General features: G+C 45.2%; 2 protein-coding genes across 14 annotated transcripts; one reads left to right on the top strand and one right to left on the bottom strand.

The window, feature by feature from the left end:
• The first annotated feature begins 525 nt into the window (after positions 1-525).
• On the top strand, positions 526-56,523 carry MTMR10 (myotubularin related protein 10). Of its 2 annotated transcripts, none has more exons than XM_058294830.2 (16): positions 526-677; positions 1,606-1,666; positions 22,514-22,650; positions 24,624-24,696; positions 25,179-25,321; positions 29,167-29,257; positions 39,133-39,310; positions 40,906-40,993; positions 41,074-41,162; positions 43,620-43,750; positions 44,864-44,933; positions 45,555-45,625; positions 48,019-48,188; positions 49,313-49,483; positions 52,531-52,713; positions 53,277-56,523. In XM_058294830.2, exons 3-16 carry the CDS (start codon positions 22,639-22,641, stop codon positions 53,871-53,873), a joined length of 2,067 nt encoding a protein of 688 aa, XP_058150813.1. In that variant the 5' UTR covers positions 526-677; positions 1,606-1,666; positions 22,514-22,638; the 3' UTR covers positions 53,874-56,523. The 2 variants fall into 2 exon arrangements, with proteins under 2 accessions (XP_058150813.1, XP_058150812.1); XM_058294829.2 differs by having other exon boundaries at positions 563-1,020.
• A 41-nt stretch (positions 56,524-56,564) lies between these two features.
• Positions 56,565-94,881, bottom strand: FAN1 (FANCD2 and FANCI associated nuclease 1). Of its 12 annotated transcripts, XM_071214400.1 has the most exons (15): positions 94,260-94,309; positions 93,540-93,823; positions 92,062-93,402; positions 88,645-88,785; positions 85,074-85,275; positions 82,278-82,511; positions 72,822-72,953; positions 71,571-71,679; positions 70,398-70,517; positions 67,800-67,964; positions 66,800-66,950; positions 62,190-62,293; positions 61,516-61,710; positions 60,846-60,974; positions 56,565-57,277 (listed from the first exon to the last, which is right to left on the bottom strand). In XM_071214400.1, exons 3-15 carry the CDS (start codon positions 93,314-93,316, stop codon positions 57,140-57,142), a joined length of 3,075 nt encoding a protein of 1,024 aa, XP_071070501.1. In that variant the 5' UTR covers positions 93,317-93,402; positions 93,540-93,823; positions 94,260-94,309; the 3' UTR covers positions 56,565-57,139. The 12 variants fall into 12 exon arrangements, 7 of the variants coding, with proteins under 7 accessions (XP_071070501.1, XP_058150810.1, XP_071070503.1 ...); XR_011648512.1 differs by lacking the exon at positions 93,540-93,823 and having other exon boundaries at positions 61,516-61,666; positions 94,308-94,778; XR_011648511.1 differs by lacking the exon at positions 94,260-94,309 and having other exon boundaries at positions 61,516-61,666; positions 93,540-93,826.
• Between the last annotated feature and the right edge of the window lie 8,794 nt (positions 94,882-103,675).

Raw genomic sequence — 103,675 nt, forward strand, 5'->3', positions numbered from 1 at the left:
CATTTCCTGCCAGTGTCGCCTGTCCAGAGCCCCTACAACGTCAGCGGAGGCAAGTCCCAGCATCCCGAGGCGCCCAGCAGCCGGCCCAGCCGGTGGGAGGGCACCCCCGTGGACAGTTTTGCGAAGACAAGAGACCAGGCGATGGAAGAAAATCTTCCCCAAGGGTGGGAGCTTTGGAGGGGGTTTTTATCACCTGCGCTACAATCCGCGCTGGACGTTCGGTCCTGGTCACTGTTGGCAGCACTGGACCACGTTCGCGGTGCCGGTCCCTCACACGTCGGGCGACTGCCTGAGAAAGGAACTCCAGCGCCCCTTCTCCCCAACCACGGCTCCAGCGACTAGCCAGCCTCGACCGAGCCCTGGGTCCCCACGGGCCGCCATAGGTCCCCGAAAGCCGCCCTGACCCCCGCGAGCCGCCGTAGGTCCCCGAGGGCCGTCCTGGTCCACGAGGGCCATCCTGACCCCCATGAGCCGCCGTAGATCCCCGAGGGCCGCCCTGACCCCCGCGGGCCGCCGTAGGTCCCCACGGGCCGCCGTAGGTCACGCGAGCCACCGAAGGAGCGTTCTCCTTAGGCGGCCTCCCAAGATGGCCCCTGGGTCCCGAACCCCGCGGCGCCCTCGCTGAGGTCACAGCGGCGGGCGCACGCGCCGCGTTCCGTCGCCGGCGCGGCCTAAAGGTCGGGAGCTGCCGGCCGCCGGCCCTGCGCGCGCCGTCTCTCGGGGCGGGCGGCGGGCCCCTTCCGGGGATGGGCCCCGGCGCTCGCGTCGGCCCGACCCTCCCCGGCTCCTCCCCGCTGGGGCGGGCGCTCCGCCGAGTCCCCGCCTGTCAGTCCGCCCGGCCGGGCCGGCCGCAGACTGGGCCTGGGCGGCCGCACGGGGAGCTCCGAGCCCCGAGGTGTCAGGAGGCGTCTGCGCTGCCGCTGATTAGCGGCGGGTCCCGGGCGAAGAGGCGGCGGCACCATGTTCTCCCTCAAGCCGCCCAGACCCACGTTCAGATCCTACCTCCTCCCGCCTCCCCAGGTAAACAGCCCCGGACCCGCGGGCACCTCTCTCCTCGGCGCTTCCGGAGAGTCTCCGGGCCGACCCCGCCGTCCGCGCCCCAGGAGCGGGGAGACCCCAGAGGTTGGCAGGTCTCCCTCCCCAGGTGTTCGGCCGCCCTCAGCTGGCTCGGTGGAAACTTGTAAAACTCCGCCGCAGCCGTGCTCTGCTCTAAGTCCTATTCGAGACGAGACCCGGGAGAGTGTTAGGAGCTGAGGTTAGCTCCTGCCTGGTGACGTCCCCGCTGTGAGCGCCGCCCTGATTGCAGCCCGTTTACGTCGCCTTCTGGACACCTGGTGGAGGAGGGCACCTGGTCTGTTATAAATGAGAACACTTGCAGCAACACAGGCAGTTTTAATATTATGAGGTGCCCAAGTCGGTAATGAACAAGACTTAAGAACTCGGTTTTTTAAAAAAAGAAAGAACAAAATGAAAGAATTTAAGGGAGAGGAAGGGAGCAAGCATATGTTCCTGTCACATGTCATTACTTAGAAAACAGAAAATGTGCCTTTGTATCCCACGGTGGAAAAAGTTTTGATTTTGGTTTATTTTGCTACTGTGTTTCAGACTGATGATAAGTTTAATTCGGAACCGAAGATTAAAAAACTGGAGCCAGTCCTTTTGCCAGGTAAACTTACACAGTTTCACCTGATATAGTAATGTATTTTGGTCTGAGATTTATTCTACCGACTAGTGCCATGTGGTTAACTTTCCTTTTCTATTTTAAATTTTCTCCACTTAAAATCTAATGGGGAGGGTGGTTAGAATGAAACAGCAGCACAAAATAAAGATTAACTTATCTTTATCCTTGGAAGCTTAAATTATTGTAAAAACTGTCAAGAATAACACTGCTTTTTGAAGACTCATTTTCTTTTTTCTCTTGCAATGTACCTTTTGAGAAATATATCTTCAATTGCCTAGAGAACGTTCTCTCTGCCCTTCATATCTGCAACTTCTTGCATTAATAGTTAATAGTCAAATCATTTTTAATAATTTTAATAGTATGAAAAGCAACTTTGTCATGGCTCTGTCTCTATACCAATTACAAGGCTTAGTGGACTTTGCATCACTTATTTGGCAGTTGTTTTTGAATTTGTCAGCTCTGTTTGCAAATCTGCTTGTTTCAGTTTCTAACAGGATTTCCCAACAGTGGCACCACTAACATTTGGGCCTGATAATTCTATATATGAGGGGCTGTCCTCTGCGTTGTAGAATGTTTAGCAGCATCCCTGCTCTCTGCCCATAGATACCAGGACTCCCACTCGGTTGTGACAACCAAAAATGTCTCCATACATGGCTGAATCTCCTCTGGGGCAAAATCTCCTTTCAGTTGAGTGTCACTGGTTTAGAACAAAATTTACCTTAGAGGACCTTGGAGTCAGTGATAGGGATTGTGGTAGACAAGAGTTTAGTTTTAGAATGTACAAAATATTTGTTTGGTATTTAGAACTCCCTGTATAATTAAGGAAAGTCAATTGTTTAATGAGATTTAGGAGGGAATTAGCCAGATGCTTAGGAAATCCTGTTTTAAACCTGAAATGTAATCAAATACCAGTTTTGTGTGGCCACTAATAACATTTAATTTCTCAGAGTTATTACTTAATGCTAAATCTAGTAAAATAATTAGAGCCTAAGGTGATAATGGAACAAATCTGGAAACTCCAAATATTAAATACCGAGTAGGGACAGACATTCAAAACATCAGCCTTTGGTTAGCAAGAGTAGATGTTAACTCTTAAAAAATTTTTTTTGGCTTTATGAAAGTTAGTTATAAATATTTTCCCTTGATTTTGTTCATGCTTTTCACCCAAACTGTGTAGCAATCCTTTGTACTTTTCCTCAGAGTGAACAAGTAACCCTCACTCCCTGTGTGTGCTGCTTTTCAGTCTTAGTCTCTCCAGGCATTTAAAGGCAGCTGTGGGAAACAGTGCTCTTCTTGAATGAATGCCTGTGAGCTGTTGAACTTTGGCTTCCCTTACTTCATCTGAGCAGGCTGGGTTCTTAGTTTTGATTTTCCCCTTCCAGTATTAAGACTAGACACTAATAAACAACATGGTCTTGATTACAAATGATAGTGCTCAAGTTTTTTAAATTAACTTTATATTGCACTTATGAAAAGTGTTTCCCTATATAGATCACCTTGAAGAACTTTTTCATCAAAGGGTTACCCATTCTGTAGAATCACTAAAAACTTCCCTATCTCCAAAAAAGTCAAGAGTTTTCTGGGGAAGATTTAAACAACTGTAAGTTGTTTACTTTTCCTAAAATTAGCAGCTAAATCCAGATCTTGGATATGTTTTTAGTTGCCTCTTAAGGAATTCTCTAACCTGTGTTAGTTTTTCTTGCGTTAATTTCCACATCACAGGTAAAATTCGTGAATGCATACATGATGCGTCCGTTCCCCAGTTTTCTATTTTCATCTCACTCACTCCTTACAGAACATGTAGCCAATCTGAAACCATCATGTCTTTTGCCCTCCTTCCAGACCCCTTCTGTTCTTACCTTCTCCTTCTTGCCCCTCCCACGTGCATCCTCGTTGCATTCCATCTGGCTGCCCCCTTGTGGTGTCTGTTTCCTCCTTTACCTCTCATGTCACTTCTCTGGCCACCCCTAGAACCTCTGTTGTGCCTTCTTTGGGCATCCAGCCTATACCTGTACCCATGAAATCTGGAAGGCATGTGGGGAGTAACTGGAACATTGGTGATCTGAAGACCTAGGCCAAATCAGGACTTTTACTAAAAGGACTTGAATAATGTAGTTCTGGCCAGTCGCGAACCGAAAGGAAACTTGGCCAAGTCAACAGAGGCTTTACACTGGCACACAGGACAAGAAGTAATTGTTCAGAAGTGTAGTATTGCATGTTATATTTTGGCATAATGCCTTCAGTTCAAGGATATCCTACTTCACTTGCCCAGACTTTGTACTTTTAATTCAGTAAGCAGATGAAAATATTTGTGTCCAGTTACTGTGTGCTTAGTTGAAACTTAAGACTAAATTAAAAATGATCCTCATCTTTTATTATGTGAAGAAAATGACTGGTAATTTAGATTTTGGTTTATGTTAGTAATTTGCGATTTTCCTGGTTCACAAAACTCTTTGAGATAGAAATGGTACCTAATCCAACTTTGCGGCCCCAATGTTTAGCATAATGCCGGGAGCATGACATTGAGATGAAAGGACCCCTCAAACCACCTGCTTAAATGGTAATTATCATAGCCATGCCCCGCCCACACTGACAAACCCAGCTGTCAGATATACTAGTAAGAGGAAAACTATTGTTTTATGCCCTGCATCTCTGCTCTCTCAAAGCTACACTTCCCAAGACAATTGTATCCAAATGTGGAGTTGAAATACAATGCCCTATCAAAGCGGCTGGCTTTCACTTGGATTTTCTCTTCATCTTTCCATCATCACATAAATCTCATTCTTTAGTAGTTGTATATGTGTAAGTGCACCCCAATCCTATTTTAAAATAGGGGAAGTATGAATTTAAAAATTGGGCGTGTATGTGTGTATTAATATGTGTTCCAGCATATCTCATTAAGAGCAAGTGATGCTGGGTATTCGTTAAGACTGTGCTCAGGTCTTCTTTGGTAGCTCCTGGATGGAAGATGAGTGCAGGAGCATGTGAGTGCCTGCTGGTGCCAGGCTTTGTGGCAGACAGGCAAGTGCTGGGCCACAGAATGCCCAGGGCACTCTGAGGCCTAGTGCAGACTCTCAGCTGCCTGGGGGCCACGTTGAAGGACTGTCACAGCCCAAGCTGGTGGCTCTCAGGTTCTAGCCAGGGACCTGGCATCAGAACCAGATGCAGCTTTTACCAACCATCAGCGTGAATGACCAAATTAAGACTGCAGCTTAGTTTGATTGAAAGGGTTATCCTTTATTCTGAATTATGTCCTTCCTACTGGATTGGTGTCAATATGTTTTTTTGTTAAATGATGTGATGATATATGTAGCTTTAAAAATTTTGAAGTTAGCAAAATAAAAGAACTCTGTATTGATCTACTTATTTATTTTGTAATTTGTGGACTCTAAACTGGAAACAAACAGGTGAGATTGTTATGTCATAGGTGTATATATATGTATATGTATTTTTAAGATTTTTCATTTATTTCTCTCGCCTTCCCCCTCCCGCCCCCAGTTGTCTGCTGTCTATATCCATTCACTGTGTGTTCTTCTGTGTCTGCTTATATTCTCCTCAGCAGCACCCAGAATCTGTGTCTCTTTCTGTTGCGTCATCTTGCTGCATTGGCTCTCTGTGTGTGCAGTACCACTCCTGGGCAGGCTGCACTTTTTTTCTCACTGGGCGGCTCTCCTTACGGGGTGTACTCCTTGCACGTGGGGCTCCCCTATGCGGGGGACACCCCTGCGTGGCATGGCACTCCTTGTGTGCATCAGCACTGCAGCTCATCGCACGAGTCAGGAGGCCCTGGGTTTGAACCGTGGACCTCCCATGTGGTAGGCGGATGCTCTGTTGAGCCAAATCCTCTTCCCACATAGGTATATTTTAATAAGCACTCTTACAGAATGTCAGCTGTTTTGTCTGTCCAGGACTCCTTCCACTGTCTTCTGAGAAGCCCACCCTCCTGCCCTTGCGCCTGAGCCTTGGGGCTTAGGTGGCCAGCATGCACAGTAACCCACTCCAAGCTGTATGAGCACAGGTCTCCTCTGGGCGTTCCTAGACTTTAAGTAAATGAAGAGAGCCATTTGGGCAAATGCTGCCAAGTGGCTGTAGTTCCAGAAAACCTGTCCCAACGAGCGAAGTCACGAGTTGAGAGAAGCAGAGGCAAAATTCCGAGGGGGTGTTCTGAAGCGGTTCAGGTTCCTGGTTTGATTTTCCTTTGACGTCCAGCTCACAGAAGCCACAGGCTGCTCATTTTGCCTAAGCTAGTTCCAGGTGTGTTTCTCACATTTTCAGTTACGCTCCTTAACTAATACAGTTTACATATTCATCCTCATAAAACTCTATTTGGTAGGGTGCTGATTTACTCTATTTTGACAAATGAGGAAGCATTGGCTTACAGAGGTGCTGGACAAGGCCAGACCAAAGGTCAGAGCCCTTTCCACTGAGCAGCACAGCCCACCAGCTGCCCTGATGACAATGGAATGAGCGTGGGCTTATGGAGCTGATAGAGAGCAGATTGGCTCTCAGCCCAGAGGGGGTTCTTTGGTGAGGTAAAGGGCTCTGTCCTTTTCTCAGCAGTGACAGATTTTGACCCAGCTTGAGGAGGAACTTTCAGACAAGTTGAGCTGCCAGAAAACGGAGTGTCTTGGGAAGCAGTGCACTTCTCTTGCTGGCTGTGTGGAAGCAAAGGCAGGTTGGATATGGGATTTGCCTTGGGCTGGTCTGGATGGCCGTGTCCTTCTCTATGAAGGGTGAAGATCTGAGATGCCCCGGCTAGCAGTACAGGTGTACTTACTCAGCAGGTGTTCACAGCGTACTCAGTGCTGCTTGGCAGAGGGGGGAAGCTGGAAAAGATGAGGGTCCTGCCATTGGTGAGTTCTCGTTCAGTGGGAGAGGAGCGCTCAGAGGAAGGTCACCCTGATCTGGCAGGGTGGGAGAGGGCAATAGGGGAGAGGCAGGCTAAGGCATCTCAGGAAGGACCTGGTGCTGAGCCGCGGCCAGCGTGTTGGGCCCAGCTCCTCTCTGCCGTCTGCAATGCCCAGCACTTGATTGCTGAGATTGACTCCCCAATGACTAAATGCACTGATTGTCAGTCTTTTGTAATCATTTCAGAGAAGCATGCCACCAGGGGCCATCTGGAAAATGAAGGTAGCCATTGTTGTAGATGGGGCTGCTTTCTGTTTTTGTTTTTATTTTTTCACTTGTTCACATAAGTCTTGTTTCCTCAGTTGGGTGTGAATCCCTTCAAGGCAAAGACCTTGTCTTTTGGGTATTTTATGTGGGCTTTTTAAATCCCTTTTTTGTGGCCAGGCTTTATAAAAGATTGCAGGCTGGTTTTTGTAGTGCTTTATTTGATGGATACATTGCTTTTGACAGACCAGAGGGCTCCTGACCCGCCTTTGGGACACTGAACATTGTAGCCAACTGGAGTCCCTCAGCCTCGCTTTCTTCCTTACGTGAAGAACCTTAGGATTGTTCCACGCTGTCCAATCCTTAGGCCACCACTGCAGTGGAAAGCCTGCCAGCACCTTAGGCCGGCATTTTGTCACTTAGCTCCTGGCTGGCCTGCCTGCCTCTCATCTCCTCATCATACTGGCCAGTCCTGCTCAGAAACTCTTCATGAGTAAAATCCCGTTTGAACAGGGCACAATCCAAATTCTTTAACCCCTGGTATTTGCTAGCACTTCATTTTGCTGACCTCATTTTTCACTGTTTCCTGATATTGATGTTTGCTTCAATCACTGCCTCCTTGCTCTCTCCCAGATACCTTAGGCATTGTTTAGGCCTTAGCGACCATTGCTGTCACGCAGTCTCTCTCCCATCTCAAGATTTCATTCTAGTTTCATCTACGCAGATAACCTTCTCACCCACCACCACCCCCGTCTTTGTTGGTAGCACTTACTGGATACGGTACTTGACTAGGTTTTTTTTGTATTGTGTGTGGCTTACAGAGTCAGACCTTGTCTTAGTTTACTGGGGCACACACTGGTTGGCTTAAGCAACAGGAATTTGCCTCACATGTGGGAAGCTGGAAGTCTAAAGTCAAGGTCTCGACAGGGCATGCTTTCCCCCAAGGTCTGTAACTGTGATGCTGGCTTGCCTCCTTGGCCTGCGATTCGACCTGCTGCCTCTCCTTGTGCTGCTCCACGTGTTCCGCTGGCATCTGACTCCCCGCCCTGCGTCCAGGCTTCCTCTTTACAAGGCCTCCAGTCACGCAGATGAAGACCTGCCCTGACTCAGCTCAGCCACACCCTAGCCAATAAGTCCTCAGGAGAGCCCTTTCCCAGTGGGTTCACACCCACAGGCATGTGGATTGAGGCTGAGCAGGTCTTTGGTGGGGGGTCCTGTTAGTACCCGGATGACCTCAGACACTGCGTTTCTCTTCTACATAGTTTCAACTTCGGTAATAATTTTTCATTCCTGAATTGAAAGCTAGGGTGACTAGTTTGTCCTGGTTTGCTGGAGTCTAACCTGGTTTTAGCACTGAAAAGTCCCACACCTCTGTAAACTTCTCAGTCTAGGACAGTCATTGGCTATTTAAAGCCACAAATTATCATGCTTTTGACCTAGACACATTCCATAGGGTAATTAGTCACTGTGTACATGAGATTTTGTCTTAAAACTGTTTTCCAAGCTTGAATTTATGGGAGAAAAGTACTTCTATTCATCAAATTTAATACTGACTTTTTAAATGTGTAAGACATTAGGAAAGGTGCTGTGGGCACACAAGATTATAGTATGACACAATGTTTTGGTCCTCAGAATTAAATCTTTCCTAGCTATACCATTTGGAGGTTTATTAATTTTAATTGTATTTCCTTCCTTATCTTTACAGATCGAAGGGTCTTGAAAAAACAAACAATGATTTCTTGATTTCTCACCCAGGTTGTAGTAGAAACTCTTGGTGCCCATCATCTTATTATAATTTAGGCTTTTTTTTCCTTGATACTTTTTGCTTCCCCCACATTTGAAGCTATTTCCCTACTTTTGTTATCTTCCATGAGACTTCCCTGTGGCTTACCACCAGTGGTATGCTGGTAAATGTGTCCTGGGGTAAATAACTGCTCACAGCTAATATCAGACTACCAACTTGATGTCACTGGACACAGAGGCCCAGTTGGCACTGGCGAGGCAGAGCTAGCACTGATTTGCTGCAAAGATCAGGAGAGCCATCTCACTGAAAATTTCATATCTTATAGAGTTTTGAACCTTTTATTATGTTTCCATTTTGAGATCAGTAATTTAAATTTTAAAAAAAAGTCTTATTACTCTTTTAATTATAAGTCCTTTGTGTCTTCATTTTGTATCTTCTCTTTGCCTGTGCATAATCTAGTTTTCTGGCCCACGGTAGTACAATACTTGGCAGTAGCTTACAGCTCCTGCCCAGCGTTCCTTCTTTTATAAACTTACGGGCAGGTAACCTGTGTATGCAGACAGCCATACTTCATGACCAGTTTTTTTGTTTTTGTTTTTACCAATACTATTCATTTTTACTTTAAGTTCTAGGCAGAGTAATTATGCAAGAAAAATAAATAAAAGGCACCCAAATTGGAAAGGAAGCAAACCATCTCCATTAATGTGTTATTTCCTATTTAGACAAAATCCCGAAGAATCCATAAAAAAGATACAAAAGCTAATAATGAATTCAGCGATGTTGTAGGGTACAAGATTAACATGCAGAAATCATTTGTATTTCTACATACCAGCAATGGACAATCTAAAAAGGAAAACAAGCATACTAGTCCATGTACAGTAGGATATAAAATAATACAGTGTATAAGAATAAGTTTATCCAAGCAGAGGAAGGTCTTACACACTGATAACTACAAAACGTTTCTGAAAAAAATTCAAGGTCTAAATTAATGGAAAGATACTCTGAGCTCATGGACTGCAAGACAACATTGTTAAGATGTCGTTCCACCAATCAGAGCAATCCACTAGTCCAAGAGAACCCTGATCAAAATTCCAGCAGCCTTCCCTAAAGAACTGGAAAGCCAATCCTCAAATTCACATGAATGACAAGAGGCCCCAAAAGGCAAAATGCTGTTGAAAAAGAAATACAGAAGTTGAAGGACTCACACGTCCTGATTTCAAAACTTCGGACAAAGCTGCAGTAATGAAAGCAGTGTAGTGTTCTCATAAGGATTCATATAATATAGACCAGTGGGATCCAATTCACAGTCCAGATACAAACCCTGATGTCTATGACCAACTCATTTTCAACAAGGGTCGCTATTCTGCTCGATATGGAAAGAATAGTTTTTCTAACCAATGGTGCTGGGAAAACTATATCTACATGCAAAAGAACGAAATGGACCTCTCCACTCACGAATTCCAAAAATTACCATGAATTGTATTAATTACATAAATACAAGAGCTAAAAGACTAAAGATCCTAGAAGAAAATATAGGGGGAAAATGTCTTAATATTACGTCTGGCAGTGCAATCTTATACATGATACCAAAAGCATAAGCAACAAAAGAAAAATATAGGTAAATTGTATTGCATTAAAATTAACTTTTTTGTTTCAGAATACAGAGAAAGTGAAAATGAGACCTCTAGAGTGGGAGAGAATTTTTGCAAATCCTGGACCCTATAAGGGTCTAGTATCCGGAATATATTAGGAATAAACATATGAAAAGATGTTCTGTCTTAACCTTAATCCATTCCGGTGGTGGTGAACCCATTGTAAATAGGACAGGTTCCTTCAGTTAAGGTGTGAGCCAGCAAAATCAGGGTGGGTCTTAATCTTAATACTGGAGTCCTTTTTAAGCAGAATGAAATTCAGAGAAAGCCAGAGGGAGCAGCCAGAAGCTGGAAGTCAGCAGGATCTGAACATCGTCTTAATATTTCTTCTTCAACAACGCATGGCTGTTCTTCCTGCTCCAACTTGGAAATGAAATCTGGCTTGGTAAGCTGAGAGCCCACTGTTAATAGGTTGTTATAGTTCTCCAGCATCACGTGCCTGTTCAGATTCCTCAGAGCAGTTTTGATTGTTGCCATTTCTCCTCTGTAAAGTCAGTAGCCACACCCTTAAATGTTGTTTTGTAAGACTTGATCTTTTCTCCTTCTTGGGTGAGTAGAGTCCTGAGATGGCCAGCCGCAGGCTCTTTCCTCCTCCTCCAGGTCGCAGTGAGAACCTGGAGTCAAGTCACTGCTCGCCCTCTCAAGGGCCAACCATGTGAACCATGATCAGCTTTTTTAAAGACTACTATGTGCACAGAATTTAGCATCATCAAATAGAGCTCAGGCTATGTTAACTTGACCTTATTTAGGTATAGGCCTATAATTAAAAAAAACCAATATAGCAGAAGTGTTCTCTTTTTGTTTTTCTCCCCTTCCTTTTCTTCTCTCCCTCCCTACTAATGTACTTTCTCTTCCTGGGGCTCAGTTTCACTCGCCACTCTAAGAGAAAGCTGTGTGACCCTTAATTTTTTCCTTATAAGATTCTTCCCTAGAGAGTTCCTGGGTAGTTTTGTATTTTTTGATAGTTATGTATTTCTTGCCTACTTTTTCTTCAGTAGTTTTATTTTTAAGTAAAACAAAATGAATCTTGGTAAATTTATCTAAACTAAGAAGTTAACATTGACACACTACTATTAACTAAACCAAAGGCTTTGCTTAGAGTCCCTGGTTTTTCCACTAATGTCTTTTTTCTGTCCTGGAACTTGATCCAGGATGGTGTGTTGCATTTAGTCACATCTCAGGCTCAGTCAGTCTGTGACCGTTTTTCAGTCTTGTCTGTCAAGACCTTGACACTTTTTTCCCTTATTGAATCAGATTTGTATTTCTCCAAAGTAAAACATGTAAAAGCCCTGTAGGCCAAAAAAAAAATCTAACACAAAAAGTACTTTAATAATTTTCAGATTTTCTCTTCTGTTGAAGCGCTCCCTAGAAACATCAAATTGACTTTAAAATAGGCATAATTTTAGGCTTAAAGAAAAGCTGCAAGAATAGTATGAGGAATCCATGTATTACCTTGGCTCTAATTCCCTAACAAGACCTTGACACTTCGAAAAGTGGTCAGGAATTTTGTAACATGTACCTCAGTTTGGGTTTGTTTGCTGCTTTCTCTTGATTAGATGAAGGGTATGGGTCTTGGGGGAAGAATACCACAAAGGTGTTGTGTCCTTCCTGCATCACACCAGAAAGTCCAGGACACCAGCATAACTTCACACTGGTGCTGTTCATCTTTTTTTTTTTTTTTTTTAAGATTTATTTATTTATTTATTTCTCTCCCCTCCTCCCCACCCCGGTTGTCTGTTCTCTGTGTCTATTTGCTGCATCTTGTTTTCTTTGTCCGCTTTTGTTGTCAGCGGCATGGGAATCTGTGTTTCTTTTGATTGCGTCATCTTGCTATGTCAGCTCTCCATGTGTGCGGCGCCATTCCTGGGCAGGCTGCACTTTCTTTCGCCCTGGGCGGCTCTCCTTACGGGGCACACTCCTTGCGCGTGGGGCTCCCCTACGCAGGGGACACCCCTGCATGGGGGGGCACTCCTTGCATGCATAAGCACTGCGCATGGGCCAGCTCCACACGGGTCAAGGAGGCCCAAGGTTTGAACCTTGGGCCTCCCATGTGGTAGACCGACGCCCTAACCACTGGGCCAAGTCCACCGCCCATGGTGCTGTTAATCTTGATCCTTTGGTTAAAGTGGTGTCTGCCAGGTTTTGCCCTGTAAAGTTACTCTTTTTCCTTTTCTATACTCTATTTGTGGAGGCAACTCACTAAGTTGAGCTCACGCACAGGAGAAGGAGACTTAATCTCCATCTCCTAGAGGAAGGAATATCAAGAATTTGTGGATATGTTAAAATCACTACAGTTAGGAATAGACACTTAGGGGAGGTAACTTGGTGGCTATGCAAATACACTTTCTCACAGTTTTGCTCGTGCATATTAGCTTTCATGGATGCTTGTGGCACACAATTACTGCTGTGGTGTTCTGATGGTGGTTTCCATTTCCCTTTTTCCGTCTGCATTTTTTAGTTAGAATTCTTCTGTAGGAAAGATGTGCCTCTTGTCATCTATTCACTCATTTGGTTACACCAGTGCATTAGTCAGGCTTCTCTAGGGAAACAGAATCAATAGGAGATATCTCTAAATAGTATGAGATTTTTTAAGAGTCTCTCACTTGACATGGGGATGCACAGGTCCAGGTTCTGCACGCAGGCTGCAAACCAGGGCTCTGATAAAAGTCCAGTGAAGGTCCTTGATTATTTTCTGGGAAATGTTGGCTGTTTGAAGACGAGCTGGGAAATTCTGAATGCTGAAATCACTTCCCCTTTTAAGGTATTCAACTGATTGGATAAAGTGTCACTCATTGCTGACAGCAGTTTCCCTGATTGATATAATCACCTATCTGTTCAGTAAAGTCACTGATACTAAAGCCCATAAATGTCTTTGTATTACAGTTAACCTAGTGCTTGCTTGACCAGACAACTAGGCACAGTTACCTGGCCGAGTTGACACATTAGCCTGACCATCACAACCAGTACGGACTCGTGGATATTCATATTATGCGATAGGTTGTATGGAGTTCTTCTATAGGAAAGCTATGCCTCTTCCCTTGTCATCTCTTCAGTCCTTTGCTTACACCGGTGTGGTGTCACTGATGTGAATATCCACAATAGGTCATAGTGCAGCACTGTTGTCAGTTGCGCTGCTTGGGTTGTCCCAGGCCTGGTCACTGGCAGTCCTTTCACGTTGGCTCCTGGATCCTTTGCACATGCCCCCCACCTTTTTTTTATTGCCCTCCTTTGTGTTTTCCTTTCCCTGGTCCTGGGATCAGCCGTTTCTCCAAAGAGCACCAGCTCCTTTCACTGGAGAATGGTATTTTAAAAATCAAGATCTGGGTGCTTACTGCTGCTGGAGCTTTGCTGCTTTTAGGCCCTATTGGGCCAGAGCTAGAAAGCATGCATGTAGATATTGGCCCAAGGAAATGCTCACCCGTGTTTTTATTTCTGTATCTTCTTCTGTGTATATATTAACATAAACATGAGTTCATGTTGATATCTCAGACTAATCTAGCACCACAGGGTTCATTCTAGCATTCTTTTTTTTTTTTTTTTTGGTACCAATAAATATTTAGTCATTGTATTATCCCAGGGAATAGTGGGGAAGGGAGTAGGGTCAGCTTGTGTTACAGAATGATAGCAGAAGGAAAAGGAAGTACCCAATACAGAATCAGCCATCAAATAAACTTCCCCCATTGATGGTGTCACCACAGCCCCAGGGCTCAGTGTCCTGCAGTTCAGGAATGAGGGGAAGGGATGAGGGAAAGAACAGACAGGTACACACTTTCCTACCTCCTGTCCTTCCCTTCAAAGATCTGAGTTTGTTTATTCTAATCATTTCAAATCAGTGAAGTCATTCAGAATTTGTCCTTTTGTGTCTGGCTTATTTCACTCAACATGATGTCTTCAAGGTTCATCCCTGTTGTCACATATATCAGGACTTCATTCCTTTTTCTTTTTTTAACACTTTTTTTTTTTAAGATTTCTTTTTATTTCTCCCCCCTCTCCCCTCCCCACCCCAGCTGTCTGTTCTCTGTGTCCATTTGCTGTGTGTTCTTCTGTGTCCACTTCTATTCTTGTCAGTGGCACTGGGAATCTGTGTCTCTTTTTGTTGCGTCATCTTGCTGCATCAGCTCTCCATGTGTGTGGCATCACTCCTGGGCAGGCTGCGCTTTTTTCACGTGGGGCGGCTCTCCTTATGGGGCACCCTCCTTGCACATGGGGCTCCCCTATGCGGGGACACCCCTGCGTGGCAGGGCACTCCTTGCGCGCATCAGCACTGCGCGTGGGCCAGCTCCACACGGGTCAGGAGGCCCGGGATTTGAACCGCGGACCTCCCATGTGGTAATCCGTTCAGCCAAGTCCGCTTCCCTAGGACATCATTCCTTTCTACACCTGAATAATATTCTGTCGTATGTGTGTACCACATTTTGTTTATCCATTCATCAGTTTGTGGACACTTGGGTTGCTTCCATTTTTTGGCAGTTGTGAGTAATGCTGCTATGAACATTGGTGTGCAAATATATGTTCAAGTCCCTACTTTCAATTCTTTTGGGTATATAACAAGTAGTTGGATTGCTGGGTCATATGGTAGTCTATATTTAGCTTTCTGAGGAACCACTAAATTGTCTTCCACAGGGTCTGCACCATTTTACCTTGCCACTGGCAGTGAGTGAGTGTTCCTGTTTCTCTGCATCCTCTTCAACACTTGTTATTTTCTGTTGTTTTGTTTTGTTTTGTTTTAATAGCCATTTGCATAGGTGTGAAATGGTATCTCATTGTGGTTTTGATTTGTATTTTTCTGATAGCTAATGATGTTGAACATCTATTTAGGTACTTTCTGCCATTTGTATATCCTCTTTGGGGAGATGTCTTTTCAAGTCTTTTGCTCATTTTTAAAATTGGGTAGTCTTTCTGTTAAGTTGAAGGATTTCTTTTTATATTCTGGATAGTAAACCTTTATCAGATACATGGTTTCTAAATATTTTCTCCCATTGTGTAAGTTGTTGTTTTATTCTAGAAGTTTTAGTTCTCGCTCTTTTATTTAGGTCTTTGATCCATTATGAATTGATTTTTGTATATGGTATGACATAGGGGGTCCTCCTCCTTTTTCTTTTGCAGATGGAGATCTAGTTTTTCCAGCGTAATTTGTTGAAGACACTTTTCTTTGCCAGCTAAGTGGTCTTTGCCCCCTATTCAGAAATCAGTTGGCCGTAAATGGGAGGGTTGATTTCTGAGCTCTCGGTTCAATTCCATTGGTATATATGTTTGTCCTTGTCTCAGTATCATGCTATTTTGATTACTGTGGCTTTGTAATAATTTTTAAGATCAGGAAGTGTGAGGCCCCCAATTTCATTCTTCTTTTACAGTTAATTCTTTTATATTAATGTATCTTTTAAACTTGCTAAACTCAATAGTTCTCATGGCTCTTTTGTATAGTCCATTGAGTGTTCTACATAATGAAGAATAAAGAGAGGGATGCCCTATTTCTTTTTTCTTGTCTTATTGCAATGGCTAGAACCTCCAGTACAACATTGTGTAGAAGTGGTGAGACTGAACATCCTTGCCTTGTACCTGATCTTAGGGAAGAACATTTAGTCACTCTCAATAAGAATGATGTTAGCTATAGGTTTTTCAGATGCCCTTTGTCAATTTGAAGAAGTTCCTCTTTATTCTTAGGTTCTGAATGGATATTGTGTTTTGTCAAATCCTTTTTTTTGGTATCTATTGAGATGATTACACAGTTTTTCTTTTTTAGTTTTTAATATGAAATTTGTTGATTTTTACATGTTAAAGCAACTTTGCATTCCTGGGATGAACTTACTTGGTGATGAGATATTTGCATTTTTATATATTGTTAGATTCAATTTATTAAACTTTCATGTAGAATTTTTGCTTTTTTTTTTTTTTTAAGGGATATTGGTCTTTTGTTTTCTTTCCTTAAAATTTCTTTGGTTTTCAGTGGTCTTCATTCTTTCCTTAAGATCTGAGTTTCTATGGCTTAATTTGCCTTTAGCCTGAAGACTTTCTTAAGATTATCATGAATTCTTTATATATTTGCTTATCTGAAAATGTCTATGTTTTACTTTCCTTTTTTGAAAGATATTTTTGCTGGACCCAGATTTCTGGTTAAATGGTGTTTTTTTTCTAGCATATAACAATACTGTTCCACTGTCTTCTGGCCTCTGGATTCTGATGAGAGATCAGAAGTAATTCAAATTATTGTTTCCTTATGTCTAATGTTATTTTTTTCTGACTTCTTTCAAGATTTTATCTTTCCTTTTCAGTAATTTGAGTATGATATGTTAAGAATGACTTTCTTCATATTTATCCTACATTGGGTTTGCTTAGATTTTGGAGTCTGAAAATTTGTCTTTCAACAAATTTGGGGAAGTTTCAGACCTCATTTCTTGAAATGTTTTTTATAACCCATTTTTCTTTCCCCTCTCCTCTGGAAAACTAATTGCATATATGCTAGACCTTTTTGGTATTGGCCTACACATCTCTGAAGTTCTCATTTTTCTCAGATTGTTTTTACTCTGTTCTTCAGGTTATAGAAATTGTATTGATTTCTCAAGTTCATTCATTCTTCTGTCATTTCTTCCTTTTAAATGCATCCAGTACATTTTTTTTTTCGAATCTTGTATTTCTCAGTTCTGGGTTTTTTAAACATTTTTTGTCTGCTAAAGTTTGTTCTTTATTCATTGCAAGCTTATCTTCCTTTCTGTCATAAAGTGTAGTTAAATAGTGGCTTTAAGATCCCTCTCCACTGATGCCAGCAGCTGCGTTGGGCTCTGTTAAGTATCTTTTCTCTTGAAAATGGATCACATTTACTTATTTCTTCACATTTTCAGTAATTTTATATTGTACCGGGGCATTATCAATGTTATGTTTTTGAGACTTATATTCTTTCAGAGCTTCCCTTTTTTTAAGCAGTCACTTACCTTTGTTGGGCTCAGACTTGAGTTCTCTTTTTGCTTATCTCTAATTTCATTGTCTTCCTAATGAGGCTGTGGGGAGTCTGCCTCAGCTAGAATTTCAGATAGCTTACTGTATGGGAATTAGGGATGCTTCTTCTGTGACTTCTTCCTCCCCATGACTCCCGTCTCCCGTCAGCAGCCATACCGTGGTGGCCCAGAACTCTGTCCTCTGGTTAGAGACTGCTGATATTTTATCAGAGTTGTAGCCATTTTGTGTGGCACCGACTGCAGCCTTCCCTTGGTCTAGAAGTTGTAAAAATAGAAAACTCAGTGCGGTTTCCACCTTGCAAGTGTCACCTCTCCCCCACGGTCTCTGTCTGCTTTTGGACTCTCTCCAGTGCTTCCAGGAAGCTGCTGCTAGTATTTTGCCCCAAGTGTATAGTTCCTGTCTGCGGGGATGCACTGTGGGAGGAGCTTACCAGCTTAGCAGAAGCAGAGCTGCAGAAGTTCTTTACGATTTTTATTGTTTTTGATTCTGCGTCAGTGAAGTCTTTCACTCACCCTTGTTTTTCTTCTCAAAAGATATTTTGAATACTCTTACTGTGAGCTTTGTGAATTAAGTTGCATTTGAAAAAAATTAAGGCCTTCATCTAAATAGTAAGTGCAAGAGAGTTTAAGAACATTACTGTAGGGAAACGGACGTGGCCCAGTGGTTAGGGCGTCCGTCTACCACATGGGAGGTCTGTGGTTCACACCCCGGGCCTCCTTGACCCGTGTGGAGCTGGCCATGCGCAGTGCTGATGCGCGCAAGGAGTGCCACGCCACGCAGGGGTGTCCCCCGCGTAGGGGAGCCCCACGCGCAAGGAGTGCACCCGAAAGGAGAGCCGCCCAGCGCGAAAGAAAGTGCAGCCTGCCGAGGAATGGCACCGCCCACACTTCCTATGGCCCTGAGGACAACAGAAGCGGACAAAGAAACAAGACGCAGCAAATAGACACAGAGAACAGACAACCAGGGGAGGGGGGGAAATTAAATAAATAAATAAATCTTTAAAAAAAAAAAAAAAAGAACATTACTGTAACAAAGTTTTGTACTATTGGCTAGAATAAGTTGCTTTAAATGGAAATTGTTGTTCCACATTGTTAAATTTGGAAGTTGGATAGACATATTTTATTAGTATTTTTATTTTATTTATTTATTATTTCTCTCACCTTCCCCCTCCACCCCCAGTTGTCTGCTCTCTGTGTCCATTCACTGTGTGTTCTTCTTTGACTGCTTCTAGCCTTATCAGCAGCATCAGGAATCTGTTTCTTTTTTTTTTTTTTTTTTAAGATTTATTTTTTATTTTTTTCTCTCCCTCCCCCCCCCCCCAGGTTGAGGTTGTCTGCTCTGTTTCCATTCGTTTTCTGTGGCAGCACTGGGAAACTATGTTTCTTTTTGTTGCATCCTCTTGTTGTGTCAGCTCTCCGTGTGTGTGGCACCATTCCTGGGCAGGCTGCACTTTCTTTCGCGCTGGGCGGCTCTCCTTACGGGTGCACTCCTTGCGCGTGGGGCTCCCCTACGTGGGGGACACCCCTGCGTGGCACGGCACTCCTTGTGGGCATCAGCAATGCACATGGGCCAGCTCCACACGGGTCAAGGAGGCCCGGGGTTTGAACCGCGGACCTCCTGACGCCCTATCCACTGGGCCAGGTCTGCTTCCCTTATTAGTATTTTTAAATGTTTGATAATATTTGGAGAGGTAATATTATTTAGACTATGAGTTTGCTCCTGTTTCCTAAGTTTTTCCTTTTGTTCACAGTTCTTCCAATCACAGAAACAAAGGCTCCCGTGTAGTTGCTAGTGCAGGGCAAGCACGCCTCCCATGTAAAGGCCAGACAGCGAATGTTCCAGGCTTGTGGGTCACAAATTTGGTTCTGCTGTTTCAGCGTGAAACAAATGGGTGTGGCTGTATCCAGCAAAGCTTTATTTTCAAAGACAGGCAGCCAGGATCATAGCCTGCCGTTCTCTGGAATAGGAGAGGAGTGTTCGGCCCATGTTTTTGGGTAGGTTTGCATAGTATGTCTGCCTTTTGGTGTAAACAGAACCATTAGAGCATCTCTGGAAGGCTCAGGGTTGGGGAAGGAAGGTGGGGGTTTCCCTCTGGAATATTTGGGGCCTCTAGTGGTCAAGGGTCTTCTGTTATCTTTTGTTGAGGAGTAGAAGGATGGGATAAAGTTGGGAAATACCAGTTCCCATCAGATTCACTGGAATTGGAAGTCTAGATTAAAGATTAGTTCTCAAATTGAATGTAATTTTATGTAATTCTCAATGTAAATAATAGATAATGGTCTGGGTTTTTACTCATATCCTGAAGTGCACTCTTTTTCAGGGTACCCCAGATATATTCATTTTACAAAATAAAGTGATCATATTTTCATTATCTGTGAAAGAGATTTGGTTTAAAGTTATCTTTTAGCATTTGTACTCTAAGAGTAAATTCTGTCATCAGTATTTTTTTAAAGAGCTTTGTTAAAAACACACACACAGCAGTTAAATGAATTCAACTGACAGTCGTGATGCCTAGAATGCGGGTATGTTTTGTTTGTGAGGTGCCATAGATCTTCCTGATACCTGGGTAGAGCCACAGCTAAGAGCTGTTCAGGGCAAAGGAAAATTATTTCATGTCATGGAAAATATAACTGCCACTTCATCCTCTTCAAGGCCTCTCCCTCAGTTAATCTCCGACTGACTGCACCTCGGGGAGGTCGTACCCTCCCCTTACCTGCTCAAGGCTCTGTCACCTCCCAGACCTCTTGGCCTCCTTCAGCGGTCTCCTCTTAAATGTCTCCCAGGCCTCTTGGGTTCACCATTTGAGAACTGAACTTGTGGCTTCGGGACTGTTCCTGTGTGCCTGTGTTGCCCTTGTCAGCTTCTCCAAAGGCAGGGCGAGCAGTAGCCTGTGGGAGACATTGAGGGTCAGCAGATGTAGGGAGGAGAGTAGCTTGGGAGCCCGTGTGGGGCTGCACGTGCTGAGGTGTCGGAGCCCCGGCCCAGGGCTGGTAGAGATGCCTCCGAAGTGCCAGCTGCCTCCAGACTGAGGGCCTGGGTACCGGGCCCAGCCCTGGCATCTTTTTAAGACCCCAGGAGGTGGGAGAGTGCAGCTGGGGTTGAGAACCACTGGTGTTCTCCCTGCAGACAGCTCCCCAGTGCTTGCTTTGTTCTTCTGTCACTCTTCCTATCCTCTTAGGAAAACTGTCCCTACCTTCAGGGAGATGCCAACCTCTTCCGTAAAGTACATTTAATGTTACATACATGGAGAGGAACATGTGTAAGACTTGAAGTTAGAACACCTGGTTGTAAGTTCCAACTTTACTTCTTACGAGGTTTAAGATTTTTAAAAAGTGATTTAACCTCTTTGGGTCAGAGTACCTTATCTGTGTATTGAAGAAATCATCTGCCTTTCTTACCTTACAGGTTGCTGAAAGATGCAGGACAAATATTAAGAAGCTATCATTAGTAGGTTTTTACAGCTCTCTGCATGTAGTAAGCAACCGCTGGCGGTTCTGTGACTTTTTTTGCTAACGTGATGTAAATTTACCCCAGCAGTCCTTACCTTCTGGCACTCCTTGCTGCTTGGCTGTATTGAATTGCTGGCTTTTGTTCTGTCTGGAACCACTTCTGACAGCCAGGGGTGGAATCAGTTTAGTGAAGTGATTTCATTCATTCATTTAAGGCGCTCATACCTTACTGGTCTAGGCACTAAAATTCAGCATTCACCAAAAATCAGTGTCTTCCACCTTCTGACTCTCGGTGGCATATAGAGTTGTAGCTGTGTTATGTCCTATGAATTACAAGTATATGATGGGGGTATCCAAAAAAGGCCCTCCTGAGAACTTGGTTGGGCTAAGGGAGGAGGAAAGACGGTTCCAGGAAATGGCACGAGCCTGGGCGGAAACCCCTGGCTGGGGGAGGGGGCGGAGACCCCTGGCTGGGGAGCCGGAGGGCGCAGAGGCTGTGGCCTGGAGCGAGGCATGCAGCCTCTGCCTGGAGCAGGCTTGTCTTCAGGATGGAAAATCTCTCAGGTGGTTTGAGTCAAGAATTTGACCTGAGCAGATTTGAAGGAAATCATCAAGTAAATGTTAGCTGCTGTTCTTAACACTAGCCTTCTGTATTTTTTTTTTCACGAATTGGTACATGTTGGGGTTTGTCGGTAAACGGACTCCTATCCATCACAGGTGAAGGTTCTTACATGATAGGACTAGGGAAGTACATCAGTTGCCTAACTTTTCTACTGTTGACCCTGAAGCCTAATTGTGTGAAAATATCCCTGGTTCTAGTTTGGATTTTAGATACTGAAAAGGTTTAACGATAACTAAACCTTAAATAAATTTATAGAAAAATATTCTTTTCAAAGCACATTAACGCTTTTGTTTTGGTTTCTCACATTTATGTCTTTCATCTCACCCTTTAACCCTAAGACTTTATTTTAAAATTTTATTGCCAACTAACTTATACTTTAATTGCTGAGGAAAGCTTGATTTAACTTTTCAATTTTTTTAAAAATTTCACCTTTAACCTGAAAATAAATAATGCAGTATTTCTCATCCCTTATGTAAAAGAAGTCAAGGACGTAGCTTTAGGAAATCATCACATGTTAATCAAACTCATTTTAAATTTCCCACCAAGGAATACTTTGAAGAAAAGAATATAGTTTGTTTCCTCTCCAGGATGCCTTTTAATACCGTAAACTGTGTTTGGTAAATATCCGACTCTGATAAATAGCTGATAGCACATTTCCAGAAAGAAGCAGAAAAGTAGACCTCTAAAATGTCTTTAACACTTCCCGTGCCGCTGACAACAACAGAAGCGGACAAAGAAACAAGACGCAGCAAATAGACACAAAACAGACAGCCGGGGGAGGGGGGAAGTAAATAAATAAATAAATAAATCTTAAAAATAAATAAAATAAAATGTCTTTAAAAGGTGGTTTTTATCAGTTTCGGTGTTTAAGAGGGGAGGTGTACCCGCTTTCTGCACACGCACTCCTGAGGTGGCTCTCTCAGCCCAGGGAGGGGCTGGACACAAGCCCAGAGGTGCTGTGATGAGCCCCTTGTTTGGGGGGGGTGCGCGGGGGTAGTCTAATAGGGTGTCCTGCGCATGCCTCATTTCCACCTCCAGGGTGGTGGCTGCAGAAACAAGGCCGTGGCCTGTAAATACTAATCTAGAATGGTGAGCTGCTGTGGGGTGCAGTGGTGCAGCCCTTCTGGTGCAGCCAGCCTGGACCCCTGGCCTCTTTGTGCCTCCATTTCTGTCTTAAAAAGGAAGAGCACTGCCTCGCGCCGCTGCTGTGGGGACGTGACGTGCTAACAGTGCCTGGCACCTGGTCGGCACCCTAGTCACTCAGTGACTGCTCATGCAAGGGTTTTCTCTTTTTTAAAGGAGAAATTGTCGTAAATGAAGTCAATTTTGTACGAAAATGTATTGCAACGCACACAAGTCAGTATGATTTGTGGGGGAAGCTGATATGCAGTAACTTCAAAATTTCCTTTATTACGGATGATCCAATGCCATTACAGGTATGTTTTATTTGTACACTGTTTAATTGTATCAAGGCTTTTGACTCTAAGTACATAGTTATATAACTCACAGGTGTGGAAAAATTATGATACAGTAGGATAACTGATTAATATAATGTTGGGGATGTATTCTATTAAAATTCAAAATAAGTTTTAAAGAATATGTTGGGATTTAAGGAGTAAAATGAGTGGGATGGTTTTAAGTTACTCTGATTTTCTTAATCTGCTTATAAAAATAAAATCCTTAATTACAAGGCAAATTATTGTCTAAATAAGAAATTTATTTAGCCAGTCATTTTATAAATATTGCACATTTTACTGATTTCATGGTATTTTATTGAATTGGCTCTTTTTCAAAAAAGGCAAATTCTAATTTCTAGTGTATAGTTGAACTAGAGGAGAATATTGATAGAGTTATTTTTAATAACCCTTGCTATTTTATGTTCTTACTAGGAAACAATTTCATATAATTCTGGTTTTTAAAAATTTAGATGTTCATTGGATTAATTTAAAAATCTTGGACTTATCTCCCAGCTCTTATTTTCTGTTTTGATTTCTAAAGTGTTGTACACAACCTCCCTAGCTCTTTCATTTATAATAGTAATTGCTCTTTAACTATTTGGTTATCAATTGTAAACTTTGAATTGCAGAATCTGTGCATTTCATATGGTCATTCATTAACTTAGCATAATATTTACTTACAGAAGGTGCTTATTCTCTCTCCTGTAAGTATTTTACAGAAACCAAGTACACACAGACACTAGCTTATTTAAATGTAGTCTAGGGTTTTTCTTTTTTACCTTCACTGTGTTCCCTGACCCCAAGCTTCACAATAAATGAGGAGAATATACCTGGTGTAGTTTAAATCCAGTTCCACTACTGGGAACAACCACTTGGATCCGTGCCATACTGGCAGCAAGGTAATGGTGTCGACTATGTCCTTATTTTGTAAATGAGCATAACATGTTAGTTAAAAGGTGAAAAAATGAGCTAGAATTTGCAAGAGCTTTTTCTAAAGAATTTTATTTCTAGTAGATATTCTGCGTTCAAAAGATTTGTTATTTTCTGCTATAAAAGCTCCACAAGTGAAAAACAAGGCATGATTTTACCCATTAAAGTCACATGACCTTAGGAAGCACTTTTTATTTATTTTGATAACAGTTTAACCAGAACTAGACAAGCAGATGTTTTGCCTGCTAAATGATTATCTTGCACATGATAGCAGTATTGTGTATGGTTTATTTTTTTATTTTACATTTTTGTGTGTGGTATACATTTTAACCTAATTTCATCTGTTGAAAAGGGTGGGGAGAGAGGTGGGAAGAACACGAACACAATGTGGGCTTCTTGTACTCATCCTGTTCTACTCTTTTTTTTATAATATATTTTTAATTTATTTTTAAAAGATACATAGATCACACAGAATGTTACATTAAAAAATATAGGAGATTCCCGTATGTCCCACTCCTCACACCCCCTACTTTTCGCACATCAGCAACCTCTTTCATCACTGTGGCACATTCATTACATTTAATGAATACATCTTGGAGCACTGCTACACCGCACGGATTATAGTTTACATTGTAGTTTACACTCTCCCCCAGTCCATTCAGTGGATTATGGCAGGATACATAATGTCCAGCATCTGCCCCTGCAATATCATTCAGGACAACTCCAGGCCTGAAAATACCCCCATATTATACTTCTTGTTCCCTCTCCCTGCTTTTAGCAATTCCTGTGGCTGTTGTCTTCACATCAATGATATTTTTTCCATTGCTAGAGTCACAGTAATTCTATAGTAGAATACCAGTAAGTCCTGTTCTGCTCTTAGGGACTACAGCTGCACAGGGAAAGGTTTTTTGCCCTTTCAGAGATAGTCTTCTGAATTTCTCATCACGTTTAAAAGTAAGGCTTTTATTACCATGGTGAGGTTATTGGGAAAAGAATTCACATGAATATAACTTTATTTTCAGAAATTCCATTATAGAAACCTTCTTCTTGGTGAACACGATGTCCCTTTAACATGTATCGAGCAAATTGTCACAGGTATGTTGTCTTCTTTACTCAATCTATAAGTTGATTCCACTCTGGAAATATTGCTTGAAGAGTCATATCTTTCGAATATTTGGGTTAGAACTTTATTTCTGTAGGTTTAGTTTTTCTGTTTTTTTTTTTTTTTCTTTCTTGAGTCCTAGGAACACTGTGAAAGTAACAGGAGTTATTTTTAAATGGAGATATAGAATGTGTATTTTTAAAAATATTTTCTGAATTTTTACACTGTTTTTAATTAAAATTTTAATGATTAAATTAAATGGTTTTGTGGAAAGAATCTTCTAAAATATCTTCAAAAACAAAGTAAAACAGACCACCCAAAGTGCTAAGAACTATAGACAAATATAAGAGCTTCCTGAGAAATGGTGCTTAAGTGATGGAGGACCTTCTAATAAGATTTACTGTTGAACTATACAGAATGAGTAACAAGAAGTTTTACACGTTTTCTTTTTTTTTCTTTTTTTTTTTTCCTTCAGTAAATGACCACAAAAGGAAGCAGAAAATCCTGGGCCCCAACCAGAAACTGAAATTTAATCCAACAGAGTTGATTATTTATTGTAAAGATTTCAGAATTGTCAGATTTCGCTTTGATGAATCAGGTCCCGAAAGTGCCAAAAAGGTAATACTGTTAAGTTTTATCAAGTTCTAGACTTCGCACTGTATTTACCAATTTCACTTCTATATAGAAATTGTCATTTCTAAATTGCTTAGATATTTTTAGGAGACCTTGTCATCAGATATCTTTTAAAGTAAAGTCGAAGCCAGGAATGTTAATAGAAATATTTGCTTGGACTGGTTTATGGCTGCTCTGAGGTATTCTATATAAGTTTTATCAGCTCCTAAAATATTAAAGAATATCATGTGGAAGTTAACATAACTTTTAAATTAAAACCATTTCCAGCTAGTTCCTTTCTTTGTTAAAAAGATTGAGAAGTCAGAGATGTATTGCAATTGAGGTTTGGTAAAATTTTTCATTCAGTATCTTAGAACTGAAAACTGTTACTTGGGTGACACTAGGGTTAGGTAAATAAATAGTTATGGAGGGCCCTAATATTAGTTCAACGAAATCTTAATGAGTTGACTTGAATGATAGTTGACAGGGGCAGTCAGAAGCCGGAGACTTTTTATTTTTTCCCTGCCTTTTGGGGAATATTTATTGCTTACTTGCGGAGTAAAATTCCAGGGTAAAAGTCCTTTGATTCCACGTGTTGTCTTTGGCCGAGGAGTGAAGCTGGTGGACCCGGTGCCTTTCTTTTTCAAGCTGGAGCGCAGCAAATGCAGAGGATAATACACTTTTCGGGAGAAAGCCTGCTCTGATATATTGGGCATAGAGGAGTAGTGTCTTTGTGGAATAGAAAGTTCCTTTCTCTCAAAAATAAGGGAGCTTTTGCACCAGCAAAGAGATGGATGCATTTGTTTTCCATGGTGAGCAGACTTACTGCAGTAAATTTTCTGTTGCTGTCAAAAAGATCTCAACACAGCTGTCTTCGTATACTTTGGTGAGGAGGTGGTAGATGTGTTTTTAGGACTAGAACCAACAGCTTTTTCACAGGATGGTAAACATGAGATGACTGTCTTAAAAGTATAACCACCAGGCTAGTGTGGTGGGCACTCTCTGGTTAACATTTTTCAAATAGGGTCTGCATAACCAAGCCAGCGTGCTGCACTAGGAAAAATCCTACTAGGTGACTTTAAGGCCTTTTCAGCTGTTAGGTTTTGTAGCTTGTGGTTGTTGGCATTTTGCCAATTTGACATACCTATTATATAGAAAGACTTTAGAATTAATTTAGGTGGTAGACTGTATATTAAATACTTTAGCTAAGAATCACTGGCTTGAATTTAAATATGTGTATAATTTAGCCAATCGAAGCATCAAGAACCTGCTTAAAAAAAGTTTAACTTCAATATATATTGCATCTCAGTAGGGACATCATGGAACTTGTGAGATGAGTTAGGTCACGATATTTTTAAAGTAAGAAATTGATACAGTGGGCCCAGTAGTCTTTCAGAAAGCTTACATCTCCCTTACTCTCTACTGTATTTCCCAGATCACATTTCAACAGGTCGTCTTAAGTGGAAATCATATTTTTGATTTCCATATTTGGCTTCCGAATTATTCTTGAGCTATCAGAGTATTTGTTGGTCATAAACGTGTGTGGCATTGTGCTAAGTTTTGCAAGATGGGAAGGAGGATAAGATGCTGTGTCTTGCCCTATCTAGTAGAGAGGATGAACAAATGAAAGTTGAGAACAGTGAAAGTAGCAACATAAAAGATGGCTCCCCACTAACGATTGGTTGCCAGAGGAAGGAAACAAGTGACAAGCACTCGGGCGCTCTGGACAGCTCTTGTGTGGTGGGCTGCGTGCACGGGCTCTCTCCCTGCTCGAGTAAGCGTGCTGCGGACAGGGCTTTGTTCTGTTCACTGCTGCAGCCCCAGGCTTAGAACACAGGAGATGCTGCGCAGATACGTGCTGAGTGAATGAGGAATCGAACTTAGTGGTAGAAGTAAAACAGAGATCCACCTGTGGCCTCGTTTTTATCTGTCCTCCTAGCTGTTTTGGGATACCTTGCAAGTACATCCTGTGGGCACAGCTAACTAAAGAGACCCTTTGTAGCAGCAGCACTGTTCAGAGGTAACAGGAGGCTCCTGAGGGTGCAGTTGGGGTCCAGGAAGCCTGTGGAGAGAGAGTTGTAAGTTACCAAGAAAGCACGCTTGGCTGAGAGGAGTGGGTGCGTGCGCGGGGCTGTGCTGAGGAGATTCCAAGGCTAAATCGGACAGAGCTTGTGCAGCCATGTTCTTCTCAGACCAGAGGCACTGGGTGGGGAGAAGGCAGGTCAGGTATTGGGAAGGTAAAGGATATCTGGTAGAAGAGAACTGGTTTTGTGGACAATCAGAAAAAAGGAGATTTAATTTGTGATGCCAGTATCTGGGAATCACAGCAGAGTATCAAGAGAGCAAACTTACTCACTTACTCAAAGTTTACTCTTTCAGAAGAGAGTTCTTTAGTGGTGTGGATTTTTAGAATGTGGGAAAGCCCACAAAGGTGCCATAAGGCTAGTGTAGCTTAAGGATGTGGCTATGTAGTGCAGAGTATTGGGGCAAATATGAAAATATTTCAGAGGAAAGTGCAACAAAACTTATAGACTAAATATGGTGCCCAGAGGCATAGGAAGTGATAAGGACTTTTTCAAGATACCAGGGTAAGTGGTTTTGCTGCTGGACGTGCTGTGTGGAAGACCTTGAACAGGCTAGGAATGGGATTATAGATCAACCATCTCCTCATTTTTGGAAGCAGAGTCCTCGTAGAATGCCCTCCTATAAGTGTTAAGAAATTTAGATGTTGTTAGTTTCAGTAAGCATTATTTCTGGTTAAAACTAATGATAAACTTTAATACCCATCCCCTTAGTTGTATATTTTTACTTAGTAAGAAGGGAAACATTTATTCTGTAAAACACTTTTAAAATATTTTTTAAACTGAGTTGACACATGCATATTGACTAATGGAGTTTGCATCAACCCTTCCCAGATACACTAATTGGACATAAACTAACTTTCCTTGCTTGCTCACTGTTTAATCTTTTTAAGTAAGGTCTTCTCTTCTCTACCTACATGTCTTAAATGTCTTCTTTCTTCTCGGCTCATTTAAGAGTGTTTTCTCCGCGGTCTAGCCCAGGGCTCTGTCAGTTCAAGCTCCGCCCTTCCTTCCAGCAGTAGCAGTTGAGAATAGCAGCACCCACATTTCCCCCGAGGCTCTCTTCCACCAGCAGGCGTGCCCTGCAACCAGGGGTCCTTCCCTGGGCCGGGCCATGGCTTCAGTTACTCAGGAGCAGGTGGAGGCCCTGAGGAGCTGGCTCCTTGGACCCCATGCAAGCCGGAGTTCCTGCCACAGGGCGAGTCGGGAACCAGCCTACGGAACCACAGTTTTTAATTGTACCTCCAAGCCATCAAGTGTTTTTTTAGTTTCTTGCTAATTGTTTTTTGTGATTTTGTCTTCTCTATTAAGGTCAGATTTTTTAATCCATAGCTTTGATCCTTAAAGTTTCATGCCTTATATTAGTCCTTCCATATTGCCGGTATTTAATTATCATAATCCACCAAAAGGAACTTTTTGCTTGTTTTTTAAGGAATGAGTGTGTCACTTTCTCTTTGGAGAATGTATCTTTAGCTTAAAGTTTTATTTATTTGAATAAAATGACTTTCCTGTTAAAAATTCATCTCATCAACACTTGTTGGCTACTTACCGTGTACTGAGTGAAGATTAAACAGTGCTTTGGGGACACCACAGTGAACAAGGAACCCAGCCTCAAGGAGCTCTTTCACATTCTAGGGCAACAGAAAGACATATAAAATAGTAACTATCATCACTGCCCCAAGATGAAGCGTCCAGTAGTCAAGGCCTTACTGTACATTTCATTTAACTAAGTGTGTTAAAATCAAATTCTAAATGTAGAATTTTTCCTAGGTATGCCTTGCAATAGCTCATTATTCCCAGCCAACAGACCTCCAGCTACTCTTTGCATTTGAATATGTTGGGAAAAAATACCACAATTCAGGTAAATATGAAAATATTAAATATTGTGAGTAACTTTACGTTGTGTAAATTTTATTCTTATGCTTACCAGAAGCCTCAGAGAACATAAACTTTAATGACTGTAGCTTCATAACTGTTAGAGAAGTATTATATACTAAAAGAACCAAATATTGATTAAATTATTTCTTGAAAAGTGACCGGGAAGAACCGATGAGCAGCTGTAAACATGGGCTTTTAAGTGTCATGTTAAATATTTTGCCTAGAATCACTTGGCTTGTATTTTATAGTGAAGGAAGATAGAGTCCCCTCCTCTAAATCAGCATCTTGAGTTAAAGTAATTTTATCTTTTAAGAAAACTGGGAGAAAACTAAAGGACATTTGAAAAGCATAGCCTTTTTCCATCATGATGTCATTTCATGCAAAAGCTGAAGTGTTTAAAAACTTTCAGTGAGCTTCATTAAATTGTCAAAATACTTGGCTTTCTATTTCTGGATAAGTTTGCTAAAAGAAAGATAAGCATCTGTACCAAGGACAGTGGTATTCTGAGCACTTTGTTTTAAAAATAGTTCTTTCTGTTCGCATATCTGTCAGCCATGACATCGCAAAGGAAAATTCCAGATAATTGTGTAGTTTTGTATACTGTTTATATGCAAATGTAACTTTAATAAACCATTTTTTTAAGTCTTTTAACAAGATGGAGACATGTCTCATTTTAGGCCCCATGTGGATGAGGGCTTGCCTACTGAGGCTTGTGCTCTCGCATTCAGTAAGGAAGAAAATAAATCCATTGAGGATTTATAATGAAAGATCCATTTGCCCCAGCCTGATCTGGATGGGCTCTTACGAATTAGTCATCCTCAGGACATATGACAGTAGAGAGCAGATGTAACTCAAGCTGTTGAGCTCCTGCTTCCCAGAGGTCCCAGGTTTGGTCCCTCGTGCCTCCTAAAACAAACAACAAGCAAACAAAAAGACCAACCCAGGGAACTGATGTGGCTCAGTGGTTGACTGAGCTGGCTTCCCACTTATGAGGTACTGGATGCATTCCCCACCCCCGATACCATTAAAAAAAAAAAGACATAGTAATTTAGTAATTTAAATAGTGTGTATAATAAAAGCATATTTCAGGGAAGCAGGTATGGCTCAAGCAATCAGGCTTCCATCTACCAAATGGGAGGTCCTGGATTTAGTTCCCGGTGCCTTCTGGAGAAGGCAAGCTGGCACAGCAGACAGGTGCAGTGAGCTGACTCAACAAGGTGATGCAATGAAAGAGACACAAAGAGGAGAGACAGTGAGAGACAAAACAAACCAGGGATCTGAGGTGGCTCAGGTGATCGAGTGCCTCACTTCTACATGGGAGGTCCCGGGTTCAGTTCCTAGTACCTCCTGAAGAGAAGACGAGCAGACACAGAAAGCACACAGCAAATGGACAGAGAGCAGACAACAACCACAAACAACGGGGCAGGAATGGGGCGGATAAATAAATTTTTTTTAAAAAAAAGCATATTTCTGTATCACTGTGTTGTAAATACATTAAATTGGTGTAAGTACTTTTTCAAATTTTAAAAGAAACACTGTAGACATGATTTATGAAAATAATGCTTTGCACAACAGCTTTTATCTTAAGTATTGTATTTCTAGAAATTGGAAAACACATTTGTATCTTAATTTATCTCATCAAAATGTGCACGAATTGCAATTCAGACTTCAGCAATATAGTTATTCAAAGTTTATAGAAAAAAATCTCACTTATTGTCTAAAAATAAAGTTTTATAGATACTTAGTCAGCTGAATATTCTTTTGGGTCATCATCAAGTTAGGGAACTGTGATCCCCAAGGCTATCGTCACCGTACCCTCCTCCAGAGCTGCAGGAGAGGAGGAGGCGGAAGTTAAAAGTCAGGAGCTGTAGGAGGGAGTCCTTGGTCCCCACTTTACTTTATTTATTAAGCAGACCAGTCCTTGATGCTCCTTTTTTTTTCTTATAGAAATTATTCAGTCCATTGTACTGGTCCATGATTTCTGCAGTGATGTAATGACTTGGGCTCAGCAAATACAGTAAACTTGTTATATAGTGGTAACCTGAGGCCTGATTGAGTTACTTTTCACATTTTTCTTCACTCGTGGTGTCATCTCTGGGTTAATAGTACTCTTTAAACTGTTGATTCAACTTGTAGCTCTTCTACCAGATTTTCCTATTTTCATCACTTCCTCTCCTTCTCTTATATAGATTGTTGACATAATGTGATGAGTAATACTTACAATATTCAGGAACACTTTTTTCTTTTATATCCTTCAGACTCCTCCTCCCTTGCCAGATACTTCATAAACATAACCCTCGACCACAGTTTTGTTAGGGTTCCTTCTAGTGTTAAGGACATCCTTTAATATCTTTCCCTGCTGTTGCAGATGCATAAACTGCATCTTTAATATCAAAAGAAGCCTGTACTTTCCACACACTGCAGTCAGAATTCAATAATGTGTGGGTGAAAGAAGCCTGATAATCCTCCTTGACCTGAATGACACCGTGATTCATTGGCAGGATTTAAAAAGTCCTTTTTGCAGGCAGGTAGGTGACAGAGCTGTTTCCACAGATGAGATCTGAAGCTGGAGGCTGTCCTCTGCAGTAGGCTAAGGAAAGGCCCTTCAGGTGGCCTTAGCAGCTCTGCTGTCCTCTTTCACGTCTGGCATCATGTGACAAAAAAACATTCCAGGTGCTTCCAAAGTCCAGGCGGACGTGCAGCACTGACGGGCTGTGGCGTATCTCACACGACTGCAGGCGGCTCTAGCACAGACAACGGTGATCATCTCGTTTCCTCCCCGCTTGAAAGAATCTGGGAAGACACTTTTTCATCAGATTGTTGTTGAGCAAATAGTGTCTGAAAAGTACAGTTCCACTTTGTTGTACAGTTGAGAAGATGTCAGATTATGCTTCTGGACTAAAGAATTGACAACTTCATGGAGTCATCTGCAGCTGTGGTGCTAGAACTCTGCTCTGTGACAGACGTGCTGACAAATGCTTGGCAGAACCGCAGATTGTCATACAGCCTCATGTCAGGAAATGTGCATTATCAGAAATGTGTTTTGTAGAAGAAATGGTATCCTTTTAATTAACATAGGCTCTGGTATTGGGTTTTCCATTAAATGCTTATCTGAAGCCACTTACAGAGTACACAATCCATTTGAAACCATTCAGGAATTTTTAAAGTTTACTTGTCAGTTCTCTTAAGAGTCTCAGTGTAGCCAGAAGTGATTGCAGTTCATCCTTTTGTTTCTTGAATATTCGTGGTTCTTAATCAGCCACATGCCTCAGGATCACCTGAACCGCCTTAGAAATACAACCATCCTGACTCCTCCCCAGACCCAAAAACTGGAATCTCCCAGAGGGATTCTTTTCTACACCCCAGTTAAGAACTGCTCTGTTGTCTAGCCTCTCATGAGCTGCTTCATGATCATAGTTCTCCTTTTACCTTCTTCACCCTTCTGTAATTTCTGCGTTATCTTCAGAGTGCTAAAGGTCTTTTTTTCATACGTTGACCACTGTCGTGTTTTTGCTGTTTCTTGACACCGTTTTGGAAATGGATGGGCCCAAGTAAATAGAAACCGCCTGCAGTCGTCTCTACACAGTCCAGGATGCGCTTCTGACCTGCCACGGAAGGTGACCGTGGGACAGGAGCGTTCCGCACTTGGGTGCTGTCAGTCGGCTGAGCGGCTGCGTCCTAAAGCCCCAGGCAGGCGGCTGTCCAGAGAGCCAGGTCTCCTAAAATAAGCCGCTTCGCCCCTCTGTGCCTGCAAGCCCTCCTGGTGATCTGCTTGTAGAGTAAGCTGCTGCTCTCCTGCCTCGGGGACTTCCTGGAAAGCGTTGGAATTTCCAGACTTGGAGTGCCAGCTGGAGCGCCTGCCGCACCTTCCACAACCAGCTCTCGCTGCGGAAGGGGCAGAGCACACAGAAGGCCTTGTCCTGGGTGCTGGAGTCTCACGTACACGTTTGAACAATAGAAACCTGTAAAACAGTACAAGATCCTGTAGACATTCTCACTTTATGTTCAGAAAAACTGATCTGTTCTTAGTTCCTCTTGACTCTAAATTTTGTCAGAAGAACAATCTCAAATGGTACTATGTTCTCATCCTAGCTTTTTCAAGTCTGTAATTCAAAACTAAAAAAATATTCAGTTCCAAGCTCTCAGCTGGGACCTTTCCTCCCGGTGGTGGTCGTCTGCTTGCACCAGTGTTGTCGGCTGGTGATAATAGCCGGCATCGTTTCCGTTCCTGATTTTAACGAGGATGCTGTTGGCTGTGTGTTTTTGATAGAATTTGTCAAGCTAAAGGAAATTCCCTTTTTCTCCTAGTTTGCTGAAGGTGTTGGGTTTTTTTAGTCGTGAACAGATGTTGAGCTCTATCACATGCTTTCTGCGCCTGCTGAGCTGATGGCATGGCTGTTTTCCCCCTGAATTTGGTCATTTGGGTTTTCTGGTATTGAGCAGCATTCCGAGGTGTTGGTGGCCTGGCACACTGTGTTTAAAGGGGGGAGTTGCCTGGAGATTCCAGGAAGGCTTTGCATTCTGGAGGTAACACAACGTTCAGGCCCTCCCAGTACACCTTCCAGTTGTTGTTTTACCCCAGAGACAGAGCCAAGGTGGACTGGAGCTCTGGGATATGTGCTGGCACTTGGCATTTTAACTTCTACCAGGCCATGTTCAAATCAGAACTGCTGGGTCATCCTGATGCCACTTAAAGGACAAAATTAATTCCTAGCATGGCACATAGCCCCTTCATAGTCTAGAGTAGTGCTGCCCAGTAGAACTTTCTGGGGTGATGGAAATCTTTAATTTGCATTATTGAGCATTTAGAATGTCGCCAGCGTAGCCTGGAACTGAGTTTTTTATTGTATTTCATTTTAATTTGTTTCATTTCCATTTAAATAGGCACATGGGGCCAACGGCTCCTCTGTTGGGCAGCACAGCCAAGGCCCCATGTGACTGTCCAGCCTCTGCCCCTACCCCTTATACCCGTAGTGCTCTAGCCGCGTCTCATTCCTGGGTGTCAGACAGTTGAACCATGGTTTTTTGTTTTTTATTGTCTTTTTTTTTTTAAAAGATACCTAGATTACACAAAATGTTATATTAAAAAATATAAGAGGTTCCCATATACCCCACTCACCACACCCCCCACTCCTCCCACATCAACAACCTCTTTCATCAGTGTGGCGTATTCATTGCATTTGGTGAATACGTTTTGGAGCACTGCCCCAAAGTAACATGGATTGTAGTTTACACTCTCCCCCAGTCCATTCAGTGGGTTATGGTAGGATATATAATGTCCTGCATCTGTCCCTGCAGTATCATTCAGGACAACTTTAAGTCCTGAAGTTGCCCAAATATTACACCTCTTTTTCCTTCCCTACCCCCAGCAACTCCTGTGGCCATTGTCTCCACATCAGTGATATAATTCTTCCATTGCTAGAATCACAATAATTCCACAGTAGAATACCAGTAAGTCCACTCTAATCCATATTTTATTCCTCCATCCTGAGGACCCTGGGATGGTGATGCCCACTCCACCTCTAAATCAAGAGGGGGCTTAGGTCCTGCATGGCTGATGGGTGGGATTGTCCTGCTTGCAGCTGTAGTCTCTCTTGGTTCCCTGGTGTGGTCAGGTGCTCCTGAGGGCTACAGGACACCCTGGTCCTACAGTCATGGCAGATGGCTCTGGAGTTCAGTGCCTCATTAGTGGGCCCTACTTTGGAATTTCTGCTCCCGGGTATGATAGATTTGGACTGAGATGTGACCTTTCCACACATGCCTCTGTCACTTGTACTGAAACTCTGGTTGGTGCTGGGGTTGGTGTATGCCCAGGAACTCGAATCTCTGCGCTGGCCATGTGCCAGCTGGGCCCTGAGCCTCAGCAGAGCTGCAGCTCCTCCTCTCTGGTTGGACTTACCCAGGCCAGCTAGCAGAGGTGAAGGTGGTCAGCCACCACTCCAGGGAGCCATGATTTTTCCTGCTGGTCTCCACCTGGCATGTTCACCTTCCCACAGCCAGCTCCTCCCTTAGAGCTCTGTTCAAGTGTGGTTGAGTTGTTACGCCTTCGATGCCCGACCTTCCTCTCCAGCGAGAGGCAGGAGCTCAGCCCTCCCCGTGCGCTCACTGCACCCAAACATCCCGTCTTGTCTCATTGCTTGCACACTTTGATTATTACAGAACTTATTCCGTAAAAATATTTACTAAAAACTCAAGTCTTATTCCTCCTTTTTTTAAATTCTCAGTGAGCACATGGTAGGGTCTTGGAAAATACTGTCTTGAACTAGGATTTGATAAATAAATGTTCCAGAGTCACTGCCCACTTAGAACCACCCACCATTCATCGGTTTCTGTCCCTGAAGGAATTAGAGTACCCAAGACAGTGCTTGGATGGCATAATTATTTGGATATGCTGAAAGATTATTTTGATAAAAGGCAGAGACTAGCTCAAACTTTCAGTGCTCTGGGTACGGCTTTTGCAAAACTAGATGACAAAGAATGGATAAAATTTGGGGGGAAAATAAGAACATGAAAGTAAAGCAAGATGAGCAATAGCTGTTAACTAAACGGTGTGATGAATCTTGAAAAGGCCTTTGTTCATCTCCCTTCTTCCCATGTTTCTTTGTGTGTGAAATGATCTCTGCAGGATTCAGAGGGCCGACTGGTGTGGGTTTGGACTGGACGACAGTAGGTGGGTAGTTAGTAAACTCGTTTCTAACCATGGGTGGAGAAAAACCATCTCAAAGGACAGACGTAGTAGGAACGAGTTTTGCTTTGTTTTGTTTCTTTTCAAGTTAGAAAATCTATAAAACAACCACGGTTTAGCAGGCAGCCTTAAAACATGGCTCATACAACTTATTTTGTAGCGTTGGTGAAGTAAGTGCCAGCTCTGTCCTTTTAAGTGCTGCTTCCATCAGCTTGCACGAAAGGTTCACAGGAGGCAGATCTGAGATTATTCTTGAGCTATGTCATCCTGTGCCACAGCCTCTAGCAACATGTGGCTATTTAGGTTTAAACTGAAATTAATTAAAATTATAATTGAAATTCACTTTTTCCATCACATTAGCCACACTTTTGAGTGTCAGTAAGGCACATGTGACTGGTGGCAGTATTGCACAGTGCAGCAATTCATTTCCATCATCATAGAAAGTTCTATTGGACGGCCCTTCTCTAGGGCGTTTTGCTCACTGGTGGAGGGGGAGCAGCACTTGGCAATGTCTGGCGATTTTTTTGGTTGCCAAACTCGGGGAAGGGAGTGCTGCGGCATCTAGTGGGTAGAGGCCCCTGATGCTGCTAAACATCCTGCAGTGCCCAGGACAGCCCCCCCCCCCCCAGCAAAGTATTATCTGGCCCAAAACATCCGTAGTGCTGAGGCTGAGAAACCACATTCTTTTTTTCTTTAGGAGGTACTGGGGAATGAACCCAGGACCTCATACGTGGGAAGCAGGTGTTCAACCACTGAGCTACAGCGATTCCCCTGAAACTTTATTCTGGAGGTGGGATTCTGTGAGACTGATGGCTGGCTCCTAGCAGCCAGAGCACTGAGGTCATGGCACACCCAGCACCCTTAGGATTTCACCCAGGCCGTCATCCCCAAGGCCCTAAGGTTGCGGGCGCCAGGTCTCAACTGCTTGTGCAAGGGTTGGGTAGCGTCTCAGTTATTGGAACCAATCCACATATCTTGAATACTCTTAATTTTTCCAAATCAGCGCTCATTTCTAACATTTCTTGTGCTGATTAATAAGCCTACTAATTTCACGAATGAAAACCCATTCGCTTCATTCATTATGTAAGTCAGCCACACCTCCGTGTTGAGGGAGATCTGCGTAGTGGAGATCTTTTCTCATAAAAGGCCAGCTGCCCCAATCACTGTCCTCCACCAGTGGTTCTTAGCTCTGACTGCCCAACTTCTTAAATGACTTCACTTTGATCTGCTGTTAACCTTGGGAAAAAACAAGCCATAACGTAGCCTTTGCAAAACCTCCTACCTTAAATTATGATTATTTTGCAGTAGATTGAAATCCATGCACATTATACACATACGCACAAAACAAAATTCAGGGATATATTAGGCCATGCCACTTTCTGTGCTGCTTTTTCTTCGTGACCCCAACACCAGTGTCCCGGATCTGGAAGCACACAGAGCCACCAGGCAGCATGTCAGCCACGCTGGGCAGTGCTTTCTGCAGTGAGCACTGGACCTTCTCGAACCTGCTCAAAGGCAGGAACATGAGCTGCGTCCCCTCTGGCTGTACACTGCCCAGCGTATGTCCTTCTGACCCTCACAAATGAGAGCTGGGGTCCCCTTGACTTTGGGGCCTTGCGCCCCTTATCTTAAAGTGGTCTCCTTGAGAGTCCCATAGTTCCCCTGCAGCCCCAGCTTTCTACCCTTCACTTCTTACCAGCAGGTTTCCATTTACACTAAGCACAGAAGGTGAAGTGGCTGTGCTGTCTCAGATTCGGTGTAATGGGTTTCAATGCATTGATGTATTTCAGGGTGGATCTTGATTTCCACAACTAGTTTTCAATTGGAGGATTAGAGAACCAAAACAGAAAGAAGCAAATGTGGCAAAATGTTAATGACTGGTGAATTAGGTGAAAGTATTAATTATACCTTTCTTGTGTCTTTTCTGAAGGGTGACTTTTCTTTAAAAAACAATAAAATAAAATTGATTCTAATTATCAGTGTGAAAAAAAAGGTCTCTAGGATGGACATGGTATATTCATGGGAAAATGAAGGGTTTTGAGGCTACCGGGCAGAATGGGAAACAAAGGGCAGGTTATTTAGGTGAGGGAGCTTAAAGGCAAAGAAGCCACAGAGGCTTGCTTGTTCCATTGGGAAATGAGGACGATGGAAGGTTCAGGCAAGGGCTTAGCGTCAGGCAAGCGTCTCTTTAGGGAAGGGTGCCTTCTGGCAAGATGCAGGTTGGCCCCAGGGCGGTGGAGCGCTGTGCCGGCCGTCAGCTGCCCGCCGCAGGAGGGCAGTGGCCCCAGTGCCTGCTGAGAATGCCTTCCCGGGCTGCTGGCGGGTCACAGGCGGTAGCACCCCCCTCCCCCCCCCCCCCCCCCCCCCCAGCCACAGAGAAGGCTCTGAGCTGTCAAGGGACGGCAAGTCTAGGCCCGGATGGGCGGACATCTCTGTGTGGGACCAGCACTGCAGCAGGGTGCATGGAACCTTCGTGGACTTTTCCAAGAAAAATTGAGCAGGTTCAGGAAATGGATCTTGTAGTGAGCACATAAAAGAGGGTTGAGAAGGCGGTATTAGAAAGATGAAACATTTAGAGGACTTGAGGACAGAGATGATTGTGGGGTGCACTCCTTTGTCCAGGAAGTGTGGAGAAGGCTAGCAGATGACCAGGCTTACCCCACGATTTGAGGCGGGAGGAGGAGGGAGGGTCAGGAATGGTTTCCTAGCACAGTAGGGAAGACTGTTGAGAGTTAAGAGGGAAATTAGTGGAGAGGAAAGGTTGGCAGCAGGTACTGCTCGTCATTTAGGAAGTCGGTCTGTAAGAGGAAGGCTGGAAGTTGTGTAGTGTAGTAGTGACCATGGAGCAGCATGATCCAGTGAAAGTGTTTTCAAATTCAAGTTCACCTGTCGATGCTCTAGGGCAGAGGGGGTAGTGGCCAGAGCAGGACAGGACAATCAGGGAGCTTAGGGAGCTAGAAGGGAGCCGGGCAAAGAGAAGACGAACTGAGTTCTTTTTAGAGAGGAAGGACTGCCGGAAGGGGTGAGAAGCTTCCTGGAGAGCCTGGAAAGAAGAAGTCGAGAAGAGATGCTAGAGCTTTCAGGATACATCTGATCAAGGGCAAGAAAAGGGGAAAGGGCTTGTGGCATGCACATGTGACTGTTAAAATTAACAGCAGTGCTTTTTCCTGTAGCCAACAAAGTAAACGGACTCCCCTCAGGAGGTGGAGGAGGTGGTGGAGCTGGTGGTGGCAACAGCCAGAAAACTCCTCTGTTTGAAACTTACTCAGATTGGGACAGAGAAATGAAGAGGACGGGAGCTTCCGGGTGGAGAGTTTGCTCCATTAATGAGGGTTACATGGTGTCCACGTGGTAAGTCCAGCTGACAGCGGGGTCACGGCTGGGAGGTCCTTCTCCACAAGTAACACATTGCTGCCTTGATAACTGACATGGCTAGGAACGTGCTAATGAGTGTTTTCTTTTAAAACATAATCACAATATCAGTATGTGTTGAAATACACCAAATGTGAGGTACTGGCTATAGTTAGTAGTGATGTTTTGCGATGCTCTTTCATAGTTTGTAATAAATGTTTCACAGCAGTACACGGTGGTGGGTCATGTGTGGGAGCCCTGTGTGATGAAATGCATGTTTGTAAGTTCATAGCTTTTATTATATACTTAGTGTTTATGTATGTTCATGAATGAATGATATACTTCAGTAAATTGTTTTTAAAATGAAAAAAAAAATCTGAAAGACATTGACACCGATTCCTTTGTTAGTTTAACCCAGTCATTGTTCCTTTGCATTTCTCTCTCAAGAATGTCTTCTATAGTTGGTTTGTCCAGGTCAGTAGCCAGCAAGGCCCTCGCGTTGATCTTGGGGCAGCTCTTACACCTTTTCATTGTCTCCTTCCACCTCTGCTCACCCTCCCGGTGATGTGTTCACAGATGGGGTCCCCTGCTCCGCAGAACTGTCTGCGTGCTGGAGAGCACCCGTTCTGGCCCCTGGGGGTGCTTCCTGCAGAGTGCTGGTGGCTCTGGTGGCCCTGTTAGGCTGAGCCGCTGTGCCCCGGGCACGGGTGTGTTCCCTGCGGGGTCCCACTGCGTCTCCTCAGCTCCTCGCTGCTTGACGCTGACGGGCTGGCGGGTCCGAGGGCTTCGGCCTGACCCAGCAGCACAAGCGCGCCTTTCATGTCGGGTTTAGCTGCCAAGAGTGGCTTTCTTTTGTCGTTGGTTGGTTGGTTTTTGGAAGGTTCCAGGGACTAAACCCAGGACCCCTGTCCGTGTGCGCCGGCGCTCTGCCGCGGAGCTCCACCCGCTCGTTCTTGAGGAGGAAACACCTGCCCGCGCCTGCCTCCCCGAGGCGGCTGCTGTGCTCACCCTGCTCTTCTCCTGCTGGGTCAGACTTCTCTCTCACGGGTTCTTCGGTGCCAAGAAGAAAGGCAGCATAAAATGCCCACTTTTCCTTTACTTAGGTTTTCAGAACAGTGAGCTCTGGTTCCCTGGAATCCTCCAAAAGTGACCTAGAAATTGTTTTTTTAATTTATTTTTTGAGTGTCATTGTAGCTGGGATTTTTAGGAGTGCTTTATTTTAAGATTGTGGAAATCCCTTTTTCTTGAAGAGAAGCAGCTTTTTTAGGAAAAAACACTACCCTGTTATGACTGGTCTGACCCAGTACTAGAAGCCTCTGGGAGTAGAGAGCTAGGGAATGGGCTTTGGAGCATATGGCGTGGGTCTCCTGCCACCCGTGGAATTTAAATGCCATGACCACCGAGCACCAGCATATGCCAAAAAGCCTCTGCAGGGCCTGGCACGCCCGCCTCGTGGACCTAAGTGGCGTGCACATCAAGTGGAGATAAACCTGTTACCTTTAAGTGGGGTGCATGTCACGTGGGGATAAATGTGTTACATTTCTTGCCTAAAGCACAGGACTCTTCTAAAATGTCTTGGCTTTTTTCTCCTCCAGCCTTCCAGAATACTTTGTAGTGCCAAGTCCTTTAGCAGACCAAGACCTAAAGATCTTTTCACATTCTTTTGTTGGAAGAAGGGTGCCAGTAAGTGATTTCTGTTGAATTTAGTTAATGCTGATACATATTTTTTTCTAACCGGTTAAGTGAGAATTCTTCTCTTCCAGCTCTGGTGCTGGAGCCACCCTAACGGCAGTGCCCTGGTGAGAATGGCTCTCATAAAAGATGTGTTGCAGCAGAGAAAAATCGATCAAAGGTAATCGGGAAATGGTATCGTTAACTTAGAAACTTGTATTTGTGATAAGTTAAGTACAGTAAACTACTAATTGAAAACAGTTGGTAAATATCTTGTTAGCATCATAATTCTATACCAGAATTGTTGTTTTGAAAAGAATTGAATATGTTAAAATTGTCCAGTGTTGAAGTTATACTAAATGTAATTTAAATCTTTGGTTTACAAGACCCTTCAGGGTGTCACAGTGCTGACGTCTTGCCGTATCTTACAAGTAAGAAGTCACAGTGGCCGCAGCGTGATTTTCGTTGGCCACCATTAGCAGCCTGTTGTCCTCTGCCAGGGTCGGCCTCGTGCCCTGCAGGTGGCGGGCTTCCTCCGCCGTCCTCCCGGCAGGGGCCCTGCTCCCCACCCTCGCCCCGAAGCCTGGGCCCTCGGCTCCTCCCCGCGCCCGCGCCGCCCTCCAGGCTCCCAGCCCCTGCAGGCCCGCTGTCCCTGGCCGCTTCCTCCTCTCGTCCCCAGGGCCACTGGCCCTCAGAGTCATGTCTCCAGCCTTTTATTTTTTTATTTTTTAAAGATAAGTAAGTCACACGAAATATTACATTAAAAAATATAAGAGGTTCCCACATACCCCACTCCACACCCCCCACTCCTCCCACACCAACAACCTCTTTTCTCATTGTGGCACATTCATAGCTTTTGGTGAATACATTTTGGAGCACTGCTGCACTGCATGGATTATAGTTTACGTTGTAGTTTACACTCTCCCCCGGTCCCTTCAGTGAGTTATGGCAGGATATACAATGTCCTGCATCTGTCCCTGCGATATCATTGAGGACAATTCCAAGTCCTGAAAATGCCCCCATGTCACATCTTCTTCCCTCTCCCTGCCCTCGGCAACTCCTGTGGCCACTGTCTCCACATGAATGATATAATTTCTTCCATTACTCCAGCCTACCTTGACATCCTTCCTGCAGAGGTCTCAAAGGCCCTTTAAACTCATTCTATCCAAAACTAAACCTGAGGATGTAGCCTCCAGGCCCCTCCCAGTCTGCTCTCCCTTACCTGCTCTTGCTTTGCTGTTCCCGAAGACCCAGGCGTTGTCCTTGAGATACCTGCCTTTTTACTTCCCCTCTGCGTATCCAATCCTTCTTCAGTTGTCATCACCTTGCTTTTCAAAAACCTTACAAGCCCATGTGCTCCCCCACACACACCCACCGCCCTCCCGCCTGGTGCCGTGCCCTGCCCCGCCCCACCTGCAGGCTCCGCCCCCCCCGGGCTTCCCACCTGCCCGTGGCCTGGGCCGCCCATGGCTGCCTCGCTCATGCTCATCCAAAGCCCCTCCACCCCCACCTGCTCAGCACGCGCTCGCTCCTTATGTCTCATTTCAAACATCACTTCCCTAAGATGAGCTTTGCCTCCCCTCCCAAATCAGATTAGGCCTCGCAGGTACACACTCTATAGCAGGTTAGAATTTCTTCATAGCGTGTATTTCTGGTTTAGCTGTATGTAGTGTTAGTCTGATGACTGCGCTGCCTAGTGAGCTTAGTGTGCTCCGTTAGGCGAGGGACATGTCTGTTTTCACACCATTGTAACTCAGCACCCAGGAAGTGCCTGTGAGACAGAGTATCTGTTCAGCATTTGTCGAATATGAAGGAACAAGTGACCAGATCTTGGAAGCAGGCTCAGAGAACCTCAGAGATTTTGGGATTTGGTTCAGCCTGATCTTGGGTTTTCTCCACAGTGCCATAAATAAGGAACCCACTTTGCCAATGCCAGTAGCACTCAAGTGACCCTCAAGTGACCTGTGTGCATTCTGGAAAGGAGGGTGACTCCAGTTGGTGCTAGTCCATATTCCCTGGACTATTTAATTTTAATTAATCATGTTAGAAATGAAGTCTGTGCTGTCATGTTCCAAGCCTTGTTTTCACTGTCGTGGAGGCAGAGTGCTCGGTTAGGAAGCGTGCTGTCAAAGGGGAGATTGTGACGCTGTTGGGTGAGATTTAGTTATGACACTTTATAACCAATCGTGGTTTTAATTGTTAATTTACTAAGAATCTCATATTTTATCTATCCTATCCCTCACAGTTAGGACAGACTCTCTTCTGTCCAGCCTCATCTCCAGCCCTCTTCCCACGTGTACACAATGTAGCTGTGCTGGCCTTCTGCTTGGTCTCTGCCACAGGGCCTTTGCACCAGCTCTGCCTCTGCCTAGAGCCCTTTCCCCAGGTCTCTGCATGGCTCCTGGTTGTTGCCGCTTCGGCTCCTGCAGCCCCATCTCAGAGGCGCCCTCTCTGACCACCTGCCTTAAAGATTACATCTCATTAGTTCCCCCCACCCAGGTGAGCTCTTGTGGGCAGGACCTGGCTGACTGGTTCCTCTCCCCACAGCTCTTCGAGTGGTGCCTGTCTCTTAGCAGGTGCTCAGTAGGTGTGTAGTAAAAGAGGAATGAAAATGACGGAAGGATTTTGTCTTTACTAGGATCTGTAACGCAATAACGAAAAGTCATCCACAGAGAAGTGACGTTTACAAATCGGATTTGGATAAGACCTTGCCTAGTATCCAAGAAATACAGGCCGCGTTTGTAAAACTTAAGGAACTATGTGTTAATGGTAATTATCTATACACATATATATATAATAAATTGGAGATACAGAATTGTATGAGACAGGTAGAAAAGTACTGTTCCTTAAAAATAATGGAAATACATTTAGTGAGAGTCTTATTGAAATACTTGTACAAAGTGTATTTTATGAGGATGTCAAAACCTCTTACAAGATAAAGAATAAACTGCAGGGGAAAAGGGAGCCCATTAAACCACCCTCAAATCACGAAAGGTACCAAATACTTCTCTACAACTGTTTGCTAAGTATTCCCACACGTTACCTTATGGACAGCTGCTAAGAATGCAGTGCCTGTTATGTTCTGTGCGTCGTGAGTGGAGCTGGTCTAGCTAGAGCCCTGCCGGCACGGGACGGCCCGAGAGCTCGCCTGTGTCTTTCGCGCAGCCTCGCCAGCTGCCGTGGGTGTGTGCTGGAGGGAGAGGGACACACAAGCAGGTGTAGAGTCATGTGTGTTCTTAAAACCAGGAGCTGCAAATACTGCATCAGGTCTCGAATGAGGGCAGCTTGCCTGGGGAAGGGGGGAGGTTGAGAAATGCAGCGACATGAATGATGTCAGAATTTCAGAAAGTCAAGTGTGACTGAAGCATGGAGTTTTGAGGTGGGAGGCCACGCAGATGGACAGGCACGGCTGTGCTGGGCAGGTGGTCCCAGCCGTTCTGTAGTGGTCGGCCACCAGGGCGCTGGACCTTGTGGGGAAGGCCGCCCCAGAGAGAAGCGGGAAGGGACCCTTTTGCAGGAAGGTCTGCAGCAGCTCTTCCCACTCAGGGAGGGCCAGAATCCCGAGGGGCTGGCGGGTGACCAGGAAGGCCTGGCTCCCTCCATGAGGGCTGGAGCCGGAAGCACCCTCCATTGGGGTGGAGCTGGGAGGAACTTTGGAGATTACCGTGAGAGAGCCAGAAGAGAAGCAGATGGGAGTCTAGGAGATCATCTCAGAATTGTCGTGTGCTCTGTTGGCTAGTGTGAAAGTGCACGACTTTCTGTAAAGCTACCTTTAAATACTAAGATCTGAGATGTGTCATCGCTTAGTTCTGATATTAATCATATAAAATTAAGCTGAGAAAACCTAAAACTGTGTGTGTGTAATTACCATGCTTATTACAGAGCCTTTTGAAGAAACTGAAGAGAAATGGTTATCTTCACTGGAAAGTACTCGGTGGTTAGAATACATAAGGTTCGTACAACATCTTTCCTTTTATTCCTTTAGCTTCTTTATTTGAAATAATCATACACACACAAGAAGTTGCAAACATAGTTTGGAGAGGTCTCCTACACTCTTCACCTCACTTCTCCCCTGGTACCATTTCGTGTAATTATATGCAAGAGTATGATATCGAAACCAGGACATGGGCTTTGGTAAATCTACAGACTTGTACAGTTTGTACATGCTCTCTTGTGTGTGTGGTGTATGCTGTTTTATCACGGGCAGGTTTGTGTAACCACCACAGTCAAGGCAGGAAACTGCCCAAGCTCCCAGGGTCTCTTCCTGCGCCTTCGAGCTGCGCCTTCACCCCACCCTGACCCTGGCAGCCCCCGTGTGTTCTCCGTCCCTCTAATTCTGTCATTTCAAGGGTGTGATACAACCAACGCTGCCCTTGTTGTAAAGGGTTAATGATAGAAAAATCAAAAAATGTCCTCCGTTGAAGAATGGTGTAAATACTGAAGGAATATTTAAGGATTATTGAATATACAAGTAGTATAGTGAAAGATTTTATTTGCTTGATTTCAAGTGCTTTTAAGAATACTTGCCGTGGAAATTGGAATTTTTACAGTAATTTCCCCGTTCTCTTTTCAGGGCATTCCTTAAACATTCAGTAGAACTTGTATACATGCTGGAGAGCAAACATCTCTCTGTAATCCTGCAAGGTAATTAAAGTAATTACTGAAAACAATAATTACTGTCAGTTCAGCCAGCTGAGTGTCCATGTTCAAGCTAATTACATTAATCTTACCTTTGTCTTTTGACAACACCATCAAATAACACTATACATTTTTCACATCATTAGAGAGAAATGGTGCAAAGATTGCAAATAGAAAAACAGAAAGGAATCCCTTTTTCTGTTCTCTTAGAGCGCTCTTCCTGTTTACAGGAAGAATGGACCACATCCCTAACTAGCTTTGTTCTAGGCTCTGATTTGGGCAGAGCACCCTTTCTCTCTAAACTGGCTCTTTTGCTGTCTTCTGGCTCCTGCTAGATTGTGACTCTCAGGAAACAGTTTGAGATCAAGAAATTAATCGAACCAAATAGCCAATAATGTGAATTTTATCATATATTTGGTAGGCAAATATCTTCACCTTGTCAGTTAGCCTGACAAGTTTTATTAACATAGTGTATTCATGTACTTTGCAATGTGAATACATTATAAAACCAGACAGTTCATAGTCTATTCAACTTTATTTGTAAGCTTAGAAATATTAGCTATAAAGTTATGTAATATACAGTTATCTTTTGATTGCTGGAAAATGTTTAAATTATAGTTGCCTTTTCATTTTCTTAATGTCTTTTGAATTTCAAATTCTTTAATTTTGTTGAAGCCCAATTCATCCATTTTTCTTTTATGGATCATGCTATAGTATCGTATCTAAAAATCTTCTGCCTCATTCAAGGTCAGAAAGACTTTCTCCTAAAGTTTTATAGTTTTGCTCTTACAGAAGTCTGTGGTCTGTTTAGAATGAATTTTTTTGTTATGTTTTGAGGTAAAACTCTATGTTTGTGTTGTTTTGTTTTGTTTGCATATGGATATTGAATTTTCCCAACACCATTTGTTGAGAACACTATCCCTCCTTTATTGAATGCCTTGGCAGGCATGCTTCGTCAGAAGCCAGATGATCATAAATGTAAGGACTTGTTTTTGGGCTTCTGGTTTTATTTCAGTCATCTTCATGCCCAGTCTTCTGCCAGTACCACACTATTTTGGTGGTTACTCACAGTATATTTTGAAATTGAGTCATGTAAGTGTTCCAACTTTGTTCATTTGCAAAATAGTCTCGGCTATTCTGGTTCCTTTGGAGTGTTTCTGTATAACTTTTAGGATCTGCAGAAAAGCTTGCTGGGGTTTTGATATGGATGTGTTGAACCAACAGCTGAACCGGGGGAGAATGCCATCTTGACGTTGGATTTGCTAGTCCATAAACATGAATCTCTTATTTATTTAGAACTTTAATTTTACGTACAGTGCTTTATAGTTTTTAGTGCACCAGTCTTACCTTTATTTTGGTAAGTCCATTCTAAATAAGTATTTTAGTTTTTGATACTATTGAGAATGCAATTCTGTTCTTCATTTCAATTTCAGATTGTTTTGCATTCAAGTTGTTTGACTTTTGTACATTGATCTTGTATTCCTGCGACCTTGCTGAACTGATTAGTTCTAGTAATTATTTTGTGGATTTCTTAAATTTTTTACATGCAGGATCATGTTGTCTGCAAATAGTTTCATTTCTTCCTTTCCAATCTGATACCTTTTACTTCCTTTTTCACCTAATTGCTCTGTCTAGAACCTCCAGGACAAAGTGGATTACAGATGTCAAGAGTGGACAGCCTTGTTCTGACTTTGAGGGACAGCATTTAGTCTTTCTGTAATAATATTAGCTGTTCCTTTCTACTCCCAGTTAACTAAGAGTTTTTTTAAAATCATGAATGAATGTTGAATTTTTATCAGATGCTCGCTCTGCATGTAATGAGATGTCTTTTATTTATATGGTATTATTACCTTGTTCAGTGTTAAAGTTGCATCCCTGGAATAATTTGGTTTGCTAACAGCTTTGTTGATTTTTGTATCTATAATCGTAACAGATACGGGTCAGTAATTTTCTTCTCATATCCTCTGGCTTTGCTGTCAGGGTAATCCTGGCCTCGTTAACAAGGAAGGTAGCTATGGAAGATGGCAGGGCAGCGCTCGCCTTTAGGGCAGCAGTGGGCAGTTCTGTATTGTCACGACCTCTGGGGCAGCACTGCGCGGCGTCACGGGAAGGGTGCACCATGGGCAGTGTCCCGGTAAGCACAGGGGGAAAGTGCGAAATACAAGCTCCTGTTATCCGCAGAATATTCATTTACAAATGGCGACCTCCCATTTGATCTGAAACAGGTATTTATGCTATTTTAGAGTTGCTGGAATACAGTGAAGTTTCCTTACAAAGATTATTTTAAAGGTAGCCTAAGCACAGAATAATGAATTACCTCCTTTACCTTTGCTTTCTTTTCCTTTCCTATCTCAGCATTTTTCTATGTAGTAATCATTTTCTTTCTATTTTATTGACAGAGGAAGAGGGAAGAGATTTGAGTTGTTTCATCGCTTCTCTTATTCAAGTGATGCTGGATCCCTATTTTAGGACGATTACTGGATTTCAGAGTCTGGTACAGAAGGAGTGGGTCATGGCTGGCTATCAGTTCCTGGACAGATGCAACCATTTAAAGAGATCAGAAAAGGAGGTACAACGAAATCTTAGTGTCTTGTTACCAGGCTTTCAGTGTGCACAAGGTACACCGTGTGTCATGAGATTGGCCCTCTATCAAGAGGTGAGGCGGCTCCGCATACTCCCTTTAATACAGCAGTGTCGAAGGACGTCAGTGTGACTCTGATCCGTTAGCCAGTCTCCAAATCGATGTGCTTATGAAGAATATCATAGCTATGTAGGTGAAATCCAAAAAAGGTGTCTAATACACTTCACTGGGTTCAGAAAAATAGCTGAATAATTATGTTAGCTCCTTGACAAAGGAAAAAACGAGCACATTGATATTTGAAAAATCAGTTTTGGAACACCGCGTTTTCTTTTTTTCTGAACTGGTTCAGAAGGAGAAGTTTGAGGGAGACGGCTGTGGAACGCTGCGGGGTCGGGGCTGCCTTCAAGTCGTAAGCTGTGAAGGGCCCCAGCCACTCTCGTGGGCCTGGCCGGTTTTGACAGTTGTTTCATGCAGCACAGCGGGACTTGCAGTATTTCCTATTGAATAACAAGCTGTATTACCTGAGACGCTCCCAACAGAGAGCACATCACTGTTAGAATGGTAGGACTTCCCAGTACATGATGGGGAGCTCCTGGGGACAGAACGTCCACTGCCAGCTGCTGGACTTGATAAGGCATGTGACCTAGCGGCTGAGGCCAAACTGTTTTCTGATGCTCAGAAGTTTTCTGGATGCTGAGCCCACAGGGTTGTCCAAAGCTAATTACAGAAGTTGAATTTTTTTTTTAACGTTTTACACAGTTGTTTCCAGGATAGGCCTTAAACCCACGTTTTACCCTTCCCCGTTCATATAATGGCAACCTGCTCATCTGTTTCCCTGGCCATTTCAACTTTGTATACTTTGAACTTTTGTGTCCTTCAGCTTTATCTACTTTGGCAAGTCAGGGCTGTGATGTCTGCTGTGGTTGAACACACTTCTTAGGTTTGGCATAAGAACGTCTGGTCTATTACATATCATTACTCTAATTTAAGAGTCAAGGTTTTTAGGCTTAGATGTTTTCTTTTCTCTTCATCTCTTCCTAGCGATGAATTTGGAAATAAGTGTGAACAGTTTAGGGACATAAAATATTCACGTTTTTTGTTCTTACTTACAGTCTCCCTTATTTTTGCTATTCTTGGATGCCACGTGGCAACTGTTAGAACAGTACCCAGCGGCGTTTGAGTTCTCTGAGACGTACTTAGCAGTCCTGTACGACAGTACCCACATCTCCCTGTTCGGCACCTTCCTGTTCAACTGTCCTCACCAGCGGGTGAAGCAAAGCACAGTAAGCAATTTTGTGGCTAGTGTGACTTCTTTTCTTTTTTTAGCAACTTGATTGATACATAAGAAGTAGAACAAATTGCATATTTAAAATATACAGTTTTAAACTATCGTAGCTGTAATACCATTTTAAGCAAAAATCGAGACCTTGTTTTATTTTTATGAATGAGCATTTTATGTGTTCTCTTGTGTTAATCATTCATAATAAACCAATTTAAAGATATAAGTTATTTTAACCACCTTAAATGCTGTGCTCGTTTTTATATTGTCACATTTGGACTATAAGGATGGGTATTGAAAAAGACCTATTTTGAAGACATTGATCACCTAGGTAAATAAAAGTTGTACAAAGCAAGATAATTTTCCCTGAAGAGTCCTATAGAGAAGGCAGTTTAGAGACTGCACAGCTTCCACAGGCCCTGTGTGATCTATGGCAAGCACTTTTGGGTAGGTTTAAAAGCTTTTAGACACAATTCATTGCCCTAGAGGAAGAGTCATTTAGGGCTAAGGAGGGTTGCAGAAAAGCTGAAAGCAGCTCTGGCCATGGCATGCCTGCACCCCAAATTTTGTCTTGCCCACGTCTGAGCCAGCAAAGGCCAAAACTGGTAAAACCTGCAGTGAACGGCGAGAGCAGTGGAAAGGGCAGCTGTGTGCCTTGAGGGACTTCCTCGGGAGAGCACGCACGGGGGCTCTGGCTCCTCGGCCTAAGGCCGCGCGCAGGCCCCTCCAGCCTTCTCAGGGCTGCCTGGGCGAGCCCTGGGCCTCTGGCCCCCTGCGGCTTCACCCGTCATCTGTAAAATGGACCCATCAGTTAATAGGAGTGCCTTGGGCCTCACGGTGGTAAAAATGTCTTATAAACTGTGACGCCAAGGAAACTAGTCGTCCTGGGTTGTGGCATCAAAGACAAAACCGTCCTGGGCAGTTGGGAATGGCTTTATTCAGGCAACGGATTGAATGAGGAACGGCCCACAGAAAAGGGCCTGGGCGGCGGGGTGAAGGAAAGGCGTTCACGGCGCTGCTCCTCCGGGAACGCCAGGCCAGACGAATTCAACATCCTCATGAGGTTTTTTGGAATTAGCCGTTTGGGAAGGAAATGTTTGTAAAGTGCATTCTATGCTCCCCTAAAAAAATTTAACCTTCCAAATACTGTGCTTAGTAGCCAGGACAGGCCCAGAGGCTGCTGGCGGTTCTGAAATCAGCGGTCTCTGATACTCGTTTCTGTGCCCCGCAAGTCAGTCCTCCCCTTGCTTGTGCGCCTCGTGCGCGCCTCCGCTTGCTTGCTTTTTCCCTGTGCACGCACATATGCTCACACGGCCATACGGTGTGGCCCTCAGTTCACATCAGGCTAGGAGTAAAAGTCCGTTAGACTTGGTGGAAGCTGTGACGCCAGTGCCCTAGGTGGCTTCCTGAGTGTAGGGTTTTCTGGATACCAGGCCGGCCTCCCCCGGTGCTCACTGCTCGCTTCTGCCTCTCGGCTGGATTCTGGATGTGCCGCGATGTGTTTACAAGCAGATTGATACATGGGAATAAAAGTGACTGAGTGTTTTTAAATAGTACCATTTCACCTGCTCTTGTTTCAAGTTCTAGTGCTCGTTTGTTTTCATTTGACTTTTTTCCAAAGCTTTTTCTGGCAAATACCAGCAAGGATACCCCCCTTTCTTCCTCCCCCTCTCGCTTTGACATTCTGTATTCAGGATCTGCTCTGTCGGCAGGACTGCAGTCCGCTGAGTGCCCCGGCTACCCGAGGGGCGCCGGCCGTCGAGCTGGGAGTCGTCGTCTTTGACACCACAGCTCTTTTCAGTCCCCTCCCCAGAGCGACCGCCAGCGTGGAGTGGTGTTTCTGTCTTTGCTTCATTCTTAGATGCTGGTGGTCAGGTATTTGGAAAATCTGATCTTCTTTGGAGATAAATATTTTTAGGCTTCACATTTAAAATAATAGTGACTTTTCTATAATCTTTATAAGGGCCGTTAAAATAAGTTGGGGGCTATGTTTTTAGCCTGGAATTTAGCTCTTAACAAGATTGTTTTCTAAAGCAGTGGCTTTTTATTTATGCATATATATGCTGAAATTTCAAATAAAAATGTAAAGAACATTTTAGTGACTTCTAAGTTTTACTTATTTAAAATAGCCCTGTGATTGAGCTTAGCCACTTGTCACTTCAGGTGTCACTTCAGGCCTCACTGAGGGCTTGTGACCTGGCTGTGATCCGGCGATGGGCTTCTTGATGCAGTACTTCGTTTCCTTAACATTCTTTGCCTGTTTTTCTAATTTCCAAAGAAATTCATATTCTTTTTAGAAAATTTAGAAAATACAGAAAAGTATAGGCAGAAAATAAAAATCATTTCCCACCATCCAGAGACTCAGAATCGTGGGGGCTCTCCTGCAGGGAGCTATGCTGGCTCCACAGTTTTGATGGCCTGCTCGTGACACTCCACCAGGACGACGCTCCTTTCTCCGGGTCACTGGCCTGAGCTGGTCTCGACTCCTTTCCTGATTCATAGGAAGTGGCTACTGGCTCGCCGCAGGGCGCGCCCTCCTCCCGCCAGTGGCTGCCCGGGTTTGCGGTCGCAGGAGCCCGGGATGGTCTCCGTGAAGCCCTGGCCCAACGCTGGACCCGGGAGGGTTGCTTCCTTGCTTCCTGCGCCTTGGTGGTGGTCCAGACACGATGGCCTGGACGCCCGAGGCGGACGCCATCGGCTGTTCCTTTAGAAAGTGGACCATTTGTGGTGGCCGTGATTCCCACCCAGAATTTGTTAATCCACTTAAAAATTTCATGTCCAAAAGGTAACATCACGTACGCGGTCCTGAGGACGAGAGAAGAGAGTGCACTGGTCAGCAAGCTCCCGTTCACGCGGGGCCTGGGTGTGCCTGACCCGACCTGCCGCCATTATCTCCTCTCGAAGGAAAACATGATGCTCTGCTGAGTTTTGAGAGCTCTGGTTCAGAAAACTTAACTTTGAATAATGTCGAAAGGCTCATGAGAAAAGTAAATTTTTAAGAGAAAATCTTCCGTTTTGCATCTTTTCACAAATGTTTATTTTATTTTGCAGGAATTTGCTATAAGCAAAAATATCCAATTGGGTGATGAAAAGGGCTTAAAATTCCCCTCTGTTTGGGACTGGTCTCTTCAGTTTACAGCAAAGGATCGCACCCTTTTCCATAACCCCTTCTACGTGGGGAAGAGCATGCCTTTGATACAGAACGGCTCTGTGAAATCTTTTAAGCGGACAAAGGTAAACTAAAAAAATGCACTAACACTTAAAATGTGACGCTTGCTCCAAAGCACGTAACCAAAAGCACTGTTCTCAGAACACAGCGAATTAAAAGCAGTCATTTCCCGTGACACCACCACCAGCACAAGTTTTTAAAGGATCTTTGACTTTTTTAACTGAACCGATTTTATGCTGATTTCTCCTCTTTTCTCCAACCGGGCTTGGCCTCTGAGAGTGAGCAGGCTGCAGCCCTGAGCCTGGAGGCCCAGCCCCTCAGACCCACCTGCACCTCCCCTGCCCCCTGTCCAGAAGAGCCAGGTCTAGGTGTTTTAGAACCCGGTAGTCTTAGAGGTATACACCCCAGCAGACCAGTGGCTAGGACGTGCTCACCTCCCCACCCCCCGTAGCGCTAGTGCTGGGAAAATGTTCAGTCCAGTGGAGGGGATTAGAGTAAGTGTCCGACGGGAAAGAATGGAAGTGTTCTTTGGGGCTGAGATAGTATTTGCCGCTGGACCTTTCCCATCCTTCACTGTCCTTCTGAAAGGGAAAGCTCCAGGGGCTAATGGACTCTCTCTCCTCTGCAGAAAAGCTACAGCTCCTCCACGCTGAGAGGACTGCCGTCCTCCTTCAGGGACGGGCTTGGCAGTGGCCAGGAACTGCCTCCAAGAAGGAACTCCTTAGTAGCGAAGCTGCAGCCAGACCCGCTCTGGCGCACGGGCAGCCGGGACGGCAGCGTGGAGCAGTACTTGCAGGAGCGGCTTTCCAAGCCGGTCGACCCGCACGGTGTCCTCCTGCCGCGCTTCTCTGGAGCGCACGTGAAACTGTGGAAACTCTGCTACATCCGCTGGGTGCCCGAGGCGCAGATCCACGGCGGCGGCTTCATCACTGCCTTCCACAGGCTCTCCCTCCTGGTGGACGAGGTCGACCTGCTGGGCAGGATGCTGCAGCAGCACAGGAGCGGCCCCGTGCAAGCCTGCGCGGAGCGGGAGCAGAGCAGGATGTACTTCCGAGCCAGCAGCCCGCGGGAGGCCTCGGGGACGCCCGAGTACCTCTCGTCTTCGTTTCCCTTTTCTCCTGCAGGGAATCTGTGCAGGCGAAGCATTCTAGGAACGCCAGTAAGCAAATTTTTAAGTGGGGCCAAAATATGGTTATCTACTGAGACACTAGCAAATGAGGACTAACTGTAGTATTTTCCAGGCATTTTGAGGGAAGTTGTATTTTTTCCCCTCAGAATTGCAATTGCTAACCTAGGCATTTTAAACTCTAACAATTTTATATGTAAGAATAACAGCTGAAATTTGCACTATTTAAAAACCTGTTGAATCATACTTCCTTCAGTTTTTTAGGAGGTCCCAGGGATTGAACCCAGGACCTTGTACATGGTAAGCAGGTGCTCAGCACCGAGCCACACCCGCTCCACAGATTTCTTTGCTTTTTTTTAATACACATAAATTTTGGTATTTATGTCTCTGTCCTTATAGGTCTCGTTGGTTTTTAGGGGATTTGCAGGCAGACATCCTCCTGTTATAACTCTAGTGGAGCTAACCAGGTTTTGTGGCTGCATTTATTTCCTCTTCACCATTTTTCCTACTACCACCTAACAGTTACGTGATCCTTGGTCAGATGAGCAACCCAGAGGGGAAGACAGCAGGAAGACGAACAAGTTAGTGTTCAGTATTTTTCCAGAAACAACTGCTAACCCCACCCCCAACCCCAAAAAAGGCTAGTAGGTTTTCTTGTTTTTGTGGTTAATTTCTGTTCTCTCTAATGGGACTCAGCTGATGCAGGTTCAGGGTTCCAAGGCCATACTTTATTATTTTAGATCACTTTGTTTGGGACTTTAGATCACCATTTAAAATCATGAATTTGCTTTTCCCTTGTCGGATTAACTTTAAAATGATATGGACTGTTAACTTTAAAGCATTTGCTGTAGCTAATATAATTAAACTCAGAAGTGCCTTTGATATTGATACTAAGGTAAGAGTAAGAGTGACATTGTAGTTTCAAAAATAGGGTTTTTTTAAAACCCCACGGCATATTGGAAACTGGCTGTGCACAGGAGGCTTCCTCTGGGGATGCCAAGGACCACATTTCTCCCCTTCTTAAGTGATAAGACACCGAGGGCCCTCGGTGTGATTCCTGGAAACTCCTGGGGGCTGCCCCTCGGCCGAGCGTGCTGGCTGCTCTGGGAACCCTCCCTGCACACGTGACCTGCCGGGAGGCACTTGGGCCAACTGAGGTTATGTCACTATTGATACTCTGGTAAACGGCCCCTGGCACTTTGCCTTGGAAATAACGGAGGCCCCAAGGCAGGTCACCTGCATGGAATTCCCTCTCCTCTCAGAAAAGATCATTACCACTAGCAGTCAGAGCAGAGCACGGGAGAAGTAAAAACGCACTTCCCAGAACACTGCCGTGTTTTCATGACGCACGAGAGAAGCCTCCCACCCCGCCCCCTCCTGACTTGGCAGCAGTGTTGCGGCGCCTGAGCAGCAGGGTGCCCCCTCAGCCTGATGCACCCTTGTTCTCAGGTGGGAGCCTGGCCAGGGCTGGGAGGGCGGAGCCTAAGTTACCACAGCAGTGACCTTTAGCTCCCTCTCCCCACCCACTCCGTTTCAAAGATTGATGTTTTCAAATTTGGCTTTATTAGTGTTTCTGAAATTGCCATCTTAAGATTTTACACGTTTTTATAATGTGCCCAGTTTGCTTATTTCTTTTTCTAAAACAACTTTTTCTTTCAAAATACTGTTTTACCTTTACGGGTAAAGAATAGCTGTTTGTTTTAATTATTTGCTTCTTAAAAACCAATAATGTCTCCAGATTTAAAGAGACAGGAGTTTTTATGAAAATGTCTTAGGAAATTCATCTTCTTGATAAACTCAGTGTTTCTGCCAACTTGTTGCTTAGAAAGTAAGGACCATTTTCAATTAATACTAAGAGCAATATTGTGATTAAGCATTTTATAGTTCTTGATTAGAAACGAGCCCTAGTCCCTTAGAGTAATAACAGCCTATCCTGCCATTCAAAGTATAATATTTCTCCCTTTTTCATGAAGCTGCTTTTTTATTACAGATTTGTAATTTTCTTCCCTTATTTTCAACTCCATAATTTCCATTACTAATGGAAATTAATAAAATAATTTACAAATTTTTAAAAACTTAAGTACTATTAATACTGTGTTAAAAAGAGATGTGCCTATTTTTGTATGATAATCAAATGTTGTAAAATACACTTGTTTGTTTTACTTTTGCTGGTCAGTTGTTATATCATGATTATTATGCTACAATTCATTGTGTGTAATATGAAAAACAACTCAAGCAGCCTTAAGTCTTGCCCGTTGTAAAGTTGCTTGGCAGCTCAGCTAGCAGAAAGGACACTGTGGTGGTGAAGCTGTGAGTGGCTGTGTACACTGCCAGAGAGCCCAGCACTCCCCGGCCTGTGAGTGACACCAGGGACGGTGGAATGCCTCCAGGTGTCTGACAGCTTTGGACTTTGCAGTTTGAACTTAATTATGTATAATGTCTTACTGTTATTCTTTGATGAAAATCAATTTTAAAACCAAAAATGTCTAATTTTATTTAAGGAAAGGATATTAACTTGTACTGAAAGAGGGTGAAAACTGTTCAACACATCCTTCAACGAAATATGCTTGCTGTGGCAATAACATCAAGTAGTAAAAATTTGATTTTGAGAGAAAACTAAAACCTTTGTGCCTAAGATGGGTTATGCCTTGAGTTAAAGTAGGTGAGCAGGAAGGTGAGCAGCCTCCTGTTCAACAGTGATGAATGTGAAGGAGAGTCTCAGTGCTAAATAAAACGTCCTTAGAACCTGTCTGTTGCAGTTATCAATATGAAATCACCTACAAGAACAGAGTGATTCAAAGGCATTTTATTCCACTCAACTTTTTTGCTTTGCCTCTAAAAAACACGGTTAGTGACCACTCACATTCTTAACATGAGTTCAGAACTGGCTGTAGTTAAAGCTGTGGGTACGAATGGGTCATGTCCTAACCGCTGCTTCCATTCAATAAAAACTGTGAGGAACAATCCCCAAGGTCTCAGAAGAAGACTGTGAGAGAAAAGCCCAAACAGTCTCTGATAAAACTGCTTCCTGGCCAGAGGCTCTTCCAATGATGGTAGTAAGATGGCTAGCCCAGCAGTCTTATGTTACGTTTTCAGCCTTTTTATAAGTCTAATTTAATAACATAGATGCATCCAGCTCCTAACATGGCCTCTAAGGTTTAGACCTTTTAAAAAGTGTATTACCTACTGTGGGTAACCAATGTACATATACAAGCAAGTACTTAGGGACTATACAGACATGTACCATGAGTCAGTAACCCTCAGATTTATAACTGACAAAAACAAAACTGAAACTAAACAAAATAGTGCTTTATGCTTTTGAAAATATCTCACGCTACACCCAGTTAGTCCAAACTCCATAGCTTTCAGCTAAGGCCTTTCCCCTTAGCTCCAACTGCAGCCACATGACAGACTTCTACTTCAGCTCCCAGCTTCTGCAGTTCATCCAGCCAGATCATTTGCTTATGTGAAAGACGATCGTTCGGGCCTTTAACTTCCACGAGCTAGAAGATAAGTTTTTAAAAATGATTAGTATCTTACTGAAACTGAATAATCATTCAAATAAGCCAGAGCAGTTTTCAGTGTGTGCTGTATTTATATATATAGCAAGAATACATAGCTAAGAAATTCCTTGAGAAGTTTTTCCATTCAGGAGGAACTAGACGGTCGTTCACAGAGAACTAGCGAAGTGATTCTTAGCACAGCAATCAGAAATGGTTTTAAAATAGACACTGGGCGGCCGCCCTGCTCCAGCCCCTCCGCCTTGACCCCCAGAGCTGGGCGACCGGGGCCCTGCTGGCCACGCCAAAGGTCTCTGCGCCCAGAACAGCCCAGCCTCGTTCCTCCTCAAGGGCCCTGTTCACACGTGCTGATCCCACAGCCTCGCTCGTTCTTCATAGTCTTCACATGCCCCATGTCTTAACTTTCAAAGCTTAGCGTAAATTTACACCAGGTTCCTCCCACACACTGCTTTCACATGTTTATCATAAGAAAAATCTGCCTGCACGTCAGCTCTGTGAACCTGTAATGGTCAGTTTCAGTTACTGTAGATTATTTTACCTTGAAGACATAGGAAAAAAAAATCCAAACTGAATATTTAAATAAACAGCATTAAGCAGCCCAATATACATTAAAATGCCCCCAAAGGATTCTAAAGGAGGAAAGAGAAAACTGTTCGAAGAAATACTGGCCAAAAGTTGCCCATGTTTGATGAAAACTACAAATCCAAAGAATTAAGGAGCTCAGTGAACCCCAAGCACAGAAACAATACCACACTAAGGAACAGTGTAACTAAACTGCACAATCAGTGGTGAGTACTTAACTTAAAAACAATAAAAATAAGAAGGCAGAGGGGAAAAAAGATGACAGATTTTGCTTTGGAAACATCTTTCAAAGTACTAAAAGAAAAACACAGAAGTCTTTGTCCAGAGAAAATATCTTTCAAAAACAATGGCAAAATAAAGGCTGTAAGACATAACAAAACCTAAACGAATGCATTACTAGCAGACATCCAAAAAATGCTACAGGAAGTTCTTCAAGCAGGAGGAGAATGAGAATCTGGATCTAAACAGAAATAGCGAGCACTGGAATGGCATCTGCATTGGTAATCAAAAAGACTTTTTCTAATTAATTGACTGGAATAAGTATACTACTGTTAAGGGTCTTTATACTATATGTAAAGAGGTAGAACATACCCGAAGAGCAAGAGTAAGTTCAAGATCTACCTTGTCAACACTAATGAAGCCACTAAAATAGAAACGATGGTTAACAAGTCACCAGTAGAGTTAAGAGAATTCTGAAAAATCCAAAAGGCAGCAAAGATGAGGAGGGGGAAAGGAAGGGCTGAGACAGGAACCAGGTCAAGATGGTATGTTTCAAGCTGGACAGATGATTGCCGCATTAGCTGTAAATGTTCCAGACACCCCAATTAAAAGGCAGAGGTGGTCAAACTGGATTAAAAAAGACCCAGCCTACCTCCTGCCTACGAGAAACCCAGAAATCTAGATTAAGTAGAAGGTTGGAAAAAGATAGGTCAATACTAGTCAGCAGCAACCTGGAGTAGTTCCACTTGAGAGCACATGGAGCAGTACCACAAGTAAAGGTGGGCAGTTCATCCAGAGGACACAGCCCTGCAAGGTGTCCAGGGCACCACCTACAGTGGTTCTCGCCAGTGCAGTCCAACCAGGAAAAAGCAAGCAAGACCGGAAGGAAGAAAAACCATTAGCAGACAACCTGACTGTGTGCATAGAAAATCTGGTGAAAATACAAAAGAAGCTCCTAGAACTATTAAGTGAATGTATCATGTTTGCAGGATATAAGACCAATATGCAAGAATCAATTGTATTTCTGTAAAGTAACAGCAAACAATCATAAATTGAAGTTTTTAAAAATATCATTTAATAGCATCAAAAATAGGAAATTCTTCCAAGATCTGCAAGACCTATACACTGAAAACTAAAAGCACTATTGAAAGGAATTAGAAGAACCTAAATAAAGAGATGGACCGTGCTCACTGAGCAAAAGGCTTAATGCTGTTAAGGTATCATTTCTTCCCAAATTGATGTACAGATTCAAAGCAATCCCAATTAAACCCCAGCAGGCTGATTTTGCATTCAAATAAAAATAAAAAGGATTAAGAACAGGCAAAAACACTGTTGAAAGAGAACAAAGTTGGAGGACTTAGACAACCTGACTACAAGACTTATGTAAAGCTGCAGTAATCAAGTAATATAAATAAATATATGAATAACCAGACCAGGGTCCAGAAATGAGCAAAGATGCAAGGCGATTCCATAAAGGAAGGATAGTCTTCAACAAGCAGTGATGAAACAACTTACTGATCCCTGCCTCACAACATATGCATGAATTATCTCAAAATGGATCACAGTAATGTAAAACCTGAAACAAAAACGTTTCTGAGCAAAAAAGAGCAGAGACTCTGATCTCAGATTAAGCAAGTATTTCTGACATACGACACCAAAAACATGCTCTCTAAAAGAACCACAGGAAGCGGATGTGGCTCAACCCAGGGCCTCCTGACCCGTGTGGAGCTGGCCCACATGCAGTGCTAATGCATGCAAGGAGTGCCCTGCCAGGCAGGGGTGTCCCCCGCGTCAGGGAGCCCCACACGCAAGGAGCGTGCCCTGTAAGGACAGCAGCCCAGAGCGAAAAAAGCGCAGTCTGCCCAGGAATGGCGCTGCACACATGGAGAGCTGATGCAGCAAGATGACGCAACAAAGAGAGACAGATTCCCAGTGTTGCCTGACAAGAGTGCAAGCGGACACAGAAGAACACGTAGCAAATCAACAAAGAGAGCAGACGGGGGGGGAAGGGGAGAGAAATCTTAAAAAAATAAATAAAATAAATAAAAGCACTAAACAGCTAGACTTGGTCAAAATTTAAACCTGCTCTTCCTAAGACACTAAGAGAACGAAAAGACGAGCCACAGACTGGGATGAAAACCAGCAAACCTCATTGATAAAGGACTCATATCCAGACTCTCAAGAGAGTGAAATGCTCTCACAGCACAAACGTAAGGGATGAAGCTTCCCTAAGAGGCGGCAGGGCCACGACTGGGGCAGTTTAATAAAACCACATATCGATAAAGGACTCATATCCAGGCTCTCAAGATAGTGAAATGCTCTCAAAGCACAAACGTAAGGGATGACGCTTCCCTAAGAGGCGGCAGGGCCACACCTGGGGCCCTAAAATGGCTCCCAGTCATGCCCTGTCCTGCGCATGGGCTGGACCCTCGTGCCTGCCTCTAGCCACCTGCAGAGTGATGGGATGTCACTTCCAGGATCAGCCACAGAGGCCCGTGACTCCACCCTGCTCGCGTTCCCTGTTTCTCCTGCCTTCCCGTGCCGGGTTTTGATCTGCCTGCCTGACAGGCTCCCATGGCCAGGAACTGAGAAGAGCCTCTGGCCAGATGCCAGCAAGGAGCCGAGGCCCTCACTCCAGCTCACGAGGAACTGAACCTGCCAAAAGCCACCGAAGAAATGCCTGAACTGTGGCTTCTGACATAGCTGTCAGTAAGATTATAAGCTCAGGGTTCATTCTGGCCAGACTGACCTTGTAGCGTCGGCTTTGGGAGCTCCACACTACCAGGTCAGGGAGGCCCCCGCGGCAGTGTCGGAAGTCGCTGGCCAGGCGCCGGCACACTCCACTGAGGACGGGGCCCCCCAGGCAGGAAACAAGATCCTAAACCCAGAAGACACAAGCAGTTCACCATTGCCCTGTCACAGAGATCACAGCACAGATAAAAACTTTGGATCAGAAAACAGAAATGTGTTCCAAGTAAGCCTGTGCTGCTGTGGATCTCCTGGGGTACAGAGCCTTCGGCTAAGTCTTACTGGCGAGCTCTGGGGAAGTGAGTTTTCCTTTGGTCACGGACCATACTTACGCTCAGTATGGAAAATCCTGGGATGCAGCTGAGGATGAGGGAACGTGGAGTAGCACTCAGGACTCTGAGAGCGATGGCTGTAGCTAGAGGGACGAGGTGCTGCCGGTGAGGAGGAGGAAAGCTGCTAACTAGGGGGAGGCCGAGGCGCAGTATGGGGCCCTGTGCTGTCAGGGCCGGTGCACTGGGCTGGATGGGCTGCGGCTATGTGTTTACACGCAGGTAACTCACACACGCATATGCACTGTGTGGGTGTGTGTATTTCAAGAGCTGCCACAGGACCCAGCAGAGGCTTTTGTGAGGCTCCGCTCTGAGCCCGTCAGTCGGGCGCGTTCCCAGTACCTGCGCTTGCTGAAGAGACGAGAAGCGGTCCCAGCTGACCAAGGCAGCCACCCGGCCTTCCTGCGCCTGCCACGTCGCAGCAACCCACGTACGCAGGGTCTCAGGGGGGGCTCTGTGCATCAGCTGCAGCCTGGCCTCGAGGGCCGGCCCCCTGTTGGCAAAGAAGCTGTCGGTGTACAGGTCCAGCGGGAACGCCTGCACGGGGAAGACGCACACTCAGAACAGGCCTGGGCAGAACCGGCTCAGTCCAGAAGGTTCAGCTCCCAGCCCTAGGACTTGGAAACTCGCCAATTTGACTCAATTCACACAGTCACTTTTCTTTTTCTCAAAAGAAAGGTCAAAGTTATCTCAGGGGGATGTAAAAGTTCCACTTCCCGGGTTTTCTCACAGTTGTGCTTTTGGAGTCCATCGGGAGACGCCCTAGTGGGGCCTGTACAGGGGCTCAGTCAACACTGATGCAGAGTACACTTTAGGCCAGAAGTTTAAAAGAAGCCGTGGAAGGTAACCTAGACTTAGATTTGGAATTCTATTAATCAGATTTTAAACTTATCCGAAAGACAGTAACCACCAGCCATGCTTCTAGGCCTGCAGAGCCTGGCGCCCGGCGCACCTGGTGGCAGGTGTGCGGAGGGCTCTGCCCCCTAAGCGCCCGCGGCCCTGGGCGGTCTCAGTACCTGGTAGGCGTTTCTGAAGACGTCGGGGATCCCCTCCGCGTAGATGACGTCCCACAGGAGCAGGCCGTACAGCGTGCTGAAGGTGGACCCTTCTCCGTGAATCCCTGCGCAAGTCGCACACGGGGCCAAGGGCAATCAAAGGCTGTGTCCGTTTAACAATGAGCGCCGCAGCCCGCTGCACACGCGCGGGCATGACACACACAGCCTAGACGCACAAGCACACGCCGGCCTCGTGCCACTCCTAGCTCGTTGTGCTACGCTCTGTCGTTTGTGCACAGAAGCCTCCTCGGGTTATCAACAATCCTATTCAGAACTTAGTAATCATGGAAAAGTTCACATGAACAGTTCAAAACCTTAAAGCAATGGCTCATGTTGTTTTTTTCTTTAAAATAAAGAAAAAGGCACGCTTCTACTCTCAAGCTCCTCAGGTCTGAGTTAATTGCCTGCCCGGGGGCTTCTGGTGCCAACGGACCCTCCCCCGGAGGGACACTCCCCAAAGGCACCAACGAGGGCTGCGCTTCCTCGGAGCCCGTGGAGGAGCCGGCGGAGGAGCCGCTCCTCTGAGCTCTACACTGCTTTGGCCTGAACAAGGCATTACAGCGCTGCGCACCCTCAGGGCTTCTCTAGAAACCTCCAGCCTCAGAGGCGTTGGCCCTCGCTTCACTGACACAGCCAGAGCGCGGGCACGCAGGCCCACAGTCGGCCCCGTGGCCAGCGGCCTCTGCCTCCGGCAGCCACGCCTTGCCGCGTCCGCCCACGGGTGGGGCGGCATTTCCGCTCCTGTCTGTCCTCCCCTCCCCAGGTTCCTCTGCGTGCAGGGTGGCCACAGCACCGGCCAGAGCAGGTGGCAGGGCGGCCAGCGGCCCGCGTGTGCCTGGGGCCAGGCCGCGGGTCTTCTCTGCCCACAGGTGCCGCCTGCACGTGGGGGGGGCGGAGCCTCCGGTGGCCTCAGGGCCGGTCCCCTCCCGCCCGCCCCTGTCCGAGGCCTGCCCTGTGCCAGCAGCCCCTCCTCGCGGGCTGTCTCCCTGGTTTTCAGGACTGCAGGGCTCGGGCTCCTGGCGGCAACCAGCGGCTCTGACGTCCTTTTTCTTACAGCTCTCGTGGCAGGTTCTACTGCAGTGACCAGCACACCCAGGTAGGAGCGCTGGTGCGGAGGCCCCGCGAGCTCAGAAAGCCAGTGCTCAAACCGCAACCCCCCCACGGGGCTTGTCCTGCGCCGCCCCGGGGGCTCCTGCCCGCAGGAAGGACTCTGGAGTCCGCTTTCTGTCCCTGTACGCTCATGCTTCAGTCGGGAGCCACTCCTGAACTCAGGGCCCGAGCCACGAGCCATGGTCAGCCTCTTCTAAAAACTCAGAAAAGTACTCGCAGAAGGGAGTGAGCCGCTGCCCACAAAATTCCCCACGAGGCGCAGCCCTTTCTCATTAATTTGATTTTAAGAAATGAAAACACGCACTGTCCACAGCAGCAACTTCACACCGAGAGGCTGTTGTGCAGGCTCGCCACGACCTGCACGCCTCCGTGTGCGCGGCTCACCCCTGCCCGTCCAGGGCTGGCCCCGGGCCTCGTGCCACTTCCTGCCCTCGACCGCAGTGTCGTCTGCGCGCCTCCTGCAGCCTCCCCAGGAAGTGGAGCTTTCCTTCTGCTCTTGTACCTCTAGCCTTTTCTGGTCTAGTCTACTCTCTGTCCTCACTGGTGTTTGTGCTTCCTCCCCAGTCACATCACCCCTTCCCTGAAATAACAGAGAGCGTGCGTAGCTTAATCTTACCGTTAACGCTCAGAAGACAGGACCCATGTTTTAATTAAACCCTATCTTGCCGTTGTCATTTCCTATTCCTCGTTAGTCTTCTAGGTGCGTACCTGGCACCCCAGTGGATTAGGGCCCCTGGCCTTCATGTTTAAGCCTGCGGGGTCTTTGCCACTGGTCACCACAGCACAGGGCCTGGGATGTCCTGCCCAAGGACTGGACCAACGGGCCGCGTGGCCATCCACCCTGGAGCTGGCCAGGGCCAGGGAAAGGGTCCAAACACCAGGGATGTGTCCTAAAAGCCGGGGGTGGTGGGGGGCACGCAGGGACGGAGTATGGAAGAGAAAGATGACATGAAACGTAGGCAGGGGTTCACTATCCTCTCCTCTCTACCCCTGTAGGAAGACATGTCAATATCGTCCATACTAGGGAGTCTTAAGAAACAAAAGATGAGAAGCGGATGTGAGAAGATGCTCCACATCATTAGCCACCAGGGAAATGCAAATCAAACCACGAGGTGCCGTTTCACACCCACTAGAATGACTGCTGCTAAAAATGCAGAAAATAACAAACGTTGGAGAGGATGCAGAGAAGGAGGGCCCCTCACCCACTGCTGGTGAGTGTGGAAGGCAGCCTGGCAGTTCCTCAGAAAGCTCAGGGCAGAGCTGCCACGTGACCTGCAGCTCGCCTGCAGGCATGGACCCCAAAGAATCCAAGCAGGGCCTGAGCAATGACATCTGCACACCCGTGTTCACGGCGGCTTCACAATCGCCAAGACGGAAGCAAGCCAAGTGTTCAAAACCTGAGGAGGGTAGATAAGCAAAGCGTGTGCAGGCTGGAGGGAACTCGCCTCAGCCCGAGAAAGGACGAGGTTCTGGTGCATGCGGCAGCATGGGGCCCTGAAGCGCCACGGCGCGTGGGGTAAGCCGCACACCACAGGACAAGGAAAAACTAGCAGCAAATTCATAGTCAGAAACTGGGATTCAGGTCACGGGGCCAGGTGGGAGTGGGAGCGGGAGGGGGAGTCCACACATGGTGCCAAGCATCTGTCTGGGGTGGGGGGGACGTGGTCTTGGAGGGGTGGCGGCTGCGCAGCCCTGGGAACGCAGTGAGCCCGGTGGGTTATGTATGTGGGTGTGGTTAAAGGGGGAAATGTTAGGTGGCATGTATGTTAGTAGAATAAGATTTTTAAAAATAGGACAAAACAGAATGTACCTTAATGGAAACTAATTAGGTAGTTACAATAATGGGTCGTCTGTTATAACAAAGGTACCACAGTAATGTAGTGTTAGTAACGGAAATATGGGAACTATTGTCTGCATGACACTTCTATACTCCTACAGCTTCTATAATTATTTTTCTTAAAAGGCCCCTGTAATAAACTACACTACAAATGTCAAGGAAGCAGCCACTTTAAAACTCACATGTGTGTGTCCCTCAGGCTGTTCTCAAATGGCCCGGGCCCTGCTCCCAAATCTGCCCGCTGTCTCGCTGGAAGATGCATCTCCTCCCCAGGGCCTTGTACAGACTCCTACGCGGGCTATGCCGGAGACGCCAGATCACCCAGCAGGGCCCATCGTCCCCTCGGGAGCGGAGCCCAGGCCTCAGCAGGCCACACCGCACTCTGAAGACCCCAGCCCCGGAGACAGCGCAGGCCGGGGGCAGGCGGGCAGCGAGGAGGCCAGGCCCCTGCGCCCGGGTCCAGGCGGGGTCCGCCGGGCGGCCGGCGCGTGTGCTGGGCTTGGCCAGTGGAGGTCTGCCTGGATTCCGAGTTCATGTGCACCTCTGGGGCTTCTCGTTCTTCTCTTTCTGCTCCAGTTGGGAGAGACAAAGCACCTCAGCAGCCGCCCTCGGGCCGGGCAACGGCCGCCCTGCTGCCCGCTTCCTCCCTGAGGCTTGCACACCAGAACCTGGAGGTGCCCGTTCTGACACAGGCTCTCGGCACTTCAGAAAACGGTCTCTAGGGAGACCTACAAAATCCAGGGCGCCCAGAGGAGCACCCACTGGAAGCAGAACGAGGCAGCCTGGCCCCGACCCACTGCACTTCTGGGTTAGAGAGTCGAAAGCATCTCCTCGGCAGCCTCTGGGAACAGGGAGGACTCAGGCACTAGGGTCCCAGACCCCCAGCCCTGCCCCCCTCACACAGCCCCTCACACCCCCTTCCACTCCCACCAATTAAAAAAGAGGTCACAGGAAGTGAACAGCAGAGAGAAGCCCAGGTCAGTGAGGGCTGGTGTTCTCTTACAGACCCCGTTTTTCATCTGAGGTGCCACCCTTTACTCTGCAATCTCAGTTTCCCAGAAGACGCACCCAAAAGATAATGGGGCAGGAGGAGGACAGGCAATCACGTTTGCTGGGCCCGAAGACAGGAAGGCTCTGGTTCTGACTGACTGTGCTCCTCCTCCCCACAGACTGCTCACTTCACAAGGAATTCCAATCACTGCTCTTTCTAGCAACTTCTCTGCTTCCACTGGTGCTGGGTCATCCCAGGAGAGTCAGGTTCTTCAGTCTCCTTACAGCTGTTACCTGAACCTGAGGCCCGCTCCCTCCTCGGCCCTCCCCTCCCCAGCCCACCTTCTCTACAGGTGTGTTAGCTGCCACAGCTTATCCTCCCTGTCCAAAACCAGATCTCTAAGCAGATCGTCGTAGCTGCTCTAACATCCCGCTCAAGGACACTGTTCTGTAGATGTGAGCCAGTACAGAACACCTGGCGGAGAGCAGAGGGCGAGAGCCCTGCAGCGGGGGACATCCCCAGGCCCCAGGCAGCAGCTCTCCAGGGGACACAGCCCCACTCCTGCCGGACCGCTCTGCAGCGCTGCTCGTCCACACAGAGCCCGGGCTGGGGGAAGGACGGGGCTCCGCTTACCCTGGTCAAAGCCGCTGCGTCGGTAGTAGGCCAGCGCCAGCTCCTCGACGGAACACAGGACTGTGGCGGGGGCCCCGGCCGCCGCGGCCCCCAGCACAAACACCGACTTGCTCGTCCCGCTCTGCGGGCACACCTGGCCCGTGATGGCCACCTGCGGGAGCAGGGAGGAGCGCTGTCGGCTCACGCAGCGAGGGCCATCGCGCTCGGCAGCAGGCCCGGCGTGTGCGCCGCACACTCACGCCCGCGAGGGGCAGCCAGGGTCCCGGCCCGGCCCATGGACAGCGCCCACCCTGGGGCCTGAGCTCAGGACCCACTGACGAGGCAGGCCGCGGAGGCACACGCTGCGAGGAGGAGCGCGCTGCCAGGAGGCGCACACTGCAAGGAGGCGCGCGCTGCCAGGAGGCGCACACTGCCAGGAGGAGCGCGCTGCCAGGAGGCACGCACTGCGAGGAGGCACACTGCAAGGAGGCACGCACTGCGAGGAGGCACGCGCTGCGAGGAGGCACACACTGCCAGGAGGAGCGCGCTGCCAGGAGGCACACTGCAAGGAGGCACACACTGCCAGGAGGCGCACACTGCAAGGAGGCACGCGCTGCGAGGAGGCACGCGCTGCAAGGAGGCGCACACTGCCAGGAGGAGCGCGCTGCCAGGAGGCACAGTGCAAGGAGGCACACACTGCCAGGAGGCGCACACTGCAAGGAGGCACGAGCTGCAAGGAGGCACGAGCTGCGAGGAGGCACGCGCTGCAAGGAGGCACACTGCAAGGAGGCACGCGCTGCGAGGAGGCACGCGCTGCCAGGAGGCGTGCACTGCGAGGAGAGCCCACACCAGCCTTGTTAGGCCGGAGCAGGGTGGGGGGGAAGGCAGGGCACATGGCCAAGACAACCCAAAATGGAAGAAAACAGGCACTGAAAGGCTGCCCTTGGGTGGCTTCCTTTCAGAAAAAGAAAAGCCACGTAACCACATTTAAATCTGAAGTGCCCAAAGGATAGCCACTTACGTGTGTCACATCTCCCACAGTCATCTCTGGCAGGTTCTCGAGGAGATGCCTGAACCTCTTACAGCTGGGGGACGCCCTCAAGCGCACGGCTCTCTGGTAAAGTGAAAGCCGGTGTCCTGTTCTGACGTCTGGGTCCGCCAGCCCTTCCAGGATGCACTTAACAGCCTGGCAAAGGGCAAGGCCACACGTCAGGACCTGAGGACCCAACGGCAGCAGGAAAGCCTGCCAGGCAATTCTGCTAATTAGCAAATGAGCAAACCAATACTTCTAGAAATTAAGGGTATTTCTTAAATCTGACTCTGATATTTTTTTCCTTAGTCTTTCCTTGTATTTTATGACCTTGACATTTTTAAGCTTTTTTTTTTAATTAGAGCAATTGTAGATTTATAGAAAGATCTATAGTTTCCGTCTACCTCCCCTCACACCATCTGCCCTAACATTTTGCATTAGTATGGTACCTTTGTTGTAAGTGATGAAAGAATGTTACAACATAGTCCATGTGGTAGCATAGTTCATAATTCAGCTTAGGGTTCACTATTACACACATTTCTACGGTTTCTTTTCTGTTTTTTAATTCTGGTAACTACCAGAACCTAAAATTTCCCCTTTTAACCACTTTCAAGTATACCAGTGCCACACCTTCACGAAGGTCTCAGGCCTCAGACACGCCAGACCACGGCCAGAGGAGCCGAGAGAGAGCAGCCTGCGGCGGTTCTCAGAGCCTCCCTGGTGGCTGTCAAGAAGCCACGAGCTCCCTCTGCTCCCCACAGGACACGCTCCAGGGCAAGCCCGGCAGGCGTGTGACACCTCCAAGTGCCCAGGCCTCTCGGGACCCACAGGGCAGTCCCAAGTGCCCTGCTTACCGGAAGCGCCTCAGTGGAGGAGTTAGTGCCCGCCTGTGGCTCCTGCGAGCTGGACAGGTGCCAACACGCGGGAGCCAGCAGGAGGCGGCGCAGGGGCCGCGGCGGGTGCGGGTGGGAGGACGGTGCCAGGAGGTTCCTCCCTGAAGGCTGACGGAGGAATGGAAGGAATGGCAACGGAATAACAAGTGCTAGAAGTGTGGCTGGTATGATCTTCACCAAAAAGGTTAAAAGGAATTAGGATATTTTAGCACCAACTGAAAAGTAAGCTCAGAGGCTCCTCGTCCCTGAGGGAACGTTCCCATTTAGCGGAGCTGTGAGAGGGTGAAGCCCGTCGACTCTGTGGGACTTGACTTTAATGGAGGGAAGTGGCAACCTAAGCACCGGCTTTCTCAGTATTTGGTTCTGGGGTGACAGATGTTTTCACCATGTCAGCCTAAACACACACCTGGAGGGACACCCATCTCCAGGAGGGAAAACCAGCATTCCCTGGCTTGTGGTGCTCAGGGCTCAGCGGAGGGCGTGAAACACTATGTCCTCCTTCCATGCTCCACGGTCAGTTTTTTTTTTTAATTTATTTATTTCCCCCCTTCCCCTCCTCGCGCCCTGCTGTTTTTGCTGTCTGTGTTGTCTTCCCTGCTCATTTTCTCTCCTCTAGGATTCACCAGGATTCGATCCTGGAGACCCCTGATGTGGAGAGAGGTTCCCTGTCAATTGCACCAGCTCAGTTCCTGGTCTCTGCTGTGCTTCACCTTGACTCTCCCCTTGTCTCTCTTTTGTTGCATCATCATCTTGCTGCGTGACTCCCTCATGCGGGCACTGGCTCACCACATGGGTTCTTGCACTCACCACGCTGGCACTCGCACAGGCACTGGCTCACAGCGCAGGGACAATTTCTCTTCTTGTTTTTCACCAGGAGGCCCCAGGGATCGAACCTGGATCCTCCCATATGGTAGGCGGAAGCGCAATCACTTGAGCCACATCTGCTTCACCTTGGTCAAGTTTTTTCCACCCCTCCACCACCTTGGTTCACTTAATGCACCAGTGGAAAAAACAGTGCTGACAGGAACCCCGTCTCCTCCATTCACCACAAACACAAGGCTGGAAGGGAGCTGGGTGAGCCTACAGCAGCCACCAAGGGCTGCACAGCTGCCTCTCAGTCCCACCCAGGCTGGCCGCGTCCCTCCACATTGCCAAGATACTTCCTGCCAAGGGCACTGAGGCCAAGAGAGCAGCCAGCCTGCTCAGGGCTAAGTAGACAGTGCGTTTCCCAATGACAAAAAAAGAGACCGTGAGGAAGTGCAGCGCTTTACCCACCAAGCACCTGCACCAAGACAAGGAAAGGAGCAGTTTCAATCCCTTTTTCTGGCTGGAGGCCCTGAGGGTGGGATGACTAAAAGCACCAACTCTAAAGCAGAGAGCACCTTTCTGAAGGCACCTGCTCAGGGCTGAGTCAGTTACCTCCGCCTCACCCTCAATTCCTAAATCCAACTCGGATTCCCTTCCAGTGCATCTATCTTCCAAATCAGTGAAAACAGAAGTCTCATGTCTTTATTTTAATGCTTATTTTAGTGCCTCTCTAATTTCTTTTGGGGTTGGAGGAACACAGACGAAAGAAGAAGCTTAAAAGAAATAAAGGTTCTAATTACATTTAAATCTTTAAGGTATTTAAAAGTTAAATAACTTTGCCATATTTTACCAATTTATCCAAAGGTAAAAAAGATAAAGCACTAAATACCGGCTCAAGACGCTTCAAGTGCTGGTGTAAATTGAGAGCCAGTCTATCCCACCATCGGCCTCTGCTGTCAGGACAATAAATCTTCTGAGACAAAAGGTTTTCAAGTTCCTTGACAGCTTCCTAGTGCACCAACGACAAAGAAGACTTGTTAGATTCACTAAAATCAACTGTAATTATACTCAGAATCGAGGTGTTTTCGTAAAGCATATCTTTGCATTTTAAAGTGAGGCTAAGGGCCTGGGACTGATAGGACCGGCGCTTTAGGAAGTCCTTCTAGAGTGGGCGTGACTTCCCTGAGCACCCTACTTCCACCTAGGCCCCCGCCGGCTGCGGGCATCCAGGTGGCTGTGGGCGCTGCACAGGGTTCACGGGCGGCCGAGTCAGCCAGTGCAAGTCTTACAGCATCGCGCTCTAGGCAACTGCGCAGCGGTCAGGCTGGCCAAGGCACGTGCTTCTGGAAGGCAGGCAGGACAGAACGAGGGTCTCTCCAGTCTAAACGCCCACCCCAGCAGGGAACCCCCTGGTCTGTTAATGCACAGACTGTCCTGTCGTTCCTGATGTTAATGTTTTACGGCTTATGAATCTCTGTGAAGTATCTGATGACTGACCTCAGAAAAGTGCACAAACTCATGTACACACACAATGTGGGTTCACAGATCCTCCAAAGCCTATCCCACAGATCTCTTGGGGTCCACGGACCATTCACTTCAGCATATTCTCTTTGTGAAAGGACCACTCACTTCAGCATATTCTCTTTGTGAAATAGAGAATTGTGAAACATAACAGGAGTTAACTCCAGCAATCTGACTCTGTTTAGGATGAGGTTAAGAACAATCTCTGATTTCCAGACAATCCATGGCAACTGAAGGGGAAGAATACAGAGATGTGACAATAGGGACTTGTGGGCTGCTTCACAGGGCCCCCTGAAGGCACACTCAGCAACACACACGCACCAACGCACACGCACCAACGCACAGAAGCAAAGCAGCTCCTGCATCTGTTTTTCTAACTCATGAGACAACAAGGTTGCCAGCATTACACATGCTTTCCTGCAATCGCCATGTGCTGATGGTATGTGAAAAGCAGAAAAAGCCAGGCAGGTTTTCCTTCACCAGCTCACCACTGACATATCAGTAAAAAGGTGGGTGTGGGGCGGGGGACATGTGCTCCCACCTCATACATGTGAAGCCTCTGGAATATTTCAACCATTCGCGAGAAAATCCTTGTATAAATCCACCCAACAGTAAAGCATCGCAGAAAGAGTGGTAAATTTTCATGGTATCTAAAATGAAGATGCACACAGTTCAATAATTTGGTTTATTTGCTGCAAGGCAATATAAAAGGTGATAAAGCAGACTGAATTCTATATTTTAAAATACATATATTCTAAATACTTTGAGTTTTGTACAATTTTATACAGCACCAATCTATTTCTCACAAGCAGCCATCACTCCCTAGGTCATTTTCGTGGATAATGACGTGAACAACTGCTACCGCCCTAAGCTGAGGGGCAGGAGACCGGGGCCCATGGGCCACATGCAGGCCCACCAGCTCGTTTTGTCCAGCGTGTGACTAAGAATGCTTTTTGCACTTTTACACAGTTGAAAACAATCAAAAGGAGACTATTGTGCCATGTAGCAACTTCAAGGAATTCAAATCTTAGTGCCCACAAGTAACATCTTGCTGGCCCAGAGCCACGCTCCCTTGTGCACGAGACGCCTGTGGCTGCTCCTGCACAGCAGCAGAGCGGACTGGACACAGAGCTGGCCACGGAGCATGAAACGCTGACCGACAAGCCTTTCACAGAGTGTGCTGACCCCTATTCTAAGCAGTATTTTAACTTCCTCCTGGCATGATTTTTGTTTTTTACTTTTATTTTTTTCCTGTGATTTTTAAGTCAATATTACTTTTTAATGAAATTTATGTTTTTCTTAAAGAGGCAATTGATAATATTCATTTTTTTTCCTTATCACTTAACAAATCATGAAGATGTAAAACGGTTACCCAACAAATAAATTAAAAAATCACATGCTGTGTTCTTGGAACTTTTAACCTAAGTGTCCAATTTAGGTTTCTATTTCAGAATAACACCGACGTGAATTTCCACCAGAAGAACACATCTGTTGTGCCTCTCCTGGATTCCTCCAAATTTAAACTGGGCCAACCTTTTGGAGGATGCCAGCACACAAACCATGGGAAGCTAAAAGCCAATTATTTATTCACAGGGATCTGATTTATATAAAGTTCAGTTTAAACTTTCAGACATTTCCTGTTTCACAGAGCAAGCAAGATATTCACCTCCTCAGGTGATCTGACCACAGAACAAAAGAAGTTTGCTCACCATGAAAAAAAATACTGTGAGTGGTTGGAACAAGTTGGTCAAAGAAGTAAATATTCAGAGGTGCCTAAAAAAGGCAATCTTACCTCAGAGAAGGATGGTTTTTCAGTTTGTTCCAATCCTTCTTTGCACATTGGGAGAGTTCCTTAGCTTCGTTCCAGTTCCCACTGGCCATTGCAGTAGAAATGTCATTCAGCAGGTGTGTGGCTGTTGCATATCTGGACAAGAAATCACAAGCCAAGTGTCAAAGGTGAATGGAACTTGGGAACTGTCCTGAATGACATCACGACGACAGACGCAGCCATTACACACCCAGCCATAGCCTGCAGAGTTGAATGGGAGAGGGTATAAACTACAGTGTAAACTATAATCCATGCTCAGTGGCAGTGCTCCAAAATGTGTTTATCAATTGCAATGAATGTACTGCACTCATAAAAGATGTTGCTAATGTGGGAAAATGTGGAGGTGTGGGGAGCGGGACATATGGGAATCTCCTATATATTCTCTGTAACATTTATGTAATCAAAGTATCTTAAAAAATTTTAAAAGTGGGGGAAAAAAAGGTGAATGAGCAGGAAAGTGGACGTGGCTCAAGCAGTTGGGTGCCCACCTACCACATAGGAGGTCCCAGGTTCAGTTCCCATGCCTCCTAAAGACGACAAGCAAGACAATGAGCTGACACGAACAGGCTGATGCAACAAGATGGTGCAACAAGGAGACACAAGGAAGAAAACACAACGAGACACAACAAGCAAGGAGCAGAGGTGGCTCAAGCAATTAGGCACCTCCCTCCCACATGGAAGGTCCCATGTTTGATTCCTGGTGCCTCCTAAAAAAGAAGAGAAACACAATAAACAGACATAGAGAGCAGATAGCAAGAGCAAACAATGGTGGAGGGGGAATAAATAAATCTTTAAAAAAAATGTGAAGGGAAGCATGTCCACAAAAATGACACATCCCACCCACTATAACTGATCCAGTAGGGCAGAAGTTTGTTTTTGAAATTACAAGGGTTATTTCAATTTTATTCTAGGAGTAATTTTACATATTGCTCCCATGGAGTGGTCTAGAAAGACTAACATAGGCTGCCATACCAGGCAGATAAAACACTTACACCCAGCATGTATCATAGAACAGCAACACCAAGAAGCTCGGCATCTCTGATTTCCGGTGCTCATTCATTCAGTCGATAATGTGGCAGCAAGCACATAAACATGGAAACTGACGCAGACTTATATGAAGCTATGGGTTTGTAACATTGTCACCATAGTCAGATTAGCCAGAGGGATGATGCCCAAGCCATGAGAACTGCCTGGAGTGCTAAAAAACCAAAACCTTCAGGGACAGTCACTGGGGGAAAGCAACGCTGAAATGTTATGAACATACTTAGCTGAGGCAGGCCGGCTTTGTGTGGCATCTTTAGCTACCAAAAAATGGACAACTGATTCTCTAACACTTTCAGGACACATTTACTGAATTTTGGGCCCCCATCTAAAAGAAAGCATGCATTATCAATATGTATAAATACTGTCGAATCAGTGTAAAAGAAATGACCCGTAAGTGTACAAACCTGCTTGTGATCTCTGCTCTGATTCTCTAGTAGTGTGCTGCTGGGCAGTTAGGGAGCCAGTAGCAGCGGGTGCGACAGGGAGACCCTGCTGGAGGCTAACAGCCGCCGGGTGAGCAGCCACAATGCCTGATCCAGCCAGGCAGCGCGGCAGGAGCTGGAAGGAGCGGCCGCAGCCAGGAGGCCCCCATGCCCAGCCCTGACACTTGAACCAAGTTCCACCTGCAAGAGACCACCGAGGCCAGACTGTCATGCCTCACGTCCCTGCTGGTCTCCTTCACCACCAGGCCACCCCTCAGCTCACCTGGACCAGCCCTGGTGGTACCCATCGCTCACCTGGCCCAAACCCACCTGCCCTGCTTCCCAAAGATTCCCTCTGCAACTGCAAACTGGGAATGGCGCATCCTCACATCCCCCGCCTCCTCCCCCTGGAGATGCCGCTGGGTGCTCCCACTTCTGCCTCACAGGCCCCTGCAAGCTTCTAGGCACAGGCCAGCTGCTTCCCGTCATGGCCTGAAGGCGTCATCTCCTCGTCAACAGCCACGACCTCCTTGCCAACACCGCTTCTCCCCTGGCCTTCAGCCACCACAGGCCACACCACTCAGAGCCCTCCAAGTTCTGCTTTCAAGCCCTGGGTCCATCGCCCCCGCCGAAACTGGCCTCCACCCAGCCAAGCCCCATGGTCCCACCCTTCAGCCTCCACGCCAGCCCAAGAGCCAGTGACCCAGCACTCACTGGCAAACACACAGCCCTAATCGTGAAGTAAGCAACCAAGGCTTCCTCTAAGCCCAGACCTGGGTCTGCGGATTCTGCTCATCAAAACTACAGGACTGGACAGGCTGGCTGCACTGTGGTTCCAAACCAGGCTTCAAGTGAGCCCTTGCCACCACGCTACAATCCAACCGTGTCACCCTGGGAAGTCTGCTTTCCATTCTGCAAGGCTGCTGCGTCCTCCTGTGCCGGACCCACCTGCTGCCTTCTCAAGAACACCGCGGCCATCAGAAGGGCCTCGGCTTCCCACCTGCTCACAGCTCTGTCCTCCCTCCTCTGCTCTGGCTCCCAGCCTCCCCATCTCCCCCAAAGCCCCCCTCTTCTGGTCAACCAAGGTCTCCCGTATCTTCAGCCTCTCTTTTCTACTGGCTCATCCCTATCCACACAAACACACACACAGACATTTTAGTATCTCCCATCTTTAAAGCAAACAAAACAGAGCCACCTTGCCTGCACCTTCCAGTGCAGCTGCTTCTGTTCCTCTGGCCCTGTCCCCCCCCCCCCATGGCCCTGCTCTCCTGTCCACTTGCCCCACATTCCTCTGCAGCTGCTCTTGCTTAGGTCCCCAATAACTTACATCCTGCCAAACCGCACAGCCCTTCCTCTGGCCCTGTGTCTAGTCAGCCCCTCAGCACATTTCTCTCCTTGAAATGCTGCCCCTCCAGGTTCCCGAGTCTCACAGGCTCCTGGGTCTGCTCCCGCTTTTCCTTTCCACCGGCCTGCCGGCTCATTCCTTCTCTTCTCCAGTTCCACGGCTCCAAACACCATCCATCTGTCTGTGACTCAGTTGTCTCTCCAGGCTGGGCCTCGTCCTGAGCTCAACGCTGACGTGGCAATCACCACTGAAAACTAACCAGCGTCCCAAGCACTGATTTCCCACTAGCATTGCCGTCCCTCCCGACACTTCTCTCCCAGTCTGCCGAGTCAAGAGCCAGCCAGCCTTCATTCGCCCGTTGCCTCTCCCCTAGAACATTATGATCAAATCTCTTCTCCACTTCCAAAAATTCCCACTTGTTCACCTCCCCCATGCCGCCGCCACCATCGTGACCTTTCACCTCGCTGTCACTAGTCAGTCTTCCTGCAGCTTCCTTCCTCCCTCCTAACCCCTCTCCACAGGACGCGTCTGTGAAATGTGAGCACGGCACTCGCCTGTGAAAACTCATCAGCAGCCTCCATGACAAGGAGCCCTCTGCACCGCTCACCCGGGCTCTGCGGCCAGGAGCGACTGGCCCCGCATGCGCTTCCCGCGCCGCTCCCAGCGCAGAACCAGGCTGCAGCGCAGGCTGCGCTGCCTCAGGCCTGTGCCACTCGCCTCCCGGCCTGGAGGCAGACCAGACTATGCAGCCCACTAGCCTGCTTCAGTCTCAGTTAATTGGCACCTCTCCAGGGAGACTTTCCCTTACGCCCCATCTATAAAGGTAGAAGTTCTCTACCCTGACCCTCAAATATAAGAGTTCTTTTCATGCGCCGGAAGTTTCTGTTGTTTTCTATATTTTCTACCCTCCTCCCCAGTAAAATGTAACCCCAGGATAGCAGATTGCATCTTGTTCACTGTTGCAACCCCATTACCTGAGCACATAATAGGTTCTCAACACTCAACCCATTTTTATTGAATAAATGAGGGGAAAGAAAAGAAAGGCTAAATCATTTCAAGTACAGAGGTGGACAAAAACGGCTTTTAGAAAATCAGATTGCCAGGTGTTGTGATAATGTTACACCCTTCCTAAAGTCAATTAAACCAAATTTCATTAACATGTCGAGAATGAAACTGCATAACAAAGGGGGTTTAAATTATTATTATTTACCACCTACCTGCTTCCTAAAAGAATATGGAAGGGTTTATTTATTTTCCTAGGCCACGCTTCTGAAATGGCCACCACCGTCTTGTCATCTACACCTGCCCTTGGCTAGACTAGGAAGACTGACCGCTGGGAGAGGACACATGAGCACCGCCCGAGGCCGGGCCTGAACCCTGCAAACACCAACACCAAGAAAGCACACACACACAGCTGACAGAGGCACACGCGCACGGCCAACAGAGGCACACGCGCATGGGGCGACAGAGGCACCCGCGCACGGCCAACAGAGGCACACGCGCATGGGGCGACAGAGGCACCCGCGCACGGCCAACAGAGGCATACGCGAACGGCCGACAGAGGCACACGCGCACGGCTGACAGAGGCACACGCGCATGGGGCGACAGAGGCACACAGCGGGCTCCCGCCTTGCGTACGAAGCCCAGGCCTTGTGCTCTCTGGCTCCAGAGTGTGCAGTCCAACAAAAGAGACCAACGCCTAAGTGAACACCTAGATTATCCTAAAATCATATGAGAAACAATTACTGGAAAATCTGAGGTATAACTCTTACCTCAAGAACCAGAGATGGCTTTTTAGGAAATCCAAATTAATTTTTCTTACAAAAGGTGCTTTTTCCCCCCCAGGAAATCCAAGTATTTTTTCCTGTAAGACCTATACTACTTTTTCATACCAAAATTTACTTTCACTAGTCAAGTCAAATTTTCACCAAGTCCATGTAACAAAACAGATTTTTTCAGTCATACAGACACAAGTATATATTTTATTTGGGATTATAATTGGTATATTAGCTTTGCTATTTTGCTTTTTTCCTCTTAAAATATAAGTAATTTATCTTTGGGGTCCAAGATACTGCTTTTTACTATAATTTCTGTCTATATATGGTGTTACTGTAAAAGACTGATATGAAATCAGTCTGTTATAAAAATGTAAGAAATATTGGTAAACATTTAATTAAACATTGGTAAAGCTCTCGTTTATTCTTTCATAGAGGTCTTGTTGTCATCTTGTATTGTTCGCCCAGCTGCTGTTTCAAAATATGGACAAGTGGAAGTAAAGAGAGGTAAAAGAAACACAGAGAAGTCATTTTCCTTCTTCAGCTTTTTTTATCCATACACAAAAACTGATAATCTTGACATTTTTCTTTTTTTTTTTAACTGACAAACACCACCTCCTTCCTCCCTCAAGGAGACAAGAGAAAAGAGATGGGGAAGGGGAAATGGAAAGAGAAAGAGAGAAAACACAGAGACAAAACACAGAGGCAAGCACAGCAAGAACGTGAGAGAAAGAATAGGGGTGGGGTGGGAAGGGGAGAGGACTCAGAAGAAAAAAGACACAGGAAAGATAGGGAGAAGAAGAGAACACAGGTGCATGTTTGCAGGTGAGCTGAGCAGAGGCAGAGAGAAGAGAAAGCCTGGACTGCAGGGACACCGGTAAAGACTACACAGAGAGGGGGCAGAAGGAACAAGTCAAAGAAAGAATAAGCGTCATCAAAAGAAGGAGGGAGGGACAGGCAGGCAACTGCACTTGGCCCTCATGTTAACTGTTAAACCTTCAAAATGCACTGCCACATTAAAAATGTCTTAGGTAGGGAAGAGTATGTGGCCCAATGGATAGGGCGTCCGCCTACAACATGGGAGGTCCAAGGTTCAAACCCAGGGCCTCCTGACCAGTGTGCAACTGGCCCATGAGCAGTGCTGATGTGCACAAGGAGTGTCCTGCCACGCAGGGGTGTCCCCCACATAGGGGAGCCCCATGCACAAGGAGTGCGCCCTGTAAGGAGAGCCACCCAGCACAAAAAAAATGCAGCCTGTCCAGGAATGGCGCTGCACTTATGGAGAGCTGACACAGAAAGATCCACAACAAAAAAAGACACAGATTCCCAGTGCCACTGACAAGAATACAGGCACACACAGAAGAACACACAGATAATGGACACAGAGAACAGACAACCTGGGGGGGGGGAGGGGCAGGGTGGGGAAGGGGAGAGAAATAAACTACAAAATAAAAAACAAAAAAATTGAATGGGAATTAATATTTTAAAAATGCCTTGGGTAGACATGTCAGGTAAAAAAGCACTGATGAAAAGCAACTAATGAAACCTGAGTTAAAGACAATAAAGCCAGTTCAAAAAGGAAGAAATATATATGGCCAACAAATACACAGAAAATAAAAACCTGGTGGGTTTCTGGACTCTCAGACTCACAAATGTTAACAAGAACACTACTATCAAATATTTGACCTAAGTATTATTATACATTATTGGCTCAACCTCCAGACAATTTAGCAGCATGGATTAAAATTTTTAATGTGCATACTTGGTAACTCGGCAATTTCGTGTTCAGAAATGTATTTCAAGGAAATAGGAAAATTCATAAAGTGGTAACAAGAATATTCATGAAAGTACAGATTATGATAAAAATTCAAAACAATCTGAACAGTTGACATTAAGCAACTAATTAGATAAATAATACTGTACCTATATAATGGAATCCATAAAGTCATTAAAATAAGAAATATATAAGTCTATATTTATTGACATAAAAAGATGTCTTTGACATATTAAGTGAAAAGAACAGGCTCAAAACAATACGCTTGGGAGTGGGCTGAGCACCTGCTTCCCATGTGTGAGGTCCCAGGTTCAATCCCTGGTACCTCTTAAAAAAAAGAAAATACATATGACATGATTTCATAAAATATAAATCTGGAAGGCTATATATTAAAATGTTAATCAATTATTTCAGGATCATGAGAATTCTGGGCGATTTTCAGGGTCTTCATATTTTCTATGTTGTCTGAACTCAGTTTAGTTATCTTTATGCCTTTATATTCAGTAAAAGAAAAGAGAGATATCAGTTTTTGACAAAAATATCTGGCATTAAAGAGGCAAGAAGGTAAGCATCAGCAGAAGATAAGCACCAATAAAAACTACTGTGGCTTCCCATGCCCATGATGAATAAAGACTTAAGGAGGTTCTAGCTGAGAAGGAGTCAACAGAAACGGAGAAATTGTGTTTAAAAAGAGATAAACACAGAAAATAGAAACATAAAATCCTAAAATAGATTTTAGGGCATATGATAGTATAGAGATTGCCCTAATGAAACTTCTTCCATAACTGAAAGACACGAACAAGCAAAAGCAAAAAGGGAATATTCAAAATCTAGGGAAGGCTCAACTCATACCACAAACTTCCAGAAATGTTTCTAGCGAAACAAATGGGACTAAATTTAAGTAGCCATCACAAAGTTCCTCCTACACAAAGGACCACACAGAAGAGAGAAAGAGGGAAGCAGATTTGGCTAAACTGATAGAGCATCCACCTACCACACGGGAGGTCCGTGGTTCAAACCCAGGGCCTCCTGACCTGTGTGGAGCTGGCCCACATGCAGTGCTGATGCACGCAAGGAGTGCCGTGCCACGCAGGGGTGTCCCCCGCATAGGGAAGCCCCAGTGCAAGGACTGCACCACTCAAGGAGAGCGGCCCCGCGTGAAAAAAGTGCAGCCTGGCCGGGAGTAGCACTGCACACATGGAGAGCTGATGCAGCAAGATGATGCAACAAAAAAAGAGACACCAATTCCTGGTTCCACTGACAAGAATACAAGCAGACACAGAAGAACACACAGCAAATGGACACAGAGAGCAGACAACAGCAGGGTGGGGGGAAGGGGAGAGAAATAAATTTTAAAAACAAATCTTTAAAAAAAAAAGAGAGAAGAGAGAAAGATAAGTCAACTAAATTTAAAATGTCCCATTTGATACTGAAATGGGTCTGAGGTAGTAAGTGGCTCAGGAGAAAGAGATAAAGGTTCCACTTGAAAATATGTTTTGCTGCCCCCAAGCCCTGCCCCCACTGAAAAAAAAGCCCTTTTGCCCTAGCCAGAATGAAGATTTACTATGTATCACCCTCTGGCAGGAAGAAGTCAGAAAAAGGTCTGTGAAGTAATCTCTTACCTATGACTTCTTCACTGCAATACAAAGACTTGCTAGAAAAAGGGTCTTGACTATATCATTGCCCATAAGGTAATGCCCCAAAGCACCACCAGCTGACTCAAAAGAAGCACAATAACAGAAACAAAGGACATGACTCCACAGAACCAGATACTTCCTTCCTCATTCCCACACTTGTTAGTGTATATGGCTTTTAACACAATGACAGAGAAAAATGTCACCTATTGTTGCTGTCCAGAGTCCTAGAATTACCGATTGCTTCCTTGGCTTTCTCAGACTCTGACAGGCAAATAAAGTAAAAATAAAAGCCATTCATAATTAGCTCTCAAGTTCAGTCCTGGGAAGAGTATTCAAGCAATACTTTGTAAACAGTACAACAGTTATACAAAATTCAACCACATTACTTATGGGCAAATAACTGGCTGCCACGAAACTAAAGACAAAAGATAGGTGATCTGAGAACAAAAGAGAAGGACCTGAGTAAAAACTCTACAGCACTAAGGTGGAAAAAAAGAAGGGGAAGAGGAAGAATTTATTTTTGTAAGAAGGCTTACCCATTTTATTCAATAAATAATTTCACTCTCAAGAAAATAAAAAAGAACATGAATCTAATTAAATAGATGCAGAATAAACCAAGACAGTAGAGAGAGATTAAAAGGCAGATAAGAAAATGGACATATTTAAAAAAATAATTACTGAGTATCTGCTATGCATCAAGAACCAACACCAGGAAGTAAGGAAGAAAACCAAGGACAAAAAATACCACTGTATCACCACAGAACTAACTATGCAGTAGAAAACGGAAATTTGATCTACAATGTAGAAAACTGAGCCTGGGCCAAAGGAGTAGATTAATGCAGAAGAAAATATGCAGGAAATGAAAACAATGAGAATGAAAGCAGAGGAAGGCATTCAGTAGAGATCTAACATTTGAAAAAGTGATGTTGCTCCCCTCTCCCACACGTGAGAGAAGAGAGAGCAAAAGGAAAACAAAAAACATTCAAGGCAAAATAGATTGATGAAGCTTTCTAATGTGCCACGCTCCTGACTCTAGGAAACTGTGCACAGGTTACCCTTAGCTTCAGCGGAAGCGTTACTGCTAGCATCACACTCCCCTTCGGCTTTGTTCACAGCCAACATATTCACAAGGGAGGTATGTTAAGATGTCTGCATTTGGGAATGCAGGCAGGAAAAATTTTGTTAGCTCTAACTCAAAACTCATTGGTTTTGGTAACCTTCATCTAAGTATGTTTCCACCTTCTCCTATTGCCTTAGAATGTACACAAGGAAAACAAAAAGATAACAAACACCAAAAAACTTCCAAAACAGTTTTGGCTGTGGAAGCATGCTTCTACCGTGGTTGACAAAAATAAATAAAAACTTTCATGTGATCTGAAGTACGCACACGTGTGGCGGTCACAGTGTGCTGACATGACCTGACCTGACGAGATCTTCTCTGTCTTGGAAGATTTGTGTTTTCCGATGGACGGCGTAGCTGGGGAACTCCATTCGGCCGAGACTGACCAGCAGCACAGTAGAAAGCTGTCCCTGTCCGCCACAGGCGGCTTCTTCGTCCTCAACTGAGTCGGCCAATGAGAAGAGCAGTAAGATCCGGGAAAACACAGCCCTGGGGCCTTTACAGACTCTCAGGGACTGTCCTGCCAAGTCTTTCGCTCTGAAAAATGTGCAGTACAAAAATAGCTCATTTTTTTAAGGTTTAGATACCAGATTTTACAAAAATTTTCAACTAAAATATAAATGACATTTGTTATTCTATGCCTGAAGCAAATCTACTGCTTGTAGCAGTACTTAACCTCTCTGGAGCTCAGAGCCCCAGAGAGAACAGTGGGGCTGAATGAAATAATGTCTCCAAATGGTTTCACACATGGTTTGACTCAAAAAAAGTGTTTCCTTCCTTAGCCACATAAGGATTTACCCTGGTCGTGAACACTTAAAAATATTAGGAAAACTGTCATAAAAGTACCACCTGTTTGCCATTAGCAAGTCTCAATTTTTTAAAACTTTATTTCAACTTCAAAATATGAGACAAAAGGCAGCTTAACAAATCATGGAAGATTTACTTCAAAATATTCTATCTTATTATCTTATTTAATCCTAAGAACAAACTCAATTGTTTCTCCAGTATTCCAAAAATAAATTAGCACAGATTGGTTAGATAACACAACCAAGGTCTCCTTAATAAGGAAAATGAAAAAAACAAATGTTTGATCATATTCACATCTAACTAAATCCCATTTTTTTTTTACCTTTAGCACTGATATAGTACCTTCTTTGCCTTTGCTACAAAAATATTACAATATTACTATTAACTATAGTCTGTAAGTTAATTAGTTGTATTTTTCCCATCAACTTGTAATAGTGGAACATTCTTGTAGCAATTCTGAATTCTTGATTTAAGTGATACTCATGTTAAGTAAGAGGTGCTTAGTTAAATGTCATTGTCAAGGGCTCTTGGCAAGGCTGGGTGATTCGTGCAAATCCACACCAGGTGTGGTGCTGTTCTCTGATGGGCAGGCGGTGTGGGAGCATCTCCATTCCAGAGTGACTTCAGAGAACTCAGCCCAGTCGGGATGCCTTCCAGCGGGGCTTGCAGGTCTGGATTAAACACAGGGTGGAGTTCCACCCTCCAGAGCAAAGCCTCTCAACCCTGGAGCTACTGACGTTTGGGGGGCTCGTTCTCTGGGGGGAGGCTGCCCTGTGCACTACAGGATGCTTAGCAGCATCCCTGGGCTGTACCCACCAGATGCCAGTAACATCCCCACAAGTTGTGAGAAAGGTGCGGCGGGACATGCCAGAAGCCCCCTAGGGGACAATATCACCCCAGGCTGAGAACCCCTAGCCTGGTGGAGACCCCACACCGCCCATCCCAGACCTTATGCCCAAAGCAGTATGCAGCCCTATGGCCGCTGTAGAGATCAGAGCCTTCACAAAGACGCCAGAGGGGCAGGGCAGGGATTCCCATCAGCCACACTTAACTGAGAGCCACCGTGGACAGAGGCTACCAAAAAAGTTCCTACTTCACCCATTTTCAGGCAAAGCCCCAAGGATGACCAATGGAGCAAGCCTCTGGGAGGCAGAAGGAAGCATTATACATGGAAAACTAAACAGTAACTGTACTAGGATTTTGTTTAAGGGTAAATAATACGACTTTTCCTGTTTCCTTATTGATAACAGCATAGTAAGCAGACCAGGTACTACCCTAATGTGAGACTGTTGAAGACTGAAATTCCACTGCCGGGGATTCCAGCAAAATGAAGAAATAAAGAACGATCTTAAAGGGTAGTGATTTTAGGTACAACTAAAATAACCTTAAGAATTTTACTTCCTGACAAGTCCAAAATAAATTTTTAAAAATTTTAATCTAATTTCTTTTATCATATATGTTCATATGCTAAGTATTCACAGTGAGGAAGGGCTGCTGATTTTAACATTTGTTTTTGTTTGTTTTTTAACCTATAAAGATATTACCTAGAAAGTTAACAAAATACTTAAGAAATATAACTTGATAAAGCAAAGATTTAGAAGACATTTAATATATCACAGGGATGAGATTTTTATATTTCTAAAGTCAATTAATTATAAATATGAAATGTATTAAAATACTTTTTAATAACCTACAACATAAACCGACATTTTCCTTAATAATGTAAGCCTTATATCTAAGTTCTTTTAAAGATTAGTATTCACAATATCTTCTCAAGAGTGAGTTCAGTCCAATTCTGGATGCACAATGATAGTTGAAGGTTACATTTATATAATAACGCTGACATTTTTAAAGTGTTTTCCAAAACATCCTCTCATGTCAACCTCAACTACTCCATCTCTATAATAGTAGTTTCCCACACTGAAGCTGATACAGATTATTTTATAGATGAATGAAACTTTGACTGAATATACTAAAACCCTATAATAGCAGTTAAAAAGGTATGTTTCTTGACTAATAAAATACTAGAATTTACCGAAGGTCTATGGCCTTTGCTCTAGTGCCTCTTGGCTTTCCTTGGTCCTGGAAATTAGTATAGTATTAGAGCAAGATCTACGAGTAGTCAACCAAGCAAGTCCAGGCTATCGTATTCAAGGCTCTTTCAGCCTTCTCAATCTAACTGCCACTGAAAAAAGTGCTACAATCTGAAAAAGTACACAAGCTATTACCAATAAATTCATATGTGCTATCAAGATTTTAAACGTTTTCAAGTATAACAGCAGCCAATAAAACCTTTTCAAAATCACTGCACCAATTCCAGGTTGATTCTTGCCCCAAGTGAAGACTGAACGCTGTCTGGCCAATTTGAGAAAGGTGTCCACCAACTGCTGCTTCTGCCCACTGGGGTTTGCCAAGTGGAAGGTCTTTGCCAGGGTTTTTAGTTCAGGAGCAGAAAGTAGTTCAAGTACTTCAGAGAGTTCTTGCAACTCAGATTCTGAAATGGTTAAAAAAAAAAAGCTTAAAATATTTTTAAATAGACCTCCATCTCTAGAGTTGACTGGTTTTTGACAAGCCTACCAAAGCCCACTTTACAGAGATAAAACAGTCTCTTCAAACAATGGTGCTGGATAGCTTAATGAAAAGAAAGGGGACCCCTGTCTCATTCCCTTCACAAGAATCAACTCAAAATGGATCAAACATAAACATAAAAGCCAGGACAACAAAACTCCTGAAGATAATAAAGGGAAACATCTTCAAGATCTTGTGGTAAGGTGGTAAGAAGTACTGTGTTAATAATAGAGGGGCATGGAAAAAATTCACCAAATGTACACTATAGACCAAAATTAGTGGTAATCATCTAATGATATCTCATAATCTATAATAAACATTCCACAAAAATGTAATGGGCTGGTGGAGGGGTGTTGCATGGGGATTCTGCACATATGCACGATTGTTTTGTTTTTTGTTTGTATTTTAGGAGGTACCAGGGGTTGAACCTTGGACCTCATACATGGGAAACAGGTGCCCAAGCACTGAGCTATACCTGCTCTCTGCATGATTATTTTATAAGTTCACAACTTCTCTAATTTTATATATATATATATGTACCACTTTGATATAATTGATGAATTCCAAAAAGAAATATTGGATTATGCTTGTAATCTGATCTGTACCTGGGCGTGACTCAGTTATGATTAGGGCATTGAGTCCCCACCCACCAAGGGTGGATAGCATAAAAGGCTTGGCAAAGAACAGAATTGAGGATTTCTGTTGTTGGTGTTTTGATGTTGGAGTTTGATGCTGAAGACTTAAGTTGGAGCCCCGGGAAGTAAGTTCACAGAGGAAAGAGAAGCCAGCCCCAGGAAGAAAGGAACCTTGAACCCAGAGAGAAGCAAGCCCCAGGAACGAGGAACCCAGGACGCCTGAACCCTCGCAGACGTCAGCAGCCATCTTGCTCCAAATAGATTTGGTGAGGGAAGTAACTTATGCTTTATGGTCTGGTATCTGTAAGCTCCTACCCCAAATGAATACCCTTTATGAGAACCAACCAATTTCTGGTATTTTACATCAGCACCCCTTTGGCTGACTATTACTATATACATATATAATTAAATTTTAAAACAAACAAAAAAGATCTTGTGGTAGATGGGGTTCTCTTCAACCTTACACCCAAAGCTTGAACAACGAAAGAAAAAATAGATAAATGGGACCTCCTCAAAATTCAACATTTTGCACCTTAAAGGACTCTGTTAAGGGAAGAAGGTGTAGCTCAAGGTCCTGGGTTTAATCCCGTTACCTCCTAAAAAAATAAATAAAAAAACTTTGTGAAGAGTAAAATTTTTAAAAATATATTTTTTAAGAATTTTGCTACTTTCTAGTTTTACTTAGTTTAGGAAGAAGGAAGGTTAGTTAGAGGCAAATAAAATAAAACCCAACTGTAGAAATTTTAATTAGTTTGCCAAACCAATTATTAAAGAATATGGATAAATATCTTGAGAAAATTTTAAGATAGTAGAGTTACCTGAAAGTAAAATGTTAAAATAAAGACATGTATGGATAGCTGTTACGGTATAAACATCCTCTTTAAAAGCTTACTGGGACATATATTCTCTCTTTCTTATTATGAAACCTGAGTGGGCCTCTCTGAAACAGGTCATGGAGAAAACTGCCCATCAGCTCTCCTCTCTGCCGCAAGGGATGCAGGCTGGGAACCCTTCCCTCTGAGCCCATTCTCGGGCTCATTCACTCAGCAGACAGGTATGCCACAGCTATCGATGTTCCAGTCACCTGCCAGGCTCTAGGGATTCAGAGCTCAGTCAGATCTGGCTGGTCCCTCGCTTCAAGCAGTCACACATTAGGGCAGTATCTTTTTCCTTCATTCAGCAAATACTTACTGGGCATGTACCGGTGCCAGGTAATGTTCTAAGGCCCTGGGCACACAACAGCGAACAAAACAAAGTCCTTGCACACAAGAAGCTTCCATTCTAGCATAAACATACAAATTAGATAGTATATGAGATGGTGATAAGTGCTATAAAGAAAACCAAAACTAGGCAAGGCACACTGAACACAGCAGTGAAGTTGGTTGTATCTGACAAGGTGGTCGAGCTGCTCTCAGATGAGGTGCCACAGGGCAGAGACGGGAATGAAATGAGATAAGCCACGAGACTAGGCAGAGGAAGACTGTCCTACATGGAGGAGACCGCGAGCACTGGCTCTGCACCAGGGTAACTCAGCACAGCGAAGAACGCCCAGGAGAGCAGCGTGGCTGCAGCAGAATGAACCAAAGAGGCCAGGCAGAAGATGAGGTCAGAGAAGCAGCCAGGACACAACTCAGGGCTCTATGGGCCATAGGTAGGACTTAGAATTGACTGAATCAAAAAATAAGCCCTTAGGTTCTGGGCAGGAGCATGCTCTGGCTCTGTTTTGTAAAGGTAAGTCAAGGCTCACCTGCAGCAGTCACTGCACAGAGATTTATGGGATATGTACCAGATTTTCTGAGGCAGGTGGGGACTAAGAACCAGCAGTGCCGAGCAGTCCTGATGGCACTGACGTGGGAACCACTGCTCCAGGGAGGCCCTCGTGTCCCCACAGCCTAACCTATCACATGCAAGCTCCTTCACTGAGCTTCCATGCTTCTCCCCAACTTCCCCATTTTCATCCTATCCGCCCCCCACCACAACCTACTCCCCACCACAAATATTGGCCACAGATACCATCTGGCTTGATTTGTTTATTTCTATCTAAAAGTGTCAGCAACTTGAACCCCAGGGTCATATCCTTCATTCTTCTTAGACCAAGTTTCTAGGACAACACTGCACTCAGCACACAAGTAAGTACTTGATGAATGCTACTGACAAGACAACCAAGGCTCTCACTGGCAAAGATAAATCTCCATTAGCATATGCATATGCTCAAATCAATTAGACCATTCTTGAGACAAGCAACTTATAAATTATAGGTTAGAAGCAATAATAGTTCCAAGCAAACCAACTTTATTCTACAGTAAAGATGAGGACTGGAATAAGATAGAGTCTAGTTCTTGCTGGAGGAAGGTATTCTACTGTGTCATGTGTCCACATACCTATCCCTATGGGACCTTATTGTCCGGAGCCTATAACAATTAAGAAAACAATAATAATCATTCCTATTCTAGGATTCTTAACCTGGGCTAAGAATAAGAATGACTTCAGCATCACTTGGATAATTTGGTATCCTAGGCAGATTAAAGTGTCAATTTAAAAAAAAATTGTTAATCAGTCTCCAACCAGGAGATGGCACTATGCTGCAGTTATCATCATTCTGCATAACCTTAGTTCATCATTCAACATTTTCATTTTACACTTCCTTGTACTAATCATACCTGTCTGGAGAAAGCCTGCTTGCTTCAATTCTTCAATTGCAGGTGTTAAATCTCTGGCAATTTCTTCATAGTCTAATTTATTAATTTTAATCCAGTTTAATTTACGTTGAAAAAGCCTTACATATAACTTCTGACCACTAGCTGCAACAAAGTTAAGAGAAATGATGAAAAAGATTGACTTTCTTCTCAAAAACAACATAAAAGCATCATTTGCACTTTAAAACTGAAGTGAGTTATACGCTATAAGAAATATGCATATGCTTATTCACAATTAAAAACCACAGTAGGGGGGGTACTGGGTTCCTGACCAGTGGTGCTCTGTCGTGGTCCCTAGGGGAGCAGCGACAGTCTCCCAGGTACAGTGGCAGGGACCGGGAGGGAGTGAGGGTTCAACAGTGAGCCCCTGATGCTAATGACTATGCTTGTGAGCTGATAAACCTAAAATAAGAACAAGGCCTAGAGCAACATTGTGCCTGGGAGCAACATTTCCTCCTGTCAGCCTTCATGTTACTCAAATGTGGCCAGTCTCGAAGCCAAACTCAGCATGTAAATGCAATGCCTTCCCCCCAGCGTGGGACATGACACCCGGGGATGAGCCTCCCTGGCAACGAGGGACCACTATCAACTACCAACTGATGATGCAACTGGAAAATGACCTTATACGGAAGGTTCAATGCGGATCAGCAGAATATCCATGTCTACATAAAATACCATGACTTTAAAATGCTGTTTGACCTAAAGTAAGGGGGAAATGGAAAGGAGAAATGAGTTTATATGGCTACGAGTTTCTAAAAAAGAGTCTGGAGGCTGGCAGAAGGATTGCCCTCATGCACAACTGAGCAGAGTCAGAGAGACAGATAAAGCAGATACAACCCCCAGATATTGGTTCCTTTGAGGGCTAAAGAGACCCATGGGAGTTATGGTCATGGCCGATGGGGTTAACTACCAGGGCAGATGGCCCCTCTTTGGAAATGGTGTTTATGTGTGATGAATCTGGACTCAGATGGGATCTCCCTTCATAAGACTTTCATGCTAATGTGCTGGAGGTGCAGTTAATGTTGGGGTTTAAGAGATATTTAGGGGATTTGAATCTCTGGACTGACAATGTGATAGCCAGGTCCTGAGCCTCAACAGACTCCAGCACCTACAATCTGATCTATTGGACTTACCACACTCAGCTAAGATGGAGTTGAAGAAGGACAACCACCACACCATGGAGCCTAGAGTGATTACAACTGAAAATGGGAGGATTGCATCCAGCATCCATGTGGAATCTGAGCCTCCTCTTGACATAGAGGTGCAATGGACACAACCAATCCAATGTCCACATAGAAGAGGTGGCATTGGATTGGGAAAAGTGGTCATGGTGGACGATGGGTATGGGGAAAGGCAGGAAGAGATGAGAGGTGGAGGCGTCTTTGGGACATGGAGCTGCCCTGGATGGTGCTTCAGAGGTAATCACCGGACATTGTAAATCCTCACAGGGCCCACTGGATGGAATGGAGGAGAGTATGGGCCATGATGTGAACCATTGTCTATGAGGTGCAGAGGTGCCCAAAGATGTACTTACCAAATGCAATGGATGTGTCATGATGATGGGAACGAGTGTTGTTGGGGGGGGGAGAGGGGAGGTGGGGGGGTGGGGTTGAATGGGACCTCACATATATATTTTTAATGTAATATTATTACAAAGTCAATTAAAAAAAAAAAAAAGAAATATGCATATGCTTATTCAACTTATTTTCCAAGGAAATCTTTTCTCCTTTGGAAGATGCACTTTGTTTCAAACAGCATGACCTGTGAGAATGCCTCCTTGCCCCTTACACTGTCACTGCAGGATAGGAAGCATACCCTCATGGAAAGCTCTGGAACAGCCCTGCTGCTTCTGACCTGTGTGCGTGTCACTGAACCTTACTGAGACTCAGTTTTTAGAGGGGGAGTAACATTGTCTTCTCAAAGTGGGTGGAAAGATTAAACAAAGTCCAGTATCTAATGACTGGTGTGGAAACCATAAAAAAAATGCAAATGTCGGTCATGATTATTGTCCACTTTAAACTTCTGAGAAACAAGTTTTCTACTTGCTTGCCACCAGGATTTTTCCTCCTTCTAACCCAGAATTATAGTTATTTCACTCTCTGGTTTTAGTTTCAAACATGCTATGATTCTATTTTTGGTTGAGAAGAAAAAACTGGAAAAAAAAATCAAAAATATCTAGCTTTGGTAAGGCAGCAGCCTCTGTAACAGGTGATCTGGGCAATGCTACTTAACCTGTCTGGATCTCAGCTTTCCTGTTACCTGGGTTGTCTTTAAATTCTTCCAGGTCTAAAACAGTCCAATCGTATGTTTTACATTTTCAACTTTTCCTTTTTTAAGAGGCAAACTCAATTAACAGTACAGACAGATTAGAAAGTACATAGAACTTGGAGAGTACATAGAACTTGTGCTAGAAAAATGTTCCCATCCCTCTATACCAAAGCACAGAGCCACTGACTATCCAAATTCACCCCTTCAGTTCTCCACCAAGATCTGTGACCACTGGGGACACAAGGCCAGTGTGAGACATTCCGGCCCTCTTCTGGTCAGACAGCACAGGGAGAGGTGGAAGCACTCTGAAACTGTGCCCAGAGAAGTATTTTTCACATTTTCAAAAATAACACAAGTTAGACCATGGTAATTCCACTGTGAAATTTTACAACGAAAATCCTCTTAAACTTCTGTCATAATGGCCAGGACTCTTTTTCAATCTACTTTAATCTACCCATTACTACAGGACAGTGTGGCCCCCAAGGAAGCTTTCCCCACAGCCATCCTGGCCCTCTGGATTAGCAGTGCATCCCCACACAGTGGCTTTTGCTCCAAATTTGTACTACTAGCTTAGAGCCACCACTCACTGCCAAAAGCCTGAGGCACAGATTAATGTTTTCCAATATACAAATTTAGTTAAAAAGTTTCCCTTTCCTCCACACCCTGAATTTAAAATGTTGGGGGAAAGAAAATATGCCTCAGGTTGGTTTGTTTTTGTTTTTTCCTTTAATTTCTCCAGAAAATGCAACGTGAAAATGACAAAGCAACCTGATATTAAGTTTGATTGAATGCCTGTAATGCAAAGAACACTTTTCCAAGTCACAATATATTTTTCTAATCTGGAATAAGTTGTTTTACAAGCACCACATATATGTGTAAATGAAAAATGACTGTCTCCATTATAACCAAAGCACGGCTTGTAAGGCATGATAGTGCAGGAGTAAAGATTACCAGGCACAAGTCCCGTCTCATACAAAACCTCATCAAGGACCCTGATTCCCACAGACTAGAGTACTCGCAAAACCACAGCAACTCCTGGCCAACGGATTATTGCCCAACTCAAGACAGGAAATGGGAAGCAAACTCAGAAGCAAATAGGCTTAAGATAGATACCTGATAATTGATAAAATTTAGTTATGATTCCCTTCTCATGTTCATCAAAGAGCATCATATCGTCTTCATTCTCAAGAACAGCTTTCAGCACCACAAAGAAACTCTGAAGGTAGTAAGGATGATTCAGTGGTGCCTGAGTTGTTTCACCAGGAATATCGCAGGTTGGTCCCCACTCCAAAGGAATGCTGCGAAGGACTTCATTCTTTAAGCCACTGTCACTTTCCACAGGAAACTGATGGATGGTAGTCCACTTAGAAGCATCATTTACAGAACTACGAGATTCTGTCATCAAATTCAATAACTCTGCTTCAGCTTCTGAAACAGTCATTTTTACTTTTTCACAACTACCTGTCCCACTTTTCTCACCTTCACTGTCTCCTTTTATAATCTCCTGCTTTTCAAGACTGTCCTTTGAAGACTTTAACTGATTCCCAAGAGTTAAATCTGGTGAAAATACTGGACCATTACCTAAGAAGCCAGGGATAAGGGCCGACTGCCCACATTCTTGGGTAGCCTCTTGGCTTTCAGCTTCCACTATTTTACTGCCTTTTACAGTATGTTTGGAAGCGCTCTCTTCTGTAGGAGAATCACACATAAAAACATTTTCCTTCTGAGAACTGTTCTCCAAAATTTGATCCTTGTCCTCAATCTCTGAACAGTTGTCAGCCAAGCTCTTAACAACTGTGGATAAGGAATTCTGTGGATTTGTAATTCTGCAATTCACCAATTCTGTGTTCTTATCTACTGATGTTTTAGCTTTTATGTATTGTCTGGACAATTTAGATGACAGGCTTCCCAAAGCAATGACTCTCACATTATGATTTCTCAGCTCGTCTTGATTTCTGCGTGCCAAATCATCATTACGTTTAAAGTAGGGACTGGTCTGCTGCTTTACGCCTTTTGCTTCGTTACTCTGGCCAGGACTTAAACTTGTCTTTGCTGGTGATGACATCTTTGGAGTTACATCTTCTAAAGCAGTATTGGTTAAATCCACTGTGGACCTATTTGCGCTCTTTAAGCCAATATGTACTGGCTCTACCTGCATGGTGGCATCGTTGTTAGCACACATTTCATCGAGGTGCCGGTTTAAGTCATATCTCAGGACCATTTTACTACAAATGGGGCAGGCAAGTTTAGCAGGTGGTGCATTGTTAAAATATGAAATAATAGAATTAGATTCATTTTTACTAGTTTTGCTGCCTGATAAACTTCTACGAAGTCTTTTTTTGCCAGGCGATCTCCCTTCTGACATCATGAGTTGCGGAAAAACTGGATGTTTTGAGTAATAAAACAGAGTATTTCAGGAGAAAAAGAGCAATAGTTCACTTTCATTGTCTTGACCTAAAAGAATAAAAAGTGGATTTCTATTTGACTTTATGTTATTGTTTGGACAACTTCTTTTTTCTACAAAACAAATTTGCATGTGGATAAAAAATCATTTTTATGAATTCAACAGAAGATAAAAAGCAGGCTCTAACCGTGGAATGGCAATTATCTCCTGGGAGGAGGAAACCACCCCGGGGTTGGGACAGACGGATGCTGTGCTCCCAGCCCTGCAGGCAATCCGTCCCTCACCCTTAAAATGACAGATTGGACTCCACGGGGAGAATTCCTTAGGGGCTAAAATGACCGGTTTCTAAAAAGGGAATGACTATTCAAACCCCTTTAAAACTACTTTATCAGCACCCTTTTCTGAAAGAGAAAGACCTGTGCCTCAAAGGCCTCACAGAAGAAACACCGAGGCCACGGCATCACCACGGGGCTGCGCGGCCGCCACCGGGAGCTCAGGGCCCCGCGCGCCCGCACCTGGGCCGCTCGCCGCCCCGCGCCGCCCCGCGCCCCCGCTGGCTCCCCTCAGGCCGCGCCGCCCCGCGCCCCCGCTGGCTCCCCTCAGGCCCCGCCGCCCCGCGCCCCCGCTGGCTCCCCTCAGGCCGCGCCGCCCCGCGCCCCCGCTGGCTCCCCTCAGGCCCCGCCGCCCCGCGCCCCCGCTGGCTCCCCTCAGGCCGCGCCGCCCCGCGCCCCCGCTGGCTCCCCTCAGGCCCCGCCGCCCCGCGCCCTGCGCTCGCTCCTCAGGCCTCGCCGCCCCGCGCCCCCGCTGGCTCCCCTCAGGCCCCGCCGCCCCGCGCCCCCGCTGGCTCCCCTCAGGCCCCGCCGCCCCGCGCCCCCGCTGGCTCCCCTCAGGCCGCGCCGCCCCGCGCCGCCCCCCTCGCCGCTCCCCCGGCCCCGCGGCCGCCCGCGCTTCCCACCTGGCTCCGCGCGCCCAGGCATTCCCAGCCGCTCCCCGCATCCCGGTTCGCCACAGGCGCGGCAAGCGGAGGCTCGAGTGATCGATCTCCTTCCCCGCCCCGGGGAAGGCTTTCCTCGAGCAGCTGGGGGCGTGGGGTCCTGGAGGGAGAGAAGCGCCGCGCCTGTCCACAGCTGGAAAGGCGGGTCGGCGGGCCGCCCTGCGCGCCTTCTCTCGGTGGGTTCCCTTTTCCCGATCTGTGGGAAGGCTGACGAATCCAGACGCGCTGGACGCGGCGCACCCAGCGTCCCGAGCAGCCCCTCCTGGGAGGAGACGCGGGCGGCCTCCGGGCAGCCCCTCCTGGGAGGAGACGCGGGCGGCCTCCGGGCAGCCCCTCCTGGGAGGAGACGCGGGCGGCCTCCGGGCAGCCCCTCCTGGGAGGAGACGCGGGCGGCCTCCGGGCAGCCCCTCCTGGGAGGAGACGCGGGCGGCCTCCGGGCAGCCCCTCCTGGGAGGAGACGCGGGCGGCCTCCGGGCAGCCCCTCCTGGGAGGAGACGCGGGCGGCCTCCGGGCAGCGAGCGCCCCTCGCGCCCGCGGCGCCGCCGGCTCCGCAGCGTGCCCGTGAACGCTGAGCCACTGACCCGCCCCGAAGTCCACTTGTCCTTCTTCGCTGGCTTGATGCAGTATATACGAACTCCTAGAGCCTAAAACAACGTAGTAAGTAGGGAGCAGCACACATTGAGAAATCATTTCATTTGCTTTTAATATAGTCTAGTTAATTGTAAATCTATGTAATTTACTTTTTCTCTCCTTTTTTTTTTTTTGTAATGTCAGTTCTAGAAGACCTGGGAGGTTGTAGCCAAGGGTTGGATCTGACGGGGTAACCAATGCCCTTTCGCTTTGAGAGGCTTGGGTATAGTTGAACTTTCAACTTTCAGTCGATTTTTTACTGGCCCCAGAGGAGGCTGTGAGTTTGGGTTTTGCTTGTCTCAGTGCCCAGACCTTTTGCATTTGAAGCATGGCCTTGGTGGGTTTTTGTACTTGCCTGGCGTAGGGTGTCCGTTAGCCACGCTGGAGGGTGGAGGATTTACAGCTAGATTTTTCCCCCCGGGTCTGGCATGGCTCTGACAGGGCTGTTGGCAGCGTTTTGTTGGTTTAGGGTATTTGCAGGGGGTTGGGCTGCAAGCCAGATATGTGTTGTTGTTGTTTTTCTGGGATAGACAGGTGGAAAGAATGATGGAGAATAAGGTTATTTTTTTGATAAAATGAGGATCAGAGGAATAGGATCCTAGACAGTGTTTGATTTGGGAGAGATTAGAGAGGGAGAAGGGGACATGAACATGCACAATGCTTTCTGCTTTGGCCACTTCCCGGAGAGGGAGGACAGAAGCTAGGGAAGGAGGACTGAGAGCAGGGAGGTGGGTTTGAGTGGATAGTAGGTGGGGAGAAGAGAGTGGGTTCAGGGGGAGGTAGGTGTAGGGGAACGAGAGGATGATGGAGTAGATTCAGAGGGGGCTAATGGGGCATATGGTGGTGGTGGAGGGGCATGATGAGAGGGGTTGAAGTCAGAGGAAGGGTTTTGTGTGTGCAGAAGGGGGCGTTTATTGCAGCAGAGGAGGATTTGATAGGAATGACAGAGGGAGGGATAGTTGTGGAGGAAAAAGAAAGCCCGAATGTAGGGAACTGTAGCCCATTTGCCACTGCATTGGCCAAAGTTCTTGGAGTCTTGGAGACCTTGGATGTCAAAGGTGCCATGCTCAGGCCACTGATTTTTGTTGTCTATTTTATATTGAGGCCAGATGGTGGTAGAGTTAAAATTGAGCTGTTTTGGTTTCATTTCTCCTCCATAGGGTAGAGGGTTTTAAGGTTGTGGAGGAGACACCCCAAAAGGGTTTCTTTTGGAGGAAGTGATTGGGAGTTTCCCACGGTTGGTGGGGAGTGGGTAAGTTTGGAGATCAGGTAAAGGGGGTGTAGAAGGAAAGAAGCAAGAGTCCTTGAATCTTTCTCTTCCAGACCGGTAGGGGTCAGAGAGCTGGTGACAGGACTCAGAACCAGGCGTCCTAGAGCCGGGAAGGTTGGAATTTGGCCAATAACAGCTGGTGGCCGAACTCAGGGCCCACGTCCCTGGAGCTGAGAGTCAGGCAGTGGAGACAGATCCCTGCAGCCGGTGAGGATCGCTGACCGAGTGCTAGGATTTCCGGTCAGAGGGAAAACAGGATCCTCCAGAGAGGTTCCAAGACTCACCCAGAGACGAATCTGCGGCTGGCATTGGATGGAGACCTGCAGTGGCGAGGTGCAAGTGCACTGCAGCCTTGCTCTGCCTCAGCGAGGCCCTCCCGGGTTTGGGCACCAAAATGTCAGGTTTCCAGTTCAGTGAGGCTCGAAGACAGACCAAAATTCAGGCAGGGAAAGTTTAATAGATCACCAACAAGGCAGGGGTCAGAAGTGAAAGACTTCTGCACTGGGAACTCTCTCTTTGAACTGGTGGATTTGGGCAGGGTTGGAGGGGGATGCGAAGATATGGGATGGGAAAGTGCTGGGTTTGCTGTTCTGGGGTAGGAAGTTGTGTTTTGGGAACTTTTGTTCTGAGAACTACTTTATCAGTTGGGCGAGTGGGTGCTCTGTGGCTCCCTCCGTGAGGGAGGAAGGGAGCAGGGGCGGGATGGAGCATATCTTGAGCTCATGGTCAGCTGGACTGGACCATATTTGGTCTCAGGGTCAGCATTTATAATCTAACAATTTATTTAATTTGTTTTTACTATATTTAATATTTAGTTAATTGTAAATCTATATAATTTACTTTTTTCTTGTTTTTTTATTTTTTTGGTAATTTACTTTTTAATAGTGGCTATATTTTACCACTGCAAAAATTACTGGAAACTTAAAAATAAGCTTTTTTTTTAAAATATATTTTTTATTTATTTTTATAAGATACATAGATCACACAAAGTGTTACATTAAAAAATATAAGAGGTTCCCATATGCCCCACTCCCTACACCTCCCCCTTTTCCCACATCAACAACTTCTTTCAACAGTGTGGGACATTCATTGCATTTGATGAATACCTTTTGGAGCACTGCTGCACAGCATGGATTATAGGTTACAATGTAGTTTACACTCTGTCCCTGCAGTATCATTCAGGACAAATCCAAGTCCTGAAAATGTCCCCATATCACACCTTTTTCCCTCTCCCTGCCTTCAACAACTCCCGTGGCCACTGTCTCCACATCAATGATCTAATTTCTTCCAAGCAATAAGTTTTTGAGCACTGGTACAGCTGGTTCTAGCATGTCATGGAATGACATCAAATATAAGCTCCCTGAGAGCAAGCACTTGGTGTTTGTCTTTTACCACAATATCCCCACTGCCTGCAACAGTGTGATGTGTAATTACCCCACATATTGTGGGGTAATTACAATATGTGGTGAATAAATGCATGAATAATTAACAAGCAAGCCATAATCCCTTCCTTCATGGAGGTACTCTGGTGGAGGGGGAGAGAGAAAAAACAGTAGTAAAGTATTTAATGTGTTAGAAGTACCTTGAGGAGAAATAAAGCCAGGAACATCATGGTGGGGACAGAGCAGCAAGGAAAGCCTCACTGGAAAGGTGACACTTGAGCAGGCTGGAAGATGGTGAGGACATGGATATGTGAATGAAGAGAACTGTGGGCAGAGGAAACAGGGAGTTTTGTAAAATCTGAGGCAGAAGCTTACCTAGCACCCTCTAAGAACACTAAGGAGATGGGGAGCCTGGAGCAGAAATGAAAGCAGAGACGTAGCCAAGGGCCATTATCAGGGAGGACAGGGGTCAGCAAATGTGTTCTGTAATATGCCAGACAATAAATATTCCTCCTTTCCAAAAGGTTTTCAATGTATTTTGCCCAGAGGAATCACTCTATGTCAGCTGTAGCCTGATGAAATGTATTTCTTGAATAATAAGACCTGAATGTCAAAATGACTCCTTGATCCAAGGGCTACATGTCGGCAGGCATTCTAACATTCATCTCATTGTCATCTCCATCACAGCTCTTGGGTGAACAGGTGCATGGTCAATGAGCAGTTATAGGCTTCAAATATTTAGTAAATCATGTTGTAAACAGATGGACTGTCATCCAGGCTTTGTTGTTCCATTATAAAGAACAGAGACTTACCATAATTCTTAAGGGTCCTTGGATTTCTGGAATGGTAAATGAGCACTGGCTTCAACTTAAAGTTACCAGCTGCATTAGCCCCTATGAAGAGAATCAGCCTGGCTCTTGAAGTCAGGCATTGACTTCTCCTCTGTAGCTATGAAAGTCCGAGATGGCATCTTCCTCAGTAGAAGGCTGCTTTGTTTGCACTGGAAATCTGTTTAGGGTAGCCACCTTCATCAATTATCTTAGCTAGATCTTCTGGATAACTTGCTATAGCTTCTATATCAGCACTTGCTGCTCCACCTCGCACTTTTGTTATTGAGATGGCTTCTTCCCTTAAACCTCATGAGCAAATATCTGCTAGCTTCACACTTTCTTCTGCTGCTTCCTCACCTCTTTCAGCCTTCACTGTACTGAAGACAGCTAGTACCTTGCTCTGGATAAGGCTTTGGCTTAAGGAAATGTGGCTGGTTTGATGTTCTATGGAGACCACTGAAACCTTCTCCATATGAGCAAAAAGCCTATTTCACTTTCTTTCCTGTGTTCACTGGACTGGCATTTTTATAATTTTCTTCAAGGTCTTTCCCTTTGCATTCACAACTTGGCTAACTTTTCAGTGCAAAAGGCCTATCTTGGCTTTTGACAGGACTTCTCACTAAGCTTAATCATTTCTAGCTTTTGACTTACAGTGAAAGACCTGCTACTCTTCCTTTCACTTGAAAACTCAGAGGCCATTGTAGGGCTATTCAATGGCCTAATTCCAATATTGTTGTGTCCCAGGGAATAGGGAGCCTGAGAGAGGGAAGGAGATGGGGGAATGACCAGTCCGTGAAATAGTCAGAGCACACACAGCATTTATAGGTTAAGTTTGCCGTGTTACATGGGTTTGGTTCATGATGCCCCCCACTCAATTACAATAGTAACTTCAAAGATCACTGATCATCAACCATATATAATACATAATAGTAACGAAAACATCTGAAATATTGCCCAAATGTGACAAAGAAACACAAAATGAGCACATGCTGTTGGAAAAATGGCACCAAGACTTGCTCAACACAAGGCTGCCACAAACCTTCAATTTGTAAAAAATGCAATATCTGTGAAGTGCAATAAAGTGAAGTGCAAGAAAACAAGGTAACTTTGTATATTGATACAAGCAAGAATTTACAAGACAAAGAGGGGTTGACAGTGTTCTAGGAGGTAAAATCATCAAGGAATAAGAAGTGATTTAGACAATGGCAGGATGGGAAGGGTGGTTGGTACATGAAAAGAGGTGGAATGACCTGGTGATGTGACATTCAAAGATGGGAGTGAAGGGGGCTAAGAAGGTGTAGAGAAAATGGTCTGAATGTGGCAATGAGAAACAAGGACATCTACTCAATCCATTTCCCCATCAATTGAAGACCTGGATGGGACAGGCAAAAATGGCCACCATTTGAAAAAGCAGCTAAAAAAGCATGGTATTCAGGGGAGATTCTTGTTTTTCTTAGTTGTGAAGGTTCACAGAATCGCTTTGCTGGTATGGTCCATCTTCTAGACCCAATCTCAATGGTTTTAGATTTATACAACAGGGAGACTTTTGAATTCAGTTAAGACAGAATAACAAGAACCAGAGTTATCCTTCCTTTAAACTATTAGGAAAAAAACAGTCAAAAAGTATGAAATGATAGTTTTCAGACATTGGCAAGAGGCAGCGCAGGATTGTGAACCCTGGGAGAGGGGAAACAAAGTGAAGCCTATGACCGTACCAGCTTACTGCTTGAAGGCCGTTTCAGGTCACAGCACAGACAGTCTTGCTAAGTTGAGGACTGTAGCAGTTTGATATTGTTTATGAAATCCAAAAAGATATTGGATTGTGTTTGTAAACTGGTCTGTTCCTCTGGGCATATTAGCTTGTATTAAATTCAGAGGTTTCACTTTTACTTGATTAAATTATTATTAGGGTTTTGGTTCGGCCTCGGCAGTAGGATGTTCTGGGGATTCATGAAGAAAACGACAAGGGCAGAGGAGAGTGTTAGTTTTTGATGCTGGAGCCCCAGGATGAGAGCCAAGACATTTGCCTGATATAGTGTGCAACTGAAGATACCAGAGCCCTTAACAGCTGAGAAAGCCCAGAAAGAAACGAGTCCTAGGGAGAGAGACAAGCCTTATGCTAACCTATAGCTGAGATCCAAAGAAGTTGGGACCACAGAGCCTTAGGAGGAAGAGGAAGGCTGAACTCTTGCAGAGACCAGGAGCCATCTTGCTCCAACATGTGGCAACAAGCTTTGGTGAGGGAAGTAACTTATTCTTTATGGCCTTGTAATTGTACACTTCTATCCCAAATAAACACCCTTTAAAAGAGCCAGCAGATTTCTGGTACTTTGCATTAGCACCTCTTTGGCTGACTAATACAAGGACACAGAAGTCAGCATTCACAGAGACGAAGGTGGCTAGATTTTTGTGGGGCAGAATACCAGAGAGGAGAAAGCGACACCTCACAAGTGCTCCAGATGTCTACAGACAGGTTCCTTGAGCCCTTGGCTCAGTGATGATCTACACATGCCTGAGGCTGGGGAAAGAACCATGCAAAGGGAGGCAGACCAATTCCCAGAGCCCAGACAGGTTTTAAATTAGCCCTAGATTTAACTGTTGCCCTGGACTCACCCTAACTATGCTTAATTTTTGAAAGCCAGCCTCAGAAGGATCCAACTGATTTCAAGAACATCCAAAACTATTTAAAGGAATACAAGAAATCCGACACCCAACAATGTAAATGTTGTAGTGCACTGAGGAAAGGCTGGACATACTCAATAAATTCATCTGGGAGAACTGGTTACCTGTACAGAAAAATTATATTGAATCCCTATCTCACATCACATAGAAATATCAAAGCTAGATGGAGTAAATGAATGTAAAAAGCAAAACTTTAAAATAGTTAGAAAACATAGGAAAATAGCTTCATGACCTTGAGGGGAGCATAGGATTCCTTTTAAAAATAAGACAAAAAGTGCTAACTATAAAATGAGAAATTGATAAAACACTATAGATAAATTAAGCTCTTCTCTTTTTTTTCAGGAGGTTCCAGAGATTGAACCCAGGCCTGTAGATGGGAAGCAGGCACTCAAACATTGAGCTACATCTGCTCTTCTTTAAGCACTTTGAATTATAAAAATACACAAAGAAAATTTCCACTTACACAGACTAAGCTGGAAGATGCTACGGAACATTTAAATATCAAAGGATTAGTACCCAGAATGTAAGAGCTACATTAAAACATTAAGAAGACAACCCAATAGAAAATAGGCTAAGGACATGAGTAGTTATTTAAAAGAAGGAACTCCACTTCCATAATGGCTGCAGAATTTCTATTGACATGGGATTAACGCTCTTACAGATAACAAGAATGAACTATAAAAGTTATAAGCAACATAAAATATCACATAAACTAATGTTATGATTACAATCATAAATTATAAACATGTATAAACAAAGTATTAAAAAAAAGAAAACTTATTTTGAATGACCAAAAGCAGGAAGAAACTGGAGGATTAGTATGTTCAAGAAAGGAATCACGTCCAGTTGGTGTGGCTTTTCCCCGGGGGCATTCTCAGTCTGGATGGCATTGTGCAGTCTCACTGCTTTGAGGCTGAAAAGTGAGAAATCCTGGGAAGGAGGGAGTCACAAAAGGCTAAGTCTCAAAAACTACACTTAAATCTTGGTTTCTAAATACCATTCTCCACTAAGAGAATAATGGCTGATTTTAGGTCTGAGCAGAGAAAGTTCATGATAAGCATGGAAAATCTCGTAGCCCCAGAAAGTAAGGCAGTGCTCAAAGAACAATGGGACAGCAGAACTCAGGAGTCAGACCCAAGGGCCTCCCATGGGATAGACCACAGGCAATTGCAGCAGAAAAATAAATGATAGCAAAGGATTGTAAAGCATTGGCTAATATAAAAACCTGTGCATCCATACAGAGTAAGGAGTCTTACAGTAGAACGCCAAAAAACAGAGAAGGAATGGAGTTAGAAAATTAGAAATTGATGCTAAAATTGGTGTCAAAATTTGATGAGGAAAGGGGTATTTACAGCATCAAAGTATTTCCCTCACAAATTACTTATAAATTACAAAGGAAAAATAGGAATTTTACAGTGGCAGTAAAATTACCTGGAAGTCAACTTCCTAACCGCCTGGTTATTTTCAACATAGTATATGATGCACTTAAGACACATCACTGCTGTGGTTTTTCCTGCCAAAAACATATAACCTGTTATCATGAGAAAACAGGCAAATCCAAACTGAGGGACATTCTATAAAATAACTTGCCTATGTACTTAAAAATGTTATAGTAAAGAAAAAGAAAGGCTCAGAAATTGTTCTGGGTCACTGGAGACTGAAGAGACATGACAACTAAAAGAAGTCATCCTGAATTGCAGCCTGGACTAGGGGTGGGGGACCACTATAAGACATTATTGGGACATATGAATATGGAAGTTAAATTTCCTGGTTTTAACAAATATATTGTATTTATATTAACTGAATGCCCTTAGGAAATACATACTTAAGTATTTCAGGGGTAAAGAGTAACCATGTCTCTAACTTCCTCTCTTTCAAATTATTCAGACAGAAAAAAAAAAGAGAATGATAAAGCAATTGGGGATAGATTTATCATAATTTTCCTATAACTCTAAAATATCAAAAATAAGTCTAAAAATGATACAGAAAATAAACACATGACAAAAATGCTTCACCTCATTAATACAGAAATACAAACAGAAATCACAAAGATGTATCATTGTGGGTAAGTGGACATGGCTCAACTGATAAGAGCATCCCACCTACCCTATGGAGGGTCCAGGGTTCGATCCCCAGGGCCTCCTGACATGTGTGGTAAGCTGGCCCATGCGCAGTGCTGCTGCGCGCAAGGAGTGCCATGCCATGCAGGGGTGCCCCCATGTAGGGATGCCCCGTGTGCAAGGTGTGCGCCCCGCCAGGAGAGCTGCCCCACGTGGAAAAAGCACAGCCTGACCAGGAGTAGCACTGCACACACAGAGAACTGACACAAGATGATGCAACAAAAAAGAGACGCAGTTTCCCATTGCCGCCTGACAATGCAAGCAGACAGAGAACACACAGCAAATGGACACAGAGCAGACAAGGGGGGGTAAGGGGAGAGAAATAAATAATATAAACCTAAAAAAAATAAAGGTATATCTTTGTATAACCACTAGAACGGCAAAAAATTAATTTAAAAAGCCTGTCAATAGCAAG

Source organism: Dasypus novemcinctus, chromosome 3 (assembly GCF_030445035.2).
Source record: "Dasypus novemcinctus isolate mDasNov1 chromosome 3, mDasNov1.1.hap2, whole genome shotgun sequence".
Taxonomy (NCBI): Eukaryota; Metazoa; Chordata; class Mammalia; order Cingulata; family Dasypodidae; genus Dasypus; species Dasypus novemcinctus.

Bases quoted from the DNA above. Each gene is read 5' to 3' on its own strand.
- MTMR10 (XM_058294829.2), top strand. From the start codon at position 961: ATGTTCTCCCTCAAGCCGCCCAGACCCACGTTCAGATCCTACCTCCTC. The intron at 45,626-48,018 runs GTAATTAAAGTA...TTTTATTGACAG, and splicing joins TCTCTCTGTAATCCTGCAAG to AGGAAGAGGGAAGAGATTTG. The intron at 48,189-49,312 runs GTACAACGAAAT...TCTTACTTACAG, and splicing joins TAAAGAGATCAGAAAAGGAG to TCTCCCTTATTTTTGCTATT.
- FAN1 (XM_058294827.1), bottom strand. From the start codon at position 93,316: ATGATGTCAGAAGGGAGATCGCCTGGCAAAAAAAGACTTCGTAGAAGT. The intron at 82,512-85,073 runs GTTTTATTGGCT...CACATTTTTCAG, and splicing joins GGTGCAGTGATTTTGAAAAG to AGCGAAAGACTTGGCAGGAC. The intron at 70,518-71,570 runs GTGGGAGCACAT...TTGGTGCACTAG, and splicing joins AGAGGCTTCACATGTATGAG to GAAGCTGTCAAGGAACTTGA.